The sequence below is a fragment of the Leptidea sinapis genome, chromosome 14 (genome assembly GCF_905404315.1).
Source record: "Leptidea sinapis chromosome 14, ilLepSina1.1, whole genome shotgun sequence".
Taxonomy (NCBI): Eukaryota; Metazoa; Arthropoda; class Insecta; order Lepidoptera; family Pieridae; genus Leptidea; species Leptidea sinapis.
Genome location: NC_066278.1, coordinates 8,295,692 through 8,439,870, shown reverse-complemented (window position 1 = coordinate 8,439,870; position 144,179 = coordinate 8,295,692). Strand labels below are relative to the sequence as shown.

The 144,179-nt window shown below is 38.6% G+C and overlaps 2 protein-coding genes across 3 annotated transcripts; one reads left to right on the top strand and one right to left on the bottom strand.

The window, feature by feature from the left end:
- The first annotated feature begins 34,851 nt into the window (after window positions 1-34,851).
- LOC126967903 (silk gland factor 3-like) lies at window positions 34,852-121,038 on the top strand. Its single transcript, XM_050812602.1, has 9 exons — window positions 34,852-34,985; window positions 51,240-51,323; window positions 112,187-112,234; window positions 115,929-116,080; window positions 116,170-116,268; window positions 116,804-116,897; window positions 118,241-118,501; window positions 119,225-119,610; window positions 120,226-121,038. The coding sequence occupies exons 1-9, from the start codon at window positions 34,919-34,921 to the stop codon at window positions 120,475-120,477; spliced, it is 1,443 nt and encodes a 480-aa protein (XP_050668559.1). The 5' UTR covers window positions 34,852-34,918; the 3' UTR covers window positions 120,478-121,038.
- Window positions 121,039-125,052: 4,014 nt separating this feature from the next.
- On the bottom strand, window positions 125,053-140,111 carry LOC126967907 (syntaxin-1A-like). Of its 2 annotated transcripts, XM_050812607.1 has the most exons (8): window positions 139,985-140,111; window positions 139,696-139,821; window positions 134,011-134,104; window positions 133,263-133,517; window positions 132,648-132,721; window positions 128,701-128,838; window positions 127,081-127,191; window positions 125,053-125,394 (listed from the first exon to the last, which is right to left on the bottom strand). In XM_050812607.1, exons 1-8 carry the CDS (start codon window positions 140,018-140,020, stop codon window positions 125,323-125,325), a joined length of 906 nt encoding a protein of 301 aa, XP_050668564.1. In that variant the 5' UTR covers window positions 140,021-140,111; the 3' UTR covers window positions 125,053-125,322. The 2 variants fall into 2 exon arrangements, with proteins under 2 accessions (XP_050668564.1, XP_050668565.1); XM_050812608.1 differs by lacking the exon at window positions 139,985-140,111 and having other exon boundaries at window positions 133,263-133,509; window positions 139,696-139,978.
- Window positions 140,112-144,179: the final 4,068 nt, after the last annotated feature.

Genomic DNA, 144,179 nt, shown 5'->3' with positions numbered 1-144,179 from the left:
CATTGCCGCTCAGGATTCTTGAAAAAACCTAAATTTTGTGAGTGGCACTACAATTGCGCTCGTCACCTTGAGATATTAGATGTTCAAGTCTCATTTGCCCAGTAATTTCACTAGCTACGCCCTTCATATCGAAACACAGTAATACACATTACTGCTTCACGGCTGAAATAGGCGCCGTTGTGGTACCCATAATCTACCCGGCTTCCGGCATTGGAGCCTCCGTTTGTTAAAAAACCTACGGAAACACCTTCAAATATACTTTTATATTAAATTTTTTTTTTTTTCAAATTTTATTTGTGTATTTATACTAGAGGTGAGGATTATCACTTTAAAAATATAACAAATTGCTTAGACTTACAAGAGTGACATCTCAAGTCAATTTCCTGATATGCAAATATTGGGATTGAGCAGGTTACTGTAATGTAGATCCTGTAGATGAAGCCCCAACCTCAGAGTTGCACAAAACATACAAGATTTTATGACGATACGTCAGGCGAATGGTTATATCAGTTGGCAGAGCACTCGCACGGAACACGAGAGTTGGGTTGGAGTTCCGCATCGTTCATAAAATTTTGTTTTCAAATTTTATTTGTGTATTAATCTTAGAAGTGAGGGTTATCACTTTAAAAATATAACAAATTGTATACTTTCATATTGTATTGAGCTCGAGAAAGTTTTGTTCCTGCTGGAGACAGAACACATCAGATACTAAGACGTGCGTGCCGACAATTGCTAGCCATAACTAAGGAGTCCTTGATACTTGCCATGTTATACTCGTATACAGTACTTTTGCGTCGGTACTCCAGATTTTAATAAAGCAATTCATAAACAATATGTCATGTTTTTTTTAAGTGGAAAAAAAAATAACATATTGTTTAGATTTACAAGAGCGACATCTCAAGTCAATTTCCTAATATGCAAATATTGAGGTTGAGCAGGTTATCAACTGTAAAGTAGATCCTGTAGATGAAGCCACAACCTGAGAGTTGAACAAAGCAAACAGAATTTTATAACGAGGCGGTACTCCAACGCTCAGTTCGTTTGAGCACCGGCACGGAACGCCGGAGGGCGTGGGTTCGAATCCCGCATCGTTCATAAAATATTGTTTTTAAAATTTTATTTGTGTAAAGCAATTCATATTCAAAAATGCACAACGATAATGTTCAATGTGTGAAACATTAACACAAACAGAAGTGAATTCTGCCTGCACTCCCGGAGTGCAACCCGTTATTTTTTGTGTTACATTTCACGATATATTTAGCCTGAGATACCGACCATACAAATAGTGGTAAGCGACGCTCTTCTGGTGTTTGGGAGAATATTGGCATCGGTGATCACTTAATATCAAGTGACTCGTAGGCACGTTTGCCACCTCTTTCATAAAACCCAGAACCAACTAGGCATACAATGTTTAGTGATTTGTACACCTCACATTGAATTTTTTTTTATGGAATAGGAGGACAAACGAGCGTACGGTTCACCTGGTGTTAAGTGATCACCGCCGCCCACATTCTCTTGCAACACCAGAGGAATCACAAGAGCGTTGCCGGCCTTTAAGGAAGGTGTACGCGCTTTTTTTGAAGGTACCGGAAACACCGCACAAGGAAGCTCATTCCACAGCTTCGTAGTACGAGGAAGAAAGCTCCTTGAAAACCGCACTGTGGAGGACCGCCACACATCCAGATGGTGGGGATGATATCCTAACTTGTGGCGTGTCGTGCGAAGGTGGAAATATCGATAATATCTAGAAAAAAAAAAGTATATTTTTAATAAATTACATTTAACTTATTTGGATAACGGTGTGAAGTGTGTACGAGTTGTTACTCGCTCAACATCGATCATCAATCATGTCCCAATTCTACCTCACTCTAGAACTGACGCTGTAGTGACTTAACAGATTCTCTGTAGAATCTAAGACACATTAGTTATGTAGAACAGTTACGTGACAGACGTGGAATGGAGTCGGCTGCCAGCGCGAACTCTTTTATTAATTAAGATCCTCGCTTTGTTTATTACCGTCATCTGGAGTGACGACGCAAATGTACTGATTACAAGTATAACATGGCGAGTGTCAAGGACACCTCAATTATGGCTAGCAATTGTCGGCACGCACATCCTTATATCTGATGTGTTCTGTCTCCAGCAGGAACAAAGCTTTCTCGAACTCAATACAATATCTAAGTATATTAAAAGCTGTTCCCGCAGTTAGGTGGTGGTGGCTGGATGATCTTGTTACCGGGAGGTCTGCTTGATGTGTTTTTTATTATTATTATTTCCTTTAAACTTAAAGTTATTATATATTTTATTTTATGAATTGCTCACATAATGCCTCTATTTATTTACGGTATGTGTGGATTGACGCATCTACTGTCCTCAATAACTATTGTGTTTATAAGTATTAATTTACTTTTTTTCTTTTAATGACTTACTCGTGTAAGCCTTTCAGTTTTTGACATTTGAGTATTTTTGTTGCGTCACTTTTCATAAATTGTAATTAAAAGGATTTGTAAAACAATTAAAATGTAGATGTTGACTTAAAAGAGTGGCAATGAGTTTCTTGCTACTTCTTGTCATTAGCTCAACCCTTAACGAAGTAGCGGTAAATTCAATAAGAAACAATGTTTTTATTTTTTTTTGACATTCATAAGTGTCATTTCCGTGACCTACATGAATAAAGTGTTTTTGAATTTGAATTTGAATTTAGTCAGGTAGGTATCAGTGGGAGGCTCTTTTGCACAGGATGCCGGCTAGATTATGGGTACCACAACGGCGCCTATTTCAGCCGTGAAGCAGTAATGTGTACGGCCGATCAGAGTCCGATCCGTATCCGTGAAAACACGGTCCGAAGTAGTCATAGAACTATTTCTACGGTTGACGGAAAGAAATCGGATGACGGAAGCCGGATCGAGTGCGTAAACTACCATAGAAGTAGTCGTAGAGTAGAATAGAAATAGTAAATCAGACGTAGTGAGGAAGCGCTCTGACGTTGGCTAGTCAACTTTTTTTTATGGAATAGGAGAACAAGTGAGCGTACGGGTCCTGCTATTAACTGATTACCGCCGCCCACACTCTCATTGAAACACCAGAGGAATCACAGGAGCGCTGCTGGCCTTTAACGAAGGTGTGAATGCTCAACAATACCATTTGCATCATAAATCTACTGAACTACAACCAATGGAAGATCTACAAATTAAATTTGTAACCAAAATTTATGAACGATTCGGAACTCAAGCTTGCGATCACTCGGGTTCCATCCGAGCGGTCTTACAACCTGAACCAACTGCCTATGGCGCCTCTTGGCTGCCTGAGCCAACCAATGGCTCGTAAATTTTAGTATTTCTTGTTTATCTTTTTAATTGTTATTATGTCTACCTCCAGTCAGCTGTTCTTGTGTCCTCATTCAAAGCATGTCATCATTAACATAGGTGTCCATATTACTTATACAGATTGAGATTCACTCTCACATAAGATGTTAATCTATTAAAAGAATGTGCGGAGAGTTGCGTGTTGTGGTTATTGTCACACACGCGCTACGTGGCGTGCACGCGGCGTGCGTGCGCTGACCGCAGCTCGCTATCGGCGTGCCTCACCTGTATAGAAGGTAATGTTATGCTTCCAATAGTACCCCGGTCTTAAATAGAGGCACGCTACAAAATGACTGACACAGTTGCGCATACAAACGCAGTCACTACCGTCCATCACTGCGCCGAGAAAGGATACTTGCTTGTCGGCCGAAGTCTCGTCTCCAATGCCATCTGACAAAAGACATCTGTTTTTGTGCCATAAATGCCATCTTGAGGGCAAAGCCAAATTGGCTTCAAAGAAACTGGGCGTAATTGATAGAGCACGGCAATACTTCAAGCCGGTCCACAGACTAGCGATGTACAAAACGCAGGTCCAGCTACACATGGAGTATTGCTGTCATCTCTGCACCCCAGTATCAGCTCGATCCATTTGACCACGTGCAACGCAGAGCAGCTCGAATTGTCGGGGCCTCTGAACGGGGTTGCTCTGTGAACGGCTGGATCGCTTGGCGTTGCGTAGAGGCGTCGCTTGTGTGTATTCTACAAAGCTGTGGAATGAGCTGCCTTGTGCGGTGTTTCCGGGACGATACGACATGGGTACCTTCAAAAAAAGCGCGTACACCTTACTTAAAGGCCGGCAACGCCCTTGTGATTCCTCTGGTGTTGCAAGAGATTGTGGGCGGCGGTGATCACTTAACAACAGGTGACCCGTACGCTTGTTTGTCCTCCTATTCCATAAAAAAAAAACAAGTCCAGTGTTGGATTCAGCGCGTGTCTTGTGAGACCTTCTCGACGTAATGATCAACGACGACACTGAACTGATGAGACCGTTTATCTGACAGCACAGTACCTTATAGGAGTCGTTCAGAGTGGTAATAGTCACCGAGAAACATGCAACGTACTCTCCGTGACCAAAAAAGCCCTGCGCTACAAATAACATTGAATAATTAACTCCATTTTCGGTAATTTGATCCAACAGCTGGTAGAGTTTTGACAGAGCTATCCGAAGAACAATATTCTGCTTCATATCAAAAAAGATGTAGCACAAAATAAGGGTCTTCGACGCATCTATAAGTGCGTCTATAAGTAATAATATAGTAAGTAATAATAAAAATATTTGAATTTAAATCGCTGGTGCCCTAATGTGCCGGATGTTCACCTCGTCGTCTCGCCGCCCATATGATTGCTCTCGGGGCTCAAAATCTTGACTAAGGAGGACCCAGCCTAGAAATAAACACCACAGGATAATAGTATGCGGCGGTTGCCTCGCATACTACTCTGTTGGCACACTTAATGCTCCCACAGATCGTCCAAGGTCAACGTTCTGCTGTCCGGTGCATATTACGTTGAAACTTCACGCACAAACTATGTATATTTAAATATAGTTTTGTGAGCAGGTCGTGGTCTCTAAATACTTTGCCTTCAGCGGCGAGTGTTTCGAGCTCGTTGGTCACTCTCATGAGTGACAGTGGCCACGGTTGAACAACTACTAAATACGCAAATAAAGTTTGGAAACAAAATTTTATGAACAATGCGGGACTGGAACCCATGACCTCTTGCGTTCTGTGCGAGTGCTCTTCCAACTGAGCTAACCGCTCGAGTGACGTATCATCATAAAATCTTGTATACTTTGTTCAACTCTTACGTTGTGGCTTCTCTTTACTATTAATAACAAACGATAACTTAATATTATGATGTAGCGCCTCTGCGGGCGAATTACTAACGAGTTTTGAGAATTATGTATGACTCTCTGTATCAGAATAATTTAATGCACGAACATTTAAAACAATGTTAATGCATTAGTATTGACTGTAATATACTTGTTAACGACGTAATTAAATTATAAACAATGGGAGTGAATGGCGGCGAGACGGAGATGCGACGTAAACGGGACGAGAACGCGACGGGGACTCGACGGCCGGGACCAAATTACTTTATGATCACCTGTTATCTGCATATCTAATGTAGTTTTTATTGTAAATGCATGTTCATATTAAAAGATATTAAAATGTCTGATGTGCTTCGCTAATTTTGATTACTTGAATGCATTAATTCGGCGCCTCTCTTGATACAGAGCACTTATATATTTTATTTGATGATTAATTCACAAGAACATTAATTTATGTTTCGAATAATACAGTTTCGCAAGTCCTGAGACATAAAAATGTTATGTAGACAATTAATTAAAAATTTAGACATGTCTCTCAGTGCGTCTTGTCTCATATCTAAATAATAATATAATAATATAGACATACTTTTACACAAATTATCTTGCCCCAAACTAGGCATAGACTCTGCTATGGGTACAATACTACGATATATTATTTAATACAATATACTACTTTAAACATACATAAATACATATCCATGATTTGGAAATAAGCATTCATATTATTATTTCAAATGTTTGCACCTACCGGTATTCGAACCCGGGAACTCTAGCTCAGTAGGCAGTACACACTACGCACTATGCACTAAGCACTGGGCTATGTGGGGCGTAATAGTCATATAACTGATTGCAAAATTTATAATATGAACCTGTAAGACTGTAACCAGTCATAAAAATTGCTTGAAAGCTCCTAAATGGCAACGACCTGGTAAACTTGGACGACACCTGGGTTGATGGTGTTATATGATGGTGCCTCCCAGTGAGAAGCTCCTTTGCACAGGATGGCAAGATTTTGGGTACCACAACGGCGCCTATTTCTGCCGTGAAGCAGAAATGTGTAAGCATCATTGTGTTTCGGTCTGAAAGGCGCCGTAGGTAGTGAAATTACTGGGCAAATAAGACTCAACATCTTATGTCTCAAAGTGACGAGCCCAATTGTAGTGCCGCTCAGAAATTTTGGGTTTTTCAAGAATTCTGAGCAGCACTGCATTGTAATACGCAGGGTGTATCAATGACCATAATTTGAACGTCCTGCTCGTTTCGTCCCTTTTTTTTTCATAAATAAAACGAAGACAAATGATGGAATCACAGAAGCAGCAGAATCGAAACTGTCACTCATATCAGTGCCTCTAGCACTGATTTAAGAAAACGTTAATATGAATTGAAGATCATGTCTCGCGGACGTGGGAACGGCGACCGTATCTCTGGCCTCGTGTGATCGTCGCCGGCAGCGGAGAGCGGAGTTCTTGCACGTCCCACAGATTGACTGCTCTGCATCAACACAACCAAACCGATGCAGCGCGCACAACTCACAAACAATTGGAACTGCATCATAGGTCATCCATTATTCTATGTATAAATATATATACCTAGAGAGAGGTACAGACGTCATCGCGGGCAGCAACTAGTTATAAGTATCGCAGTCTATTTATGTAAATAGCGTACATTATTTAGTAAGGGTAGGGAAAAATATTGTGTCAAGATTAAGCACAATTTATTTTACACTAGCTGACGTGACAGAGGTTGTTCTGTCGTTCAACGTTTCAAGAGATATGGTAAATGCGTGGTTGAGTGCGTGGGTGGGATCGTGACACGACTAAATATATATGTAAACCTTCCTTGAGCTTCAACAAATATATTACAAAAGATTTCATTGAGATCGGTCGAATAGTTTAGGAGTTATTACGGAACATACATTCTCTTTTATATATATATCTTTCTTTATATATATCTTTCTTTCTTCTTATAGTTCTTTCCTCGTCATATATATTACTATTTTGATAAATATCTTCGTCTTTGTTCTTTCAAAGTATTTAAAAAAATCAATAATTAAAATTTTTGGGTTATAAAAATAAAGATGACGACCGATTCTTAGACCTACCAATTATTCCATTGCCATCTTGCAACTCTATTGCGTATCGGATGGAATAGAATTATATTAAAATCGCGATACAAAAATAGGTGTTGATCGAAGACGGGTGAAGTTGTATGTATTTTTTTAAGCTGAATCATAATAAAATAAAACTGATAAAATTTTTCAAAAAAAAAAAAAAATATATTTGGACGACCCTTAAAATTTAGGGGTATGAAAAATAGATGTTGGCCGATTCTCAGTACCACTGGATATACACACAAATTTTCAAACAAATTGGTTTAGCCGTTTCGGAGGAGTTTGGTAACAAACACTGGGACACGAGAATTTTATATATCACATTTAGTACCTGCGATATATCCCAATATACATTTTGAACCTATTCGGCAGCAAGTAATATTCTCATCCAGTTTTTTTTACGAAATTGGTCTCATTTCGTAATAACAACTATATTAAATTTCAACTATATTAAATTATATGAAATAAAATACTTTGTATTGTATAGTGAAGGTATAGGCAAAGGTGCAAATGCTTGTTAAAACGGCCGTGACCCGTTATCAAATTCAAGTATTTTTATTCAAAATATGAAATCACTTATTAAAGTCAAAAACTCGAATACCATCGAAAAAGTATGCCTCAGACCTGAGAAGAACGGGCGCAAGAAACTCAGTGGGCTTCTTTTTTTTGTCATTAAAATATCATTACAATATAATAGCCCGAGGTCGGTCGCTCCATTCCCAATCTATGTTTTTTTTTTATTCTTTATTATTGACCTAACAGCACATGAAAAGTAACCTAATTACTATACATTACTATGCGGTGGCTAACTGCCAGTAACAGATTCACACTATTTTAGGTACCACATATAACACTCTAAATACACCATAATACTTATAAAAAAATTGTATGTAGTATGTATATCAACTACTTGATTACAAAATATTTAAAATTATGTATTGCTCCTGCTATTCTACGTTTGTTGAAAGTTGATATTGTAAAAATGTTGCAAAAATGGCTTTGACAATTAATTATTAAATAACGATTGCGGATGTATGGGTTTGAACACTATTCCTGTACTATTAATGGACGAAGAGACCAAAAAAAAAAATGAATGTCGCAAATGTCAGAAAATTTTAGGAACCAACTTCAACCTGTTACTTTTGTGTTACATAGAGTGATGTGCGCGCATCTTAAAATTTCTCTCTCATATTTTTTTCAAAACGCGCCTAAAGAAGTAACTTCAATAATTTGCTTTTTGAAAGAATTTTTAGTAAGGACGAATACATCTGTAGGTAAGAAAGACCACCGTATTCTATATCTGGCCATAGATAAAGTGAGTAGTGAAAAATAGTGAGAGAGTTGGGACATTAAAAAGGGTAGTATGCCTTGTACGCTTATTGGGGACTCTACGTTGCATGCATAAAGATGTTAGTTCTAGGCAGTCAATTTTGTTGTTTTTTAACAAAAGTTTGAATTTCGTAATGTTTTTGTTTAGTACATTTCTGGGGTCTTGTTGTAAAAGCATATACATCGCCGCACAAAAGGGTTACTAACTCTACTTAGCCGAGTAGTAAGTATAATAAGTTTGTGTTCGTTCCTGGTGTTAACATTATGGCTATGGCAGTTTGTGTGTAATGTATTGAAAAGCAACAGTTTAGATATTTATTTCTTTTTAACCGACTTCAAAAAAGGAGGAGGTTGTCAATTCGTCGGTATTTTTTTTTTCGTTTGTAAGTTTGTTTTCTCAAAACTTTCCACTGGGTGAACCGATTTTGATAATTCTTTTTTTATTTGAAAGCTGGTGCTGGTCCCATTGTAATTTGGTCCGATCTGACAGTGGCATAGATGAGAAAACCATATTTTTTTTTTTAAATTTGCTATACATACTTATCGCAAAGTGGATGATAAATTTACGAATAACTCAATATCGCGCCAACCGATTTCGATGATTCTTTTTTGATTGGAAAGGATATACTTCAAAGATAGTTTGGTGACAAATTTGGTTAGGGTCTGATTACAGAATCCATGGCAAAGTAACGGAACTCTTCAATTAAGCGCTTACGTTCATTGCTGCATTGAAAAATTTAGAATGTCTACACATATTTAGATAAATTCTTAGTGAGGTACTTCAAATTCACTAAAAATCAAAAAATTAACAAAAAATCATCTGACTTCAAAAACACTATTCCAAAACAATTGATAATCCCTTGGACATTCCACACCAACCAATCCATTCTTGACACGCTAGGTGTAAAAACCAGACTCTCATCCATCTGCTTCCGTAGAATCTTAGAGTTCAAATTTTATTGAAAATAGGATGTGACATCACTAATTGAAAGTCAAAAAAATCTACCAACCATTCCAAAACGAATGCCTCAGACCTGAGAAGAATGGGCGCAATAAACTCAGCGGGCTTTTTAATCATCAAAAATATCTTTACAAAATAATATTGTACAAATATTAAACTTATTATTTAATTGCCCGAGAGTCTGCGCCTGAGCCTGAGTTCTTTGGACATTTGGATCGTCACTGGGAAGGTAGACGGACGACGCCCCAGAGATCGCAGCCCTATAAGATGGTCTGACCAAATCCGCACATCTCTGGATACCGAACTTCATGACGCACTGCACGTAGCCAAAGACACAGATGGCGAACTATTATTAAGAAGTTGAATCCTCAGCAAAATCACGACCCTCAGCAATGAGGCATACGACGCATGGAGGAAGAGGTGTAGTTTTTCACGGGAAGCAATCGAATGCTGGCTATCAAGATGCAGGACAAAGAAGTAATTCTCCACTGAGCTACTGCTGCAGGTTGCTCCAGCCGCCAGCACACCTCGCGAGCGCCTGTGTGTCAGTGTCAGCGCGTGTCGTGGGAACATGTAGATCACGAAACAGTCCGCCGCGCTATCTGCCGTCTGCTATCAGCGATCGCGCGCGATCCGCCGCTGATACCCGCCGGCTGGAGCGCGTTAACGTTAATATCATCGAGATATAATGAGACATAATGTACACGATGGCCGCGCGATAAACACACACACGCTGCAACTGTCACTTCTTTATTTTTATTTAAATGTCGCTTAACCTGGTCACAGTAAAGATATGTAATAGTATGGAAACTGAGCATTGTTGATAGAATACTTACCTACACGTGCGTACACTCCATTGAAGCAATAGGGTTGTCAGGTTATTTTTCTAACCGACTTTCAAAAAGGAGGAGATCCTCATAAATTATAAACATAACAATAAATCGTTCTTAATACACTATACTACTTAATAGTTTAAAAAACGATAGCTCCGGTTGATGGAGCCGAGTTCAAACAGCCATATACCACGCAATACGCTGGCATTTTTAAAAATATCGTGTAAACAAATAACGTGACACGCGTCTTGACGCGACACTCGCTACTGCAAGACCGCGAAAACTGCTTAGGGGCCTCGTCGATGCGCATATTTCCATGAGTGTGTCTGTTTCCATACTGTTACATATGACTACTGTGACCTGGTTTTGTAAAGTACTAAGTTTGCAATAATAATAATAATATTGACACACTTTTACACAAATTAGGCATAGTCTGTGCTATGGCTTGCAAAACAACGATATATTTAATACAATATACATACTTAAACACACATAAATACAAATACGAATCAAACCCGAGACCTCTAGATAAGCACGCAGGGTCACTGACCACTGGGCTATGTGGGTCGTCAAGGGTAATCCTTGGCAATACTTAGGTAATTGATTGAATTATAGTTACTCGTATAATGACACAAACATTGATTGTTTGGTGACTAGTTTATATTCATTTATTTATTAGCTAAATAAACCTAAATAAAAATGATTTGATTTGAGTTTTTCAAGGGAAACGAACAGTACAATGAATAATTACTATAAAACATATAAAACCTTTACCAGTGGGAGGCACCTTTGCACAGGATACCGGCTAGATTATGGGTACCACAACGGCGCCTATTTCTGCCGTGAAGCAGTTATGTGTAAGTATAATTGTGTTTCGGTCTGAAGGGCGCCGTAGCTAGTGAAATTATTGGGCAAATTAGACTTAACATTTTATGACTCGAGGTGACGAGCGCTATCGTATTGCAGCTCGGAATTTTTGTGTTTTTCACGAATCATGAGCAGAACTGCATTGTAATGGGCAGGGCGTATTAAATACCATCCAATGAACGTCCTGCTCGTCTCGTCTCTTAATTTTATAAAAAAAAGTTCTAAAACAAACCAAGTTTCCACACACATCCAATATATTGTTATAACTGAATGGTACCACATAATAAAACAAGATGTATTTATGCAGATAAGAGTAATAATAGTAGTAGTAAATATACATACAACCTATCAACACTACCTATTATTAATTAAGTTTTACAATATTTTATTTATAACTATATTATATATTTTATAAGCTATAATATTTATGAATATTTTTATAAGTAACTATTATTTTGTAACTTTCTGTAAAAATCGGTCGAATTCTTCGCGAGTACAATATGTTAAACGACACCAATTCAGAGCTTGATATATTCGGTAGTGGACTGGTCAGGTTTAAAGAAAGTGCTATTGAGTACTAGCTGATACTCAATCTGTATAGTCAAATAAGTAGTTTTTTTTCTCTCTTTTATTTTAATTAGTAGGTATAGTTTCTAATTTGTACTTTTCTTATTTTGCTTTTTTAATGTAGCCATATTATGAGTTTTATTTTTTTAAAGTTAAAAGATTAGGGAGTATTTTTTGTAATTTTTATGTTCATCATTATTATCCTATACTTTAGAACAACAAATTGTAACAAGACCTTCAAAATTGTATAGTAAGTGATGTGGTGTACTAAAATAAATAACACCTTCCCCTTCGTAATTGATTGACCACATTTGTACAAACATATATTTTATTTTTGAGCGATCACTGGCCACTTTAAGAGGGCTTAAGGACAAACGAATTCGGCGGTAGGAATCAGGTGAAGCAACTCTACGGAACACTCACCGTGATAAATGCGGTAGAAGACACATAATGAAGCGACGTTTCTACGCAACGCCAAGTGATCTAGCCCTTCACAGAGCACTGGGAATTCGAGCAGCTTTGCGTTGCACGCGGTCAAATGGTTCAAGCTGCTACTGGGGTGCACCAGACCAGAGATAACAGAAATACTCCATATGTGGCCGGACCTGCGCTTTGTAGACCGCTAGGATGTGGGTCGGCTGGAATATTGCCGTGCTCTATTTATGACACGTAGCTTTTTTGAAGCCTATTTGGCTCTGCCCTCCAGATGACCGTGGAATCGGCAATCGCTCGAGATTTGGAGACCCAGTATTCCGATACTAGGCGAGGCGGTAACCCTGAAGTGTTGTCAAGGAGCGGTGATACGATAAATGAGATTTTTTTATTGGTAAACGTGCAAACGGTAGAGTCTTTTGGGGGTTACTTTACCACATTTCGCGAACTTCTCAATAGAGAACTCGATAGAAGACACAAGTTTCTCCCGGCACTGGTCGTCGATTTCCCGAGAGAGACCTGCATGGCCCGTATATACGATATCACCAATGATGTCGTCTGCACAGCATAGAAGGTGCCTATCATATCATTGATATTGAGAAAGAACAGAGTAGGAGATAGCACACAGCTTTGAAAAGATGTTACCCTGTGGCCAGAACTGAGTAATGCCATAAATGACTGCTAAATTAATAATAAATTAAAAAATACATATTTCATCATAAACAATATTATAAATTAATATTTCCAGCTTAAAAAATCAATTAAAAAAATATCAACTAAACCTTAGCACTAATTACTTCTAATACAAATTCCCAAATGAGGTCAACATTAAGAATAGAGTTGACAAATATTCTGATTATGACAAAACTAATTAAACATAAATATTACCAATAAACGGTAGCAATCGGAGCGCAGTGGGCAGCGGACAGCGGACAGCTAATATTGCAGATAACATTGAAACAAATCGCAAAAAGCAAAGCCATTCATATTCATAGCGCGCGTTTTTTAATCTTTGCCCGGACAATGAATTCGTTTGGAAAAAATATACTTAGTTACTTTCAATATTGTTTAACAATATCTGTGCACCTTATTAGTCAGTAATAAGGTTCGTTTTATGTTCGCTGAAGGTTATGTGTATTATAATGCTGGTCGCGGGCCGCGAACTGAACACCTGCGTCCGCGACGTTCGTGAGAAGAATTACCATCGAGCTGTCCAGCGCGATGAGGCTCCACACACGCACCACTGTGGGAGATTATAATATTATTTATTTTGATTTACTTTAAATACCACGAATACTTTAACATGCTTTATTTTTACAAAAACGACAAACAATTATTACTCCATATAATATCTTCAAACAAATTGCAGTTAGGATTGGCTACGCATTGGATATGAAATATAATTAACTAACCCAACTTATAATATAAGAATAATGAAAAATATAGTAATTGTAAATCTTTTGAAACAAATACTATGACTAAGTTATGCTGTATAAAGATTTTTTTGCTAATGAATCTCTCTATGGTTTGGTTGTACGTGGAAGAAAGCTATAATAATCGCCCTGTAGTTGACCGCCAAACATTTGTGACGGTCAGTAGACGAGGTAATACGAGGAGTGTTGGCGATGAACAGTGATACCATCAGCAGTGGGAGGCTCCTAAGCACTCGATGCCAGCTAGATTTTGGGTACCACAACGTAATTATCTTAAAACAATATATAAATGAAACGATGATCGTCGACTCTACGTGACGGCACTTTTATAAATGAGAGCAGATATTAATGAAAAATAATAACAAAAATTGTTTTCTATTTCATTTTGAATATCTTTTGTAAGCTGATCGGCCTTGGAGTGTTACGCTTTTTTTTGAGGTATTCTCCAAAATATGGTCAAGTTAGCTCTAGTTTGGGAGATGTATCACCTCAAAAGTTAGCAAATATATAATTTAAAAGAGTTAAACAAATACATGTCAAGATTTATGAACTTTGTGGCACTCGAACGGTTGGCTCAGTGGAAGACCGCCCGCACGGAACGCGAGTTAGAGTCCCGCATCGCTCGTAAATTTTGTTTTCAAATTCAATTTGTTTAATTAATCCCAGAAGTGAGGGTTATGACTTTAAAAAATAACAAATTGTTTAGATTTGAAAAAGCGGCATCTTAAGTCAATTTCCTAATGCAAATATTGAAGTTGAGCAGGTTATCAACTGTAAACATGTAATGTGTAAGCATTATTATGTTTCGGTCTGAAGGGCGCCGTAGCTAGTGAAATAACTGAGAAAATGAGAATTAACTTATTATGTCTCATGGTGACGAGCGCAATTATTGTAGTGCCGCTCAGAGTTTTTGGGTTTTTCAAGAATCCTGAGGGGCACTGCATTGTAATGGGCAGGGCGTATCAATAACTACCACATGAACGTCCTGCTCGTCTCGTCTCTTACTGTTAATTTGTTAATTAGTTGATAAAGAGGTGGGAACAGTAAGGCCAAATGTTCGACTTTAATTGCGGCAGTGATTGAAATGAAGAAGAGTCTCGTCCTACTGCCTACACCTAGCTTTTTTGAGGCTATGTTGGACTTATCTGGTGACGTGATTTCGAATCGAGAGTTGGCGTATCTTACGACAAAGAGAGACTTTTTAGCAGTAAGCCTATTGATAGTGAGGAAGCAGTATAACTCACTTCACTGAGAGGTCGTCAGTCATCTTAACTGATGGCTGCAGATTATTTGAGAAAAACTGTGCTTAGATCAGTTTACCAACGTAATGGATTCCAGCCCAATCCATCTGTTTATCACAAAATGATGAAATTAATCATTAATTTAGTTTAGTTAGTACTCAATAAAATATTCTTGTGTGTTTATGGGAAATTTGAATTAGTATTATTCCAACCAGTTCAAAAATAAAAACCCATAAATAAACTACTGAAAACAAAATAACATTCACCAGGTATGTGAGGTGTGTCGTGGAGATCATGTAACACATGGTATCTCAGTACATACTCCGTGATCAAGTGAAGTTTTGCCTCTTTTATGCTCAGTTATGTAAAAAGTATACCGACTTCTATAGCCTAGTGGTTATTGACACTGCCCACTGAGCTAGAGGTCCTGGGTTCGAATCCCGGTAAGTGCAATCATATTTTATGTGATGAATATGAATGTTTGTATCCGAGTCACGGATGTTTATATGTATTTATGTATGTTTAAGTAAGTTTATTGTATTAAATATATCGTTGTCTTGTACCCATAGTACAGGCTATGCCTAGTTTGGGGCAAGATAATTTGTGTAAGAGTTGTCAATATTATAAAAAAAGAATTGTCACTGAAACTGGACTCGAATCTGGTGGTAGTAGACCGCCTTCATCACAACCGACGACTATTAGAGCCGAACATCATAAACATGATGAATTATTTTGTTTTGTTTATTTGAACAATGAGGTTCCTTTGCCCCCCCCCCCCCCCCGCACCACTACTCACTGGCCCGACCAGGTGTTCGCTTCCGAGAGACGCTTCCTTCCCTGAATTATCGCGACTCTACCGGTCTTGCGCTCGACCCGCGCTAGGGTTGCCACTCGTTCTCAGCTGTCACTTCAAGATTATTAATTTATGATGTTCTACGACAAGTTTATCAAGATAATAACGTGACAAAGTGTTGGTGGGGAGCTTAATATCAATGTTGTGATAATCGCAACAGTTTCCAATATGAAAATTTTGTGGAAATCTTCATGAACATTACCTACCTTCCGTAATCGGCAAGTGTTTTAATAGATTGCTTCTTATTAGGAAGATATGATAGAATATATAAGAAAACTATTGAAACAAGCTATAAGGCCATGCAAAACAAACTATTTTATAAACGAAATGAGGGTCAGAAGTTGATCAGAGCGTATTGTGCCTAACGGAACTTTTAATTTTGGTGTATATGAAAGATCGAGTGCCAAACGCACTTCCCGATTTTGGAGGCTTAGTGAAGTGAAATTTGAAGAGTTCTCTGTGAGAGTGTATCCAGGAAAGTGGAGCACTGTTGACGTTTTCTGCCCCATCTGGGCAGACCTTAGTCTCGAATACCCTACCAGCATACCATGCAGTGGAAGATAGAGAAACGTAGAGCACAGCCCTGGGCGGCCGGCACTCCGCTATTGCAGTCGGAGCACGCGCTTCTCCAACAAACGAACATTATGTCCACGTTTGATTTATAATGGGAGCCATTTGAGCCCACTATCAGTGGACGACATCTCGCATACGATACAAATATAATGAGACAGCAAGTACGAAGTAGTACCTACTCGTAGTAACATGATATTGACTTCAGGAGATACTGGTGGATGCAGATTAGTTTGAGATGAGATGATGGTGATGATGGAAAGTAAATGTAAATGAGATGAAAGTATTTTTTTATAAAAATAAGGGACGCTACGAGCAGGACGTTCAGCTGCTCAATATTATTGAAAAACCTTAATATTCTAAGTCGCACTACAACTGCGCTCGTCACCTTGAGACATAAGATGACAAGTCTCATTTGCCCAGTAATTTCACTAGCTACAGCTCCTTTCAGACCGAAACACAGTAATCCTTACACATTACTGCTTCACGGTAGGAATAGGCGTCGTTGTGGTACCCATAATCTAGCCGGCATCCGGTGCAAAGGAGGCTCCCACTGGTAAAGCAGTTTGAGATGAGAAGATGGAAAGTAAATGTAAATGATATGAAAGTATGATAGAATGTGATATTTTGAATCATTTACTCATTCATAATTTTTAACTAAGACCTAGAATCTTGCAAACTTTGTTTCTAAGTCGTATCCTTGAGTTACGCGCTTCAGAATGTGACTCATCCATATGGAGAGATATGTGACGCCCTTCCATATTTACCACCCTTGTCATCCCTACCATCTGATTCAATTATGATTTAAAATCACTAATTGCTCGTCACCACTTACCACTCTTCGTAATAAATGCAGTAAAAGAAAAACAGTGATGGCTTCTCATTGGACAATTCTGTCAATGCTGGAGTAGGTCTGCGATGTGCGCGGTACATATTTATTTATTAAAATTCAATGTAACATTACAGATTAAATCTAAAACGTTACAAAGATACTAAAGTAAAGAAAGAAAATAATCAAAATTATAAAACTAGGTATCTTATTTTATATAACTTACAATCATCAGGTTTGACCAAACATCCCATCGAGCTGACAAATAAATCACACTGAGGTGCTACCTCAAGTACAGAGCTTAGAAGACAGATTATATATTGTTTGAGTTGATACTGGGGTGTACCAGACCAAAGGTATCAGTACTTACCTATATACGTACATGGTATCGAAGAGCTCTGATACGGCCAAAGGGTTACTTAGACTCGTTACCGTTAAAAGTTAGAGACTAAAGTCTTGTGGGGTTCAGCTGTACAACGATCGTTTTATTCCATTACGCAGCCTTCACACGAAAAGATATGAATTTCTTACAGCATCGGTCGACGATTCCGACGGGAGAATCTCTAGTACAGTACTAGCATTAGATTGCGTTTTGGTGGAATCCTTCGCAAATAGTATCGTGTCATGTTTTGATATGAATTAAAAAGTTATGAGACAGTACAGAGATTATGAGGATTAATAACCGTCTATTTGATTGATAACCGTCTATAAGTACCTGTACGTGGCGACCCATTAGCGACCTGGTCATACACTAGGAAACTCTCAGGAGGCACGTATGATGAAAATTAAGAGATGCGATACTCGACCAAAGTACAAACAATCATTCAAAGCTGTGCTTATATTTTTACCGACGTTCTCTAAAACTAGTATTTTTTTATGTTTTCTTTATGGAAAAGGAGAAAAACGGGCGTCCGGTTCACCTGGTGTTAATTGATCACCGCCGGCCATATTCTTTTCCAACACCAGAGGAATCACAGGAGCGTTGCCGGCCTTTAAGGAACGTGTAGAGTTACATTGAAGAAAGTTCATTTTCCCCCATTCCGCAACCTTCTCTAACATTAATATTATAGTTTTTGCACTATGGAAGAGAGCTGTTCTTGCTATACATCAGCTTTGCTTTAGATATTCTTTTAAAGAAATTTATTTCATTGAATAATAATGTCTAATAGAATAATGTCTGTTGATTGTCAGTATATTTATGCAAATCGTATAAACGTTCACAAAGATCGTCTAATTTTGCTCTAAATAGTAATATTCTTTGTTCATACAAATAACGATTTGCTTATATCTAATTCCAGAAGGCTTCGTCCGCATAGATGCTATGAAGCAGCACAAATATATATTATGCCTGCATCTGGCGTGACAATATGTAGCCTATTCTAGTCCCGACATCTTGGTAATATTGCAAATTTGTATTAAATCTATTCAGTATTTCACCCGCCACCGGACCGCACCATAATATCGCGCACTTGGTTGGTCAGCGTTAGAACTATTAAAAATATTTGTCCAGACGATGTAGCGTAAAAGCGAAGACTATCTATTTTAAATAGCAGAAGTGATAAAAGTGTTTATTTTGATATAATAATCAACTTAAAACAACCAAATGTGTATTAAATAAAAATTATCAATTTGTATTGTATTTTATGGTTCATTATATGGCGATAATGGCTTACATATAAAAGATAGATAATATATGCTGTCCCGGGCTTTTTCGTACCTCGCAGACGGCGGATTTACCTGCTTACTTGACACTTATCATTATATTTTGGACAATTCACACTATATATTTGTAAATTATAGCCTTTGTGTTATTGCGATGTGTAAGTTATATTACTGTAAAGTTTAATCGAAATCCGTTCAGTAGTTTTTGCGTGAAAGACAAACATACATCCATATATTCTTATGTTCAGGCATTCTTTTTAAATAAAATTAAATATCTTATTTCGTTTTAATACCAACAATCTGGATCTCCATTTTATGATTGGGTATTTTTAGTAATACCAATGACATACCACAATAATGTAAATATTGTATTTTTTTAAAAGTGCGCAAAAAGAATATTTGGAGAGTTTCTTGTGCCTCTTCTTCTCTCACAGAGCGCCTTTTGATTCCTAAGACCTTAAGCCATTATAAAGGAATCAATTTATGTAATTAATATTGTTAAAAACATGTTTTGTTACCATTTATAGAATCATTTAGATCATCGGCAGTGATTGTAACAATATATTGTTCAATATTCAAGTTCCCGGAACAAAGGACGTGAGCGGCATACGTGGTCAGTTCCAGCTCTGGTGACAAGTGGTCACTTTGTATGGTAATAACGTCGGCTCTAATATTATATCACATTAACACAACAATGACGCGGCCGCGGTTCCAGCGAACCCGACAGTTCTTTACATTAACTTAACGTCGAATACGAAACGATGTTTAATTACATCATGAGTAGTTCGCGGGGGCTTCACACGCCAGCTCGGGTCGGGTGTGTGACCTCCCTCATCAGACAGGATGCCACTCTGGTGGCCAGTGATAACAGGCCTACAACATTATCGTTGAGTTAACTAGCTTACCTCGATACTGAACTCCGCAACCTCTCTGATCCATAAGTGCGGTCAATTAATTTTTAAATTTCATCAACAGCCGAAAAGGCCTCTCCCAAAATCTCCACGAATTTTGATTCTGCGCTGCCCTAATCCAACGTATTCCGGCGATCTTGATCATATCGTCGGTCCATCTTGTGGGAACCAACACTGCGTCTACCGTTCGTGTATTCCGTAATTTTTTAATTTTGCCGCCAAATAACGCAAAACTTAAAACAAATTTTTAATATAATTTAATATTTGAAAGCTTACAGATGTCCTTAAACATGCATTAAAAATGAAATGACAATGGGCAGGTCATGTGGCTAGGATCCCAGACCAAAGATAGACTTCAAAAGCGACAAGATGGTGCTACAAGAGAATATGGACGGCGGTGATCACTTGACTCCAGGTGACGCGTACCTACGCTCGTTTATCCTCTTTTTCCATAAAAAACATGAATTTACAAAATTTGACATTTTCATAAAGACATCCTTTAGTAAAGAGAGCGGAGACTGATGAGAGATCATTATCATTGTCCTGGAACCAGGAATATATTTCTGTATAAAAGTTTCCAAAAACTGATGCAAGTTCATGATCCGATATAATAATGGGTTACCAGTCCTTGTAATGGTAGCTATTAAACCATTAAACCATTTACTTTGGTACCATAAAATTTCATTTATTTTGGTGTGTTTGTAAGACAGGTCTAAAGTTCTTCGCAATATTGTTAGATAGAATAAATGTGCGATAAGCGGTTATGTAATAATTAATATTATAATTAATATGAATGTATTAAGGATATTTCTCTTTCATTAAACTTAACATCACTAACGTGAGAACATATTAATTGATAAATAACAGCAGATAATAATTTATTTCACCGTTCGTTACGTATCTATAAGGTTGTAATACATACCAACTTAAAATATATTTTTTCACATTTAAGTGTTAACTTTAATCGGACTGTCACCTATGTACCTTAATAGGTAAAGGTTTAAGGTTCAAATATGCGATACCTTAGCGTGATTACAGTTATACATATTCTTTTAATGATATTAAAACATTTTTTAATTATTTATTCAAATAATATGGTCTCGTGAAAAACTATTAAATATGCATAGTGTTAGCATAAGAATTAAACAACAATTTTATTAATCTTCGATTTATATTCGTAAAAGTGAATGAATTTATATGAGGAATTGCGTGTGATTTTAAAATGAAAGTCTTCACGACATGATATGTGTTATATAAAAAATCGTATTTAGAGGCTAAGCAAATGTAGTAAGCTTATGTCGTTTAGATACAGAAAGGCTGATCTTAACATAATCTTCTTTGTAACTAATTCTAGTAGGCTTCATAAGATACATAATAGCTTAAATAATAGCTAAAGTATACACTTCTATAATAAAGTTCCGGCCACTGTTCAGGCATTATCTGTAAATAAATTTAAATGTTTTATAAAAAAATGGCTCTGTCGTAAATCCTATTACTCCACTGCTGAATATCTAAATGATCGGACAGCCTGGGACTAGATTGTGATTATTTTATAGCGATAGAAATGACTGTACAATATTGTATATTTTTATTGAAAAGAGCGCAAAAAAAGATGCTGGGAGAGTTTCTTGCGCCGCTTCTTCTCTCTCAGAGCGCCATTTGTTTCCGAAGCGGTAGTAGTATCTAGTAGTTATTAGAAATGACATCAAAAAGAAGGAATCAATTTTGAGAAATTTTGAGAAATAAATGCCTTCTATAACACACTTACTCGTAAAGTGATCTTTATTACGTTGTACTTAGGGTCATAAACCGAACTATAACACACGTGCATAATATTATTACACACTAGTGCATAATAGAATTAACCCTACAAAGTTAAGTTAGTAGGTACCTACCTGCAAATTATATTAGAGTAAAGGAGTAAACAGAGGATTTTCAATTTAACCGAGTAATACAGTTTTTTTGTAACAACAAAGAGGTTTTATGCCGCTGAAAATCCATTTACTTTTTGGGAATATATCAATGTGTACCTAATTAAGACTAAAAAACATTTATTATTATCATATTATTTATAATTCATAATAATTTGTTATAAAATAAATGCATTTTACCACTAAAATTATAATTTTGAAGTAGAAATGGCTATATGTAATCTTACATTGGCGCGTGCAATAAAACATTATTATCTTGATAATGTTCTGTATGTTCATAAGCATATTTACGAATTTGTTATGCCTACTACTTGGTAAAGTCGAATTAGTGAGTCTTTTATTGGGCAATGGATATGCTTTTACAACGGATCCCAGAAAATGTACACAAATGTATCACAAAATTCAAAAGAATTGTTAAAAATGTTTGTGTGGTAAAGGTTACTATAACATTAAAGATTTTCTCAATGATACCACAGATTGGGAATGGAGCAACCGCATACTTACTTATTGTAATTAATACTATTACAACTTACAATATTAATTCCAATAAGATTGATATTGTAACTCAATTTAAAAAAAAGCCCACTGCGTTTCATGTGCCCGTTCTTGTCACGTCTGAGAAATACTATTTCGAATGGGTGGTAATTTTTGACGTTCCATAAGTGATTTTGAATATTATTTAGAATAAAAATATTTGAATTTGAATGTCCAATTGTTACCGAATGCTGTTGATAGACTACTGAAACCTTGACAACTCTTCTTACTGGTGATTCTTACTTTGACAAATCTTTCTCTATTAGTGTCTGTTCAATAAATATAATAATTTCAAAGAAGATTCAAGTTTACGAGGTAACCATTACAAGAACCCCATTTGTCGTACCACTGCCATCCGACAACACTTCCCTTAAATGCCTCATCTAGTATTTGAATACTGGGTTTAGATAACTCGAGTGATTGCTTACTTTCGGTCATCTGAAAGGCAAAGACAAGTTGGCTTCAAAGAAACTGGGGGCACAAAAAGATCTCTATTTTTGTGACCCCCAGTTTCAATGCTCTCGCACAGCAATACTTCACGCCGGCCCATGCTCTGGTGAAATGAAAACATAGTGTATGTTTTTTTTTTACACTAATAAAATCACTTCAAAAAAAATAACATGTTGTTTATGTTTTTTTTTATTAAAAACACAATTTTACAAGTAACACATATTCTATATAATAACATTGTTTCGTGCGATAGCCAAGTCAATGTATTTATTTAAAACATAATATATTTTCAATATTGATATGCTCACCGAATACGATGTTGTAAGGTTAGCTAATTATAAAAGAGAAGGACCCTCAAGTAGGGACTAAATAAACCGACAGGCAAATTATTACCAAAGTAATACCAAATTACATGAATCTCACAACTTTTTATGGTAGTAGAACTGTGGTGCAAGACTTTTTTTTAAAGTTATGTTTTTGATGGCATAATTATAATATTACAATGGATTTTGGATATTTACGCATTTACGAAAACCTTATAGATGATTCTCGTTCCTTCCATATTTTTCGCTTTCGTCGTTTTTTTTTACTAATATTATAATTGCGAAAGTTTGTAAGATATAAAAAAAAGGTAGAGTTTTCTTGGTGGACCCTAAGAAAACGGATATAGATAACAAAACAATGATCTAAGGAATTAAAGAACTTCGAAAGTTCTACAAATAAATCCGCGACACAAGTTATATTACGGTTCAGCCAAAAACACTGCTTTTATGTTTTAAAATTTAGTGAAATTCTAGGGTATTCTTAGGTCATTTTATTGACAGTATATCACAACTTTTTACTAAATTGAATTACTCCATCATAAAGAACACTTAATGTAGATAAGGAAAAATTCAAATACAAATTCATATATTTTTATTCAAAATAGTATGTGACATCACTTATTGAAAGTCAAAAAACTACCACCCATTTCAAAAAGAATGCCTGAGAAGAACGGGTGCAACAAACTCAGTCAAAACACAACACAAACTCAAAACACAATCATATGTAATGTACCAATGTTGCGTGAAACGGGCTGCTGATTAGTCGACGTATGCGGAAAAGTCCAAGTGTTTCTCAAAACAGTAGAACTCCTGTAAATTCGATCATTTTAATTCTACTTCCCGTTATTCGAAGTCTACCTAAGAAATATTTTACGTTCAGATTTGACAAACGTTGTAAATTCAAATCCTCCGAGAAAAACCCGAGACAGGCAGTGTGCTTTGAGTAAAACTGTAGCTAAAGCTCAAGAAGTAGTAACGGAAAAGATAAAGAAGAAAACTACCTACAAAAAAAGGAAAATCTCATAAGACTGGGCATTAAGAAACACCCTGCCCATTATAATGCAGTGCCGCTCAGGATTCTTGAAAAATCACAAAAATTCTGAGTGGCACTAAAACAGCGCTCGTCACCTTGAGACTTAAGATATTAAAGTATCATTTGTCTAGTAATTTCACTAGCTACGGCGCTCTTCCTACCGAAACACAGTAATGCTTACATATGACAGCTTCACGGCAGAAATAGGCATTGTTGTGGTACCCATAATCTAGCCGGCATCCTGTGAAAAGAAGCCTCCCAATTGAGTACCAAGTACCTTATTAATTGGTACCCAATTGTTACCAAATAAGTAGATGGTGCCAGAGAGGAAAAAAGAAATGAGATACCATAAAAAACATAACTTGTAAAGACTTGGTTTGGATTCTACATCCTTTTCTGTACTCAAGACAAAATTTCATAATGATCAGTTAACCTTAAGGCGTGAAACCGTAACAAATAAACAAACATAGATAAATAAATAGGATAATTTTAAGATGCAGGCCGATGCGAATATCATCCAGCTAAAAGTACCGCCTGTTCACGAGCATGACGCACGGACCAGCCATCGCGTCCCTCGACCTTAGTTTATGGAAGACAACGATCCACCTCACGACGCCGCTACACGTAACAGAAATAAAAAAAAATGCTATTGAGAAGTTTTTTACTGATATACCAGTGTCTACTACAAAATATCTACTTATATATACATCAGTATCTGCTGTTATTACACTGCTGCAGAAAAATGTATCTTTATATTGTGATGTAAACTTGAACCTTCGGTATTGGTGACTCAGAGATTATTGTATGTAGCTATTTATTGCTACGAGTATATTGGTACGACAAACATATCGACACATTTTTGAAAAAATATTTTATGCAACTAATGAAACATTTTTACAATAAAGCCTTACCCTTAGTCAAATAAACTTTATTCAATTAGGCTTTAACGTGCTTTAAGTAAGCGCTTTTCAAGACGGTTCAAACCGTCACTACAAATATTTCTTTTAAATTTCTGAATTTACTATAATATTATGATTGCAAAAAGTTGAGCTCGTGAGAGCTTGATTGTTTGTGTAAGGATGCTTCGTAAACATTTAATTGATGGTCGTGATTAAAATCAATCAAATCAAATCAAAATATATTTATTTTCTCTCACAATAAAAACTTACAATACACAGTTTATTAAAATCTATATTGCTACATTGTTATAATTGTGAAAGACCGACGCTTGAAATTGGTAATGAATACCTGTGCTACAAGTCACCGGGCCCCCAAAGCACATGGTTAAAATGATGGAGCGAATATAAAAAAAATAAATATATTATAATGAAACTTAATTAGATACAGAAAGTAATTGGTGTTGGTGTAGATGATGGTTATGTGAAGGTGTGTGTGTGTGTGTGTGTGTGTGTAGTGACTTGGTGTATGTGTTGTAGAAGATTTTTACCTTATAATATTAAGCAAATTTTCAGTTTCAGTGTAGTCCAAGTGTTTCAGCCATTCAAATATAAGTTTTTTGTTTATTACTGTCAAGTATCAAGATTCTGTCAAGAATTATACAAATTTGTTTACTAAAATTTGATTTGAACACATAACAAGCGGTATATCGCTTGTATAGTTTAATTAATCCGAATATTGCAAGAGTGCAGTGAGCTACCGGCCGACCCGGGGGCCTACCGAGGGGGCTGGGGGGAGGCTGGTGGCAGGAGCCCGGGGACGCTGGGAGGGTTTGTTTGCGGACGCGAGGCCTTTTGTTTACTGTCGAATGAAATGTTATTAGTTGTTAACAAATACCTCCCCCCCACCCGGATTCTAGTCCCCGAATTAAATAAAAATTCCTTACGTTTGTGAAGCGAGATACTGTTGGGTTTTATTTGAGCCGACTATTGTTGTTGCTATCGACTCTTGATACAATTCAATGATTACAATTTCGTGTGTCAGTCATTATACTTCATTACTATGCACAAAATGGCTTCATTCTTCATTCTTGTTTATTATAAAACATAGAATACTGTTCAATTGATTATTTTTCAGGTTCGTTACAAAAGTTGATTGAAGAAATTAAGAAAATTTCTTAGTTTTAATTATTCTTATTTGTATTAAATATTGTTGCATCTCTTTATTGGCTTAAAAATGTATGTTATTATTACTAAAATCATTAATAATTTTCTATTAATATTTTATTATTTTCAATTCAATGTATACATTATGTTAAATTGTAATCAATTTGCTCTATAAAATAAAATAAAATAAAACAAATAAAATTACTAGACAGCTAGGTCATAGGTGCATCTTATAGATCGTTTTCTGGTTAAGTCTTTGCTATTGAAGGTAATACCAGTTATAAAGTACGGGTCACCCGTAGGTACCAGTCCCTGAAATGGTATGTTATATTTGTCAATGAAGGAATAATGTAACGAAAATATAAATTTATTATGGACATGTTTAAAGTAAAGTCGAAAACTGTGATCTTATAACCGTTACTTTTGTTAAATTTTATCACAAACTAATATAAAATAAATCACAAACATCCTGTGTGCCTCCTGATTATATAAATATTATATATACATATAAGCTTATAAAATATTTACACTTACGACAATGCATATGTGAACAGATCGATTTGAATAAATTTATTCTATTCTAGTCTAGTTATAAGCCACAGCATAGAATGGCTTAATGGATTGGATGTTGTTGTGGTTCGGTGTCGTTCATATTAAATGACGGTAGATGTAAATTGTTTTAATTAACTTTATTTCGTCATATTTTCTTTATCGGTTGGGTTGCAGATCGTGGTCGGGACCTCTGTTGATGTGCACCGCGGCTCAGAGGTCCGGTGCGGTGGTGGGCAGCGGTCGAGCGGAAGTCGTTCAAGCCTTATCGAGCCGCACACTCGCGCCCCTCTCCCCCCTCACCCCTCTCCCTCGCGACCGACGCCCGCCCCCCGCGAATTTACAATGTACGGCTCTGAAGCGACGCTCACATCGAGCCGCCGCCCGCCCTACGGGGGCTCCAGCGACTACGGCCCCTAATGCGCGGCGACAGAGTTGGTTTTCCGACAACGGAAAAGCGTGAAAATTTCTCGCCTGGAAATTCTAATGCGAAGCGCGACTGCGATAAAAAATGAGTGGCTCCAGGAACGTGAATACATTAGTGTGAGAGAGAGAGGGGATGTGGCGCCGCCCTCGGGCACTCTATATGTATCGCGCCCTCTCTGCCCGAACTGCCTCCAATTGAATCCTGAAAATGGTAATTCGATCCTTTGTCGGACTCCATAAAATCCCCTTTGCATGTACAATCAGAAGTAAATAGCCTCACGTCGTTTTCATTCCCGCCCGCCCTGCCGTGGTGGTGACGCGAGCTATCAGCGACGCTGGCTTGTGGAGACAGGGGTTCCCGTTCTCGGCTCTACTAGAGGTCATTAACGCGTATTAATTAAGGCAAAAAACAGAAATAACATTATTTTAATCATACTTTCGCGTCACGTGCACTTAATTACATCGCTCTTACACTCATAATCCAAGATATTAAACCAACACGTGCAAATTACTTTAAGATGTAGGCTCTAGGCCAAAAAGGATAATTTTTATAAATTTATTTTACTATTTTCACGTTGAACTTGACTATCATATATTCCTCGCAATTGTGTGGATCGACGTCGTGTGATCTCGGCTGCACTGGTCATGACACTCTCGGCTCACTTATCATAATACCATAATAGGGTAGGACCATATAACATGATATCATGATATACTATTTTAGTAGATTGTTTATTTATTTATTATGTTATCAGTGAACGTCAGACCATACGACACCGACTCGCGACCCTCGTCTGTTCGTACCTTCAGGACGGTCTACAACACCTGTATCCCTCGTGGCTATCTGGCAGGGTCGGGAGTGGTTCTAATTCGACTGAAGTTCCAAAAGGGGATATACTGATTTTTGTCATGGATATGCCTCGCATGGTAACACCACACGTACTATACGTTACTCCTGTTACCGTACCTACATCATTGCCCATATTTTTTTATGGAAAAGGAGGACAAACGAGGTCACCTGGTGTTAAGTGATCACCACCGCCCACAGTCTATTGCAACACCAGAGGAATCACTGGAGTTTTGTCGGGATTTGTGGAAGGTGTACTCGCTTGTTTTGAAGATACCCATTTCGTATCTACATAGTTAATGTCGGTCGTGTCTGCAGCGCTCGGGTCTTCACTATCCCGAGGAGCGGCTCCTGCGTGTGCTGCGAGCGGCCTGCCCCCGCCTCCCCCGGTCACCGTCCCCGCTGACCCGCTCTGCCGCCACAGGTACGTCTGCCATTGACCCCAATACACACTCTACACCGTCTACCACCAATATTATTTGAGGAACCTACCGGTTGCGAGGGGTTAGGGCATCCGTTGGTCCGGTGATCAATCAATCAATCAATCAATCAAATTCTTTATTTGCGTTTAAACATACATCGCCAAGGTTGAACTCTATATATTATATCCAATGAAACACGTTGTAAATATATGTATTACTGTGTTTCGGTCTGAAGGGTGCCGTAGCCAGTGAAATTACTGGGCAAATGAGACTTAACATCTTATGTCTCAAGGCGACGAGCGCAATTGTAGTGCCGCTCAGAATTTTTGGGTTTTTCAAGAATCCTGAACGGCACTGCGTTTTAATGGGCAGAGCGTATCAATAACCTTCAACTGAAAGTCCTGTTCGTCTCGTCTCTTATTGTCATAAAAAAAAAGATTATAGTGACTTTGTCACACATATACAAATATAATTTGTCCCAAAATTTATGGACGAACCCGCACCTCTCGGGATACGCTACAGCGCTCTTACCATAGCAAATATATTTATTTTTATGTTATGATATATAAAACTATAGTAATATGCATATTATTATAATCGATCAATACATTGGATATAATATGGAGTCACAAAGGTACTTCAATCATTGGGCCTTATCCTAACATCTTTCAAAAGATTTAAATTAAGTCAATTTAAATATTACATTGTTTTTTTGTTTGAAGTATCTTAGAATACGCGTCTCAAGTATGCAATCCGCGGGATGCCATCTATGTTGATAGATTCGAAGATATCCAAAAATGTTTATACGATACTTTTGTTTACGCACTAAACATATATCCAGCGAGGATACCGGCTGGATTATGCGTACCACAACGGCGCCTATTTCTGCCATGGAGCAGTAATGTGTAAACATTATTCTGTTTCGGTCTGAAGGTCACTGTTGCTAGTGAAATTACTGGGCAAATGGCTATTTTTGGAGTCAGTGTCAGCCAATGTAGGTTTGTAACTACATACATAGTAATATGTGAGATGTGCGTAAGTCGCACGTGCGACGTGAGGATGCGAGAGGCAAGAGCGAGGCTGCGACGGGAGGACACCGATAAAAATAACAATAATCGTTACTCGAATTAGTTTAATTAATTAGATTGTATAAACATACGCAATTAAAACAATAAATTTTTTATACTTTTTAGTGCACATTATATCTATTGTTTGGAAAAGTGTTTTTAAAGTCATTTGTTTTTTTTCTTATTTTTTTATAGTAGATATGAAGCCATTGTATTAAATTTGTAATTATTAATAATAAATAAATAATAATCTAAGTTTATAGAACACCGATGTTTAACATCTGCAAGTCGTCCCGCGACCAAAACCTGTGTCCAGCCGGTTTGTTTGTAACATATTCATTAACACTTTAATAATTAAACTCATAGCTGATTTACAATTAACATATATGATATAGTTAAATACTACTTACAACTAGCTTCACTCGCCTTAACGATATTCATAGTCCTGCAATCGGGTAGCACGGCAAAAGTTAATGGCCAGGTTAATCTATTTTTGTTTATGTAATTATGTAATAAGTAAAGACAGAGGGACCCTTAAGTAGCGACTAAATAAATTGACAGACTTGGTATTACACGGATCTCACAACTTTTTATAGCTGACGAACTGAGTTGCGAGATTGGGTTTTTTACAAGTTATATTTTCATAGCATATTATTAAAAGATAGCGAAATTTCACCCACCTACCTGATATGAAAATATGAACCAATTCACATGACACGGGGACACCTTTCTTCAAAATATTTTTCAGTATTATCCGTTGCCATATTTTCAAATTTGTAGATTAACTTATATATCACTATCGCCATCGAGTCAAATGACAGCTTTTTAGCACAAACCGCTCTCAAAGCATGGCCGCGTACAGACAGACAGGCGTGGCGATGTCTTATTGCAATTGTTCAATTAACTATTACACAAAATTTATTTTTTAAATTGCAATTGTTTTGTCCATAAAGTATTGACTTAAATATGATAACGAGATTTAAACTGGCTTCGATTGTAACGAGTCCAACGCCCGGAACTTGCTCCGACAGATCGCGACCTCTTCCGGAACTCTTACAACTTCTTGCAATGAAAACATTTTGGACTCTGATGAGCCGGCCTCCAGTCCCTAGTCCCCACTGCTTTTACTGTTTACTTGGTTTTCCATGCCACGAGTCCTTGTGCAATAATACTGTCAGAGAGCTACTTTTAAAATGGCAAGAGTACTTTGAATAATAAATACCTACAGATGATTAGATTAGATGTTCGGAATTTTATATGGATCTGTTTCTTCAATACAATGGCAGTATTAGATATCGAGCCAATATTATGAAATAACAAATTGTGTCATCACGAGGTATGAAGTGAGTGGTGCCGTGCACAGCAGTTATGTCATCTCACGCGCGCTCGAAGGGCGCGTGGGGGATGATTTTCAGGGCTTATTTGAATCAGGTTTCTAACGCTGGGCATAAATATGTCTAGGTCATCGGGTGCGAGTGCGGACGCTCCCCTTTGTGTTCATCTTCTTGTTTGAGATAGTGGGGCAGCAGATGCCGTGGTGAGTGGATCGCGGGTCTTGGTCAGCTGTGTGGTGCTGTCAGTTGTGGTGGGTCGTGGTGGACGCTCGGACTGGCAGGCGACTGTTAGTTGTTACAACAGTGCGGTGTCACGTGTTCCCGTATGTGTGTGTGTGTGAGCAGCCGGCCGGTACAGCGACAGATTGACACCCGCGCACGCGCACGCCGCGTCACAGAGTGTGATGTCTAGATGTGGCTCAACACTTACAGACCGCGAATCACACAATTGGAACAAAAAGTTAACGTCTGTCAAAATGTATTCGAACATTTTGCACATTTTTTTTTTTAAATTTCACCATACTTTTATACTCGAAAATTGGTATCTAAATATAAAATACGTTTTATCATAATTGATATTAAATATTTTAGGCAAAACAATCATTTGAGTTACCTTTTGGCACCATGATTTCAAAGATGAAATACTATTTATTCTTTATCTTTTTACTGAATGTGTAATAATATGTTCCAGAACAACCATTAAATATTCTTATACATTGTTCACATGTGTTCCAAAATATTCAAAACTTGGAAAGGAGCCGTTACAGTGAGCACATCGGATGTGATGATATGATCTAATATGTTCATCATCAATATACAAGATGGCCGCCTGCGAGTTATTAATTCTGATAATGCTTGAAAGATTTGTAGCTTGTTTTATTTTCCGGCGAACAAAAACTAACATAATATTATAATTAAGAATGACAATGTTCTTCGTATTTTATTGTTACAATTGTTGTCAAGTAGCTTTTTGTCTCCCCTTTTTTACCGTCCGCCATTATACGTACATTTTTTTTTTATGATAATGAGGGACGAGACGAGCAGGACGATCAGCTGGTGGTAATTGATACGCCATGCCCATTACAACGCAGTGCCGCTCAGGATTCCCGAAAAACCCAAAAATTCTGAGCGGCACTACAATTGCGCTCGTCACCTTAAGACATAAGATGTTAAGCCTCATTTGCCCAGTAATTTCACTAGCTACGGCGCCCTTCAGACCGAAACACAGTAATGCTTACACATTTCTGCTTCACGGCAGAAATAGGCGCCGTTGTGGTACCCATAATCTAGCCGGCTTCCTGTGCGAAGGAGCCTCCCATAAATATTATATATACAATAACATGTCCGCGAGTTTATATCCCGCAACACTGAGGTTAGGTTCCTAATGAGCAAAAGGTATAACGTTTATCAACTGTAAAGTAGATCCTGTAGATGAAGCCACAACCTGAGAGTTGAACAAAGCATACAAGATTTTATTACGATACGTCACTCGAACGGTTAGCTCAGTTGGGAGAGCATCGTTCATACAATTTTGTTTTCAAATTTTATTTAGGTTGTAATTCGTAACAGTTTCGGATAATCCAGTATCTCTATATCCGCAACATAATTTTGGTGTTGCAATAAATCTGCATGCGCTCCGGGGCGCTTCAGGTCTCTGGGGGTCCATAAAGGGAACCCGGGGAAGCGCAGGGCGCGGGGGCGGGGTGCCAGTGTCCAGGTGCGGATTCGGCCGGCGGAGGCGGCGGGGGAGTCGGGCAGATGTCACCTTACTGCCGCCACCGGGTCGCACGAGATGCAACCGTATCCGGACGGCGGACGGAGTATCGGACTGTCTGAATAGTCGCTAACGAAGGAATATGACGCGGGTCACGCGGGCTCGGCGAGGACCAGTGGCCGGCCGCCGTAGCTCTCTGGGTCGCGATATTTATTGCTGAGATATTATCAGTATCCTTAATCGAGCTCCACAAGTATTTTTCTTTACAAGTAACGTATTCCTCCGGGAGCACGTAACACACAGTCTACTAGACACGGAGTCCACTGCATATGACGTATATGTACCTATGTCTGCACTCGTAATAATAATCCTGTACAGTTATTACAAAAAAATACCAATCCTTTTTGAAGTCGGTTAAAAAAGGGTAGTTTGACCGCTCAACTTGTAAACACTCATTTCAGTATTTAAAGATCAACAAGAGGCACTCTCCGAATGAATATGTAAAAAAAAATAAAAGCTGGTGAAATTACATTGATGGACGTGCAAGATAATAGATTGACATTTATATAATATGGAGACAAACTGGATTTATTAGAAATAAAAGATTGTGCTGCTCAGAACAATATATTCATGGACATACGAATGGTTCTAGTACTGTTTAGAGCACTGGTAGTTAAAATTAGTTTGTTTTCATTTATATTTTAATTGGTGGCCTTGATCGACCTTGCCCTACACTTCTGGGCACCCGGAGATTTGCTTCGGTTTAAGTGGATAGCGGCAGCAAAAAACTACTTTGAAACAGCCCCAAAGGGTAACATATAACAGAGCCGTTATTGAGTTCAGCTGTGTAGCTTAGACAACTTGGGGTCAGTTCTGATTTATGACTTCAATGGTACGGACGTGTTAATCAGTACCTAGATAAAGTAAGGAAGCCTATTTATTGGTACCAACAATAGCAGCTCTGTTTGGATAAAGGGTTCTTCTAGCGGGTACTAAACACCTCCTCCGACTTGTGACAAGTTTCACACAATTTGGTCAGCTTCAGCCATTTCTGGCGTCACAGCCGCTTACCTCATCATCCCATATTTCTTATTTATCTTCATATACGTTGTGCATACGTTGGTTGCCCCCTGTGAGACACACAACCCGACCTCGATACGTGCATGTCGATATACCGATGACGAGCTTATTACTACACACACGGCACCCAAACAGCTAGGTCACCACAAAGTCTTCGACGACAAAGGCAAGCTCCCGTCGCCTACACGTGGCCAGCGGTTCTTCAGTTAATCCTCGTATCTGAACCTCATTTCCACTCAGTAGATCTGCGGGTTAGCGTAGATAGATCGTAATACCTAAGTACGTACGTCAGTTATATAGTTACTAATCATATTACTAATCTTATTCATATTTATCGATTAAGGATAAATATAAGATGAACGGGTCTTCTTACATAAGTTACTATCCACCTCTATTCTTTTCTCTTTAAGGCTCAGTTTTTCCGAGTGCTGGTAAATGGTACAATGTATAACTCTCACACCTGCAAGTGTCTTGGATCCCGCCTGCTGTACGTGCACCGTCACCCGTCAGGTGTCGCTCCCGGTCACACACTACTTACTTGTTGTGTTTGGGGTTCAAGTTCATTGAGTGTCTCGGGACGTTGACCCGGCGCCTACTTGCTCTGATGACGTCACACGGCCGCGCCTCCTCGCTAATCTGTACAACACACACACACGCGGACATGCCACCTGCCTTCAATCTCATCAGCTTCCACTGCACAACATTTCAACTTCCAAGCTTCTCATTTCACTCATACACACATGATATCTATTAAAATACCAATTTTTTACTTATATTATCAGACAAATAAATATAGAGACACATTTAGAACATCAAAACTACACTTATTCCTATTTATGTTAAATCATTATAAGATATTACCGTTCCTAATTTACTCGAGTTAAAGTATTTTATTTGATTTGTCGCAATTACTAAGACCGGAACAATACCGAGAGTATATACAGCCGCGGAGGTGGCTAGTGACAGGTGGCAAGTGACAGGTGGTGGGGTGCGGGCGTATGTAAATCACCGGGAAATCCACAACACGGCGCGGAAAACCCTTTCAATATGCGGCACGTAAATTATCGTGTCGGCGGGTGTCTGCGGGTGTCTGCGGGTGTCGGCGGGAGTCAGCGGGTTGCGGGGCGGAGCGAGGTTCGCGGGCGGCAGAGCGCCCATTGGCCGGCCGGGCGCCGCCTCGCGACGAGAAAAACTTGAGGAAAAACGTGTGCGGCGCGCGCCAGTGTCTCGCGGAGGTTCCGAGTGGGCGGACGTAACGTGCAGTGCTCGTGCTCGTGCGTCCAGTCGCGAGTGACGTGACGCCGGTGTGACCACGGAGCGGCCGCAGCCGCGCCGGCCGAGCGGGCCTGGCGCTATGCCCGCGCTGGCCGTTCGCGACCAGCAGCCCCTGGACTGCTCCATGCCCGTTCGGCACCACCACGGTGAGTACGGAGACTGCGACCACCTGCCACCTACACCCGCAACTCCGGCGTGTGGCTCTCCGTAAAGCTCCATAGTTCGGTTTCCTTTCGGATGTTGCGGGCTAAGTAATGGTCAATTTACTCTCATATTAATAACATCTGCCTCACTAAGTAGATATCATTATAGACTAAATCTCTCCACGTGTGCACATTCGTAAAGGTTCAATTCCATTGTTAATCAAGTTAAAGATAAAAAATCATAACTTATTCAAAACCATTTACCTTCATTAATAATGTGTTAAGAAGAATAAACAGAACTGCTCTTATTAAATCACACCACTAAAGGTACCTACCTAACGGCCCAACAAGTAGGTTAATAAGCTATTTATGCAATTTAAGTAAAGACAAAACAAATGTTTATGTTACCAAAGGTACACACACAATCACAATCTCATAGACACCTACTCAGTAAAATATATTTAAACTCATCTTTGACTCTGAAATTATAATTTTAATATTGATAAACAATAACTAATGAAATTCATACCGACTCTAGGTAGGTATCTAAGTATTTTACTCAAAGGGTCACAAAACCGCAGTAGTTTAGTACTTCATGAAAAATTCAAAGATTTGAGAGCATGATGCCTGTAAGCTCTATACAATAACATAGTTCTAAAGTGCTGATTTTTTCTTTCTTGTCTTGTTGTTTTATCTCCATGTAACGGCCTGGATTTAAACTTTGTAATTTTACAATGTATTTAACAATAAATAAATAAAAAACTACAGTATTATGACATTTAAATAAAACACTTTTAAATGATTAAAACGCGTGTAATTATAACTGTATTTTTAGGGGGATGGATGTGGAAAGGTCTTGAAACGTCGGGTTTACTAAAATAAAATGTAACTTTTACGCAAAAATCTAATGTAAAAACAATGACACGCGTTTTAATCCTTTAAAAGTGTTTTATTTAAATGTGTAACACTCGCCTTAATCAAAGAAAATAATACTATTATGACAGTTAAATTACCTATTTATATTTAAATAATTTGCAATTTTCAATTTCTTCGTATCCTTGCCGTGAATGTAGAACAGTGGATGTATCCGATAACTTTAGCCTAAACTGGATATTTTGATATCTTTATATTAAGCACATAAAGAATTTCATCGTTATTAAAGTAGAGATTATTACACTGATATTGAAACACTACAAATATTAACAATTTCGATTTTATTCCAATGTGTTATTGAGGAACTGCGGTCCAGTTAGTACAATGGTCATTCAAAACTTTTTTTTGTCATTTTTTACATCTTAATGAATGTCGGTGCTTCGTTCATATTATCTAGTAGTTATATTACTGACGACCTGTATAGCCGAGTGGTTAGCGATCCTACCTACTAAGCTAGAGGTCCCGGAGTCATGGATGTTTATATGTATTTATGTATGTTTAAGTAATTATATTGTATTAAATATATCATTGTCTTGTAACCCATAACACAGGCTATATATGCTTAACTGTGGGCAAGATAATTTGTGTTAGAAGTGTGTCAATATTACACGTGCACAATGGCTTATAATAGTTAACCAAGATAGTATCCGAAAACGTTTAATGTTACTGTACCTAAGTGTTACATATAATTAGAAACATTGAGAAAATGAGATAATGCCTGCTACTCGGGTAAGTCTAGTCTTTTGTGGGGCGGAGTAGGTATATGCTTTTACAACAATATCCCAGAAAATGTTCAAAACAAATGTATTACGAAATTCAAAAGAATTGTTAAAAAACGTTTTTGTGGTAAAGGTTACTACTTATATTATAAGTGATTTTCTTAATGATACCAATGATTGTGAATGGAACGCGCACAGGCTATTAAATAATAAGTTTAATTGTACGATACTACTTTGTAACCAAATTAAAAAAAAGAAGCCCGCTAAGACTGTTGCGCCGTTTTTCTCAGGTCTGAAGCATACTTTTTCGAATGGGTGGTAGTTTTTGACTTTCAATAAGTGATATCATATCCTATTTTGAATAAAAATATTTGAATTTGAGCTGTGTCATACAAATATAATTTCGCTTAATGTTTTTTACTGCAAATTTATTTTCTATGTACCTACATCTCAATATATGGAAATTTTAAATAGATTTTTTAAGTTCAACGATGAGTTCAATTCTCCGGTATATCATCGTTGAGCGTCGGCAAACCGACTTACAGATTATGGGTTCAAATTTATTTTGTTATCGCAATCAGTGATAAGATCTGCCCTAGTGTAGCCAAATACAATATGTTTTATTTATAAAACTGAAATATTTTTGACCTTATAGACCGTCGTAGTTTACTATTTAGTTGGTACTTAGTAATAGAAAGAGACCTACCTATTAGTTGATTTTTTTAAGATTACTTTATGTTCAGCTGATGGAAATTGATACGCCTTGCCTATTACAATGCAGTGCCGTTCAGGATTCTTGAAAAACACAAAAAGTTCTGAGCGGCACTACAATTGCGCTCGTCACCTTAAGACCTAATATGTTAAATCTCATTTGCCCAGTAGTTTCACAAGCTACGGCGCCCTTCAGACCGAAACTCAGCGGGCTTCTTTTTTAATACAATTTATTATCGAAGACTATTAAGTTAACCTTTATCACACAAACGATTTTCAACAATTCTTTTGAATTTCATAATACATTTTATTGATAACATTTTCTGGGATCATTTTGTAAAAATATAATATACATCGCCCAGTACTAACACGACTTAACCAAGTAGTTCAAATTCAAAATAGGATGTGACATCACTTGCCTATTAAAAGTTAAAAACTACCCAGACCCAGACCTGAGAAGAATAGGGCGCAACAAACTTAGCAGAATTTATTTTCATGAAATAAATCTGTTTAAACAATTTGTTATGTTTTTAAAGTGATAACCTTCACTTCTAGGATTAATAAACAAATAAAATTTGAAAAACAAAAGAGAGTTGAGCAAAGCAAAACAGAATTTTATAACGAGGCGGTAATCGAACGGTTAGCTCAGTGGAAGATAAAATTTTGTTTTTCAAATTTTATTTGTGTATAAATCTGATTTCAAAGAAATATTGTACAATTAAACTTATTATTTAATAGCCTGAGGGCGGCCGCTCCATTCCCAATGTGTGGTATCATCAGTACCTTTACCACACAAACGTTTTCTAACAATTCTTTTGAATAACGTAATACTTTTGTTTTGAACTTTTTCTGGGATATTGTTGTAAAAGCATATAATATATGGCCCCACGAAAGACTTACTAACTAGACTTAGCCGAGTAGTAGGTATTTTTTTTATTTTTATTTTATTTTATTAGGTATAACAAGTTTATATTTTTTTCTTGTATTAATATTGTGATTATCGCATAACTCGCTTATGTGCCTATATACATACCATTATGAAGAATATTTTGAGAAGCAATGTAGTTAAAATGTTTATTTCTTGAAAAAAATTCTGTTAATGTTAGAACCGCAAATATTCCTCCACTACTCTCTTTATTTTAAACTTAAATGCATTTGACGACCCATACAGCTCAGTGGTTAGTAACTTCGCCTACTAAGCTAAAGGTCCCGGGTTCGAATCCCTGTAAATGCAAACATTAATAAGATAAATATGGATGTGTGTTTCCGAGTCACGGATGTTCATATGTATTTATGTATGATTAAGTAAGTACCTATATTGTATTAAATATATCGTTGTCTTGTACCTATAGTACAGGCTATGCCTAGTTTGAGGCAAGATAATTTGTGTCAGAATTATTTAGGTTTTTACCATTTTTAAGGAACTTTACACCAATTTGTCAGTAAAACTTAATGTTAAATCAGAAGTAGGTATGTACTTCTAATTCCTGCCTTCCAGTGTAAATACTACACCTGGACATAATATAATTCGTTGCTCCCTCAATACTAGGGCTACGCCCCTACATTCCCGATTGAATTTTAAGAAAAGGGAATGGAAAAAAATTGTGCAATCAAGTTATTGTCATTATGTAATAAGTCAGTTAATGATAGAGTCTTATGTATACACCTTGGTACCAAGGTCGGTATAATTTCATAAAATGTGTTCATGTTACAAGTTCAACAATATGACCATAACAACATAACTTAAAGTGAGGTCTTCACCAGTAGGAGGCTCCTTTGTACAGGATGCCGGCTAGATTACGGATACAACAACGGCGTCTATTTCTGCCGTGAAGCAGTAATGTGTAAACATTATTGTGTTTCGGTCTGAAGGACGCCGTACTAGTTAATGTTAGTGTTCTAATAAGCATTAATGTATTACAATGTATTATTAAGTTTTTGTTTATATTTTTAACAAAACTAAAGGCTATGTAAAATGGTCTCCATAAGACGTGCCTCATAAAGCTTCATCAAAACTAATAGTATAACGAGGAAAATTTGTGAATTTGTATGTATGTTTGTAATGATTTTACACAAAATCTACTAGACCGATTTCAAAAAGTACAAAAAGTTACCGTTAGAAAGCTGCATTTTACTGAGTAACATAGGCTATTCTATTTTCAAAAATAATAGGAATCAGTAATAAAAATGCAATAATATAACCCAATGTGTGAAAAAATTTGTCATAAAAAATCTGTCATCGCGTGCGCTGCGGAAACTATTGATGATAGAAGAAAAAAAATGTTCTACAGTATTAGAGGTCATATCAATATCTACAAAAAAACAGTCCGCGATACCGTATGTCCAACTACTGTAGTTATGCCAGCTATAACTATTATTTTAGATTTTAAAATTTGATAAATGTGCCGGTAATAATGAAACCATATTATTCATGCTTCGATATCAATCCCATTAAATGATATTTTATTAAAATCGGACATTCTCTTCAAAATATTTAACGAATTTAAAAATTTCAATTTAAAAGAATAATAAAATAATAACTAAGTAAAATAAAACTTTTATGTTAACGATAATACATTTATAGTACGACTCAGTAGACTCTACACTACCACGAAATTGGTATCTACGCGAGTGAAACCGCGGTGCATTGCTAGTTTTTAACATAAAATCGGCAACAAAAGGGTAACAATTCATATGAATGAGTAAAGGTTCTAACACGTGCGTTTAAGTAAATATTTTATTTGTCACTAGCTGACCCGGCAAACGTTGTTTTGCCATATAAATTATTTTTAGAGTTAAACCGTTTCTTGGACATTGCAACATTACTTTATTTTCCTAAAATAAAAGATTTTTTGTAAAATAAACGTAGCTTAAGTTACTCCATATTATTTTAGTTAATCCAACGTTTCAAGACCTTTCTAGATCTATTCCAGCTCAGATAGAACGAAATGTTTACCCAAAAATCTAATGTAAAAACAAAGATACAATGACACGCGTTTTAATCCTATAAAAAGTGTTTTATTTAAATGTGTAACACTCGCTTTAATCAAAGAAAATACAATGAAACCCTTGTAGCCTTTTTTTTATGAAAATAAGGCTGAGACGAGCAGGACCTTCAGCTGATGGTAATTGATACGCCGTGCCCACTACAATGCAGAGCCGCTTAAGGTTCCTTAAAAATTCTATAAATTCTGAGCGGCACTACAATAGCGCTCGTCTCCTAGATACATAAGAAGTTAAGTCTCATTTGCCCAGTAATTTCACTATTTTTTATTTATTTAGAATAGCCTATGTTACTCAGTAAAATGCAGCTTTCTAACGGTAAAATACTTTTTGAAATCGGTCTAGTAGTTTTTGTGTAAAATCATTACAAACATTCATACAAATTCACAAATTTTCCTCGTTATACTATTAGTTTTGATGAAGCTTTATGAGGCACGTCTTATGGAGACCATTTTACATAGCCTTTAGTTTTGTTAAAAATATAAACAAAATCTTTTCAAACCTTGTTATCCGACAGACATTTATTAATGTTAAGTATATGCCCCTTTCCCTTTTTTATCTTCGCTCAACCTTTAATTGCTTTTTAATTTATTATACATAGCGACTTAATTAAAGTTTATGTGTCTGCTTAATTAGTAAAATGATCACAAATGTTTTATTGTTGACTGTTTAACTTTGGCTGAAGGGCGCCGAAGCTAGTGAAATTACTGGGCAAATGAGACTTAACATCTCATGTCTCAAGGTGACGAGCGCAAATGTAGTGCCGCTTAGAATTTTTGGAGTTTTTCAAGCATCCTGAGCGGCACTGCATTCTAATGGGCAGGGCGTAGTGCCATCAGCTGAACGTCCCGCTCGTCGCGACCCTTATTTTCATAAAAAAAACTCAATCACAGAACAGCCGGCTCCGTTACTGTAAATATGAATCGTGTAGTTCAGTGCTAACAGTTATGAGGCTAGCGGGCCCGTCATAAATAACGCGCTAGTTCCCGCACGTGCCGGTGACATAAAGATGTGTCAACAAGCCGAGGTGATCCCTCGCGAGCGGAAGGGTTGTCCCTCGGCCGGTCCCCGCGTTACATTAACTCCACAAGGCGCCCGGGGCCGCGACCACCTCATTCAATTTGCCGTAATTGTCCCAGCGCCCAACTCTTGCAGATAGAAGTGCACCCTCTCGATCACTTTTTGATAACACTACTCCTTTGATAATGTACACTCTGCTTTCAATAAACCTGACCCGCGCGACCCCTTATTACAAGCCAAGAGGGGCCGAGCGCCGGGGTGCACCGACACCACACCGGCACTACACCGGCATCACACGGGCATTACACCGGCATCGACCGGCTGCTATATACCGTCACGTCACTTGTGAGGTGTCCACCTACACAATACTAACACTTCGTGTTGAGTAACTCCAATATTGAATTTGCTTGAAACTGTCAAAACCATAATGTTAACAGTAGAAACAGACATAAATTTATAATGCCTACTACTCGGCTAAGTCGAGTTAGTAAGTCTTTTGTGGAGCGATGTATATGCTTTTACAAGATCACAGATAATGTTCAAAACAAAAGCATTCAAAAGAATTGTTAAAAAACGTTTGTGTAGTAAAGGTTACTATAACATAAATGACTTAATGATACCACAGATTGGGAATGGAGCGACCGCCTATTCATTAATAAGTTTAATAGTAAGATATTACTTCGTAACCATATTTTTTTTATGAAAAATTAAGCCCGCTGAGTTTGTTGCGCCCGTTCTTCTCAGGTCTAAGACATTATTTTTGGAATGGGTGGTAGTTTTTGACTTTCAATAAGTGATATCACATCCTATTTTGAATAAAAATATTTGAATTTGAATTATTGCCAGTCTCTCACAGTCTACATTGTTGCTAGGAACTCATGAGAGTCAGAATCCAGCTACCCGAACATTGGGGCGCCAACAGCGCGGCAGGTAGATTATTTTGTTATCATATAAAATAATTTTATTTGAAGTATTCAAGTCTTAAAGTCCTCATATACTCGATATATATAAAGTAAATCAATATTGTAGAGTGAAGACAAACTATATTAGAGAATTTTGTATGAATATAACCAGATTGACTGCCTTATTTGTGTAAAACCTTGTGCTAACATCAAAACATCTAATTAGAAGTAAGGTGATGATTATAGAAAACAAAAATGTAACAACACATAAATATGTGATCACTGAAGCGTCTCTCAGCTGCTGTCATAAACATCAAAACTTAAATATTTATTAGATCACACGTGCTCGTAAATTTGTATAATATTATACCTAGAACGATAGAAGTGCTGACTTCATTAGAAGGGATTAGTTTAGTATTTGTCTTTCTCAGCTCACTTATACAATTATTGTTATTTAGGTAGAGTCGAGACTTCAAATATAATTGCAGATAGTGCGGTACTAATATCTTTAATTATTTATTCAATAAGGAATTTATTTTAATGTCAATTAAATCACACCGCTTCGGACACAAAAGGGCGCTCTGAGAGAGAAGAAACGGTGCGTAAATTAACATGAGTTTGAATCGTGCGCTAATCTATCGTAAGATATCTTGCGAAGTTACGAGCCGCTACTATTATTATAATATTGTTTAGTTGATGGGTGCGAGTTCAGAGGAATACTTAGATATTATATTTTGAATAATGAGTGTTGATTGCATTAGCATATTAATTCGGTCTCATTAAAATGCCAACTTTAATTCAAATTACACGGCTCTTCATAATAACTGTTGTATATTCCTGCATACAAATGTAATTCCACTTTTTGTTTGTATTTCGATTTATACTTGTTTGTGGGGTTCCGTGCTCCTCTAACTAAATTAATTCCCGATTGGATCAGTTGGTTGTCTGTGTGTCACGCGAGTGATCAAGTTGAAATCCAACACCTGTTAGTGTACCTACATGAACATACTGATTTCTGCTTTGTTGTTCTACAAGGTAGGTATCTTATAGGACTTATGAGGAAGCTAATTGTCACTCAGCGGGCAATGGAGAGTTCTATACTCGGAATTTCCCTGTGAGATCGAATCAGAAATGAGGAGATCCGTAGGAGAACCAAAGTTACTGACATAGCTCAGATAGTTGTGAAACTGAAGTGGCAGTGGACAGGGCACATAGATAGGCGGACAGACAGGCCTTTGGGCCGTAAAGTCCTCAAATGGCGACGTACTGGAAGACGTAGTAGGCAGGATGGACCAATGATCTGGTCAAGATCGCTGGAGTAGGTTGGATGAGGGCAGCGCAGGACCGATCGTCATGGCGATAATTGTGCGAGGCGTTTGTCCAGTGGACGTCTTCCGGCTGAATTGACGATGATGATGTTGACTTCTGACTTTCTACCTACTTTATAAGAATCCGAAGTTCTCAATTCTTGTGTATATTTTCATATTTTCGACCACGATAATCGTTAATGAGCCGATATTATATTCACCTGAAGGTTCGACTCCCAGACTGGCCACAGTTGTAACAATTGTCCTGATGGATGATCTATGAACAATTTGGGGAATTACTTATTAATCTCTTCTCAGTCAGTGCAAAACTATTAGACCAAATAATATAATACAACTATTATACTGACAAGAGCTACTACGGGCGCAATATACAGTCACCCTGAAATACTCTAACAATACGATTATAATGCTATGTAGATAGTGCGTCAGTTATATATAAAGTCGTGTTAGCGCGAACCTTAACCTGAATAAACCATAAATTACTTGCAGGTATAACGCAGACTATAAAACAGATTGCACCATTAATTAAAAATTATATATTTTTTTTAAATTTATCTATATCTTACGTCAATAACCGCAAACATAAGCTTCCAACTGTTTTTACACGCTTTTTATTAACTCCACCTATATGTATGTATGTTTGTTTATAACCAATTCATTTTGGCAGAATTTTGGTCCACTTTAAACTGCCAGATTTCGTTCAAACTTCGTAGATTTATCGAAGACCGATGATAATACATTAATTTGATTAAATTATTCCATTTTTCAATTTGCAAAATAAAATTTATTGTTAATTTATATCATTTTTTCATCTATCGTCGATAAGGCAGGAATTGATGTTCATTTCGAATTTCAACTATTACTTTTATTTCATTAATATTGATTAAGAATTACGGAAGGTCCGATAACACCGTTGAGATGTAATGTATAGAAATAGATAGGTAAGTATAATATTAGAATATATAAGTTCGAAATCTGAATGAATAAATTATTTTTGATTCTATTTAATTTTTCATGTCTGCACTACAATAAACAGGTAGTAGGTACCTCCGTGTCGTAAGTATAGGAACGTATTGAATGTCGAGATTCCTTTCTCAGGTTCAACTTTGAATATTATTAGGCTGTTAAAGAAATTATTTATTAGTCCTTTTTAGTGACCTTGTTTTATAAATTTGAAGTTGTTCTTTTTTTATAATAGATTGTGTTAAGTGCGGAACCTATGGTGTGTAAGCCAAACTCCCATTATTCATGTGCATGTTCATGTGTCTGTTTGTTCAACGCGCATATACTTTATCTCGCACATTATTTATAACTTCACAGCTCACACGGGGGTCAGAGATATATCTTACGATTGTGTTACGAGGTATCACAATTTACTTTTCACGAATGATATGAGCCCGTTTGATTTCGGACACTAACACGGCTACCGAAAATTTTTTTTCTCAAGATATGTTAATTACTTAGTTAATACGTCACATTCTACCTGTGAAGTATTGTTAATCTCTGATGTAAACAAAATATAGGTACCTACTAACCCTCCCTTCTAATATTATAAATGTGAATGTAAGTTTGTTTGCTACGCTTTTACGCCGGAGATACAGAACAGATTTTGATGAAATTTGGTACAGCGATAGACTAGAGCTTGGAAAAGGAAGGCTACATTTTATGCTGGAAAATTCTGTATGAAAAAGCTGTAACTATACTAATAGTAGGCTTAGTTTGCCATAGCAATCTTCCACGAATTATGATATATATAATGTGCTGAGAACGGGAGCGAAAACGGGAACCGGAACTGGAATAGTACCTACATGAGATAATCTTCAATTCCAAACTTGCTTATTATTTTTAAAAACCCTTTATCTACGCGGATGAAATCAATCAATCTAAAAATTAGCTAGTATTATTATAAAATAAGCTATTTAAGTAACAAACAGTTCATGGTACTGCAGCCTGCTGACCGTACCGTGTGTTACTCTTACCACAAGATAATTAATTATTAATTAAAATAATTACCATCTTTCATTTTGTTCTCGGCGGCGTACGTGAGACCCATAATTAACGATAGCTACTTATCTACTCATTTGAATTTTTATAAACTTTTGTTGCAAGAATGTCCTGTTGGTATGTTTATCAATGTGGCTTACATTGAGTACCTACTCCGCACCGTACCGGGCCGCGCTGTACAGACACCGGACACACACAGACACGTCATACCAGATCAAATACGTTCTTGTGTATGTAATTTATAGTATACGATTCTATACCACTTTATGGACATAATTGCATCTTTAGTCGGTCTGTCCGTTCCGTCTCACAGTTATTTTCACACGCCTGTGTCAGAACCTTCCAAATGTCCTGCCATCAAAGTCCGACGTCTGAAGCGTGTGACCGTGATCTCACACTCTCTCTCGCGGCTCTCCTCGTTCAGTGAACACCACAACGAAGTGTGTCTGTTGGTCGCGGCGCCTCCATTCTATTATTACTTTTATATCGTCTAAAATAGAAGAAAGATATAAATCCTTAAGAGGTAAAAGAAACTTAACGCTAACATTTATAAGAATAGAGAAAGTTCTAAAAGAAGAAGAACGAAGGGTAAAAAGCGCCACATCCTAAAATGTAAACTGATCACCCTAAGGAAGACTTAAAGGAGAAATGGAAAAGTGCATACGTTGCTACTTATATCGCCAAACCGATCAAAACCACCAGTGCCAAAGAAAGTTGTTAACAAGACCAAATGTTGGATTACCACTTAGCAAGAAGAAGATCCTCATCAGTCACTGATACAGTCGCAACATCAAAACACTGGCAGCCGGAGAGCCCTGGGAGGAAGTGCCCGCGGCCCACAGAGCAGCACAACGTTAATATAATAATAATATAACAGAGAGCGCCGCCACAGGTAGCAGCAGTACCTCATTTACGTACAAGACAATTAAATTTGTAATCATTTGAATAATCTCATTAGCATAGATAATCTGTGTAGACGCGCGCCGACCACAGCGTAGCTTGTTAGTGTGCGTCTCACACACACATACAAATGGCAAATAGTTCAAGCCAAGCGTGCGACTAATGAGATCGGTGAGGACACCGACTCCACCACTACCAGCATCATATCATTTCACTTAGCTCTGGAGAGCAGGTCGTCATCATGGTGGATTTTCGTATTACGTATAACGGCGACCTCGTGTCGGTTTAACATTCAGTAGGTGACGCGGGGCGTAATTAGCAGGATCCAGTGAGGTGACTCACCCTGGCCCCGGCGCGCGGGGAATACTTCACTATCAATAATTATTCAAAGCTAAAGAGATTGAATGTTCTAGAGTTACACTAAACAAGGTTTATTTGAATCCATTACGCGAATTTCACGAGGAAAGTCGGGGTAGAAGACACAAGCTCCCTTCGGCGTTAGGCCATAGCGAGAGAGACCTGTTGGACGATGCATGTTGGAGATATCCAACAATATGTAGAAGATCATCGTAAGAGATGCCTTTTGGAACAACAGAGTTCACTGCGCATCAGTTCTGAGCAACGATCGTCGAGAACAATCTGTATGCTGCGTTCAGAGAGGAACCCGGTGACCAACTTGCAAATTCTCAGTGGAACCCAATATAATGGAGATGAGGAGAGAAGCGGCTAGTGACCTAATGAGAGGGCGGCCAACACGAGCCAGAGGATGCCGGCCACTGCCTCCTTCCTCCTTTGCAGATCAACTTACTTGAAAAGAGCAACCTTAGAGTTTTTTGCTCGTTCTTCTCTGAGGAAATCTGCCTTCCGAACAAGCTGTATGAAAAAATGACAATTTCAAGTGTAATGCAATTTACCTACGAAATAAAATATTTTTGATTTGATTCGATTTGATCAAACAATAGCTCTTATTGATTCAGATTTACTGATATCTGAAATAGTTCATTAGTGACTTGCCCACTCATTGATAATAAGACAAGAATTGTAAACAAATAAGCCTCTCGAATAGAATAGAGAACCCTGTTAGTAAGTAATATTATCACACCAAAATATTTTCTGTTAGCTCATTGTAATAAACTCATCTTGATCTCAATACGACACCACTTCTATCTGTAACGCCTGATTCTATAGACTCAACATCATAGTAAAAAGCACGGCTTAACACTCAATGTTCGTGCGCCGAGGAACTATTACGTGACGATCTGTGACGACGAGCACGAAACAGCCAAGCCGGACTTTTTACCGCAGCTCCAAGAACCTGGCTCACGGGGAGCTCACAAGTTTTTGTTTTTTACAAAGCATTGTGGACTTGCAAGTGTTGACGACCAACTTAATTACAAATAATTTGGTGATCGCAGTTAAAATATGTATCAATAGATACATTTTCAACATACCCCAATTTGCATAAAATGCTGTCTGAACGCTTCTAGGAAATAAATTTAAATATAAATAAATATATACACATTGAAGAGTTATTGGTTAGGAGATAATCCTCTAATAGTGATTTCCGTAGAGGAATATGGGAAACGCTGACGCGGACGTCGTGATAATGTGCTGACTGCAGCCAGTCGCTTCTAGCGCACCACACTATAATTACATATTATAAAACATAGTACTCCGCCGAGTATGTCTATCTGTATGTCTATTCGCCATAAATTAAAAAACTACTGCACCGGTATTCTGCTGACCGACCGATAACCGATGCTGTTTTCATCAATAGATAGCGTGGTTCTGGAGGAAGGTTTTAGTATATAATTTGTTAAGTTTTTGTAGACCTTTCTGTATTCATTAACGATGTTTGTTGGAGGTGTCGGAAGATAACGCTAACTAAACCCTTTGAGATACAAGAAAATAATTTATGCTGGGGTTATGAGGAATTGTTCAAGACAGTGGCAGCAGTTGAAATTGATAAGCGACCGTCACGTGTAAACAACAGCGTTGTTAGAATATGATCGCTGGTTCATGGTCGGTTAGCTCGCGCGCCAATCTCCGTGAGCTCGTGCGTGAGGCCCGCGCGTCCTTCGTCTCCCTCGAATGACATTTAAATCGTTCATCTGTACCCTCGGCCCGTCCGGCTGCCTCATGTACCGCGCGGTCCCCGGCGACACACGATTTACTGCCGCTGGTCACCTCGCCTCCCCGAGCGCCACCTCATCCTTCCCCTTCCGTCTTAATCCGATGTTATCTTTCCCCGATTACATCCAAATGGGAATTGTTTAGCGAGCACGATAACTCTTTCTTTGAAGTCGGAGGTAACAATTCCGTCCGCTGTAATATATCGTAGAGCAGCGGGTCGGGCTTCCCCCGCGTCCCCCGCCGGCACCCGCGCTAAGCGGGACGACCTCTCGATAACGCTCTCCGATATATTAACCCGCTCTGTTTACCGAGGGACCGATATGCGCTTCCATTAGCCTCTATAAAGGAAAACAGTTTCAGGACTAACGGTCACCGGCAGGAGTCAAATCGACGTTGATCGATGCGGGTTGTGGGCGGTGCCGGTTGCGTCGCGGTGTACTTCCACTAGGTACACAATGAAAACATTCCATTTGCAGAAAGTGTTAGTTGTTGGAATTCACGGAGATTTGTATCGTTCGTTTTCGGCAAATCCACAATAGGAGTCAAACTGTTGTACTGAATAATAAACAGTTACTCATTTGATGCGATATTCATAGCTTCAGGTGTTCCCCAGGGATAACTATTCGGACCACTCTACTTTTTTACCTTTATCAACGATTAACAACGAACGATATTCCATGTTTTTGATCGTCCAAAATTCAATTGTTTGTACACGATCTCACGAATATAATACGACCAATTGAGTCGAAACTAGAAAGAAATATTACAATGAGTCAGAGCGATTCCATAATGTAGCTAATGCTCTCCCATTTCTCTCAGTGTACTCTCTACGTTGACTATCGATATATATAATAGCCCAACATACATAATGTCATACAACAATCACATACAAATTATTAACAATATAACAAAATACATTCCCACTTGTATATATTTGCAGTCTGCCCATTGAATATTAAACTATATTTAAACAAAACTATAATATTATTGTGTATGACTTTGTTCTGTCATTCTTATATGAATATTAAGTTTATTTCATTTTGGCTCTACTCTGTATTATTTATTCTTGTTATATTAAATTGGATTGGAGAATCGAATTGCTTTGATAGCATTACTCAAGTAAGTACGCACTCAAATACAATTTTTTTGATGGAAAAGAAGGACAAACCAGTGTTAAGTGATCGCCGCCGCAGACATTCTCTTGCAACACCAGAGAAATCACAGGAGCGTTGCTGGCCTTTAAGCAACGTGTACGGGTTTTTTTGAAGGTACTCATGTACCAATTTTTGGAAGTCGTCATCCGTAAGATGATTTAGAACATGGAGCTAATAAGAGACGTACTGGTATTTAATTACAGAAAACGGCAACCATTACAAGACCAACTAAAAGTATCCAAATGATTAATTACATGTATGCTCGGACAGACATTAGTGCTTATGCACATATTCGAGAACACCTTTTATTACATAATATATCCTGAAAGAATCTGCTGCGTTACATTAGGGGCTTAAGAGCTATTTAATCAATATGCTGATAATATAATAAGTTATCTTTAGAATCTCCGTTTTACGGATGTCTTTTGAGTTCGGACTTTAGTTAGTAAAATATCGAATATATTAAAGAATGTGTGCGCTGCGCTTAAAACCTTGTCTACACACAAAGAACTTCCATCCGCCTCGCTGCACTTAGATTTATTTATTTTTCGTTTGATAGCTTTCCTTCTCTGTCAGTATTTACATGTGGACCCGGCCTAAGAGGTCTCGTGAGATGAAACCCCGACAGGTACAACATGTAGTAAATGGGCAGTTGTAGGGACTACCGAAAGAAGTGTAAACTTAGAATTTTTAGTATTCAAATTTTAAATTTCACAATGTTTACAAAAAATTAAATTATTAATTTCAATTACTTATTAAAATTATTTACACTAATATATTAATCAAACAAAAACACTATTACAACAATGCACAGTATATACTCATTGAACTTTTCACTAAATCCATCAATTTGACGCATGTGGACTTGTAGTGCGAGTTAGACGCGCGTCCTCAGGGTTCCGTACTGATTAATGTGACATGCCATATTAAGGCGACACTAAATGCTAGCGACCTTGAGTGATATGAGTTCACGGCTTCCGGCCCGTAACAAAGCCAATATTTTCAAAAATCTTGCGTGGAAAACAGTTTATATGCTTACAATCCTCTTTATTCATTACTAATCTGAAAAAATATACCTACACAAAAAAGTAAAGCTATAAGAATAACTTTTCTGAGAGTTGTACAAAAAAAATGCGTTATGTCATGCCAAAAAACTTGTTTAACTGCAAGGAAAAGTGGTAGTTCAAAAAGGCTCAGGAGTGAAAACTATAACCAACAGCAAGCATTAGAAACCTACAAATAAGACTTAAGTATATGTGTAACAGGATTAAGTAGTGTTCATAGCTCGAAATGCTATATTTTCACCAAAAAACTTGTCCTAAAACACCTTGTTTGCATGTTTTCTGCTTACTCTTCGCCTTAATGTGACGCGCCATAGTAATGTGACGCGCCATACTAATGTGACGTGCCATATTAACGTGACTCTGACGTGTTATTGGTGTTGTTCCAGGGTCGGTGGTGTCAGGGCGCGGAGATGTCGGCCTAGGAGTGGTGGGCGGCTACTTCAACACGCAGATGGTGCTCGACCTCAAGGGTGAGTCTGTAAGCTGCACTTAACACATCATTACACTCAACATCATCTTGTTCAACACCTTCTCTCTTCAAGCGGTATTATATATCAGAGGTTTAACTGTGGGTTGCCGTGCTGTCGTACGATTTACTATCAGGTTACTTCGGATTACAATAAAACCTCCGCGGTGCGAGGTGTCAGAGTATTACTTCTTCACATGACAGCTAGAACATTCTAGTTTTAACATTTACAATTGTTTCCTCTGATATCCTTCATACTCGCCAAGTGAGAGATTATTTTCTGCATTTTTAATTTTAAGTGATTCCCTTCATTTCAAAGAATTACTATAATATCAATAAATTAATTTATATATTTATTATATTATTTATTTATATACATCGTCATAAAATATCAGTAAGATTTAATATTTTACAAACAATATACCTATATATGTATGACTACATTGTGATTGTCAATGGATCATCACAATAGTCGGAAACTGTATCGTTGGATCAGATAAAGCTTTGATAACTAACAAACTGAATTAGAATGGCTATCCCTAATTATGTGGAGGTAGCGTTAAGATATCTGAACCATCTCAATGAAAGTCTGCCCTTAAACTGAATTACATCTTTTGTTTTATATTAGATTTCCTGGATAGTTTTATGGACTGAAAATAAATACAAAAAGCTGACTTCTGTTAATGTATGTAAAATACATCAACAATATTTATTTTTCTTTTATCACGTATACAATATTTAATTATAATAATATTTATATTTTAAAAGGCAGAATTACCGCGTTGGATAGCAAGGCTGATTCGTTGACCGAAATAGCTGCCACCGCTTGGGTTTCCAGTAGCCTTATTGAGGCGCGAAGGTAGTATTATGAACATTCTCCGCGCCTCTGGGCCCCACGGGCAAAGTGTCTACCAACATATTTGCGACGCTTTCTGTCTTCGGCAGTCGAAGCAGCAGCCCCAGCACCAACTGATGTAACTTGGACATGAGAAGGAGCCAGAGTGTCCACGCAAGTAGCGTCCCACACCAGCGCCCTTCCCCGTGCCCAAGCCACCAGCGTCATTCCATCAGGACGCTTGCCATTGCGGCGTGTAATACCATTTGGCTCTAAAATTCTACTTATATTATGTTTGTTCACGAAATATTAATTTATCTCGTTTAATTTAGTTATTTTTAACACAAACAGAGATTTTTTGCGATTATATGAAAAATATGTTCGTGTAAATTTAAAAACTGCAAGTCAGTAACTATGGAAAATGTAGGTATATATACATACTTTGATATTATCATAAAATTAATTGCATTGACAATAAATTATTACTATACATTTATTATTTTTATTTTATTTGAAATTGATCTAATACAAGAACGTGTGCCGTGCTATTTCTAAAAACAGCCAGTTTACACAAATTTAAAAAGCGCAAAAAAATAATGCCGGGAGAGTTTCTTGCGCCGCTACTTCTCTCTCAGAGCGCCATTTGTTTCCGAAGCAGTATCTAGTATATTAAAAATGACATCAAAAAGAAAGGAATCAATTTGGAGAAAATAAATGCCTTTTATGCCTTTTTATGCCTTAATTTTAGCTTCAATAATAACATTATTTTTCTCGCAAGTGTGTCGATCAACGTTGCGTCGTGTGATCTGCTGGTACACTGGTCATGACACTCTCGGCTTACTTATTATAATACCACCTCGAGTAGCGACCATATAGCACGCATTACTAGTATCATAATGTACTAGTGAGTTATAATGACTCGTCGTCGGACCTGAGCGGAAGTGGATCCTGGAGAGGCGGGTACCTGGTGCGGCCGCAACTCGAGACCATTACTAATCCTGATTGCCACTTTTTGTCTTAAGAGTAACGGTTATTAGCAACAAGAGCATAACTCGAAATAAAAATTTGACGACAGTTCAATAAACGCGCACAACGGTCCCCGCGGACATTCGATATAATTTAATTAATTGAAACACGCACCAGCGCGTCCCGCTGCACTTTTTACGATTTCTTCGGCGACATTTCTAAATTTCGTCTAGGTTAGTTTTTGTGTGCGTTAATTACGAGATGAATGGGCCGCTCGCGACATCGTTCCCGCACCTCCCCGCTCTCACCCCCTCACTCGCCCTCCCGCTGATTGTCACGCGCGTGCTTCACGGACCGATCACCCGCTCTCCCCGACCCCCGCGGAGGCTCTATTCAAATGAGTGCCGACCGCCGCTCGATCGAAACACTGTTCGATAACCGTTGAATACGAGACCGACGAAACAAACTAATCGATCTTCACGACTCGATCTCAATGTCCGGTTGTCTGACATAGCCTTCATTATAATATAGGTAAAATGACTAGTAAACATTTACATTTCACCAGTGGGAGGCTTCTTTGCACAGGATAGCGGCTAGATTATGGGTACCACAACGGGGCCTATTTCTGCCGTGAAGCAGTAATGTGTTAACATTTCTGTGTTTTTTTATGGTAGCTAGTGAAATTACTGGGCAAATGAGACTTAGCATCTTATGTCTCAAGGTGACGAGCGCAATTGTAGTTCCACTCAGAACTTTTGGGATTTATCAAGAAACCTGAGCGGCATTGCAGTGTAATGGGCAGGGCGTATCAATTTTGCCAGAGTGGACTGTGGGCGCGTCCCTAATTGTGATTCCTCCGCGTGTTTCGCAGAATTATAGTTTACGATATTTGAGTCTATGGAATTGCTTATAATAAATTGCCGCGTATTTGAGGCATAAAGACCTTGTAGATTGTCGTGGTCCTCATCAATGCTTTTACTTCTTTTCCACCGCTGGTCAGATTGCACTCCAGAGCTATTCCGTTTAGAGAAATAATAAATCTTTCATCTAGTTGCATTGGTTTACCGTGCGCTCCCATAATATCCTGGCAATGATCAAAGTGTGGTCACTTCTCGCGTACCGTAATGTCATCTTCGGCTAGGAGTGTTGTCTTTCCCATGATGCACCCACCGCACATTTTTAATGTGTTCGTTGCTTTTTAGCTTCAGTGATGCCTTTATTTTTTTTAAATAGTACATCAGCTGCATAAGTAATACGGGATCAATTCTCTTTGTCGCCTTGTTAAAGGAAAAATTATACTACGATTTTTTGTACAATAAGGTTTTATGTTCTCCTACTTATCTTTTCACTGAAGTCTCTCCCTCTGGCAGCACAATAACGCGAGTTATACATTATTTAATTTAAGATTAAAGAATGACGTAAGAGTGGCAATAATATGGACACTCATAGATGAACTGCAGCTGAACTGTTGGAGAAGTGGACATATTACTAGAGCGAATAACACAAACCACATGTACTCTCTTAGCTGAGCGACCACCAGGAATGGTACATGAGGTCATTCAGATTACCATACCGTCGTACTTATGATAGTAAAATGTAACGTGCCGTGGTGAAGTGTGATGAAGCCAGCTAGCTGTACGAGGGTCCATCATAATATCTACCAATTACCAACTACTCGTTAATAACTATAACAGTGATAAGAAATAATAAATCTCCCGTGAAATACTGCTTAAAATTAATTAATAAAAATATAAGAGTACACAAACAAAATTTTGTGAACGGTGCGGGACTCGAACCCACCACCTCTCGCTTTCCATGCGAGTGCTCTTCCAACTGAGCTAACCGTTCGAGTGACGTATCATCATAAAATCTTGTATGCTTTGTTCAACTCTCAGGCTGTGGCTTCATTTACATGATCTACTTTACTTTACCTGAGAGTACTCGCACGGAAAGCGAGAGGTCGTCGGTTCGAGTCCCGCATCGTTCACAAATTTATTTGTGTATTAATCCTAGAAGTGAGGGTTATCACTTTAAAAACATAACAAATTGCTTAAATATAAGAGAACTAAAGACCTGCGTCAAGGGGGGAGATAGTACGAGTGTCTTCCCCTCTCTCGTCCACCTGGTGTCAGGTGTCAGTGCGAAGTGCGCGAGGTCTTAGTCTGAGCGAAAGCATGACACTGACAGACAGGGGCGTAACTTTTAATTTTTTTCATTAATGATTAGGCTACACAAAAAAAAATCGAAAACGAATTTCTCGCGTTCCGTGCGAGCGCTCTTCCAACTGATCCAATCGTTCGAGTGACGCATCGTTGATAATTCTTATATGTGTTGTTCAACTCTCAGTTTGTTGCTTCAATCATAAGGCTGCTTGGCAATGAAATAGATTGCTAGTCTTTCTGATAATATTATGCGTATCTTCAAAATTTTTTTAGGTCATTAATTTTCTTGCGGTTTTAACTCAGCCGAGTCGCGATAGTGAAGCCTTACTAAATTAAAAAAACATAGAAGCCTGCCGATTCATGTTTTGAATAAATAAACTTTGAATTTAGAATTTTTGAATATTCCGTATCTAGCTGAATAGGTAATGTGGATACGTATGTGTGAGAGAGATGGAGCGATCGTGCGACCATTATTTGTTTTAGGGTTTGTACTGTTGATATAATATCACATAGCACGAACGGACAGATTGACGTGTTGGTCATGCTGCTCCGAGCCCGGGCCTCTACCTGCCTAAATGATGTATCAGATAAGTAAAAAAAAATATTTAACCTTTAGAATACCAACAATTACAAAATCTAGCTAGTTCAATAACAAAGGTATATTATGTTTTTTTTATGATAATAAGGGACGAGACTAGCAGGACGTTCAGATGATGGTAATTGATACGCCCTGCTCATTACAATGCATTGCCGCTCAGGATTCTTAAAATCCCCAAAAATTCTGAGTGGCACTACAATTGCCTTTTGCTCGACACCTTGAGACATAAGATGTTATGTCTCATTTGCCCAGTAAATTTACTAGCTACGGCGCCCTTCAGACCGAAACACAATAATGTTTACAAAGTTAAAATAGTCATTATTATTGTTATAAAATAATCATAATCTCTTCCCAGGCTGTCCGATCACTTAAGATATGCAGCTGTGGAGTAGTAGGATTTAAAACAGAGCCATTTTTTAATAAAACATTTAAATTTATTTAAAGATAATGCCTGAAGAATAGTGGCTGGGACAAAATAGAATATAGAATGTTGGTTTTTTATGTTTATCTTGTTTAGAAATGTCGAAGATAATATTAATTTAATTTTTTATCCGCCATGTTTTATAATAAAGAAGTAAATTCTCGAAGATTCCACGTAGTCCGTTACAAAAACGCAGCTGACACTCAATTCCTTTCTTTTAACAAAATTTTGCAAATTCCAGTTGTAAAACTGGAATGCGGAACTTGATATATCGATTAATAAAATATATCCCTGTGGTCTTGACTTGAATAATTTAGGTACCATTAGCTATTATTATTTTTATTTATGTAAAAGGAGGACAAACGAGCGTACGGGTCACCTGGTGTTAAGTGATCACCGCCGCCCACATTCTCTTGTACCACCGAAGGTATCACAAGTGCGCTGTTTATGAAGGCAAACCCATGTCGTATCGTGCCTGAAACACTGCGTAAGGAAGCTCATTCCACAGGTTTGTTGTACGTGGAAGAAAGCTCCATGAAAATCGCACTGTGGAGGACCGCCACACAGCCAGATGGTTTGGATGATATCCTAATTTGTGGTGTGTCATGCGGAGGTGGATTTCGGCGGCAGGAATCAGGGAAACAGCTCTTCGGAACACTCCCCGTGATAAATGCGTTAGAAGACTCAAAATGAAGTGACGTCTCTACGCACGCGGTCGAATAGACATGATACTGCGGTGCGCTAGATCAGAGATCTATGAACTGCAACCAAACATTGTTATGTGCAACCTCAGTGGGAGACGCAGGCGCTACGTTAACTTGTGAGAGTATAATCTACATAATAATAATATTACATTCAACGTGTGTGCGAGGTGCCGGGTGCGGGGTGGACGCCGCTTGCACTGTGGATTGTAATTTATGAGAGTCAGATCGTAGATTGCACTCTGCGGTGGACTTGTGAAAAAACTGAAGGACGCCTCGCGACCTATCAAGCAATTATACGTCTTCGCACATTAGCCGTAGAGTACTGAATTGCTCGTACAGATGACAGAAAAGGTAACAAAGGATTTGCATACGCCGAGGATTTACTGATTTTTTGCGAATAGTTTTTGCTGCGAAGTGAATAGAAAATTAATCACATTTTGTATAGAAATCACCGTTTCTCTATGCTCCGGCTACCTAGCAAGCGGCCCGGACCGGAATGCTATACATTTTAACATTCGGCACAATACCGACGGCTCGCCCGTTGCCTGTTAAAAGTTAGATATTTTTTTTATGAGAATAAGGGACGAGATGAGCAAGACGTTCAGGTGATGGTAATTGATACGCCCTGTCCATTACAATGCAGTGCCGCTCAGGATTATTAAAAAACCCCAAAAATACTGAGCGGCACTACAACTGCGCTCGTCACCTTGAGACGTAAGATGTTAAGTCTCATTTGCCCAGTAATTTCACTAGCTACGGCGCCATATCGAAACACAGTAATGCTTACACATTACTGCCTCATGGCAGAAGTATGCCGCCGTTATGGTACCCATAATCTAGCCGGCATCCTGTGCAACGGAGCCTCCCACTTGTAGTATTATAATAATAATGGCCTTTCATAACAATCTTTAGTATAGTTGTAGATTTAGATTTAGTTTGAAGTAGACATCGGCACAGATTGTTTTGCTTTCGCATAGGCCTCCCACAGCCTCTTCCAGTGTTCTCGGTCATGACATGAACTTACTCCACGTCATACCAGCGCCATCTCTTAAATCATCGCTCCATCCATACGACTCGGCCTCCCCCTCTGTCTTTTTCCTTCTCTAGGATACCATTGTGTTAGTATTTTGTCCCATTTTTCTTGTTTGCCTCGTTTTAGGTATCCTGCCCATTGCCATTTGAGTTCACTAATACTTTGTGATACGTCTGCAATGTTTGTTCTTTTTCTTATTTCTTTTAAGTTTATTCAATCAGTTTTCTTATTATATATTGTATATTAATTATAATATATTGCTGCGTAACGTATGGTCGGGAAAAAAAATCAAATTCCAAATTTCTATATTTGATATTAAGATATATATATACAAAATTACTTATAATCTACTTATTAAAGCAATTTACAATTAAGCCTTATATATGTAGGTATCAGAAAACTTATTTTTACAACCCTATCTACGTGTTGAGGGATAAAACTTTATAATGCTTAAAAAACTGGGAAACAGGAAACTGGGAAAACCTGGCTATTTGCTATCACTTAACCTAACTTAAGACTAATGACTAGAACTTAAAACTAACTTTAAACTAAGGTAAATAAATACATAGATATGTATACATAGATATATAATATATAAATATAAGAGAGGTGGGGGGGGGGATCTTGGAAAAGGAAAGGAGGGAGAGGAAATAGGAGGCCAGTTTTCGTCGATATTTAATAATTAAACTAAACCAATTTACAATATATTGGTTTTACATTTATTCAGACTTAGCTAGAACTCTGTGTGCATGGTCGGGGCAATAGTTGACGTGAAGACACGGAGCTTTACGTTCTGGTGACGCGGAGTGTGGCGTAGTGTGTAGGGACCGACCGTGAGCGAGCCCGTGGCCACTCGACCCGAACCTATTTATATCCAGCACCGGAGAAAGGTTTTACTCATAAAAAGCACTGAACTGCATTCACACAATATGCTAAATAGGTTCTTGTGTGCAGTTCGCTCGCAACACTCGTCGGGTCGCGATACTTTCTACAGTCTGTATAGTATATTTATATAGGTAGATATGACTTAAGTTTTTGCGTGCTCCGGCAATGCTTTCCTTTTACACTTCCGACAGTTTTATATTACTATGAGTAGGTTTAGTCCGCGTTCTGGCATTTTACATATTATGATAACTGTGCCTGTTGGCGCGAATCATTCGCTGAGCGGAAAATTCTAGAAACTGGATTATAATTTATTGAGTCGGTATCGCACAAGTTAGACGTATTACGATTATAGATCTTGTTTGTTAAGAAATGTATTTGAGTCATATTATAAGTAGGGCCAAATTAAAATACTGATTTTAACGTAGAGTGGTAAGGTGCCCATATTCAAGTTTGACAAATTTACGCATTTAAAAAAGTATGTCTCAGACTTGAGATGAATGGACCCAAGTATCTCAGAGCACATGCTTTTGAAATTATACTTCTTTAGGCGCGTTTTGAAAAAATGATGAGAGTGAAATTTTTAGATGCGCGCGCATCACTGTAACACAAAAGTAACGTGAAGTTGGTTCCTAAAATTTTCTGACGTTTGTGACATTCGTTATTTTTTTTTTTGGTTTCTTCGTCCATTAGGCAAAGGGTTCAAACCCATACTTACAGTATTCGTTATTTAATAATACATAATTAATTATCGAAGCCTTCGTTGCAAGATTTTTACAATATTGTTCTTTCTTCAAACGTAGAATAGCACGAGGAATAAATAACTTTAAGGATTTTTGCTTTGTTAGGCCAAAGAAGTATAACTTCTTGCATACATAAGTACGCACACATTTTATTAATAAAGTAAAATAATAGAATATCATGCAATAAAATATATTGTTAAATAGCCCGACGACGGTCGTTCCATTCCCAATCTGTTGTATCATTAAGAATGTCATTAATACATTAATATAGGTATACATACCTGAATTAAACGCGCCACAAACAGTATTTAACAATACTTCTGAATTTCGAAACATATTTTTTTGTGCATTTTCTGGGATCATGTTGTAAAAGCATATACACCGCCTAATAAAAAACATATCAAATCGAATTAACCGAGTAGTAAGCATAACAAGATTATATTTGTTCCACGTGTTAACATTATGATTGTCACAGTTTCTAACAATTTTGTTTTTAGCATTCCTCAATGTGCTTATGAACATACATAATATTATCAAGAATATATTAAGAAGCAACAGTCAAAATGTTTATTTCTTTAAATTTTTCTCTTAATGATTCTTTATTGTTACACGTAGAGTTACACAGTTATATGGCAATATTTTTAAAGCCAACATTAAAATAACTGTTCACAGTATTGTCTCTATTTTTAAAAGAACAGCAACAGTTTTTAACAAATACTTAATGTATTCAATTTATCGAATTAGGGAGGTCTATAAAGTAATTACGAAGGCTTTTGTGTCGGGGAAAGTTGGCAAGAGAAAGAAGTCATTCTGTATTGTGAGGACGGGCAGGGACGCGCGGCCGCTTTCTAATGTCACAAACCGAACTTTTGGAAGACAACAAAACAATTAAAAAACGTAAAATTGCACAATTGTTGTTGTTTAGCAACCGTTAGTCGGGGACGGCCAAGTGTGTGCCGCCCTGACCCGCTAGTAAGTAACACCACACTTGTGGACAACTTTATGTGGGTGGTTCACACTTACCTCGTTTTCCATTCACACAACAGCCAGCCGATAGGCTACAGAGTTCGTCAGTCTTCGGAGCCGATCGGTCGGTCTTTTTTTTGTGAAAATAATAATTCAGGACGTTCAGCTGATGGTAATTGATACGCCCTGTCCATAACAATAAAGTGCCGCTCAGGATTATTGAAAAACCCAAAAATTCTGAGTGGCACTACAACTGAGCTCGTCACCTTGAGACATAAGATGTCAAGTCTCATTTGTGCAGTAATTGCAATTGCTGCAGCGCCCTTCAGACCAAAACACAGTAATGCTTACACATTACTGCTTCACGGCAGAAAGGCGTCGTTGTGGTACCCATAATCTAGCCGGCATCCAGTCCAAAGAAGCCTCCCACTGGTAAAACCTGCTATAATTCAAGTAAAAAGTGCACAATCCTTCCCCCATTTAAACGGTGGCCGAAATACAACGACGACTTTCCACAACGCCGGCGATCGAGCCGTTCATAGAGTGCTTGACTGATGGATCCCCGACAGTACGAGCAGCTCAGTGCCGGCGGTTAATAATATCTGGTGCTGTTGATAACGCAACACTCGAGAGCCACTATTCCGAGCTCGGTGAGTCACTGAGAGGAGTGGTCGAAGAGGTGACACGGACGTCGAGGTTTACTTGGAAGAACAAACCTGAACGAACATTTAACTGAACAAGGTTTGTTTTTTGTTTTTGACATACCAACCTCACTAGCTTGAGCAGTGTCAGTTGGTCAGGTGGTCAGACGGTCAGACCGGAGTGACCTTTGCGAGTCCCGTTGTGGACACCTGCGGGTCGTTAGGGTCCCGCTACACGCACAGGTACGTTGACTCGTGCTCTGTCAAGTGCGCGACCTTTAACGGCACCCGCACCCTCCGGCCGGTCACTCGACCATCACAAAACAATAACAAAAAGCATTCGATGACAATCGCCCGGTCACTATTACAACTTAACATTATACTACAGTACCTGGACCGACCTACCGACACTTTCTCGGATTTTTAGGAAGGTAAAAACTTGAACAAAAACACACAAACTAATAGGACACCTGGATTCGAACTGAAGTCATCTGCTTTCCGGATAGCTCAATGTCTCATCTGAGCTGTTATAGTCTTGTATATTGTGGCGAAATTTACCGTTGTATTCTAATGTTATTGTAGCAGTTTCTCATTAAAACACGGATAAAACTACATTTTTTAAAATTGAAACCTAGCTAGATCGATTTTTAGCCCCCGAAACTACCTGTATACTAAATTTAATTAAAATCGTTGGAGCCGTTTCCGAGATTTAGATTATATATAATATACAAGCATTGCTCATATAAAGATATAAGATTTTTATCACATAAATAATACAAGTACGTATTGACTATACTTACCTACGTGACGCAAGTCGGTGTGATGGTCTGCGGTCTGCCGGGTGAGGGGTGCGGGGCGCAGTCGGTGGCCTGTGATCTTGTCTCGGCAGCTCGGTTACGTTTCCATTATCGCGTAATTGAACATTTGGCGCTCCACGAGTCATGCTCCATTACAGCAGGTCGTGCATCTCATTACCGGCGCGGACGCCATCGCCGCTCAGGCCGCATTGCCAATACAACTGTGTTAACGAGTGTGTGAATGTAAAGTTGTGTGAAATAGATATAACATTAACTGTTTTCGTGGCTTTGTGATAGATTACACCAAAGGCTGTCCCATTATCGTACCTAGACAATAGGTACTTGCTGACTGTCGCGGCCTACGAGACTAGCGCCCTATGTGTAGCACAACACATGCCAGTGGGAGGCTCCTTTGCACAGGATGCCGGCTAGATTATGGGTACCACAACGTCGTCTATTTCTGCCGTGAAGCAGTAATGTGTAAGCATTATTGTGTTTCGGTCTGCAGAGCGCAAATGAGACTTACCATCTTATGTCTCAGGGTGATGAGCGCAATTGTAGTACCGCTCAGAATTTTTGGGTTTTTCAATATCCCGAGCTGAGTGGTACTGCATTGTAATGAGCAGAGCGCATCAATTACCATCAGCTGATCGTCGTGCTCGTCTCGTTCCTTACTCTCTTAAAAAAACGCTGCACGGTACATGGTGCGAGTCGGCTTATTATGAAGTCCACTGGCGCGCGGCACACTACAATACAATCAGCTTCTCATCCTATTTAATTTTGTTTGTCAATCAATACAAAACAGTTTACAATAACTTTTATTTGAATCTACGCTCACCTGTTCTCTCGCTAGGGTCTAATAAGTGAGTACTAATAATAGATATGAACTCTGTGTAACCTTGAGTCCGTTAGTCCACTGCTGACATAATGACAGCTATAAGTGTCAGCTGACATGTGCGTCCGTTCGATCCGTTCATCGGAGACATTTGCGTCCAGAACGGTTATCGAGTCCCGCACCCCACAACCCTGAAAGGTCAAAAGAGGGCCTGCAGTATTCTCCATAATTACCGTTGTTAAGGTCACGCCAGTGGTATGTGGCTACAGTTATATAGTTAATATGTCTCGCTTCATGTTGTCGTTTGTCATTTTTTTCTACCATTTTGGACATAACATGTTTTTGCCTTACTAAACAATGTTACAATACCGCCTGAAGACCGTTCTCTTCCATGGCGGTGATGCTGTTCCCAGAAAGGCGAATAATACATTATGTGAATAAGGCATTAATTTCATTCTACTTGCCATAAAATTAACCTACCTAACCTTACCTTTGAACCTATCATTACCTTTAAGGTAGTGAACATATAATGTAGTTTTTACCCAAATTTCGAAACGCCAAAATGTTTTTTGTATTATTTATTTTTAGGGCACATAAAGTCATACATAATTAAACGTAAAGTATACTTAATGCACCAAAATTTTGAATATTTATACATATTTTGGTAAATGCAAGGCTAGAAAAATATATACACAAGCATAAAGATCCGAGCTATTGCCATCAATGGGACGAAGGATATACATTAGATTACTATTAATTGTTAATAATTTAGTATGAGTAATTCTTTAAGGTACTACTAAGTACTAAAAATAAAAACACCATAAAGTATACTACTAATCGACAAACATACACTTTAGTTCTTTTAGGTTGCAAAATGAGTTATTAAATGGATCAATATCACATAACTATTTATTACGATACACAGGGACTCGTTTGAAGAGATTATGCTAATCGTAAATTGTGCGGGCAAAGTTAACGCGGATAAGATCTTTAGGACGTAAGGGGCGATAACTTTGAAAGTTACATTTTGCATACAATTCGGACACTGTACTATTAAATATCTTAAAAAGAACATAATATCTAAATGAAGTCTTCGGTGACCCAGGGAAGCGATAACTCGTGAATGAGTGCTGCTTGTTGTGCCAGGTAGACCTGTTATTACTAATGCATCATTGTATTTGTTGGATGCAATTACTAATTGTGACAGTAATCACGACCATCATGTTCACAAAGCATCCTTACACTAAGTTCAAGCTCTAAAGGTTGATGCATCCAATATACGATAATTTATATGTATACAGTTATTACTTTTTATGAAATAATGGCACATAAGTGAATTTGCCAGAAAAGTAATATAAGTCTAGTCTAAGTATATAAGTCGTGTTAGTAAGTCTTTTGTGGGGCGATGTATATGCTTTTACAACAAGATCCCAGAAAATGTTCAAAACAAAAGTATAACGTTATTCAAAAGAATTGTTAATAAACGTTTGTGTGGTAAAGGTTACTATAACATAAATGACTTTCTTAATGATACCACAGATTGGGAATGGAGTGACCGCCCTCAGGCTATTAAATAATAAGTTTAATTGTACAATATTACTTTGTAAACATATTTATTAGATGAAAAAAAAAGCCCGCTGAGTTTGTTGCGCCCATTCTTCTCAGGTCTGAGGCATTCATTATGGAATGGGTGGTAGTTTTTTTGACTTTCAATAAGTGATGTCACATCCTATTTTGAATAAAAATATTTGAATTTGAATTTGAATAAATATTATTTAAACACTTTTCATATATTGGATGCAGCAACCTTGCAAACTAATTTGTTATGTATATTACAGCCATTGTAAAAGACTCTATTTGATTGAAAAGAGTGGCCGTTGAGTTTCTTGTAGGTATGTTCTTCCCACGAGCTCAACTTTTTACGAACATATGATAAATTGAGTATTTTTAATAAAATATTTATAGTGACTATTCAAAAGCGCTTAGTTTAAGCCTAATTGAATAAAGTTTATTTGACTTTGAATTTTGACTTTGATATTGAAATGTTTCGCCGCTTCAACTAATCTTTCGATATAAACACCTGCTTTGTAATTGCGAGTCCATGAAACCAGGTAAGCCCACCTGAGTCTCTCATGGAAGTGACACATGCTACCTATATTTTTACCAATTGTGTTGTGAGTGAAAATAATTGGGTTACGTTTACGAGCATAACTTATAACAAAGTATTTACGTAAGTGTAACAATAGATTATTGTTATAACAATAAATTTTGTTGTGAAATGGAACAATATGCTTCCGAAGCGATTGCCTTGTAAATTTTAGTCTGTAAATCTGCGTAACTGAGATACTACGAGCTCCGAAACAAGTTGCCGTGTCATTGACATGATATACAATAAAGAGAAGGGGGCCAAGGTGCGATCCTTGCGGCATTATGTGACCCAGTGGCGATAGGGTATAGCCAGTCAAAGAAAAATTTTAACAATTCCATTATTATCACTGTTCTATGTTTAAAATAAAATACAAATAAAATCTAACATACGTTCACAACAATTACAAGTTTTTGCTCTTAATAGTGATTTTCATTGTTACAACACTAGACACGTTCCTGTGATTCCTCTGTTGCAAGAGATTGTGGGCGGTGACGATCACTTTAACATCAGATAACCTCATTTGTATTCTTCCATAAAAAAACTAGAATTAAGGAATTCTAATTCTAGCAGTCCAGATAAACACAATATAGTTACTTTCAGAGGAAATGATCATAATCTTTTAAAGTAATGTCCTAGCCGTTGTTCGGTCATTATTTATATATTTTTTTTCAGAGTACAATATTACAATTTTGTGCTAGAGCACAAGTCTTTTTGGTATTGTTTTGTCTTATAAAATAATTTAGCTAAGTATATAACTAATATTCATATACTTAGGATATAATACTGTGAAAATTTCAATTTCAAATCTGAAGTAAACTAGTCGCGCCGTATCTATGTCATTTTATTGTCTAATCTTTTTAACCATTGCAATTTGGTACAAAAAACACCACCTTGTGTTTTTTGTGTTACCTTCAAATATGTATATGTAGTCCTCGCTCGAAAGGCCAGCAATGCTCCTGTTATTCGGAAGGCCTTGCCGTGAAAGAGTGTGGCTGGCGGTGATCACCAACCATCAGGAGACGTTCTAGTATTCCATTAAAATGTTCTTTAGAGTGGACTCTCTTACATTTGATATTCAGTTGTCGTGCTAAGACGACCAGCCTCCACAGAGACGCCTGACGCTACCCTTCACCGCACGAGAACGTGTCTTTGTCGGGCAATCCCATTACAATATGCTTTAGAAACTAAACACCTGGGGCGGGTATTTTCTGTAAACACTTTTCATTTTGAGTAATTCACGAAGGCCTTTTATCCCTTTTCCTGAGAGCGGGGTCGCTGAAGACTCTTCACGTAAAACGTTTATCTCGTCCTCCTCCCGGTCCTCCCGCCTCCCCGGCCCGGCCCCCGGAGCGGCCGCGGCCGTCCGACCCTCGCTCGTGACCCGCTCCTGCACACATTTTAATACAATTTGAAAGTTTGTAAAGATTTTGTAAAGCGAATATGGGCTAAGTACCTTCACCTCCGTGCGAAGTAGTAGGGGCACGACAGCGACTTGCGACACGACACGAACCCGGTGCCGCCGCTCGCGTCGCGCTGATATTATCCCGCGTCAGGTGTGTATGAGTGTGTTAGATGCGTGTGTGTGTCAGGTGCGTGTGCATGTGCGTGTGTGTGTGTCGTCCGTGTTCATTGCGTGACGAATTAACTGTTTGTGATATGTTTACATCGTGTGACAGTTTTAAATGGAGCTCATTATTAAATGGTTAGTTGGTATAGGTATGTACGAAAGTCCCTCAGCGGACATTTTCTGTGATGAGATACTTAAGGCTGATTTACACGTATCAAGTTGACTAAAAATTTACTAAATTTTAACTTAATTTTAAGTGACTTAACCCGCGTAAACAGTGAATTTAGTAAGAAGTTGCAAGTTAAAATTTAGTTGCAAGTAAACAATGTGGAATAGAATTTTGTCTATTTTTCGGTTAAGTTGGTGGGCGTGGCTAATCACTTGACACGTTTGGACAGGCAAAATTTATGTGAAAAGCATAAGGTGGCGGAGTGATTGCAACGTAGTTCCTACTTAATTTATAAATAAAAATCTTTCGAAAACGTCGAAGTGGACGGAAGACACGACAATAAAGTTCATTGAAGAATACATAAAGGACGATTGTTTATGGAATATTAAAAGCTTAAGTTACAGAAATAAGCAAGCAAAACAACATTGTCTTGTCGCTATAGCGTCAGTCATGACGATTGCAAATTTTGGTGTTAAAGAAGTTGAAACAAAAATAAAGAGTATTAGATCAACATATTACATATTATCTTGAGCGAATAAATGAGTTTAACTAGTTATTTAGTATTTTTACGTGCAAACGGTTACTTAAAATTAAGTCGCTTGAAATTTAGTTAAAATTTAGTTAAGACTTGGCAACTTAATACGTGTAAATCAGCCATTGGGTGGTGTCATATTTGGCTAACAGTATTGACATTATAGGTACCTAGGTGATGTCGGAGTGACAAACACTATTAATAGTCCATCCTTCGTTATCAAAATGTGAGAACCGAGTGATGCGTAATCTTATATATAAAATTCTCGTGTCACAATGTTCGTTCCTGTACTCCTCCGAAACGGCTTGACCGATTCTCATGAAATTTTGTGAGCATATTGAGTAGGTCTGAGAATCGGCCAACATTTTTCATCCCCCTAAATGTTAAGGGTGGTCCACACGATTTTTTTTTTATTTTTTTTTAAATTTGTTTGATTATGAGTCAGCATTAAAAAATACATACAACTTCAAATTTTCACCCATCTACGATCAACAGTTACTTTTGTATCGCAATTTTAATATCGGCAATACAACGTTTGCTGGGTCAGCTTGTGTTAATATATATAAATAACGTGACTTACGTTGTTTGTCCGCGATGGACTCCTAAACTGATGAACGGATTTTGATGGGGATTACTTCATGGAGTGCAGTTTGGTCCAACTTGAGAAATAGGATAGTTTTTATTTCGATTTGGGACCCACAATTATTTTTCTATGCCTGCTAGAAGTGCCTTAAACTTGTGATGATCGGTCAGTCAGTCAGTGAGTGACAAACTGAAGAAATTAAAAAAAAAACTAGTTTTTAAAATCTTGTTTAAATTGAATAAAATTTTAAATATTTTGTGTGGTTACTGATAATTCAGGCTTCTAGTGTTACCCACAACGAAGTTATAGGGGGTCGAAAATGGCCTGAACTGCTTCGAGAAAAATTGGTACGGCCGTGCCACTTGTTTTTGCTCGACTTGGCGGGGGCACTGTGATGCCCCCAGATATTTAAGGATGATTTTATTTTATATCCCTATTAATGTTAGTAAAACACGTATGTTAAAGATTTATAAATATTTGAATAACCACTGTGACTAATTTAAGAGACATTAGGAACTTCATCCTGTTATCTTTAGACGTCGGTGGGCATGGACATCGTAAAAGTTCGCTCCCATCATTTGCACTTTGATTTAAAAAAAAAAGTTGTAAAATTATTTTCCTTTTTGTTACACGCACACGTTAAACAAGTAACAGTTTTAGTATTTGTTCATTTTAACCGGTTTATAAACATTAAAGTAACGTTATAACGTTTCATGTATGAAACAATATGCAGAAATCTACGCAGACAAAGTAGCGCGCTTCCGCTAGTTGATATAATATTATACCTAACAATGTTTGACTTAAAACTGAACTGTAGCACAGTAGAGACATGTAACTGTGACTTTAGTGTCACACTATACAAGCAACGACCGTGGCCTGGCTCATTTAGTATTTGAGCACGATACGATCGTGAGAATTATATAACATCGCTTTTGCATATGCACATTGAAGTATCAGTGGGAGGCTCTTTTGCACAGGATGCCAGGCTAGATTATGGGTACCACAATGGCGCTAATTCTGCCGTGAAGCAGTAATGTGTAAGCGTTTCTGTGTTTCGGTCTGAAGGGCGCCGTAGCAAGTGAAATTACTGGGTAAATGAGACTTAACATCTTATGTCAAAGTAACGAGCGTAGTTGTAGTGCCGCTCAGAATTTTTGGGGTTTTTCCAAGAATCCTGAGCAGCACTGAATTTAAATGGGCAGAGCGTATCAATTAATATCAGCTGAACGTCCTGCTCGTCTCGTCCCTTATTTTCATAAAAAAAAGTACTTGTGTACTACAGCAATGGTGTGCAAACGATGACAAGTCTTTCAACTGTAATACATATTATTATATATTGGCAACAGTCGTCCTGTAAGAAATTACCGCACTAATTTCATTTTTATTAGTTTCCTATTTAAGTTTGTATTGCGGCGGCTATCGAAGTAAGGGCTGGGTAGTTGGCAGCATCATCGTACGGGTCTGGCAACAACACGACGACTATCTGTGCACATTCCTGGGGCTTACATTAATTCCGCTTATCTGAATTTAAAATGAAGGTGCTTCGCATCCCTGTCTCCCCCGGCCGGCCGGCGCCGTCATCCGTGAGAACCCAATAATGTGGGTATTTTTGTAGGGCGCCTCATCTCACAGCCGACTTCACTCCACACCACAATATGAATCGGTATTTGGCCGGCAACATTCCTTCCCTGTAGTGAGTTTGTCACGTTAGCGGGCGGCCCGTGAAGCGTCACGTCGGCCGCGTCACGTCTGACGCGAGCGGGCAGCGAGGAGCGTCACGCGCTACCAAAGAACACCACCTTCCTATCTGATGGTTATAATTAAAACATACTTGAACAGAACCTCGCTGAAATAAGAATTGGTTGTAAATATACTACTTTAACTAGCGTAAAGTTAAGTCGAAGCTTGGACACAATCCAATGAGGCAAAATTATTGCCATTGGTAAAAATAGCAAAACGGCTGGTAAACCCCGATCACATATTATATGGATGAGCATTACACACATATTAGAGCACAAGTGTTGGTTACATTAAAAATAAATCAAATCAAAATCAGTTTATTCACGTAGATCACGGAAATGACACTTATGAATGTAAAAAAAAAATCTAATTGAATCTACCGCTACTTCGTAAACGGTTGAGCTAATGAGAAGAATCCACTTTTTTATATCAAGATTTACAGAGCATTTCAATTACAATATAATATGTAAGATGTAAAATGATGCAACAAACACACTCAAACGTCAAATAGTCAATGTCTTACACGAGTACGTCAAAAAAGGTAAATGTAAATTAATAGAAAAGTTATTGAGTACAGTAGCTGCATCATCCACATACACCATGAATTAATAAAGGTATTCTGTGAGCATTTTATAAGCGATAATAAATAAATAAACATGTATATATCCATACATATATTTATACACAATAACTTTTAAGAAAATGAAACCGAGTCTCCGGCAACAGGATCATCTCGCCACTACAAGCAGCGCCCTTTCACGATCAATATTACCTATATCTATAAAAATCTAATTAGTAAACCTGTAAATATGGTTTGAGTGTTTTCAATCTGGAAATTTTGATGTCCAAGATTACATCACTCTGGTCGCCATGTTACGGATAAAATGAACTGCCATTTATTTAAAAGTGGAGCAAGTGCGGCATATAATTAGTTAGTAGGTACATATTATTTTTATTTATGGAAAAACAACTAATGAATAAGAAGCTAAGAGGGGTCCCACACGAACTCACTAAAAGAAACCTCATTAGGTTTAAAAATACCTATACGTATAAAAATACGTATAGGTATTTTTATACATTTCCGATTCTTTATTGAGACGTAATGCAACTGAGCCGTTTTTGAAGAAATTTGTAATGAAATGAAATGAAATGAAATTTATTTGCAGGAAACATTGTACTTAAGGTGTTAACAATATAATGGATAATCCAATATGTTTCGTCAATTGACATGCAAAATATGTTACAAAATTGTCTAAACACTAATCGTACTGTTATATTGAAACATGTCGGATTTCACAATGATATCAATAATATTTATATAATGAAATTTTAATACTTATATAATATTATAATATGAGACGTAAATAACTTAATAATTCATTTAGTACCTATGTATAATATTAACAAATTCAATGTCATAAAAGTATATTAATTTACATATATTATTATCAAATAGACTAATTCATTTTGTATTGAAAAATTCATTTAAACTATAGAAGCACTTATTTGTTAACCACTGATGCAGTCTTCTTTTAAAAACTTTGAACGGTAAATCTTTCAATTCATTGGGCAATTTATTATATATTTTCACAGACATGCTGAAACAATTTCTACTAAAAGATGCAGTTCTACAGAAGGGCATTATGAGTTTATTTGGATACCTTGTATTTAAAACCTTCTGGCTTTTTTTTGTATAGATATCTCACATATGTTTTTGAACAAATAGGCTTATTTCATAAATGTATAGGCATGGCAGCGATAGAATTTTCAATTTTTTAAATAGCGGTCGACAAGAATCTAGGGGGCCGGCTCCACAAACCGCCCTGATACACTTCTTCTGTCCAATAAATAAATGCCCTATGCTCACCGAGTTGCCCCATATGACCAATCCATATCTTAAAGCTGAAACCACGAATGCATGATATGCCATTAGCGCTGTTTTTTCACCTATTGTTTTTGATACGCGTTTGAGGACAAATACATACGTAACTGGTGATGAAAACTAGATCACGTACAAGAACGTCTGTAAAAGGTCGCGGTCATGGAGCCTGGCGGCTTTACAGACTGTTGCACACTCCGGGGTGAACTCGCAATAAGGTGATGTTATATGTAAGGTAGGATTGATTGATTGTTCATTATGAGCTTTTACCACCCGGCAGAACCATGGATCTATACTGTCAGCAGTGGTCGAAAGTAAGAGATTGAGAGAAAGCGGCCGGAACTGATCAAAAGAAAGGTTGTAGTCTTTCATCACTATAATAACTTGTCTCTGTTGTATTTTCACCCATAATGTCTTTTCGACAACTTCAACTGACATTTGCATTGGGCTTAGCTTAAACTCGGCATAATTTCAGCTGTCAAATGACTATTAAAATGAAACAAAAGATTATGCTTACACTGAGCTAAGTTTTACGTAAGTAAAGTCTGAGCATCGTCTAAGTAGGCTCTATAGATAGCCTTAATCTTCAGACATTTGTGGTTATTTCGAGTATATACCGTTAATAAATAATTGATTACATTGCGGTGCAAACATTCAAATTGTCTATTGTCTTGTGTACTGCTGCCAGCTGCCAACGATTGTATATTAATCAGGTTTTCAACAAGCAATGAGTTGTCAATCTGTGTTTATGTTGTTCACGGCTAGGCAAAAAGACAATTGTTTGTAAAAACTTATTGGATTCTAATAGTAACTATATAATCCCTATTAATATACATGTGAATATAAGTTTGTTTGTTACGCTTTCACGCATAAACCACTAAAGCGATTTTAAAGAAATTTAGTACAGAGATAGACTCGAGCTTGAAAAAGAACATAGGCTACTTTTTATTGCGAAAAAATAAATGGAGGGGTTGATAGAGGGGATGGAAGTTTCTACGGAATTTCGTCATTATCAAATATAACACCATAAAACTTTGTATTTTGGCATTTTTTTAGAAGTAATTAATAAGTTTTTGTTCGAGCATTTTTGAAACTTTGACCTACATGGGGATGAAATAGGATATTGAAGTTCGCAGGGAAATACTATTAAAGAGACTGTCCACAATGATAATGAATAGTCGCTGTATCATAAAAGAGTGCCGCCAGCAGCGGAAAGAGCAGTTTGTATGTGTATTATTTGAAAACTATCCTAAAATATAAAAGAATCTGTTCAAAGTCACTATTCCACGCAGACAAAGTAGCGGGTAAAAGCCAGTAATATATTATAACAAATGAGCTAAGAAGATGCCAATTAGCTGGTAACTGTTCCGTCGTCCGACCATGAGTATCTATTTGTTAAATTCAAAGAAATAGGAGGCTTAATTTATATTTGTTGTTTTAAATTACTGTCAGTAATAAACAATTTGGTTTTTTTTTTGAGAAACTATTAATGTTATATTATTTACTTTCAAGTAATCTCATTTGATAATAATTCAGTTGTGATTGTTAAGGGATTTTGTTTAACACAGTTAAGTGCAATCATTCATTTATTGTTTTTGGAGAAATTTAAGTATTATTCAGTTAAATTATAACTTTCGGAGGATTAAAACGCGTGTAATTGTAACTGTTTTTACATAAGATTTTTGCGTAGAGTTCAGAGCTCTGACCAGTGATAGGATGAGTGCTTTTATTAGATCAAAACCAATCGACGGAGGGCCTCGCGTCCGAAGTCGTTAATTTGGGTTAACTAAAATAAAAATGTAACTTTTACGCAAAAATCTAATGTCAAAACAAAGCAATAATTACACGCGTTTTAATCCTTTAAAAGTGTTTTATTTAAATGTGTAACACTCGCGTTAAATAGAAAATACTATATATCTTTCGAATTAGAATTTATTAGTATTATAAATTGCAATTTCCAATCAGAAATATTATTTGTGACCAATAAGTGTTTCTTATAAGACCATTCTTACAGGAATTATATAATTATACAAATGACTCTTCCGACCGTTAAATGCTTATTGGCGTTGTGTTCTTGTAAGAAGTTGATTGTTGTTGTAAATTGTCTGTTAAGACTGCGAGTAACGGTAATGGAGCCGACTGAGTAGCTTCCAGCAGGGTTAGGCGCCGTGCGAGTGACGACCACCGGGAGACGAGGCCGCAGTCGGGACGCAAGTTGACTGTCATGATATTTAATTCGCCCGTGGGAACCGTTGTGCGCAGACGCCGCCGCTGGTTACTCATTAAATGAGTATTTCCAAATAGCAGCTCATTACTCTGAGGCACAGGACCTTCAGATACCGGCAGCGACTGCTCACTAACGATAAGTATAGACTGAAGAAATGCCAGAGAGACAGGACCGGCCGCTCGCTCTTGAGAGATGAGGCGAGGCTGCACCACCGACGCGACGATTAGTGTGAGTCACCACCGCACGTATACGACCCACGGGGGTTTGAATCCCGCATCGTTCATATTTGTGTAGAGGAACCCCCCAATGATATCCCTAGAAGTGAGGGTTATCACTTTAAAACAACTAGTTGTTTAGATTTGCAAGAGCGACATCTCAAGTCAATTTCCTAATATGTAAATGCTGGGATTGAGCAGGCTATCAATTGGGAAGTAGATCCTGTAGATGAAGCCACAATCTGAGAGTTGAACAAACATACAAGATTTTATGATGATACGTCACTCAAACGGTTAGCTCAGTTGGAAGAACACTCGCACGGAACGTGAGAGGTCGTGGGATGGAGGAGGATGGATAGAGGTCCCGCATCGTTCATAAAATTTTCTTTTCAACTTTTATTTGTGTAGACCCCGTGTGTATAACAAATGCGCCTCTGGTGACTGTACTGTTACTGCTACTAAACAATATTCAACGCAGTGGACTGAACAACACGCTCCAACAAGTATTCAGATACTTGTCAAGTAGCTTTGTGCAGGCTAGATTATGGGCACCACTACGGCCCCTTTTTCTACCGTGAATCAGTAATGTGTTAACATTACTGTGTTTCGGTCTGAAGGGCGTTGTAGCTAGTGAAATTACTGGGCAAATGAGACTTAACATCTTATGTCTCAAGGTACGAGCGCAATTGTAGTGCTGCTCACAATTTTTGGGTTTGTTAATAATCCTGAGTGGCACTGCATTGTAATCGGTATAGCGTATCAATTACCATCAGCTGAACGTCCTGCTCGTCTCGTCCTTTATTTTCATAAAATAATAATAAATAAATAGGAGCCTGGTGCTGCAGAAGAGCGCGGTGTCACCGATATTTAAATGTTAGGATGCGGCACCGTACAAACTATTTTGTTATTTATTTATTAAAGGAAAACCTACAGCTAATGTTACATGACATGTATTACAGAAAATAAAACAAACAACATTTTACAATTAACGGCTTTCACATAATAGAGAAACAGAGAGAGAAAATAAATACCGACGAATTGAGAACCTCTTCCTTTTTGAAGACGGTTAAAAATTATAGTAAATCGCAGCACACACAGTTAGATTCAAACTATGAATTAAACACATCAAAGAAACAAAGAAAAGAAGTAGTACATATATAAATCAATTGGAATAATTTTATTTTAAAATGAAGAACTCCTGGCTAAGCAATTGCCTAACCATACGCACAGACATATTAAATACATCAAACAATGAGTCTTGAGCTCTAGAGTTGAAGTTGTTACTCGCTCGCCATATAAAGGAATTTTGTTTGTAATAGGTGGAGACTATGGGGAGATATAGGGGGAATCTACTAAAGCCATTGTAAAATACAATACAATCTATTAAATCTATCAAACAGAACGAACTCTTTTAAATCAATGTTTGAGTTCTTAACATAATATTAAGGTAGACTAGCAGCAGTTATTTATTAGCAGTTACTTATTTTTCAGCAGATTTTATTTGATAGCAAACGATTACCTACCTAACAGTGGGAGGCTCCATTGCACAGGATGCCGTCTAGATTATAGGTACCACAACGGCGCCTGTTTCTGCCTGTGAAGCAGTAATATGTAAGCATTATTGTGTTTCGATCTGAAGGGCGCCGTAGCTAGTGAGATTACTGGGCAAATGAGACTTAACAATATGTCTCAAGGTGACGAGCTTCAGAATTTTTGGGTTTTTCAAGAATTTTCAGCGGCACTGCATTATAATGGGCAGGGCGTATCAATTACCATCAGCTGAACGTCCTGCTCATCTCGTCCCTTATTATCATAAAAAAAGATAAAACAGCGCTTAGCCAACCCCATACCTGGAGTTCCAAATCATCCCCTAACCGAGTTTGAACTCGATAATATACACGTTTGAAATGTTGATGTTATGTTTGACGGTTATCAGTATTATTGAATAGATATAGATTTAATGCATGAAGGAAATGATAATATATTATAATATAATAGTTAATAAAAATTGTCAAATATTTATAGTTGAATTATCAATAGTTCATTAACTATATATGACCGGAGGCACCGGTTGACTTGAAGTAATGCTGTGACCGCGCTCTCTCCGCCCCCTTTCTCGAAAACGGTTCACCATATAAAAAAATTATTTAAAGAAAATTTGTAGAGAATTTTGTATTCTACAATATTGATAATAAATAGAAATAGCAAAAAACCCATAGGAAATGAGATATTTACAAAAAAAGCGCAAAAAACCCATTTTTGTGACCTTTGACGTTGAAATTTAATAGATGCGTACACCCTACCATATGTAGGTTTTGAGACAACTTTTAGGGTGTCAATATACAAGTATTTACAGACTTACAGCTGGGTATCTCGAATTCCGAGCTGAACTAACTATAATGACTGGACTATTCTGTCACAGAATAAACAATAGTTGTGGTACTTATGTGTTAATATTGCGAACGAGCGACGCAGGTCCGTCGTGCACAGCGCGGGAGGCCCCGGGCCCCCGCCGGGCCGGGCCCGCTGCACGGGGGCCACTAATTGTTGCCCGCTTCATCTTTTTGTTGTAGTTGCGTGTGTTTCATGTACGAGACAAGTGCACCGATAACAACGCTGAACTTAATATAAACAATATTTAACATTTCTAGCTGCCGACCGCATCACCTTTCGTGTACCTCTTTATATATGCTAAAAAGTTAAACTTACTGTAAAAATAAGTATAGTTCTATAATTACACATACCTACTTACTATTATGTATTCGGATGTATTATAAAGCCGTAAAGGTAGGAAAGTCCAAAGAACTGGATCATTTTATTTAGCGAAAATAAGAAATTTTAGGTATTGACTTTATATTGGCAAAGGTCAAACGCAATTTGTAATATAATATATTATGTTAAATGTATTTCAAATTCATATTCAAATCTGATTTCAAGTAGGCATTTTTATTCAAATTATATTAAGAATTCACTCATTGAAACTCAAATTTTACCAGCCGACCCAAACAGAAAAATGCCTCCGACCTGAGCGGACGGCCGCACTTTTTATGACGTCCACAACTAAACCTGCCTGGTGATTTTACTCCATATCCGAGGTTCATACCTCCACATATAATATTGGACAATGGCCGGTGTTGAATTAAGGCGAAGAGTAAGCAGAAAACACGCAAACATGGTGTTTTTAGACAAGTTTTGTGGTTAAAGTATAGCATTTCGAGCTATGAACACTACTTAATCCTGTTACATATATCCTTAAGTCTTATTTGTAGGTTGCTTATGCTTGCTGTTGGTTATAGTTAACACTGCCGAGCATTTTTGAACTACCACTTTTCTATAAAGTTAAACAACTTTTTTGGCATGGCGTGCCGCATTTTTTTGGTATTTCTCTCAGAAACGTTATTCTTATAGCTTGTATTTTTTGTGTAGGTTCATTTATTCAGATTAGTAGTGAATAACGAGGATTGTAAGCATATAAACTGTTTTCCACACAAGAATTTTGAAAATATTGGCTTTGTTATATAGATGGCAGACCAGCAGCCGTGAACTCATATCGCTCAAGGTCGCTGGCATTTTGTGTCGCCTTTAAATACACTTGTTTATTATTGACAGTGCCGTTTGTGGCGTGCGCAGCTACTCCAGTGGAATCGCAAGGATGTGAGCGGCTACAGACGTGATATCATGGAGAATAAATACAACAGTGACGTGCTGGACCACATCATGATAGCTTGCTCTAAATTATACTACTGTAAATTTTGCTTGATCAAATTTTTCAATTTAAAATTATTAACAGTAAGCTTGACTCATTATCCTTGTTAAATCTAATTAAATTTATAACATCGCAAATCTCCTCTCGTTCTAAGATTACATTTTATGGATACATAGATACATAGGTGATAACCTAATAAAAGCAATTATGCAGGAAATACATTTGTGAGGCGCTCTTGTAGTTTGTACAATAAACATCTTACTGAAATTGATATATTTTCATTAAATATACAAAAATATAAGAAAATAGTAGGTGATATTATACTCAATTTAAAAAATTAATAACTCTAAATAATAAAATCATTGTTGTTGTGTCGTGTTCTTAACTATACTCTTACAACGGTTTAAATTTTCGTTTTATATATTGTAATTTTGTAGTTTTTACTTTTGGTTTAAAATATCTATGTTGTTTGTTGTTTTTTGTTTTGCATTATTGTCCATTGTAAACATAATTAGTGTTTAATTTATGGAACTCTTTTGTCTTCTTGTTTATGTAACTATATTTGTAACTCACTATTGCAAAAGATTGTTTTGTTCCTGAATATATAAATAAATTAGTACGAGTAAGGCTTGCAGATTCCTTCCTAATACATACACTAATGAAGTTAATTATTCTAATATTTAAACATTTGTTTAATTTTCGTGTGAAATAAAGTGTTAGAAACGCACAATGAAACCTTCCGCTTCATGAGGCTTTCGTGAACTCGTTCGTTATTTATTTATTTCGTAGCAAGTTCCAATTATTACCTTCACTAGCACTGGTAGGAAATAATACAAAACTATTATCTGTAAACGTTGGAGAGTTCAAACTAGCGACTCTGTCGTTAATTATGAAATTATGAGCGCCAGATAAATATAAATAACGGCTTGATAGGAATAGAAAGACTCCGCAGTACACGTCACTATTAAAAATTAAAATGAAATCGTTGACTTTAGAGGCTTGTTATGTCTGGGCTCGTGTTGTTATAGAGCGAAGGTTTAGGAACTAAGCGAGTGCGGAACACAGTCCGACCGTTCCCGACTGGGGAAGGATAAAGTCGAGTTAATCCATCCACCGGCAGTTGGCACTGCCTGCTTACAGAACACGTTGGAACATGAGGTTTAATTCTAGTTCATTGTTGCCGGAACAATGTTATCGCTGGAGCAAAGGAAACTTTAGAAGGCGGCCTACGAAACCTCAAGGTTGATAGAAATATTCAAATATCTGACTTATCAGGACAAGATCCCACACAAGTGCGGTGCGGGGGCGGCGGGAGGCCCCGGCGCCCGGCCGCAGCGGGCGGTGGCGGTGACTTCAAAGCGCGCAGCTCTTCATAAATCGATATTTCCACCGCTAATAAAGCGATATTAATTATCTAGTATTCAAATCTGGGATGCTGTGCATTATTCGTGCGGTGCTCGTGACTACCGCCGCCGCCCGCTCCCCGCGTGCTCCTCAACACACGGCCGCACTGTTGAGGCGCGGCCCGAGTATTAGCGGAAAGCTTATTGCAGCCGCGTCGCTCACCGCTCGCCGCACCTCACACTGAACATCCAAAATTTCTTTTCCGCCGGTCCACGTCCGCTTCTCTTTAGTACTCGATCTCTCGTGACGCAGAAATAATTCATTGTGTCCAAATAACAACGAAACGACTCGTCATGGCGATAGGATCGCGCGCCGTGTGCCCCGGCGAGGTGCGGCGGGGGGCGGTGGCTGGTCACATCTAGACTTATTCAGATTGTATTGTTTGCATGTAATAAGCAGATGGAACAGATAAGCGCTAACTATTATTGACTCGTCTGCCGCCACAATGGGAGTATCTATCTACCGGTGAGCTGATCGCCGCAGCAGATTGTCTCCGCGTCCTCACGCCGCGGCCGTTCCACTTCCACGGTCACCCTGCCTCAGCTCTAGACATACCTATAAAATTACCAAATGTTGCTATAAAAGAAATATTATTCTAAACATTCATAAGGTAGGTACTTACTGAAAATCAGTGTTGGAATTGGGGTTATCCTAATTTCAATTCTAAAAATGCTGAGTGATTGTTCTTTTCAAGACATCCTATTTTTAATTTGTTAATTTTACTATTTAATATATGTTCTGTGTTGTCATGAATGCATACTATACTTTATTTAACATAAACTTAAATTTTTAAATTTTTGTTGCTGAAAATTTTACTATTTAAAATTGTTACTGTGGAAACTGTTTTATTTTCTTTTGTAAATCAATGCAGAACAATCCGTGCCACTGACTCCGGCGTGCGTCTCATCACAATATACAATCCCGGGGCCGTTTCCAATATACTATCTACAGATAGAGATAAATTACTACCTTCTACTGTCAATAATCTGAAACTGTCCCAATATACTTACCCGTAAGTAATTCTTAGCGCCTTATATTGGGACGCGTGAATTGCAGTTTCTATACAAACTTCTATCGCTGGTAAGCTATACGTCGTCCCATTGACAGACAGCGTGTACGGATAAGGTGAGTTACCGTCGATAAGTTTATTGGGACAGAAAAGTCAACGATAGTTACGATTATTATCTCAAGTAAGAGATAGACTGAATATTGAGAACGGCCGTAAGCTTATTACAGTGATCCGTTACCTGTCGACTTTATTGCCATATCATATGATACATTTATTCAATTTATCATCGTCCCTCAACCATCACAATGTGTCATCACCTTCGAGACATCTCAACCCGTGACAAACTAATTGTCCCGAAAATCATCGTTGGGTTTCACAACGAGCAGTTTCTCTTCACTGAATGCAAACTTTTGATTTTTTTGTTTAGGTATCGAAATATCATTCACGACCGCTATTATCCTAATCTTAATATATATAAATTACGTGACACGTTTGTCCGCGATGGACTCCTAAACTAATGAACGGAATTTAATGGGCATTGTTTCATGAAGTGCAGTTTAGTCCAACTTGAGAGATAGGATAGATTTTATTTCGATCTGGGACCCATAATTATTTCTATTTTCAATATTTGTTTTGTATGGTCATATTTTCTATGAGAGAATTTACTGACGCACGGTGTGACAGTTCTGCTGTGAAACAGTTTCATTATAACAACAGGGAGCATATTTTACATATAATTCTTGATGTTATGAAATATTAGTAACAAATTCATAAAAAAAGACAGTATTTTATTTAGTATGTACTTATAAGAAAATCGTCTGTACCACAGACTGTAGGGATGGATACTAACGTAAATAAGTAGGTATTACTAATTGACATACCATGTCATGTCACCTATACCTAGTCGTGCAATACTCAATGAACAATCATATAAAAATGACAGATTCCAAATTCAAATGTAATATTTTGTTTACTTTTAATTGTAACAGTATTTATGGCCGGACTAAGTAGATATCACTCTTATTTAATGAGATTAATCTGCAGTCGTATTCAATTTATTCACTCATTTCTAATAGAAATACGTGTCTCTCGAAATAAAGTGTTGCATTATCATAATGCAATGTAAATGTAGTGAGATAGGCCGGTGAGATGCGCCGGTGCACGCGATTCGCGCCCTTGTGGCTTGCGCGCCAGGGCTCAGAAGCGCGTGGTGCGCGGATGATGCGAGCTATAATTTGCGCCGCGATAGGATCGTTGACGCAAGTGCGTAATTGCGATATTGTTGTCACCGGGCGGTGCGCGGGCGACTGGCGACTCGCGATGCGGGACGCGATACGAGTCGCGCCCGAGTGACCAGCCGGACCACGTTGAACGCCTGTGCCTGGCATCACACAGCACACTATGGCTATATTGTTAGTTGTTGCAACTGATCCGGAATCGGGGCTATTGGATATCGACAGTATTGTGGCTTTCACCAGGCATTCTCGAGGGTCCAAATGGCCATGAACGAAGCGGAAGCTTCCCATACTTACCAGTGGAACAACGGCGCCTATTTCTGCCGTGAAGCAGTAATGTGCATAACTGTGTTTCCGTCTGGATAATTGGTACCTAATTAATAAAATTGGTTTCATGGAATACACCAAAATGTTTTTTTTTTATGAAAGTGAGCGACGAGACGAGCAGGACGTTCAGCTGATGGTAATTGATACGCTCTGCCTATAACACTGCAATGCCGCTCAGAATTCGTGAAAAACCCAAAAATTCTGAGCCGCACTACAATTGCGCTCGTCACCTTGAGACATAAGATGCTAAGTCTTATTTGCCCAGTAATTTCACTAGCTAAGGCGCCCTTCAGACCGCAACACAGTAATGCTTAAACTGCTTCACGGCAGAAATATAGCCGGCATCCTGTGCAAAGGAGCCTCTGGCTCAAGATCTGGACTTGTTAGCTAAATAGTTGAAGCTAGAATTGCGGCGGCACATTATTTATAATTCAAATAATTGATAATAATTATTATTAATTAGGATTTAAGAGAATGAAGCAGTTGTGCGGCGCGCTAGACACGACCGTTACCTTTGTCTGTCTGTCGGTGTGTCGACGGCTATGTCCGGGATATATGATATTTTAATAACGCTTTGTCCTCGAGCCCTTCTCTGATTAATAACGCAGTCACTGTGTTACATAACGGGATGTGTGCATGTGTGTGTAGGGGTTCTCTGTGTGTTCTCATGGCGTCCATGGAACACATTATTGACGCATCTGATACGAAATGACAAACAAATAGTTTGCTTCTACTTCCTAAACAGCTATCTATTGATGGCGATGATATTGAAACGAGACTTGCAACGGAGAAGATCTTTAATTATAATAACTATTTAAATAAACAAGTGCAAACAAGGGCTCATCAGGAACATGACCACTTGTCTCGTTTTTAGAGTAAGTAATCACTTTACACTGAGGTTCAAAGCAACTTAATAAACAACAACAACCTAATAATAGCTGCTCAACTTCATTTAGCTTAAAATAATTAAAAAATAAGTTGTGTAATAAATATAAATATAACAATAACAATGTTAAAAATATTTTTGAAAATTAATTAATTATTGTAATAACTTAAAACATGCAAAAGTGCTATTTTTGTGGCCTACTTAGAGAATTAATATTTAAATTTGAAAGCTAAGAACAGAACTAAAAAACAGTGATACATGGTCTCGTGCCTCCGAGTGACGTGTATGAAGCTAATTAGGTGGGTGAGCTGATTGGTGCTGAGCTCCTGAGCACAGTCGTTGACCAGTAGCCGATCACCGACTGTCCTTGCCAGGGCAGTAGCGTCTCTAAGGGGAGGTCGGTAGACGAGCGGCCCTGCGCAGCCGACGTCGGGTCGCGACACTAGTATCCTTCATTGTTGCAGCTGATTCCACATTTTTTTGCAAAAACCGTTATTTTGAAAATTATTAATAATATAGATAGAGGTATCTAACTCGACTCTTATTAATAATGGAGGAGTACAGCTGTAATCGCCGTGTGTCAGAGCTGTGACTGAAGAACAGTTCAGACAGAAAACTGTTTGGAGAGCTCATTCACCTCCAACGCTATGAAGTCGAGCGGGCCGGGTAGGATTTCTCCGGTCACATTCTCAAGTTGTGTTTTGAGTTGACTCCTGTAACTAAAATCATTGGTACCGCGTGCATCGCACAGCTCCTCGAAATGTCTATCATCAACATCATCATCCGCACCGGTTGGATGTGTGATGTTCTTCCCGCCATTGACACCCATACTGAGAAGTGAGCTTCATTGCGTGACGTCTCCACGTCGACACGACACGAGTACCTTTAAAAAAGTCCGCGGTAATGTTCCTGTGATTTCTCTGGTAGTGTGTTCAGCGGCGATCAGTTTTGACCAGGTTTTTTCTCCTCTAACATAAAATAATGAGTACAGAGTCGGTGGGGGGCAGTACTCCAGATTCTTTTCATCATTATCGGAAATACTAAATACATCCACAATAGCGTTCTCTCTAATGTACTATGAGGTATACTTCTTATTGATTACGGTCGCGGCCCGCGTGAGTGGCCGCCCGCCTTTAAAACCTTTCACGCGTTAAAACGGAGGTAATCTCGGGCGGCCGACCCTCCCCACCGACCTCCCGATGTTTGCCTAATCATTTTATTGCCCTCTGCAGCCTCGCGTCGCACGAGGAACCGTCAACCCTTCGTGTCGCGGCGCCCGCCTCCGATACGACAAGCCGCGACACGACCCGCGCCTCGCACTCAATAGCAGCTAGATTTATTGCGATAAAACATTGCGATTCCTGAGAAAAACTCCGCGCAAGCTGCGACATTATTTTGTGTTTTTTACCCTTAAAATGTGTGTCAGGCGAGTACCGGGGCGAGAGCGCGGGGCTAGGGGCGCGGGTTGCGGGGCGCCGCGTCTCCGCAGAAATCAGTTTTTTAACGAAAAAACGAAGTAAGGAACAAAGCGTGCCCCACATCCCGCCGTGGGAACCGGCGACGGAGATTGCATAACGCGCATGCAGAACGCATTACCCCATATTTTAAAAAATCGACAAGTGGAAAAAACTCGTCGTTGATGCTGGCTTTGTTCCCGGCTTATTGAAATTTTACAAAAATGGGGAAGGGTGAGATTTTTGAGCAAAATAACGGTTTTTGCAAAAAAATGTGGAATCAGCTGCAACAATGAAGGATACTAGTGTCGCGACCCGACGTCGGCTGCGCAGGGCCGCTCGTCTACCGACCTCCCCTTAGAGACGCTACTGCCCTGGCAAGGACAGTCGGTGATCGGCTACTGGTCAACGACTGTGCTCAGGAGCTCAGCACCAATCAGCTCACCCACCTAATTAGCTTCATACACGTCACTCGGAGGCACGAGACCATGTATCACTGTTTTTTGAGTTCTGTTCTTAGCTTTCAAATTTAAATATTAATTCTCTAAGTAGGCCACAAAAATAGCACTTTTGCATGTTTTAAGTTATTACAATAATTAATTATTGTTATATTTATATTTATTACACAACTTATTTTTTAATTATTTTAAGCTAACTGAAGTTGAGCAGCTATTATTAGGTTGTTGTTGTTTATTAAGTTGCTTTGAACCTCAGTGTAAAGTGATTACTTACTCTAAAAACGAGAACTTATTTCATTTAGGTAATTATACACTAATGAAGCAACCTATGAAGGAATAATTTCCTATTCGTGACTCATTCTAAATTTATTTTTGACCTACATATTAGAAAAATACTTCTAAGCCTTCGTAAATCAGATGTTAGGTTTTTTTTAAAAAGAAAATAAGGGACGAGAAGAGCAGGGCGGTCAGCTGATGGAATTTATATGCCCTGCCCATTACAATGCAATGCCACTCAGAATTCTTGAAAAACCCCAAAAATTTCTGAGCGGCACTACAAATGCGCTCGTCATCTTGAGACAAAATGATGTTAAGTCTCATTTGCCCAGTAATTTCACTAGTAGATTGCTACTTGACAAGGCGCGGGCGGTGTGAGCTATTTATCGTGTAGGGTGTAGGTGATATAAACTGTCCGCAGACATCCTCGGAAGTCAGGTGTTAGGAAGAGCTACTACTCACGGTAGGAGGACGTCTCTTCATTGCCGTCATCACCAGCTGGGTGTTAGAGTGCCACTGTCTCTGTTCTCACTCACTGTTAGAATGTTCTCTGTCATTCTCTTCTCTCTTTAATAATAGTGCTCTTAAGAATTCCTCCAATAAACCAACTATTCCATAAATCTATAATGAGACAGCGATACATTATTTAGATAGTTTTTGTAAATCACAGTAATATTATAATGGCGAACGTTTGTGTGTGTGTGTGTATGTTTATTAATTCTTCACTCAAAAACTACTGATTAGATTTTGATGAAACTTTACAATAATATAGCTTACACATCATAACAACGCATATATAATTTATAAGATATTGTGTGAATTATCCAAAATATAACAATAAAGTGTCAAGTAGGTACGAAAAAAATCTGCCATCTGCGAGCTATTCTGGCGTGCGCCGCAAAAACCGTTAGAGTTACACGTATCTAATGTTAAAATAGTGGAAATGTTTATCTTAAATAGTCCTACAAAATAGCCCGCAACAGCATATATTTTATGTGTAAGCCGTTATTTCGCCAAAATATTAAATACAATAAAAATTGACAATTTATTTCTAACGCACATTTGGTAGTAAGAAATTAATCCTTAAAATATAAATACTTTTTTGTATCTGGTATATAAAGTGGATAAACTTTTCTCTGTACACTTCAACATCTGGACATATATTTGAATAGTTATGACGATGACGATAAACAACCGAGTGCGCGATACTATCTATGGTGCGGTATTACTACGAAATAAATTTAATTCAAATTTTAACAAGAGGTAAGGGGCGACATATATATTGTCAAGTTTGAGACACATATTATATATTTTTGCTGCTTTAAAGCGTCCACGCGGACGACGTCGCGTGTAGCAGCTAGTATTGTATAATTTTGTTTGCTTTTGTTTTTTTCCTTATTGTTTTATAACCTTACGCAAATTTATTGTTATTGTTTACAAAGTTAACTGTTACTTTTAACGGTTAAGTTTCCTAAGATATTTTGTACTCTGTGTGTGTGTTCTCTTACTGATTTTTCTACTTTTTTTCTTTACAATAATATTAGTGAGGGGTATTATTGGTGTTCTCTGACATCCAGCTTCATCCAAATGTTAGAAGTTTATCTTGATTAACACTCAAGATAAATTCCGTTAAGTTTTATTTCACCAATACGACACGAGGCGTGCTCAAGAGATGTTGACTCGCTCAATTCTGAAACGAGACGCCCTTGTTTTACATAAACAGTAGATAATTGAATTAGGTACATGATAGTATACAATAAACACGAGAAATAACGTATAGCATATTAGTGGATCTTACACACGTGTAAGATCCACTAATATGTTGTCTGAGTGGAGAAATGGTTAAGGATGCAGGCAAACAAAGAATGTCATTCCAGTGGCATCAAAGAGGTTTGCTCGCAACTTGACCAGACTAATCAGGGACAATGTCCCTTATACAAGCATCTATATCTATAGGTGTGACGGACAGTCCTTTATGCAGGGGATGGAACATGGAGGCAGATGAAACGTCACTGCATATGCTTATAGAGTGCAACAGCGTGGGCAAACATTGGGCATAAATTCTGCAATCTTCAGAATCGCTCCCGGATGCTTGCAGCAGTCTAAAAAGACTGCTATCTTTCTGGGGCGGCCTGGGCTGGTTGGAGTAAAATTAACTGACGCGATTAACGACCCCATCACCAGGCTAAATGCGCAAACAGCCCAGTCAAAGTAACCGACTAATATATTGTCTAATACTGTGTCGAGGGCGGATATGATATCGTATCACAGTATCTCGGCGTGCGGTCAACAATCCTGGCTAACACGGTCTGTAGGTGAATGTTTGTTTGTTTCACGCTGAGCTTCATAATCATCAGGTGTTTTAAGAGCAAGTGTATTAAAATCGTTGTGAACGACACTCTCGGCTCCCTTATCGTATCCATCATAACAATAAGTAGTAGGAAGGTAGGTGTCCCGACCTCTTATTAGTATTCCTGCAAAATTTGAATTAAATTTAGGTATTCAGTAGTATTTACAAAACGGACATACATGCAGACAAACAGATCAAAATTCTGTTTCCGAAGCAGTGTTAGTGTTAGGAATGATATCAAAAAGAATTCTAAAGGTATCAATTTTTTTGGATTTGGCATTGTTTGTTATACATACTTACAGCAAGTATTCATTTCGAAAAATATTTAATATACAGTATTTACTTTGTTACGTTTTTATTAGGTAGGTACTAGCTATTGCCCGCGAGTTCGTCCGCGTAGATAAAGGGTTTTTAAAAAGAATAAGCAAGTTCGGTATTGTAAGTTATCATAACCTGTCCCATTCCAGTTCCGGTTCCCGTTTTCGCTCCCGATCCTAACATATTATATGAATCTTATTTCGAGGATGATTGTGGCAAACTAAACCTACTATTGGTATAGTTTTAGCTCATCGACTTGATTTTCAGTTTTTCGCGACAAATCTCGCCGGAACCATGGATTTTTCCGAAATTAACTGTAGCCTGTCTTTTCCCAAGCTCTAGTTTATAGCTGTATCAAATTTCAACAAAATCGCTTCAGTAGCTCCGGCGTAAAAGCTTAACAAACAAACTTACATTCACATTTATAATATTAGTAGGGATATAATAATAAATTTCTTTATTGATGCAACAGACCATATTTTGTTAGTTACAGTCGTAAAAACTATGTTAGTTACCTATGTTACAATTTATACGATTGTTGATATGTAGATTGAGATTGTTGATGTGTATTGACAATACGTTGGATATATAGGTAGCTGTAGATAATGATAAACGTGTAAGCCGCACCGTTCTATCTGACAGTGAGGTCGCGGGTGAGGTTCATCACACAGAAGCCAGTTGTCTTGGAGAGGCAAGTAGCTCAGCTCGTATGTAGAGAATGAGATATAGTGTCAGGGCGGTGCCGGCGCTGGCTCGCGTATGCAAAGCAGGCAAGGCCCCGCCCCCCGCCCGCCCGCTCCCCGCGCTCCCCGCACATACCCCGCGCCCCGCTATTGTCTCACATCAACCCTTCGCGTGCACGTGCGGGACCGTTCTACAGACACAAACACACACATCCGAAATCACAATTAAAACGTTCGTAAAAAACTGTATTATTCCCGATCGCCGAGTGCGACGCCTGCAGTCATGTTACCTTACATAACATTATGTACATTACGGATACAATTACTTTTGCGATCAGATAACTGTTGAGATCATTATCTACATCACACCTAGCGGCTTCATTACAATATTATACCAGTGGGAGGCTCCTTGGCCAGAATGCCGGCTAGATTATGGGTACCACAACAACGCCTATTTCTGCCGTGAAGCAGTAATGTGTAAGCATTATTGTTTCGATCTGAATGGCGTCGTAGCTAGTGAAATTACTGGGCAAATGAGACTTAACATCTCATGTCTCAATATGATGAGCGTAATTGTAGTGACGCTCAGACTTTTTGGGTTTTTCAATAATCCTGAGCGGTACTGCATTGTAATGGGCAGGGCGTATCAATTACCATCAATTCAACGTCCTGCTCGTCTCGTCCCTAATTATCATTAAAATATATATATATATATATATATATGTATGACATGTGTTACCCACGCAATCTGTTTTACAAGTACAACGGCGGTAACCGTTAACAAGCGAGACTAGTTTTGAATTAGTTAGGAGTACGGTTCGTTAGGCTGGCTGACGAGCTCGGTGCGGGCGAGACGCCGCGTAATAACACGGCAGCAGTACGTGGCTGGTCTCGTGTGAGCCGTCCTCATCTGTGACGTGTCGCGACCTCATTATCTCCTTATTGTCCACGCAAGGCCGATCATCGGAATCATTCTGAATCTGGTTATTACACTGAGGAATTCATGAGCTAGACCTTCTAGCTTCGAAACTACAACATGATCCAAGAAAAATGATGTGGAAGAGTCGCCATCTGTCACGTCACAAGTCATCACGTCAGTGACATAGTCGAGCCGGAATGATCACTGAGGGACGTTGGTTGTTGCACACGTGTTTTTTTTTTTTTCAAAATAGGATTTAAAATCACTTATTGAACGTCAAAATCTACCACCCATGCAAAAGAGACTGCCTCAGACCTGAGAAGAATGGGCGCAAGAAACTCAGCGGGCTTTTTTTTTTAATATAAAATATGGATTACAATGTAATATCGTACAATAAACATTTATAATTAAAGAGCCTGAGGGTGTTCGCTTTATTCCCAGTCCGTGGTGTCATTAAGAAAATCGTTTATGCTATAATAACCTTTCCCACACAAACGTTTTTTAACAATTCTTTTAAATTTCGTAACACATTTGTTTTGTACATTTTCTGGGATCATATTGTAGAAGCATATACATCGCCCAACAAAAGACTTAGTAACTCGACCCAACCGAGTAGTAGGCATAACAAGTTTATGTTTGTTCCTCGTGTTAACATTATGAATGTCACAGTTTCTAGAAAATTCCTCAATGTGCTTATGAACATACAAAACATTATCAAAAATGTATTGAGAAGCAACAGTAAAAATGTTTATTTCTTGAAATTTTTCTCTTAATGATTCTTTAGGACCTAGGTTATAAATCGGTGACTCCATTACTCGCACCCCAGGGATATCTACTCTGATATCTATTATTTATATTACAGCGTATAAGTTATCTTAATAATTATTTTAATTGTTGCGACCTTTACTTTATGTTAATGTTATTATTATTAAAAATAACAAACAATAATAATTGTTGAGTCTCACTAATGGTTCTCAACATAATCAGCTTTAATAATCGGTGCTGGTTTAACTTTAGTAACGATTCAAAAGTTTTCTTATAAACCAACTTCAATAATAATATTTGAGTTCGACTTCTTGTAACCGCTGTCTGTCACCCTGAGTACCGCGCAAATAATATGATCCACGTGTAGTATAACTATTCCCTTAGAGATTCGTTGCTAATGACATAGCTTAAAAACCAAATAATTAAATGGTAAAAATATTTCTAGGCTGAGATTTGATCCCTCGACCTCGCGGTGCTTCAGCGTCGCAATCACAATGATTTTACTACTGCTCCAATGACCGTATGATCATTATATTGAAATAACCGAACTCTTATGCATGAACTATGATGCATGTAAGGAGCAGGAGTTCCGTACATGTATTGTATGTTGTGGGTGACGCTAGTGTGTCGTCAATGTAGGCACATTTTCCACCAACTCCTGAGCGGTGGGGAGGCGCCATCGTTTGATCTCTTTGATCTGCGGACCGTCCCCCGCGGGCTGTGCTGTCTGTGGCATCGGTCAACATTATCTGCTTCAATGAATCCAGTTTATTGTTTACTTCTTTCAATGCACATTTTAGAATTCCGAGGGGCAGGTCCCGAGAGCCGAGCCTGTGATCAGATGACAGTAGTAATAATAAAATCTTTTATTATTTTCCATTTGTTTTTATAATTATGTGTTAGTAAGATTAGTGTGCAATCGTGATATTTTATGTTATGAATATTTAGTTGCAAATATTTTACCTTACTTCTAGGTATACTTACCATGTAAGTTTCATCAATGTTTTTGAATTTTTAAATGGTTGGGTGAAAGCCTCCTCTATTCCTTCCTTTTTGTTCCAATCCTGGTGTTTCCATCCTCGAGCCAGTTAGTTCCGCTAATCTCTATAACTGCACCTTATGTACGGTCTGTCCATATTTCTCTTTCCTATAGCTCCTTCCTTATGCTTTGGCATGAATGGTTCACCTAGAAACGTTTCCAGCCCGTTTCCGTTCCAGTGTAAATGCTTAATTTAAAAAATAAAATCCTTGACATTCATAAGTTTCCTTTTATCCTAATCGAATAAATGATTTCTGTCTCTTTCTTTCGTATGAAGTGAACATATTGTCATATACTTGGCAGTAATAAATATAACTTGTTTGGTTGAATGTAGGTCTTACATTACCCACAGATTTGTTTATAGCTAAGTTTCCTTTTGGCTCCAATCTTTTTTCAACCTAGATTAATTCGTTGGTTTATTTCCTCTTCATAACTTTCTGTCTTGCGCCTACGTACCTATATATTTTTCTACATAGTCGAGTGTTTGTGATGTGCGGTTTATTGCTATTAATGAACCAATTAGCATGATTTTTGTTTTATTAAAATAATTTTTTAATCCTATTGTGGCGTTTGCCTGTTATAACTTATTCAGCATAGGTAGTTTGCAGTTTTTTTGGAGTTTCGTTAAAGATGATATCGTTGGCAAATCTGAGTTCGTTAGTTCAACACTTTCGTATTTTCTTTTACTTTCTTATTTAACATTACAAACTATGTATTTTTTATTTAGTTCATGTGGCCAATGCTGCGAAAAGCCTTGTATTGTGGTTTTTTGTATTTATCAATTATTTGGTTCGGTAACGTCGTTATTACTGGATTGATCGATAGATGGTCCACTGAGAATTTTGGTTAATAGCTATGGTGGTTGTGTGATTGTTTGTTCCTCGGGTTGAGTTTGCCCCGTGCGACTGCGAAGCGAAATCACGCGCGGCAAGCTGCGAACGGGTTCGGTGACGTCACGAGTCACAGCGCCGCGTGCTCGGCCGGCGACAGATGTCACCCGCGCACGGCACGCGACTTTCCCGCCCCCCGCACACCTGTGAGCTTTCATCTTCATAGAGCTCGGGCCTCGGAGCCGTAGCAGCTCCGCGGGACACTCTCGCCTCGCAACACGACTGCAGCCCGCACCCGTACACTACACACAATGGTGATGCACTTTCGTTATTGATGAATTCTGAGTATTACTTTCAATGTCGAGTGTCGAGTCTGCTCGCACGCGGTCTGTGTCCTCGGTCTGTGGTCAGACATCTTACGATACCTTTTTTTATGAAAATAAGGGACGAGACGAGCAGGACGTTCAGCTGATGGTAATTGATACGCCTCACCCACAATGCACTGCCGCTTAGGATTCTTGAAAGAACCCGAAAATTCGTCAACTTGAGACAGAAGATGTTAAGTCTCATTTGCCCAGTAATTTCACTAGCTACGGCGCCTTTTAGGCGAAACGCAGTAATGTGCACACTGCTTCGCGGCAGAAATAGGCGCTGTTGCGATGCCCATAATCTAGCCGGCTTCCTGTGCAATGGAGCCTCCCACTGTTAAACGTACTTCTATGTTTCATAATATTTGTAATTTCAGTACAGTGAAACTCAAATCAAGTGAACGACTCACAGATGTGCCATAGAAATTGATTTGCGCGTACGTTAGGCGTGACATTGCAATCGGTGGCACGCGCGCGGGGCAAGGGGCAAGGGTTGACAGATGCAGCTGCTACGTAACTCTATGTACATTAGACACATAATATTATTATCCTTCCGAATGTAATTGACGTTCTATATGGAAACAGTGAGGCGAAGTCCGAGGGGTAGTGATACATTTCGGGTTCTGTACTCATGCAATGATCACTTTAACGTTGGTGTAACAGAAGAAGGGATGATGTAACAAGGAGTTCTTATCCGCATATAAGAACTCATTGTTCTATGGTTGGCAGTCTAGCTAATGAATTAGATTTGAATATTGACGCGAATGAGAAGAGAATCGAATAGTAATTTAATAACGAGACAGATGAGATTAGATCATGAAGTAAAGTAAGAACGGTCGGCCTTCGTCCCAATATTAAATACAATATAAGATGTATTAACCTATAAAATGAATGCATTGAATTAGAAAGTATTAGGTTGTTTGATTAAGTTACGATCCCGTGTGTGAAGGAGGACTCACGCGTTACAATACTGTACTGACAGATCAGTATTTTGTAGCCTCGGTGTGATGGACCGATTGCGAGCGGGCGCATGCCTCTGTGGTCCATCTGTAACCTGGATGTACCGCCTTAACGACTAGTGATGCTCGTGCTCGGCCGGTATGCTGCTCAGACGGACTATTTGTTTCACATGACGATTCCAGTGTCGACAAGTGACTGTTGTATGGACGCCAACGTGCCAGGCGACATACGCTTAAGTGTTTTCGCTTTCGAGCATTCCTACAGCCATTTCGAGTATCTCTTCTCTCTCTGTAGCTCTGAAGACGACTGTAGCAATGGTGATTACCACGGTACAGACTTGTGGTATTTTTCCTGAAACAAACATAATACTGTGGTTACTGATGTGTTTTAATTGAAAAATAAGTAAAATACGTCATACAAGAACCGTTTGAGAGTCCGTTGAAAATAATTGTTAGAAAAAAATGAAAAACTTAATAGGCCTTGTCTACACTTGGTTAATATCGTGTTCTTTGAGTACTTACATGGCGTGGTGGCGATCTGGGGGCACGGCAGGAACCCCCGCCAAATCTAGCAAAAACAAAAGGCACGGCCATACCATCCTTTTCTGGAAGAAGTTCAGGCCTTTTACGACCCCCTATACTTTCATAGTGGATAAATTTAGAAGCCTCTATTTTCAGCAAACAAGCAGACATTGTATAAACACGATATATTTCATTCAATTTGAACCGGTAGTTTAAAAATTATAACTAGTCAGTTTCTTAATTTTATCGTTCACTTCTACCAGACATAAAAGCTTCAAATTTAGAATAGAATTAGTGTTTATTGTATAAATCAAATAACTAAAATATTTTGCAATTGCGGTCCAGTTTTCTAGATACACTAACTGCATAAATAACATTGTAATCCCAAATACTCGTATTATATAAGAGATTACAAAGATATTTATGCAGTTGGTGTTTGTGTTTTCGAGTTTACGTGGCACTTTTGAGAGTCATAAGTCTGGGCGCCTTTAATCTAATTAATGGTATTACATGGATGTCATAACTTTATCTGAGTTGCGAGACTTGGTATTTTTTACATAAGTTATGTTTTTGATCGCATGGTTAACATTAATGTTTAACGGTACCATTAGTTTTTGTAATGCTTATCCTTTTCGAAGGGTTGGAGGAGGAAAGTATCTAATCATCTTTAAATCAAACTTAAATTGTCCAGGACTTAGATGCCCTAGATATTGTATAAATTATATTATTATGTTGTAATGGATATTATCGAACAACATTCTGTACACTTACTCTTGATTGTATTTCCTTGACCAGCCGAGCACAATGGCGGAGGGGTGTTCCCTCCCCCCCTCTCCCCCCGCCCTCGCTTGCAGCGCTGCTCAACGAGAATTCGATTATGAGGCGAGTTGTGTCCGAGCGTGATGTTGACCTGTGTTTGTTTGTTCGTCCGTCTCCCGGGAGCGAGTCCCGTTGCCTCTCCTCTGTTCCCGCTCACATCATTTATTCATAAGACGCCTACAGTTCTGATTCTGCAACAAGGTCACTTAGGTTCAGTATAATTGTCTCGTGATCGACAGCAGGAGAGAAACAGAGACAGAGAGTGGGCAAATTCCAGAAGTCCCGGGTCTAACCTGCAGTAGTGGTCAATCGCACATCTGTGTCATTTTATTTAAGAAAGGTAATGTGGGGGGAGACAAGCTGGTTAAGACAGAGTCGACAAAAATTACCAACAATATTATTATTTAAGTAATTCATTAACATCATAAGTATTTCAGTATACATTTGGTAAAACTTTGATTCGCAAAAGTTGAGATCAATCAACAGCTAAATGTACACACGTAAGAAGTGAAACTTACAATTAATAAGTATCTGCAGTAAATGTATAAACCCATTAAAATAACCAAGTATTAATTATTATGACTGTGAATCTAGTAGACATTATATTTATACCTATTTTCAGTTCCAGGTTCTATTAAAATAATTGAAAAAACGATACTATTTTATACTGTATTGTACCGAACTGCAAAACATCATCTACGTGAAAACAATGGTGATTAAATATTTATTTCTTTGCGCATTATTTTGATTTCGCTATATCTCCTAAGATATTCATGTAAATAAAAAAATTATCTTCATGAAATGCTCAAGCCATTAAAAAAAATTTAAAGCCCATTTTTTTAAGTATTATAATGGATATAGTATGTGTTCGTTATGATATGCTATTGCGTTCTTTTCTGTAGACCCATATAAGATACACAACTCTACTAAACATTATTTTATTATATCTCAACTGGTGAAGTCTCATTTTTTTCCGACACCTCCAACGAATATCGTTCTATTTTACCCAATGTATACACAACTTAACAGATTATATACTAAAATATGCCTCGAGAACATTCCATTGGTAGAAACAGCATGAAAATCAGTGTGGTGATTTTTAAGATTTATAATATGTAGTGATTATAAACGTCAAAATAACCATAATCATGAACCATATCTGCCATACCACTTTGATATCGATATCGAACTTTCACTTTAAAAATCCAATTAGACTAGACAATGTATTTAATAAACTTTAAATGACAGAGTTGTCAGTTGTCAGTCAGTACTGTGGCACTTAAAACAACATGGCGCGTAACCGAATGTCGTAACGATTGGCTAAAAATAGTTAGTATTATGATGGGTGAGTACTCACGATATATATTTCATTAATTTGATGCCGACATTTCGACACCACGAGTCATGCAATGGATCAAAATATCAGCATAAAATTAATAATATATATATATATATATATATTTCGGTATGGTATAATCGGGCGAATTGCCGCAACTCGACGACTGTGCTCCTATTTTGCGTGTGAAATATATATATATTATGAGTGCCCGTCATACTATTACTATGAAAAAGTTTCGCAATAGTAAAAGTTTAAAAACATAGATTTGCTCGAAAATTTCTCTCATAAAAAAGAATTCTAAAGGGATAAATTTTGAGAAAATAAATGCATTTTATGCCTTTTCATACGTCTATTTATAAAGAAGTTTCACTTCAAACTACATAACGTATACAGTAGAAGTGGAAGCTACAGGACAAGAATAAAACTGTAAGTATTTCGCTGCATACCTGTAAGTTACACAGTAAAATTAAAGTAGGCAGTAAATGTACAGACGACAAAGTAAGACGATAAAGCTATCCCTCATCAGGATATGAATAATGCGTCCAGCAGAAGACCCGGATGAAAAACTTCAAATAGATGTTATCATTAAGGTTTCAATATCAACGTGTGATGGATGTATGGCGTTGAGATACGGCCGAGGCTGTGCTATGTTGTGACGTCATCGCCGCGCGACACGTGCTGTTAACTCCGCGCCGGCAACTCCCGCAGCTCGTTCGCTAAACTACCATCATTCATCATGGCAGTTTAAATTAAAACCGTCACGCGCGCGGCAGACGCCCGACTAGCTTCACAATTAATGTTGTCGCGCGCGATAAATCACGTTCAACCCTTCCGCGACCCGTCGCCCGTCGCCCGCGACCCGCGACCAATCCCGACCCGAGCTCGCTGCATGTAGATCAGCTATTTACATATATTTACATATTGTGTGATTACGAGGAGCGGAAGGGTTCGCTATGTACCGCGAGTATTTAAATTAGGGTGACGTCATAGGTGAGGGTCGTGATTTGCGATCATATTACATTGCGCGAGTGATGGATCACAGTGTCAGCCGTGGGGCCAGTAGTTATTACTGATCTGGTGATTGGAGATAGCTCTCGATGAGCTCGGAACGAGTGGTAGGTGAGAGATCTGTAGCAATTAATCTCGAAGTTGCTAATGTCGTTACATAAAAAGAAGGCCAAATTCCTACTTGTGGCGAGTTAGCAGTAACATTAATCTTAGATCTATTCTGCACAAGCTACGGCCTACTACCTTCCAGTGGGAGGCTCTTTTTCACCGGATGCCGGCTAGATTATGGGTATCACAACGGTGTCTATTTCTGCCGTGAAGCAGTAATGTGTTAGCATAACTGTGTTTCGGTCTGAAGGGCACCGTAGCCAGTGAAATTACTGGACAAATGAGACTTGACATCTTATGTCTCAAGGTGACGAGCGCAATTGTAGAGCCGCTCAGAATTTTTGGGTTGTCCAATAATCTGCATTGTAATGGGCAGGGCGTATCAATTACCATCAACTTAACGTCCTGCTCGTCTCGTCCCTTATTTTCATAAAAATAGCATATGTACTTATATTTTCGACTATCATTGACAGTATTAACTTAAGTGTTCGTAAGTATTTTAAACTAGTAATTTGCTATCCGCGAGGACCTTTAATTAGCTTTTTGTCACTGTAAGACTTTTATTTAAAATTATTGTACGCTGTTCTTCCTATATCAATTTTAAAAAAAGAACCAGAATACATGGGGCAACAGCACGATTTTCATCAGATTGATGAGTCCGTTTGAAGTTAAACATACAATAGATTTTCTGAATATAACACTACAATGCATTTCATTTAGATTGGCAGTAAAGTACCTTGACCCTCGCGACGCCCCACGACAGAACGACCAAATTAATGACAAGTACGTCACCGCTTCATTCATCTTCTTCCACAAATCTGAGACGATGACCAGGTGTGCCTCACAACTGGACTGCAACCGGCCATCACTTTGTCTGTTTTAGAGTTAAATAATTTTAAAACATAAACCAGAACAAAAGTGTTGTGTTTGTAATTTGTTACATCTGTAGAGATTTATCATTAGTTCTATGACATTCGAGTTCATCATCACTATAATTATCTGAGGAATATTTTAGCAATAATTCTAATTAAAAAACATTACGCGAAAAAACACAAACTTTAAAATAAGACACTTAAAGGGCAAGACAATATCTACACGGCCACCATATATATATATGACTTGACCGCTCCGAGCTGACAGTGATGACAGTTAATGACAGTTGATGACAGTTGTTGACGACAATGTAATAACATAGAAGATGTTTGTTGTCAGGCGACATGTTTTCCCGAACTGACGATTATAACTAAAAACAGGACTTAACAAATTATTCATCATCATTCGAAAAAATATCCCTCAGACCTGAGTAGGGCCTCTTCTTTTAAGTTAAAGTTTCATTGCTGTAAAATTTATTCATCAGGACACCTTAGGGCGGTTATCGATTTCCCAAGTCTGATATAATTTAAAAACACAAACATACATGTTTTTAACAATTATTTTGAATTCTGTGACACATTTATCTGAACTTTTCTGAGATCATGTTGTAAAAGCATCCCCGTCGTCTAACTAATATACTCATACTGCTTATAGTAGATGCCAATTAGAAACTAGTGATCCCACTAGCAATCTGGATACATCCATGAGTTGATCAGGCAGCACTCCCGGGTAGCCCAAAGATGACCACCTAAACCAACACACGTTACCATACTTCCAGCTGGTAGAGCGCTAGCAGGCCGACTCGCAGGCTCAAATAGACCCAGTATTCCGTTACTAGGTGAGGCTATTAGGGGGATTGTATTTAAAGAGCAGTGATGCGACAAATAGAGTTTATAAACTGTTAACACGTATAATATTTGAGTCTTCTGGAGGTTCAATTGAACAAGAAAACGATTGCCCGCGACCTTATCAAGAGGGTTTATTTCTCGTGGTGATGAGAGTGAATTGAGAGAACCGATTCATGTTACAGTAGTTGTTTGTAGAGTTCCTCCGTACGTCCCGGTCCCGGTCTCGGCTCCCGGTTGAGTCAATATTGACTTTGTAACAAAGAGATGATGTAAAATGAGCGGCGACCATTATAATAACAATCGCAAATTAAACTTGCTGAGTTCAAACTGCGCGCCTCGAGGGTGCTGTTGGTGAGGGGCGCTGAGGAGGCGCGGCGAGCGGACCAGTTAACGGGATTATAGACCGGGGGTGGGAGGGGGGAGGGGCGGCAACCCTTGCCGCCGTCGTGATCTCGTTTAGACGCAATTGTAAATGCAAATAGCTCTCGTTAATCCAGTATGGCCGCCTTCCCCCCCTCCCGTCCCGCACGCTGCAATCTGAATTGCAATCGATGGCAGCGGCGCTCGCCTCGCAATTGATTACGATCGCACTTGGCCGATAGCGTGCCTTTGTTCCCGCGGCCCGCTCCCTACACCCGCACCTATCTTAACTCTCGAGGCAATATAGAAAGGGCGAAGGATTGGCAGAGTCACAATAGGTTCACTACTCGCTTCTCATCTCGACTGGTCTATTATCGAGCTCGACCTGTCACGTCCTGGGCGCTGACATCACTGATGACCACGCCGCCTGCCGCGCAAGTCGCCACTCGTTTATCTCTTCAGCTTGAAGCGCTAAGCGTGTGTTAAATGAAAAATGTCATCTTATATCCCTCAGTACAAATACCCTGATATCTCGACATCCCACCATTCAAACATCCGGTGGTTATGTTTTCATACTAAGAGTAAGCCCATGCCACGACACTAACCCCTCCCACCAGACCCATCTACTAATCAACGCTCAATTGCTATAAATATTATGTAAGCTTTTATGTTAAACCTTATATATCTATAAACTTTTAAGCAATACCTCTCTCAAACATTGAATTGCTAGAAAACTGATTGGGATAGTACATTCTTTGAAAACCTCTCAGTTCAGAAGGAGTATTCTTAATCAATCTTTTACGACAATACGCAGCAATCTGGGCCTCCTGGTACTTATATTGTGTCTCTTGTGGAATGCTCCATTTCCTCCCAAAAACAGTTTTTCTTTCAGAAAATGATTTTCCCCCCAACTCCCATTTTGGTTTTGTTTCAATTCATTTTGACGCCATACTGGAGGCTGATGGTTGCATACTATGGAGCAGTTCTTCCCTCAGTCGCCATCTATCTGAGCGTGACCGTGTGGATCTCGTCTTCCTATTTCACAAACTGCATGTTATTAATTAACGAACTATTAATCTATTAATTAATCTAACGATCTATTAATTAATTTAAGAAAGCTGTTAATGTTATATTTAGTAGTAGACTACTACGTCAACTTTAACAATTCTTTTGGCTTCCGTAATACATTTGTTTTGAACATTTTCTGGGATCATGTTGTAAAAGAATATATATTATATATCCCCCAAAAAAGACTAACTCAACTTAGCCGGGTAATTATCACAGTTGCTAAAAAATTCACTAAAGTGCCTTCGTACATACATTATCAAGAACTAACTATTACACTCGACTTCCGTTAAACCGTTCCGTTAAACACCTACTTACACATTTAAGTTTTCTTTAGTGTTAATTCCGCCAATATTTGTTTTTTAAAACAATTCGACACGTGCTTTGAGTCTCGTGCCAGATTTTGGCGAGACAACACGTCCTGAGGATGCCTGGTGTAGAGGCGAAACACGTGTCGAATTGTTTTAAAAAACAAATATTGGCGGAATTAACACTAAAGAAAACTTAAATCATTTGTATAATTATGGATTTCCGCAAAGTAACGCCTAATTCAATAAATTTTCTTAAACACCTACTTATCTGTTATCAGATATGTTTCAATGCTGCCACATGCAAATATACAAAATAATCGTATTATATCTATCATCGTTAAGGCAGCGTTCGTTAGAAATGTTTTCGTTCGAACGTTTTTTCTCTAGCTTTCTTTACAGATCCGACTAACACAAAAGGCATAAAAGGCATTTATTTTCTCAAAATTGATTCCTTTAGAATTCTTTTTGATGTCATTTCTTATACTACTAGATACTACTACCGCTTCGGAAACAAATGGCGCTCTGAGAGAGAAGAAGCGGCGCAAGAAACTCTCCCAGCATTCTTTTTTTTTGCGCTCTTTTCAATAAAAATATACAATATTGTACAGTTGCTACAAAATAATCACAATCTAGTCCCAGGCTGTCCGATCATTTAGATATTCAGCAGTGGAGTAATAGGATTTACGACAGAGCCATTTTTTTATAAAACATTTAAATTTATTTATAGACAATGCCTGAACAGTGGCTGGGACTTTATTGTAGAAGTGTATACATTTCATTTGTCGGGTATTTTATAGCTTGTGACACTTACAAATAATGTAGCTTTCTATTGTTAACAGAATTATCAAAATCAGTTCAGTAGATCGAGAGATTACCCATACAACCTCACAAAGTTTGCCTCTTTATAATGTTAATATTATATTGAGATATGTTGAAATGTTTATTTCTTTTCTTTTCAATAGCGCTCTCAATGATTCTTTAGGACCTAGATTATAAATAGCACAAATAGCTCTCTTCTGCAGCACAAACATGATATTAATAGTGGCTGCACTGCCCCATAACAATATACCATAGGAAATAATAGGTACTATGAAAATAACTAAAGTAAACTAGTAGTAACGACTAGTTTTTTTTATATCTTATATTATAATTTTGACTCGTTTAAATATATCTAACATTAATTTGTGATCCAGTTAAGAAACATTTATTTTTTATCTAGCTATCTTATCATTCGATACAGGATTGTATGACTTATTTAAATTAATTAATATATTTATACGTCATTCTTAGTTTACTTATAATTCATTGGCAGCGGGACGGTCTCTACTAGGTTGTGTTATAAAAGATGACTACTGCTTCAATTATAATAAATATAGATGAATTAAAGAATTAAATACGATATGTGATAAATGGCGGCGTTACCAGCACCCCCTTCACCCGTCACTAGCGCGTCGGCGCGTGCGCACGACCCTTTGTCACCGTCGAACCCTTTGCTTTATGACGTGCCGGGAGCGGTACTTGTACATAACAAGATATATATCGTTAGTGGCGATATTCTTCAGCCGTTCTTTAGGCCAGTGGTGGGCTCATCGTTGTCCACACTTTTTTTTTCATGCCAGTAAGGGACGAGACGAGCAGGACGTTCAGGCGATGGTAATTGATACGCCCTGCCCATTACAATGCAGTGCCGCTCAGGATTCTTGAAAACCCCAAAAAGTCTCAGTGGCACTACAATTGCGCTCGTCACCTTAAGACATAAGGTGTTAAGTCACATTTGCCCAGTAATTTCACTAGCTACGGCGCCCTTCAGACCGAAACACAGTAATGCTTAGACGACATAAATAGTCGCCGTTGTCGTGCCCATAATCAAGCCGGCATATTGTGCAAAGGAGCCTCCCACTGGTGAATTGTAATGTTCTGCCAGCTTCTCATATTCTCTTCTGTCGTATCGACGCCGTTGTGTGTGTGTGTGGTCGCCGCATATCTCGCCCATTAGACGGTGAAAGCACTATAATATTAACTTAGTGGAAATATATTGAATAGCATTAACACAAGTAGCAAACATAATACGTATTTTGAATTTCATCAGAAAACATTTGGACGGAGTATTTGACCTCAACAAATATATTTTCTCATTTTCTCCAAAAGGCACACTCATACATAAAATCAATATAATTTAGTAGCCCGCGACCGCGTGTTCTTACACTACACCCGACACCGTGGGAACCGCACTAGCGGCAAGTGTGTGTCGGCCGCGGCTCGGACACGAGCACCCGACAAGAGGTATATTTCGTATTCAAAGTAGCAATAAATGTGCGAAGCGCCTAAACAAACACCTTTTGAAGTGGACCGGAATGGAGTGGAGCGAGTGAGGCGCCCTCAGCGGCTCGCGAGGACCGCTGTGTACTCTCATTTACATCACAAAGATGCTGCTTATACTTTCAGTAGCCTCTCGACCCGACCGTTGACCTCCGACCTCCAACCTCACCTCTACCGCTCTCATTACCATATGATACATCAACTTCAAACAGAAACCATAATGTTTGTACACTTCAATACCAATAGCCCTATCTTACTAAACTACTTCGTTTGTCGAACAATTCTGCCGATGTAACATTGCAATAGTTAATAAAAAATATGTTTTATAATTATTAGACCCTTTGAAAGTGAAACGAAATATTATTTGAAAAAATAAATAATAAAAAAACGACTAACGAGTTTAGGGGTAGCTCGCAGGCTGCGAGTGTGTCGTGATCGCCGGTGGGGGGGAAGGGGGGGGGGGGCCGCGACAGCTCGATGTAATATTAACCGATTATTCCAAACTGCACTTTTTTAATCAAACCCGATATCGGAATTCGCGCATCGGTTAGCCGAACCCGTCGTTCCCCTTTCATAAAAACATTAAACAGCTTTTAAACGAACATCGTCAGGCGAAACTATAAAAAAATTCATCTCAGGTAATCGAAATAATGGCAAGAAGCGCGAAAAAAATTCACTAAGGGCGGAAAGAAACGGATTTGAACAAAAACGTTGAATTTTATTTGTTACCGGGATCGGGACCGGGACCCGGGAGCCCGCCGCGACTCGCGAATAGCGCCAGTCGCTCGTCGACCGCTGCCCCGATCACACCTCACGCGCTACCGGTTGACACCGCATTGACGCCGCACTCACACCGCACTGACCGCCGTCTCCGAGTTCTGTGCCCGGCTCCAGGATGGTGCTGACCGCCTGCGTGCGCGCCGCTTCGCGTCCCTTCTGCACCGCGTATCGTAAGTCTTGAATAGTTTATAATATGGCCAGTTATGTGACGTCAACGAATATTGACTAATTATTATTAATGTCAATTTGGTAGTTTGGAACTCGATACAACATATAACATGAGTTGAGAATATTTAGTGTGACCAGATGGTCTTCTAAGCTGTGATATCCACGTCTGCGATGGATACGGGTGTGGTCGGTATAGCTGATGATAGATAAACGTCCGCGTCCTATATCGTGACCTTCAATATAAAATCACAAGTATTTTAAGCTTATATTTAAATCAAAAACTTGCTGTATTGATATTGGAATTAATTAAACAGTAAATACAATACTGAGAGAGCCCACTGCTAGGCCAGGGCTGGCTCTATTATTTTCTGATACATTAATATTTCGTAGACTTTAATGATAGCCGCCCGGTCCGTCGCTCAGGTATTGTCTATGACTGCTGCTTGTTAAAATATCCCGGAGCTTGCGATGTTATCCTGCGATGCCAATGCTGTTGAATCAACCAACTTATTCAAGCTTTAAGTTAAGTAATATTACCTACAAACGACGTCTGCCGTGTATTGACTTGATGTTTATTTATTTATTAATTAGGCACTTAAACAGAATACATATTAAAACATTTAAAAATATAAAGTTAACATGCTGGTAGGTATCTCGCGAAATACTGAAACTGTAAATAGATATATACCGACGTAGCGATGTAGATGCCCTGCAAGCTTCTTGAGACAAACTGACAGACAGTTTATGTTATACTTAACGAAAGCGCGAACGTCATAAGTCTGCCCGTACGGGTAACAACATTTCCTAGATGTTGCAATAACTGAGTTGATAAATTGCAATGTAGTTCTAATTGCATTCTCAATTCTAATTTGCAGTAATCAAGTGCAGGTGGCCCGACCAGGACCTCTTCATTGTTATTTCCAACGCATTTAGTTTTTTCTTCACAACTTGATCGGCGTTGCCTAAAAAATAGGTTCAGATTAAAAGTTTGGCTCCATCGGAGAAGATAAAAAAACAAGTAATACAGTAAAATAAAATGTTGACAGATATTTTTAAATATTACATTCAATAATGTTTTGAATTACTTATATGATTGTTCGCTATTTTGTGTTTGTACAGAGATGGAGCAACTTATTGTCATTTGAAGTAACGATGAGATCGATTCATTTTAAGGGTTATTCACCAAGAAATCAGATTTAATTAACGAAATGCTACAGTCGTTAAAAAATCATGCTTCTAAATTAATTAAAAAAATTATATTTTGAAACTAAGGAAAATCAAAATCTACCAGATAGCCACTGGGCAAGTGTCCCAAATGTTCATCTCTTTAAGGCAAGTGTCGTTATCTGTTTTTAATATAATATTACATGTTATGTTACAATAATTGAAATGAGATATTATAACTTAAAATACCTGTTGTACCTTAAAGGGCTAAATAATATTAAGAGCAGTGTATATACTGTATTGTTGTGTCTCGTGTAGGTTACAACGGTCATCTGTCTCAAGTGGGTCTCTCACGTCCTCGCAGCCCACACTTCCAAGTTCAAAGCTCAAGAACTCTTTCTCAGCACAAACCAGATCGTGGTAGGTGTTCACTTCGCTATATCTGCTGTCCAGGCCTCTGCCCGGCCTGATCCTCATTGGCGATGTCCACCAACCCCTGCCGGTCCATCGTGACAGGAGCCAGTGGTGTTCATTAATACAGTGGTGCTTGTAAAACATGCCATGGGTTGAGGAGAAGTGGTAATACTGCTGGAGGAGGAGCAGGTGTCGCGACCGGCCTGCAGTGAGCTGAGTGTTTTGTTATTGGTCGAAACCTCGTATTGAAATAAATAATTCAAAACTAAAAGTGATCTAGCCCTCTTTCGTCTCCAAAACGTGTACCGCATCAAGTCCATAACTTTGAAGCTCTATTTGATCACTCAGAGAGTTACTCTACATATTTTTCTTTTTACAACACTTCAAAAACATTCATATTTTCTGTTAGAAACTATTTTATTTAAAGGCACATAGTAAGATAACACGGTAGTATTCAATCATAATCATATTAAGACAATGTAGTACTCAACAAGCGCGCCTGCGCTTTCTGTACATCTTTGTGTAACGGCGAAGGTGCCGGCATGTCCAGAGGTCGTGTCGTTAGAAGGTAATCATTTTGGCCGGTAGGCTCTAGCGCGGCCGGGATCCACTATATGGCCACGGTGCCTCTACTATCATTTATAAAGATCTCTGATTAAGAACAAAACGAGCACGTCTGCAGCGAGCACACGGGATGCCACCCCCTCCCACACCCTTTACGTTGTGAATTACTTCAATCTAATAAAAACTATCCGATGACGTTTCAATAATATCGGGACACAATGCGCATGTTTTAACATTTTTTACATGAATCCTATTTTTTATCGAGCTGTCAGCCCCTCGTCTCCGTCAGTGAGATTATTTGCGTGTGCGAGCGCACTCGCTTTCGTAAATCCCTTACATCCGCGACTGGCTGTTGGCGACCAGCCAACTCACGGCAGGTAGCATAACATGTATGTACATCACAATGTATCAGTTAATTCTTCTTTTATTAGTTTGACAGGTCTGCGAACTTAATAAACTAAATAACTTTTGTAAAGTAAATAAATGAATGAACAAAAACATTAGTAGCGATGTCGTAACGCGTAGCACGTAGTCGGCTGTCGTAGCGCGCGCCTTTACCCGCAATTTGTTCCTACGATGACCATAAACAAAATATAATATTGAATTATTATATTAATTATTAACCCCCTTATTCATCTTAAGTCTGCTAACTTAAAGCATTGCTAATTCTCACTCTGTCTTCTTCTATTGACCTAAGTCAGAATGAGAAAAAACACTCTTAAGCGGCTGTTTAAAGTTAGCGGACCATTATGAATAAGGGGGTTAATGTTTAATAATTTGCACAATATCTATATTCAAATGGAGTGTTAAACATCTGATGATGAATGAGGCTCATCCTGGGATAAGTTAAAATATCTCTTTAATAATGCGGCGCCTATTTCTGCCGTGAAGCAGTAATGTGTAAGCATTACTTTGTTTCGGTCTGAAGGCCGCCGTAGCTAGTGAAATTACTGGGCAAATGTATGCAATCTTATGTCTCAAGGTGACGAGCGCAGTTGTAGCCGCTCAGAATTTTTGGGGTTTTTCAAGAATCTTTGCATTGAAATGGGCAGGGCGTATCAATTACCTTCAGCTGAACGTCCTGCTTGTCTCGCCCCCTATTTTCATTAAAAAAAATGAGAAACACATACACGCACAGTGGCTTCACACTGTCTTCGTCCTGTCTTCACCCCGTGGGGTGACTGACAGTGGACCCCACGTCTGCAGCAACACCACCACCACAGCTCATTATACTTCTGCTATGGACTAACGTTGCCAGCACGGGAATGTTAACGTGAACGTCATATTGTATGACGCTACAACATAGAAATGTTTTATAATGAGTGACGACTCATATCATATTGTCACTATTGCGATAGGACCATCTTCTCGGTCCGCCGCCCACCCTTTATGCAATGATAATTTGTGAAATCGATTAACAAAGTTAAAGTTATAGAAATCATAAAGGCTGTACTGAACTCTAATACCTATTAACTAATTTTAACATTGCAATAACCATGATAAGAACTTTTCAAAAATTTTTAGATATTGTATACTACATGTTATAAAAAAAGTCCTCCGCAGCGTTTCTTTGTCTGTCTGTTCGCGATAAACTCATAAACTACTGCATCGATTTTCATGCTGATTTCACCAATGGATAGCTTGGTTCTCTAGAAAGGTTTCAGTATATAATTTGTTAAGTTTTTGTTTACATTTTTGTATTTATTAACAGTATTTGTAAGAGGTGTCGGAAATATACAGCAGCCTTTGAGCTTTAATCGAAAACGCTGTCTAAACCCTTGAGATATAACAAAATAATGTATGGTGTAATTGTGTATCTTATATAGGTGGTGGGTTATAGGTCATGAGTGTTTTAATACCTAATTATCAACAGTTGCATATAAGACTTTATCTACACCCACAATATGAATCCTCTAAAAGATTCTGAAACAGTTAGCTTACTGCTAACATTAAAACAGCCAGCCCTAGTCGTAACCTAATATCATCCTTTACTGATTATATACAAATAAACTAAGTATTAATGAAAAAATTATTAATTTTAGTAGTAATTTTCATTTTGTATAGTGCAATCATTAAAATTCACTTGCATATTATGTTATTTTGCGGTGTTTAAAATATCCGGCGGTGTGCCGTCAAAACTTGAATCGCTCATTTTTTCAAGAAAAGTAGCGGGGTTTCGAATAATCTACTTTTTTTTATGGCGCGCCGTGTTCTGGTAGTGTAGAACGCGCGTAAACGAAAATGTTCTTTTTTTGAAATTCATACAGATATCACGCATCGAGCAATAAGAATGTGGCTGTTTGTTGAAACTCTTTGTGCATGAAGGGATCGGAAAAAAAACCAAGGAGTGTTGTTATGAAATTCAGTACAACATTACAACACTCGTTTGGATGATGTAATGATTATTACGACATTGGGTGTTTTAATGTTGGCAATAAGCTAACTGTTTCAGAATCTTTAATAGAGGATTTAAAGCATAGGTGTCGATAAAAGCTGTTTACACGAAAACGATATTAATCCTAATCTTTTTATTACTACATATTATAAAATAACTTTCATTCGAGTGATACGTCCGGCCTGGGTGTTAAAATATTGTTAATTTTAGTTTTATCATCAAAAAACTAAATCCTACCTTTTTTTCATATTAACTTTTTAATAACAATTGTTTTTTTCGAAACAGTTTCTAGACGGTCGCGGTGCTCCGAATCAAATGAGCTATCGCTAAATATAGCCCAAAAAAAAAGCCCAAAAATATTTGGGCATTTTATCAAGAATCAACACATTTTTGAACTTGTTTATTAACCTTACTCGCCCCCCCGCACGGTTACGAGGATTCCTCCGCCGAAAAATAGGTCCTCACTGAACCCCCGACAAAATGACCTACCATAGTTGGTAACGTAAAACTCTACTAAAACCAATTCGAGACGTGTTCTATTACTAATATAATAGTATATATTTAAAGTAATGCAATCTTAATAAAACTTAGTTGAAGCCCTTTAGTCTGACTGGTCAGGAGTGTGTGGACTTACGCACTCCTTCCATGCGAAGGCTATGCCCTGATTTCTCAACAAATTTCTTAAGAGACGCAATATCAGCGTGTTGTTTAAGATGCGTTATATGTACTTTAGAATTGTCCCTAAATTGCAGTAATACGAGGGGAGGCTGATAAGTAATCTACCTAACTATGAAAGAAAAGACTTTGATGGCTAGTTTTTTTTTTTTATTTTTCTATATAGTCTCCTGCAAGTGAAATACACTTATGACATTTGCAAATAAGTGACATCATGCCGTTATAATAGTAATTTTTATTTTGCTCGTCAAAATGGTCAGTCACAGCCTCCTTCATTTCTTCGTCCGTCGAAAATCTGCGACCCCTCAATTTTTTCTTTAAATCTTTGAATAAGAAATAGTCACAGGGAGCCAGATCTGGACTATAAGGTGGATGGTTAATTTCTGTGAAGCCGTTTTTGCTCAGGGCTGACCTCGCCGTTAAGGCTGTGTGTACAGGAGCATTGTCTTGTAAAATCAGAACACCTTTGCTGAGTTTGTCTCTCCGCTTTTCTTTGATTTGTTCACGAAGCTGGTCAAGCAAGTTTGCATAGTATTCAGCATTCATTGTTGTATTTTTAGGCAAATAATCTATCATCAAAATCCCTTTGACATCCCAAAATACGGTGGCCATTAGTTTTCCAGCCGACGGCCGAACCTTGAACTTCCTTGGCGGCTTTTCTCCTTTAAATTTCCATTGCATTGACTCTTATTTGCTTTCCGGATCCCACTGGCGAATCCAAGTTTCATCACAGGTCACAATTCGAGAGATAGTCTCTTCTTCTTTACCTTTGACCAGGTCTAGAAATGCCTGACAACATTCTACTTGCCTTTGTTTGTCAAAGGGGGTCAACATTCTAGGGACCCAACGCGCGCTCACCTTGGACATGCCCAAATGTTCGTGAATAATTTCATGAACTCGTTCCTTGCTAATGCCCACATCTCTGGCTATCTCCCACTGATTGATTCGCCGATCTGCAAGAATCAGTTTCTTCACCTTTTCAACATTATCTGCGGTAACAGCAGAAATTCGCCTTCCACTACGTGGGTCGTCTTCCAGGCTCTCACGGCCATGTTTAAATTGCTTCGACCAAAACTTTATGACGAATTCAGAAGGACTTGAATCACCAAACATCTTAAACATGCGCTCTCTGATCTGCGTAGGCGTATTTCCTTCTTTACTTAGGAATTTAATCACTGCTCGATGCTCAAATTTCATCATTTTACAATTTTCTTTCGACATGGTGAAATCAAAGCCGCGCCAAAAAAACAAAAGCAAGCGAAAAAAAATAAGCGTCATAATTTTGAAAAAGGAATAAATATAGAATATGATTTTGCATCATAGATTTTATATCAGCCACCCCTCGTAGGTATTAAGATGTAGACCAGCGCCAGTCTTCTGCTCTCATATCAACCAGGCTGGCATAGCTCGTGTGTCTGGCGAAACATTTTTTTAAAAGTGTATTGCTGAGAGGTTTCACAAAACAGTTCAAGACAGTTCCCTGCAGACACTCGTTGGAGCAACATTTATTAAAATTTATTGAAGTAGGCGTAACTTTGCGGAAATCCATAATTATACAAATGATTTACACGAGACTCATGCCAGATTTTGGCGAGACAACACACAGAGAATTAACAGTAAAGAAAACTCAAATCATTTGTGCAACATTTATTGTCGGACTCATCTCATATTATTTGGTCGAGCTGCATTTACTGATGCGCCGTGGTGACGCACGGCAGGCGGCGGGTCAATTCGACAGCTTGTCCTACATTACGACCAAATCGATCATTCGTGGTGGAGGCGCGTTATACAGCTTCGGATTATGGGATTAATTAACCGCACGTAGTTGATCACGCGAGCACGGTACCCCCGGCGGCCCGGCCACCGCCGCGGACTGCTTCTGATCCAAGAACACGCATGATCCTCTGCGTATGTGACGTCACAAGCGCGACTTATCCAGATAATCTCCCAATTAGACACGGAAGCCCGCCGCGAGACATCGAAACATCACCCCGCGCCTCGCACCCCTCGTCCACTCCGGACTAGTACCCGCATGCTCCTTTTTTATTAATTATGAAAATAAGGTACGAGACGAGCAGGACGATGATGGTAGTTGATACGGCCTGCCCATTACAATGCAGTGCTCAGGATTCTTGGAAAACCCACTGAGCGACACTACAATTGCGATCGTCACCTTGAGATGTAAGATGTTAAGTCTCATTTGCCCAGTAATTTCACTAGCGATGGCGCCCTTCAGGCCGATACACAGAAATGTTTACACATAACTGCTTCACGGCAGAAATAGGCGCCGTTGTGGTAGACATAATCCTGCATCCTGTGCAAAGGAGCCTCCCACTGGTAAACGGTCCTCCACTTGCAGTCCTCGTTCGAACACAACTGTCTAAGTACACATACATATAATATGATGAATGCTGCATCTTTAAATCGATGTTCATAATAGTTTCAATTAGTTCTTAATAGTAACATTTACCAATAAATTATAGTATCAGCATGACACTTAAACCCGGAAGAAAATAATTTTTAATCAAATTGATATGCTTTTTATTTTGTTATAATATTGATAATTCGCTAACTCTTTTATAATAGTAGTCTTGATAAATGTCGACATAAAAGTTTAAATAATATACCTTAACATTTTGGCTTCATGGCGCCCTAGTAATATAACACTTAATAAGATTACATGATAAAAGTTTACGTGATGGATTGGACTACAATAGTTAATCTATCGTATATTTTTGAAATACTAACATATTTTTTTATTGCTTTAGTCAAAAGTATAACATATATTAAGCACATAAGGCATTAATTTTCCCAAAATTAATAAGAATTCCTTTTGATGTCAGTTCAGACACTACCACCGCTTGGAAAACTGATGGCGCTCTGACAGAGAAGATGGCGGCGCCAGAAACTCTTCCAGAATTCTCTTTTGCGCTCTTTTAATAAAATAACAACTATATAAATACATACATGTGATTTTACATATACCATACATATAGATACTTTTAATGCCTGTTTGCTATGTGAAAAATATACTTAATCACACATGTATACGCTCAAAATACATATTATGGTGATGCATATCATGTCGAAGGTGTAATTTTCAAATAAGTATACGTTATTCTTCTGAGAAACGCAATGTGTATGATGGGTTGGAACAATTTTGACAAGACTAAATGCTAGAGTTCTCTCGGTAGAGTTTTTGTACTATTACTTACAATTTGAATTATAAATTTGGGAGTGAACCACAGTTCCGCTCAATATATAAGTACACACCTTGTACACCCATAAAATTTTGAAGGAAACCCAATTCCATGTCAGGCTGCGACGAATTTAAATGAACAGGAGCGGGCATGTTGGTGAACTTGCGAACTGGTTAACTGGTGAGCTGGCCAGTGACTAACATTTTTATTGCTCATTTTTCAGTTTTCACTTGGCACGTGACGATCCCGCAGAACTTGAGAATATACTCTATTGAGATTTAAAACATTTTGTTTGTTTGTTTCAGAGGAGTCCAGTGATCTGATAAAGTCTCCCTCACCGCCACCGAGCCACGGTGAGTACACCTTTACACTTATGTAACGTCGTAGCTACATAGTACACGTCACACAATATACGTTACACGTCACACACTTCACAGTACACGTGACACATTACACAGTACACGTCACATAATACACGTTACACACTACTCATACATCTGACACTTTACCGGTTGTAAATGGAGTATCGCAAGGTTCTATTTTGGGCCCCATATTATTTATTTTATAAACAGCAGACATCAAAAGCCATATCAGGCATTATAAATTTCAAGGCCAAGTTAATATATTTATTTAAAACATAAAATATTTTCAATATTCATTTATTGTCACTGTAAGATGTTGATAGGTTAGCTAATTATGTAATAGATTAAGGCAGAAGGACCCTGAAGTAGAGATTGAATAAATTGACCGACTTGGTATTACATGGATCTCACCACTTTGTACGGTTGAAGAACTGAATTGCAAGACTTGGTTGCTTTTACAAGCTATGTATTTGATGGCATTCATTACACAATTATATCATTATGAACTTCAATAATTACTTTGTTGTAATATTTATATGGTCACACAAATGGACCGACGATCTAGTCAGGATCGCCGAAGTGCGTTGGATGAGGCCACCGGTGGACGCCCTCCGACTGATGATGAGTAATATTTATACTACCCTAGCCACAATACATGCAGAATACTTATAAAGTATAATAATATTTGATTTAGAGTATCTCTATAACATACAATACATACGTTGTCAAAAATTTTCGCAACATGATCAATACAATATTTTATAATAATAACAACAATAATTCTTATTTTTAATAATTAATTAATTTAATAATTCGCGACGTTACCGGTATGACAGTGCATTTAATATAAACAAAATGATTAATTTGTATGTTTGTATGCAAAAGAAAACTGACGCTCAATTTAAATTGATTTGATGTCGTGTGGCAAAAATAACGCCGTCGTCCAAAGATTAAAAGACCAACCAACCGCTCCGCGCAGCGCCAGATATGACACCCACAGCCTGGCACTGGCAAGAAAGTAATCTCTTGGCTACATGGATGAGGAAACTCTCGTATCCTCGGCAATCTATTAATACACTATTATGCTTCAAATAAGGAGAACAACAAGAGGAAAAACAAGAAAATATTAAATAGTGTATTCAATAACATACAGCCCTGAAACTGTTCGCGACGAGTACTGATTTTGAAATGTAGCGAGAACATATACCGGGCTCACGGGGAAGGGTTACCTCTCAATCGCACGCGCACGCACGCAAGTGCACGCGACGCACAAAAAACTGCAACAAAAGGCAGGTTAACCCTTCAATAAGAAATGACACGAGCCAACCTCGAGAAAGTGACGCGGGCGTGGTGTGCTCCCTCGGCTTGGGCAACACAATACGAGATCGTGGCGAACAAACTTAATCTCTTTATTAAAGTTGGCTCGACCTGACGCTGGGACACATGAACGTGACTCTATGAGAATCCGCCCCCGGGGACGTGTGGCCCCGACCTGCTTCACCCCTTTATTAAGCGATTTACGTTTTAATTTCCAATTATACCTCCGTGTACATGATGTTATTGTAATTATCTGCATTAAAACCATTCATGTAGCATATGTGAAGCAGCCGTGGTTGGCGTCCACCTTCCAGCACGCACCACATTCGCCCGACGCGCGGCTCTATTGTTATTCATTGAAACGATATTGTAGAAATGTGATCTATCGCTAGAGAGATCATTACATTTAGTGGTACAGGGGCAGCAGGGACAACTTGAATGTGTCGAGTCATGACAAATATGCACAATATATTGATACAGAGTACGACTAACGAACAATGGTGCACATTGAACGCATCACGTCTCTCCCGCAGGAACTGTACCCACTTATAACGATAAATATAACGATACGAAACATACCTCGATATGTTTGCTATATAACACAAAGATTTTCGTGCAAGATACATGTCTTCATCCTTGTGTGTACAAGTATGGCTAGTACTGTGATCTCGCCTACATCGCCAGGCTGTATCTTTTCAAAATAGAACTAACACCCATCCGCTACCATCCACCCTACCACTATTTGAGGTTGATGTAAGTAGTAAGTCTTATGTGGCGATGCTTTTACAACAAGTTTCCAGAAAATGTTCAAATAAACAGCTAACAATTCTTTTGTATAACGTTAAGAAAAGGTTACTACTACATAAATGACTTTCTCAATGATTGGGAATGGAGCCACCGACCTCAGGTTATTAAATATTAAATTTTATTGTACGATATTTCATTGTAACCATATTTATATTAATAAAAAGAAATCCGCTGAGTTCCTTGCGCCCGTTCTTCTCAGGTCTGAGGCATACTTTTTTGAATGGGTGGTAGTTTTTTACTTTTCATAAGTTATATTATATCTTATTTTGAATAAAAATATTTGAATTTGATGCATCCAATATAGGATAATTGATTCAGTTTATTTTTTATTATTCTTTATAAAATATTTGATATTTAAAAAGCTTTTAACTTCGAACACAATTCAAATATTGGATGCAGCACCTTACAAACTAATTTGTTTTGTATGTTAGAGCCATTCTAAAATACTCTTTTAATTTAAAAGAGTGGCCGTTGAGTTCTTCTCACGGGCTCTCCTTTTTGTGAACATATGGTAGATTCAGTAATTTTAAAGAAATATTTATAGTTATGATTCAAAAGTGCTTGGTTTAAGCCTTATTGAACAAAGTTTATTTGACTTTGACTTTAAACTATATTCGCATATCGATCACTTTATCTAAGTTAATCATATTTTGTTTTTCTCTCAAGTAATATATCCTCATATACCTTTAAAAGCCTGTTCCAAAACATTCCGAATATAATTTTGTATAAACAATTCTCATGAATATCGAGGCAATCATTTAAGTTAGTATACTGCTAAAGAATTAGTTAAAAACAAGAATTATATGCACGCAAGAATTTATACTTCTTTGGCCTAACAAAGCAAAAATTCTTAAAATTATTTATTATTCGTGGTATTCTACGTTTGTAGAAAGAACAATATTGTAAAAATCTTGCAACGATGTCTTTGACAATTTACTTATTAAATAACGAATACGGCTGAACAGAGTTGAGCCCATTGCCTATCCTAATAATGGACGAAGAAACCAAAAAAAAATTACAAATGTTGCAAACGTCATAAAATTTTAGGAGCGGAAAATTTCATCCTGTTACGTTTGTGTTGCAGTGATGCGCGCGCATCTTAAAATATTTTCTCTCATCTTCTCATTTACTCTCATCATTTTTTCATAACGCGCCTAAATACGTATAACTTCAAAAATATAAAATATTTTACTTAATTTTAGAATTTAAACACAAATACTAAGTCGAATATATTCAAAGTTATAACATTATACTATAAACTAGAACAGGGAATGGGAACGGGAATCTTTTGTAAAAATTGGACGTAATTCCAGAAAACGAAATTGACTTAAGAACACAAAACTGGTCACGTGATTCATATTAATGGACTAAAAAAAATGGCAGTCCTACTGTCACTCTTTAACTGACATGATGACTTAGTAGCCCAACCCACATGTATGGAATACACTAATATTTATTAAACCTTAAACACGAATTCCTTAAAATATGATGTTTGTGGCTTGGAACGTTTTTCAGGAACTGACATTGACATTTAAATCCAATTGACATTTTAATTTGACAGACGGCTCGGCGAGCGGCGAGGGCGAGGCGAGCGGGGACGAGCAGCCGCCGTCCGCTGCGTTGCCGCTCGGGCGGCTGACGCACTCGACCACGGGGGCCGCCCCCGCGCGACCCGCGCACGGGCCCCACGCCGCGCACGCCGCCGCCATACTCGTGAGTACCTCCCCCACTTCCAAGCCCCCGCACACTCCTCCTTGGTCATGAAAGTCCTCCTGGTTCAGCGCCCACTTTCCATGTTGCAGGGCGCGGCGGGCGCGGCCAACGCTAGCAGCGCGCTGGCGCAGCTGCAGCACCTCCTGCTGACTCAGCACGGAGCGCACTCCCTACTGCTGCATACGCAGGTAACTAACTCTCAGCCACGGAACTTGGAACCCGGCGGGAACTGATGAAGCACAACCGCGTCACCGGGATCCATCACCATCGAGCTTGAACCAGTGGGAGGCTACTTTACACAGGAAGCCAGCTAGATTATGGGTAACACAACGGAGCCTATTTCTGCCGTGAAGCAGTAATTTGTAAACATTACTGTGTTTCGGTCTGAAGGGCGCCGTAGCTAGTTATATTACTGGGCAAATGAGACTTGACATCATATATCTCAAGGTAACGAGCGCAATTGTAGTGCCGCTCAGAAATTTTGAGTTTATCAAGAATCCTGAGCGGCACTGCATTGTAGGGCATATCAATTATCATCAGCCAAACCACCTACTCGTCTCGTCCCTTATTTTCATTAAAAAAAAACTATGATTTTACCTCTTCTGGTGCCTCTGACTTTATTAACGAAGTTGTGATTCTACATCTTGATAACTAATTACTATTAGAGTTGTTCACCCTGATTCTGACATCTCACGTAGTGACGCTCCACCGGTGTGGTTGCAGGTGCAGCAGGCCGTAGCGCAGGCGGCAGCACAACAGCTGCAGCAGCTCCAGGCCCGCGCACATCATGTTGCCGCCGCTCCGCACCCCCCAACAGGTACCACTTTAATACTTCAACTTCTATACCTTCAATTGTGTTTCTCCCCTACTACTACCTCTTTAAGTTGAATAGTGTGCAGGCACTCGGCTCAGGTCAGTCTAGGCTTGGGTTGTAAACCTGGGACCTACTCCTAATAATCGGAACACAGTGTGATCGACATCCTCTTTGTAAATATGATTTTTTGTAAGAGAGTGCAAGAGATGCTCTCCCAACGTTCTGATTTGCAATGGCCTATGTGCAGTCACTTAACCGGCGCTGGCACTCAAATGAGCCGGTGCACATATAATATAACCAAGTGGAAGAACCATCGCTATTCATGAGGCGCCTGCTCCAATGTTGAAAAGTTAAGGCCACCGCAGCTTCAATAGCAGTAACCAACCACTGGGCAGGAAAGATGTAAATAGGTCGAATGTGTACTGATTCAAGTCAAAAGAAAAGAGTTTTCTTAGAAACTCTCCTGTCCTCCGCCTTTTTTCAGGGCAGGGCAGAGTCAGAGCTCGAGACCTCTGTCGTACCCGTGATTATGATTCATAGTTTTATAATATCTTCTATCAGGGCATCAGGATAGATAGGTGCCAACTGTTAATAACCCTAGATTTTTTCATCTTGCCGCTCATCTCACTAAGAGGCTAATAGTGGGACTCAGTGGAAATGTTTGAGATGTCGCTTTACAATTTAAAAATCTTTTGCAACAGGCCTTTTGTTTAATTATAACAAGTGGTTTAATTTACTCACTTATGAAAATTTGTATTCTTGAATAAAATTAATATTTTAATTACTTTACGTTTACGTTGAGTTTTTTATGCTTATTTTTCTGTTAGCACAACAAAGCCTACCTTGTAAGAAGGGTGTTCTGTTCACAATGTTTTAAATCAAGTGTTTCTTAATTTTGTACGGTTAACATTAACTTTTTGGTATCTGTAATAAATCAATAAATTAGTACAAGTACCGGGACGGCGTTGTCCTCTACGCCTTTGTTCAGGTCATGTCTGTCAGGATTTTTGTTAAGTGAAGGGAATCTAATTACAAATTCTAATTTGAACATATAGAATATATAATCTAAAATACTCTGAAATATATACACTTAATTCATCGACATTGAAAAATACCGACACTGCGTCATGTTAACTTCATTTCATAATATACGGATATTTTTTCCTGGCTGTTTGTTGGAAGGTCCTCACCGGAATCACTCGCTATCGGTGACCTTCAATGTTTTGGTCTGTACAATTAAATCAGCGAACACTGTATGTGTCTCTATCGAGTGCTATAGCTTTCTTCCACGCTCGATTGTTATATCTGGACACGGCCTAATTTAACGATATGTGTCCGGTCCGCAGACACGCGGTCGCCGTCGCCGCGCGGCTCACCGCCGGGCGCGGCCGCCTTCCTCACGCCGCACACGCCGGGTCCGGGTCGCGCGCGCTCGCCGCACTCGCACCCGCACGCGCTGCACACACACGGGCACGTGCACGGACCACATTCGCCGCTGCACGCACACGCCCACAAGCCGCGCGCGCTCGACCCGGCCGACGATACCGCCGACCTCGAGGAGCTCGAACACTTCGCCAAGACGTTCAAGCAGCGACGGATCAAGCTCGGTGGGTGTACCGGCAGCTCTTACCCTGGCCATCGCGCCTACTGTGACATACTCTTACTATGGCACAGCACAGCCTCAGCATGAGAAACATCTTGGTAGATTAAGAGTAACCTAAGTAAGAACCTAATGGTAAAAATGGTAAATTCGGGTGGGTTTGGGGATTATTCAATAAAATCAATAGAACGTTATTAATTAGCACAGGAAGCCATCATATTAACGGCAGTGCTCGTCGATCGTGATGGTGCAATACAAAGAAAATGTATAATGTCGCAGGAACGGCAAAATACCAAATGCATTTGCCATTTTGGCATCTCCATTTGCCCAGCTGTTTGACCTGATTTCTGACGCCGGCTTAATCATCTAATCACTCGCGTCGGATATCACCCTCAACATCTCCATACGTTGGTTCCTCCACAGTGCGGTTTTTAAGGAACTTTCTGATCGTACGTCCAAGCTGTGAATAATGAACTTCCTTTCTCGGTATTTGTAAGACGACTCCACATGAGCACCAGGTTTACACCTACGTACGCATGTAGAAGTCCGGCAAAACTCCTGTGATTCCTTGGCTGCTGCGAGAGAGTGACTAATACGTTCGTTTGCCTTAATCCATAACCATCTTTTATTAAATGTATCCATGGATGCCGAAAATAACAATAGGAGAAATTTATTCTCAATAGCTTTCTATTGAAGGCACACCAATTGACATTGAGTTTGTTCGGCGCAGGGTTCACGCAAGGCGACGTGGGTCTCGCAATGGGCAAGCTATACGGGAACGACTTCTCGCAGACGACGATCTCGCGCTTCGAGGCGCTCAACCTGAGCTTCAAGAACATGTGCAAGCTGAAGCCGCTACTGCAGAAGTGGCTGGAGGACGCGGACTCGTCGCTGAGTGGCGGCGGCGGCGCCACCTCGCTGGGCGCAGGTCTGGCAGAAGCTGTGGGTCGCCGCCGCAAGAAGCGCACCTCCATCGAGTCGGGCGTGCGCGTGGCGCTCGAGAAGGCTTTCCTGCATAATCCCAAACCCACAAGCGAAGAGATCGCTGCGCTCGCCGACTCGCTCTGCATGGAGAAGGAGGTGGTGCGCGTGTGGTTCTGCAACCGGCGGCAGAAGGTGAGCGTCTACTCTTTCAATTTATAATTTGTGGGTGGTTTTAAATATCTCTACGCAATGCTAATTTTTTGAAGACGGGATCCGCAAATGTAATGCGAGCAGATAAATGGTTCAAGCTGATACTGAGGTGCACTAGGGCCAGGCCAATTTATTCTGACGATTGTGTCAGCTGTGCTGTTATATGGTGGTGGTGGGTGGTGTAAACAGGTGTTGCAGGAACGCTGCCTTATTCTGATGGGGAAACGAGGGAGGGGTGGATGCCCGCTCTCGTCAATATTTATTCATTTCAAAGTACCTCCATATATCTTACTAACAATATTTCTTATGAACATTGCTAGTATTAATAAACAAAATATACATATTTATAAGCCTACAGCTAAATGTATCCAGAACTTGCTGGAAGGAGCAGTCAGCTCTGGCAGCAATCTTTAGTATGCTGTTACTGCTGACACGTAGACGCTGCAACATAGCGACCGATTTTTCATGCCAGAAAACCACCCACAGATGCATCAGCAAACATTCCATACATTCCACTACAACGCCACGGCTTCCTAAACACGTTCTACGTATAAAAGTTTATTTATTTCATTTAATGATTATGTAATATGATTTCAGGAGAAACGAATCAACCCCCCCGCGGGAGAAGGTGGGGCGGGCGCAGCGTCTCCCGGCGGTTCGCTGCTCCCTGCACTCGCGCACAGCCTCTCGCACGGCGGCCTGGCCGTGCACGGGCTGCACGGGCCGCACGCAGTGCACGGGGCTCACGGGGCTCACGGGCCGCACGGGGCTCACGGGGCTCACGCGGCGCTGCAGGCGGCCGGGCTGCAGCCGCTGGCGCTTCTGGGTCGCGGGACGCCGCGCGACTGACGGCTCGCGCACGACTCGTAGACGTCAACCTCCGGAGCGAGCTGGACGTGCCCGTGTGGGTGCAGGTGTCGAAGTGTGCCACGTGCGGTGTGCGATGTGCGATCACTGTTGTGAACGACGACGGACTGCGGTGGACTGTAGCGAGCTACGGCGTGTAATGATTATAAACTGAATTATTTATAAATATTGTACAGAATTTTAATAGTAAATAATGTTATTCTTTATTTCAATATTTTAAAATGAAATCGAATTTTATTGATTAAGTTGTATATTGGTCTCCCTGTTATGTTTATATTATATTATGTCGACTATGTTTTACTTTTTGAGATCGAAATATCAATAATATTATGGATAGTGTGTAGATATATTATTATTATAGTACTCAGCGAGTGTGGTATACGAAGGTGTGCGAGGCGGGCGGGGGCGTGCGAGGGCAGGTGTCTGAGGAGGGCCCTCGCCCGCCGTGCAGATTGCAGAACTCATATCAATTAGCGTATGCAGCGGTTGTAAGGTGGATGTGTAGAAATGTATGTTACAATAAAACATCATAGATCATTATAATTTGCAGTTTACATTGTTATCTCCCTCATCAAACGTATTCCGGCGATCTAGACCATTTAGTCGGTCCATTTTGTCTACTACGGCCTACAAACACTAAATCTTCCGGTATGTAGTCACTATCCGAGTACTTTACTGGCCCAACGGCCATCTGTCCGTTGAACTATGTGCCCTACACACTGCCACCTCAGTTTCGCAATCATTTGGGCTAAGTCGGTAACTTTGGTTCTCATCAAGATCTCCTCATTTCTGTTTCGATCTTGCTGGGAAACTCCGAGCATAGCCCTCTCCTTGCCTTTTGAGCGACCATGAGCTGTCTCATACGTTTTCCCATAGTTAGTGACCACGTCTGCGTATCGTAAGTCATCACTGGCAACACACGCTGGTTGAAAACTTTCGTCTTCAGACACTGTGGCATTCGGGACGAGAAGATTTTACGGAGCTTCCCGGTAGCGCAGGACCGATCGTCGTAGAAATCTTTGGGGGAGTCCTTTGTCCAGCGTTGGACGTCTTCCGGCTGATAATGATTGTTATCTCCTCCTCACACAATACGCTTAGCAACACAATTTCATATAAGTGTTTCATGTAACGGAATTAAAACATATTATTAAATAAATTCAAGCGGATAGAATCACACAATGCAACATAAATCAACGTAATTGTTAAATAGGTACTCGACGAACTTACGAGCTTAACTTAGTTATATTTTTATAAGAGCACGCAAAAAGTTTTGTAGGAAAAAGTTGAAGTGTACGAAACACTGGCCACTTATTATTTATTTTGAGTGCGTGATAATTATAAGTAAAAATAGGAACGTTTGAATTTCAGAATATTATTAAACTATGGGATCAATGACAAAGTAAGTAACTCTTCAATTCTTAGGAGCAAATACTCAGTCGAAAAAAGTTCTTTTTTTGCTATCCAGATATTTAAGTCACCATAACATCGTTATCATTGGTCAAATTCTTGTCGGGGTTGAATGTGATGATCAATGGAACTCCTTTAAGACTTACAGTAAGGGTGCGATCTGTGGCAGAATTTCAGTGTCTGTAATCAAAGTGCAATGCGTTACTTTCGTTGCTGCATTGCAAAACTTTGTAGATCTATACATATTCAGACAATAAGTTACTTCAGATTCACTAAAAATCAAAAAATTTCGAAAAAACAAACAACTTCAAAAGAACTATTCCAAAACAATAGATAATAATAAGAATTATTATTCTTGCAAAGTATAAAAAGTATAAAAATAATTGTAAATGTAATTAATTCATCTAATTCTAGTTACGATTATAGTTATTTTGGAGACGGTGTCAACCAAGGTAGGTGAGATAATATATAGATGACATTAAGTAATAAACAATGAGAACAAAATCACTTTATTCATGTAGATCAAGGAAATGACACTAATGAATGTCAAAGTTTTCTTTTCTTATTTAATTTACCGCCACTTCGGAAAGAGTTGAGCTTTAATGAGAAGAAGTGGCGAGAAACTCATTGCCATTCTTTTTAATCAACATTTACAGCTTCATCTTTTTAAAAACATTTTAGTTACAATTTAAGTAAGGTGATGAAACATAAATACTTAAATGTCAAACACTCAACGTCTTACGCGAGTAAGTGAGTAAAAGTAAATATTACGTAAATAATGGTATGTAATAAGTTAAAACAAGAGTTATTGAGTACAGCAGATGCATCAATCCACACACACCGTAAATAAATAGAAGTATTTTGCGAGCATTTTATTAGCGACTATCTGTGCCCCGCGGTTTCACTCGCGTTTTTCTCGTTTCCGTGGAAATACCAAGATAAAATATTGCCTGTATTATAGCCTGTACATCATTTTGTTCTATTGTCAATAGTTTTTGCAGCGCACGCAAAAATAGGTTTTCGATTTTACACCTTGTGTTACAAAATAGCAATTTTATTACGCATCCCTAATTTTGAAAAAAAAAACATAGCCTTCCTATAGACTTCCTCGATAAATGGCCTACCCAACACTGAAAGAATCATTCAAATCGGACCAGTAGTACCAGAGATTAGCGCGTTCAAACAAACAAACAAACACTGCAGCTTTATAATATTAGTATAGATTATAAAAAATATAATAAATTTAATTTTAAAAATAATAAAAATAAAATTTCTGGCTACAGGATCATCCTGCCACCACAAGTAGCACCCTTTCACGATCATGACGCATGGGCCAGCCATCGCCCATCTACTTAAGGGTCCTTCTGTCTTAAGTAGTACATATTAGCTATATAACATAATTAGCTAAACTAACAACATCTTATAGTGACCATATAAATATTGAAAATGTTTTATGTTTTAAATAAATAGATTGACTTGGCATCGCACTAAACAATATGTATTACTTGTGAGATACATTGTGTTTTTAATAAAAAAAAGATTATGAAAACACAGTGTGTGTTTTCGTAATGCTCAAGTGCTCTCGTCACCTTGAGACGTAAGATGCTGTCTCATTTGCCCAGTAATTTCACTACCTAAGGCGCCCTTCAAACCGGAAGACAGTAATGTTTATGCCTATTACTGCTTCACGGCAGAAATAGGCGGCGTTGTGGTACCCATAATCTAGCCGGCATCCTGTGCAAAGGAGCCTCAACATATACTTAATAAATTTTCACATATTATATATTGGTTAGAAACTGTCATAATTTTAAAAACTTTAAATTAAGATTTCAGCGACTCTCTTGGTCCAGTACCATGAATTGCCCGAACAGCTCTTTTCTGCAGTACAAAAATAGAATCAATATCAGCAGCATAACCCCATAATAATATAACATTTTACATAATCAAAGTGACTAAAATAAACCAATCTTGCGGTTTCAATGTTTGTTAGGGAACGACTGCTTTTTACTGCGTATGCAGCAGAACTAAGTCTACTCGATGTCTATATCAGGGTTCCATTGGAGTTTCGAATCTTAGCGTTATTACAAGAAAAACAGCGGTATCAACTATGTCTAATTTCTCGTTTTTAAGTTGTACATCGCTTGACACTTGAATCACATTGGGTAAAGTAAATTGAATGCACTTCGTTTTATTACCATTAAGTAATAAGTTATTAGCTTCAAACTAATTTACAACTTTAGTTAAAGCATTGTTAACATCATCAAAATTTGGTAAACAACGGTGTATTTTACACATGAGTGATGCATTATCAGCAAACAACGCAATTCGATATTTACTCTTTGCGACATAAGGGAGATCATTTATATAAATATGGAATAGAAAAGGTCCTAAAACCGAGCCTTGGGAACCCTCATTTTAACGATTGATCCAGAGGACCGCTTTCCATTCACATCCACCTTTTGTCGTCTACATTTAAGTCTACGTCTAAGGCTCATTAAGTCCGATGCTATTATTCTAATGCCGCAATGGTAAAGTTTTCTGACTCGTAACTAGAAATAGATGAATTAATTAGATTAATCAGATTGTATACGCAAATATTTTTATACTTTTTAGTATATTTAATACCTAAACAATTTGTTACATTTTTAAGTCACTAGAACGGTTGGCTCTGTGAAAGAGCGCTCGCACGGAACGCGAGAGGTGGCGGGTTAAATTTAATTTGTGTAATTAATCCCAGAAGTGATTAACTTTAAAAAAAGTAACTAATTGTTTAGATTTCAAAGAGCGACATCTCAAGTCAATTTCCTAATATGCAAATAATGGGTTTGTGCATGAAGCCACAACCTGAGAGTTGAACAAAGACTTTACGTCACTCGAACGTTTGTCTCAGTAAAAGAGCACTAGCACGGAACACGAGAGGTCACGGGTTCGAGTCACGCATCGTTCATAAATGTTGGTTTTATTTAATTTGTATATTAAATATCTATTGTTTTGGAAAAAAAAAATTCAAGTCGATTTTTTTAGTATTATTTTCTGAGTGGCGGAACGTATGTGCTTCTTATTTCTAAGTCTCTCTTTTAGATATTATTAGTATACTATATGTTTACTATTTTATTTTTATTTTTACTATGAGTTAAGAAAACCACAACATTAGAATACACATTTATTCTATTTTCAAAGTTGATTAATTTAAATCAATTAACTTACAAATTACAAAAAAAAATTACAAATATAAATTATTAATTCATTAGGTCACCTTCTTTCATTAATAAGAAAAATTATTTAATTAATATTATTCTTAATTTTATGACTAGATAATTTTTATAAAATGGTCCTTACCGGCTTATTGACACGTACGTAATTAAGAAATTATTGTTTAGCAATCACAAAAGCTGATCTTGTTCAACAGCATTACATATTCTAAGTGTAAACTAAAACAAATAACACGATGAAAAATCCTGAAGTGAGGCACAGTATGAGGCCAAGCTTTTTCTGAAAACAAAACATTTTTTGATTAATTCAAATGTTATCCAATAGTATTTTAATATAAAATAATAGGGAAGCAAATCCCAAAATGCATAACTCACATGCTAATATGTATAGTGAAAGGGAATTAAAAATGAAAAAATCGTAAATAATCACTTAAATAAAGATGTGCTTGAAGCCTACGAGATACTAATGAATAGCTATAACTTGTTACTACAAACAATAGACTAAAAACTAAGATACAATGTCTGATTCACAGTTGATCAATTTATTATTAAAACAATAGACTACAGTACAGTACAGTCGTAGAAGAAAGATAGAATGAAATATATGAAGCAAACGACTAATAGGTTCGTAAAAATACAAAAGGGGTATCAAAAAACAAACTGAAAACTCCCTTTTCTCCAAAGTTATGGAGTCTATTATCATCCGCCAGTTCTTGGGACACCTAGAGGAGTACCAGGTGATCAGCGATTGCTAGTACGGTTTCCGTATAATATATATTTAAGTTTTTCAAATTTAAAATCGATATATTTCGCATTTCATGAACACAATTTGAAGTACTTCCTATTTAAGTTCGCAGAGCCTGTGTTGGTTGTGACCGCTCTTTCCAACGGACAGGAATGTTAACGTAATATTATTATAACATTTCTGCCCGTGGCGTAAGTCATCTGAAATTTATTTAGTTTTTTTTAATAAGTTTATTATATTTGATGTTAGTTTTATATTTGCGTGGCGCGCACTAACCATGTAAACAGAAGACTCAAGTTTACCGTTAACCACTACTGTCACTTTTAACAAAACATTCTCAGAGCCTCGCCTAGTATAGGAATACCGGGTCTCGAAATCTCGAGCGATTGCCAATTTTGCGGTCATCCGGAAGGCAAAGTCAGATTGGTTTCGAAGAAGCTGGGCGTCATAAATAGAGCATTTTCTAACGATCTACAAAGTGCAGGTCCGGCCACACATGGAGTATTACTGTCATCTCTTGGTCTGGCGCATCCCAGTATCAGCTCGAACCATTTGACTGCGAGCAGCGCAGAACTGCTCCGTTTGTCTGGAGCCAGTGCTCTGTGAATGGCTTATAGATCACTTGGCGTTGCATAGAGACATCGCTCTATGGTGTGTCTTCTACATGTTCCCTAGAGCTGTTTGACCTGATCCCTGCCACCGAATTCCACCTCCCCACGACACACCACATATTAGGATAACATCCCCACCATTTGGATGTCTGGTGTTCCTGCACAGTGTGTTTTCCTCGGAACTTTCTTCGACGTTCAACCAAAATGTGTAAAGACCTTGCTAGTGAAGTGTTTCCAGCACGATACGACACGGGTATCGTCAAGAATATAAAAGTCTTAAATTTTTCTTAAGAAATATTAAGAAAATATTGAGTCGGCATTAAAAAATACATACAACTTCAAATTTTCACCCATCTACGATCAACAGTTACTTTTGTATCCCGATTTTAATATCGGCAATACAACACGTGCTGGGTCAGCTAGTGAATATATAAAAGATTTTCAAATAGGTTTAAATTCGATCAATTGTCACTGAGTGAATCTCTGGGGCCGAGTTGGTAAATAGTTCAAATCGCCCGTTTCAGCCGCCCCATGTTAACAGCATCTACCGGGGTATTACACAGTATGAAAGTTATTACAATAAGCTATTCCTACGATCTATCATCATCACCTTTCTCGCCTTCCTCCTGACGACGGACCCCTGGAGCAGCTCGTGTCCGCCGGTCTCCACGTGCTCGCTGGCCTGCAGCGCGTAGTACTCCACACTGTCGATCTGATCTTGCTGAAAACAATTAACGTTACCAATTAATTATATATCCCGGCATCTGACTCTCAAAACACATCAGCTTTGATTAACGCACACCCGTCACCAGATGCAAAACGTGTAACGCCTGAACCAGCAGTCCGCGTGCATTGAATCATATAAATCTTAATAAGAATGTTATAGAATAAGTGATTCTGGAACGTGTCACCTCCTACACGTGGTGACTTATAGACTCATCTGCGAGGAACTATTTAGTACTCCAAACAGCCGCGGCGGACGTGAACCTACGCGCGCTCTGTTTCATTATAGCTAACTGCCATTACATCAATCATCATTTAACAGTGGGAGGCTCCTTTGCACAGGATGCCGGTTAGATAGCGAACCACAACGGCACCTATTTCTGCCGTGAAGCAGTAATGTGTAAACATTATTGTGTTTCAGTTTGAAGGGCGCTGTAGCTAGTGAAATTACTGGGCAAATGAGACTAAATGGCAAATGAGCGCATTTGTAGTACCGCTCAGAATTTTTGGGTTTTTCAAGAATCCTGGGTGGCACTGCATTGTAATGGGCAAGGCGTATCAATTACCATCAACTGAACGTCCTGCTCGTCGCGTCTCTTATTTTCATAAAAAAAATTAAATTCCAACGGACTTGTTAACTAAACTGCTGTTTTCATAAGTAACATATATTGAGACATTTTCTTTACAGTGCAGATATTCTTATTTTGTTTGTGTTGTCGTCATTCCGGCCACCATATTTGCTACACTTACATTACCAAGTCCCGCAATATTCGGAGCGTTGTAAGCCTACGTATGTTATGTCGACAGGCGTCCACTTGTAATATTTATACATATCTAATAATACAAATGATTTAAGTCTTCTTTAGTATTAATTCCGCCAATATTTGTTTTTAAAACAATTTGACACGTGTTTCGCCTCTACATGAGGCATCCTCAGGACGTGTGGTCTCGCCAAAATCTGGCACGAGACTTCACTTGTATAATTATGGATTTCCGCAAAGTAACGCCTAATTCAATATTTTTTTTTACATATCAAATTTTCAAATCTAAATAAGAAGTATTTAGATTTCTACAGTGTATATAGTCACGTGATTTATAATATAATAATAGTGATGTCTTCAGAACTATTTTATGAATTAATTAAACTAACTAATAAAACATTCAAAAACAAACAATGTTTGTGTAACGTGCAAAAGAGGAGTTGTCGTCGGTTGAACGCAGCGATACCCTAGTTTGTTTTATTTCTACACACTATCACGCTCGACAACTACAAAAAACTGACTGAATAACGATATCGCCGTCACGTCAACTTGATCGCGGCCAGAAATGATGTCGTTCTCGGTGATGGTGGCGATGGACAAACGGCCAAAGGGTTTTAATGAAATTCAATATAGTCTGATCTGGAAATGAAGAGAGGGAGGCACCGGAGTTCCTTAAGTAATTAAAGTCACGGTCGGAGTCTATCCGGCACTAGATCCGCCGTTGCGTGTGCACAGCTGCAACTCACCTGCGCGGTCACCAGGTGAGCCAGCTGCTGGAACAGCTCCCGCACTTGAAGTAGCGCGGTCTCCACTCGCGCCAATTCTGCGCGCCGCTGCTCGGCGTCGCGCAGTGCCACGCGGGCCGCCGCCGTCTCAGCCTCCACCTGCAACACACCACATAAACTCATCGAGAACAGATTTTAAAATCTTAATTAAATATAGAGCGGACAGTAATAATTAAGATAATATTCAAAACTTATTATCGGGTGCCCCTGACGGTGCTGCGGTGCACTCGTGTGACACTCAACGAAAGAATATATTTACGCTAACGATATTCAACTGAGCGGCCATGTTGGTGTCTCACAAGATTGTACCCTTAACTAATCGTTATAAATAAATAAGCCGATGCGCGCATTGCAATCATTGTTGGAAGTAAATCCACTGAACATCATTATTCATTCATTTAAGGAGTATCCCCTAGCTGAGGCAGAGGGCATCCACAGTGCATCTCCATCGCGTTCGGTCCCGATTACCTCTCTTGTTTTCACTCCAGGTCGTTCCGGTGTCGATTCGTCAATGGCAGTCCGTCGCCAGGTCTGCTTTGGATGGTCGCGTTTGCGTATTCATTGAGGCTTCTAGTCTAGGTCTGGGAAACCTGCTTGCTCACTATGGGTGAGGGCTTCGATGACCGTCAAAAGCCTATCCATGATAACTTTACTCAACACATTACATAAACAACAAAGTAATGCCTCTCCAGTTGTTGCATGGACTTAACATCTTGGTTCCCCTTTTTTGGAACGGTGATAAGAAGACCTTTACTCTAATAGTTCTTCGTCTCGCCAGATGCACTGGACCAGTGTGTCAGCGTATTTGCGGCATCTACCATGTCCAACTGAAGCATTTCTTCAGTGATGAGTCAGTGTCAAGAATTTGTGAGGTCGAAGTATCTGTTGGCGTGGTGTTGTTAGCGGGGTCATCGGGGATGCGGAAGAGATCCAAAAAGTGCTCTTACCAGCGTTGTAGCTGCCCTTACGAAGTCACAATAAGTTATTTACGCCCTCTCTACACTTTTATGGTTCTCCTTAAACTTTGTTTCCCCGTCAGTGTCTATGTGGCTTTGGCATTGGCATCTCCTTCAGATTTCTGGCGTCGGCTGCTCTTTGAGCATCCCCAACAATATTCTCGGCCCACACCCTTCAACCCTGGCGTGGCTATATATGAGACCGCTATATATTTACCTTTAAGTGCACCGTTTTCCATGGTCCTTCAAGAAATGGTTCGAATCATTAGTGTTAGTAGATATTTTCTTGAAAATAAACACTCGTGATTGTAACTAAATTCAAGAGCTGTCGTAAGGAGTTCATAAGGTCAGACCAATAAATTTTAATTTACTTTTCTTTTATTTTGATTATGTACATCATGTAAAATCTTTTTATGAATAAAACAAAGATATTTGGAACATTAACCAAATGAAGAAAGAAGTCCGATAGAAAAACTTAGGCTACTGTTAAAGGCGTACGGTATTCAAATAAAATTTGTGTATAGTGAGGAGAGACCTTCTTTGTCCGGAAAAGATTATTACCTGGACGAAATGACAAGAATACACATCAAAAACTTTAGAACTTCCATGAAAGCTGTAGAGAAAAAGACTGGATACATAATAAGTGAGAGTTAGAAGATGCATTTAAGTCCTTGCATTCTCCATGCATATTTACCGAAATGGATTTAATAGGTAAGAAAAAAAAATATAGCAGGATATGAAGAATACGATATATACTAAAATATGTCGGAGCGAGATCGGGAAAGTTCGAAGCTACAAATGGATATTACAACATTAAATGGAAATCACCACGAATGGGTGGCATGATGAGATTTATCCACCGAAGATAATCACAAAAATGTTTCTTTTTCTAGTGTTAAAAAAATGTAACTTAAAGTAAGATGATAGGAGAAGAAGAACATTTTATTCACCTTTATGTATTAGTTCTGCTAATTATAGTGTATGTAGGGACATTCGTAACCATAGATTTAATAACCACAAGCTTAAATTTACATCTCACATGAATATACTTTTAGTTTTACTACTAAGACCAGACCAGTCATCATATGAAAGTAAAGCCCCTATCACATAATAGTTATTTCCGGTCGTATCAAAAATTTTCAAATAGAAATAATAATATTGAGTGCAACAGAAATACTTTACACGTGTCAAGGTCATCGACTTGCATACTATTGTGTAATGCTGAGCATGGATTATGACAGTGTAATGCATTTTGCAACATGCCTGATGACAACAAATTGAAAACTTTATGCAAACATTGTTATAGGATATATTGTTTAACTGATCTTTTTAATAAGCCGTGTTATTTAGAATATCGCTGTCGCTTATGTTTAAAGAAACACAATTCAAATTCAAAATCAAAATATGTTTATTTTCGGCCACAATCACAGTATACACAGTTTATTAACATGTATATTTAGATATTGTTTCAATTGTGAGAGAACAGGGAGTGAAATATGTAATTAATACCTGTGCTACAAGTCACCGCGCCCCCGAAGGACATGGTTAAAAATATATGTATTATAATGAAACTTAATTAAACAAAGAAAACTTAATTAGATAAAGAATGTATTTAGTGTTAGTTTGGATGATGGTTATGTGTGTGTGTGTGTGTGTGTTATTTTTTGTGTGTAGAGACTTGGTGTAGGTGTTGCAGATTTTTCTTATAAACAATACTTTGTTGCACAAGGTTATAATGAAACCATGTCAAAATTTTCATCAAAACAAGTTGATCAACCAGGCCATAATTCTAGGACAACCGACAAAGGTTCCTGATCTAGCTCTTAACACGTGACCGGGGATGATTGGTCAGCGATACTTTTGGCCACCGCTCTGGTAAACCTTACCACCTTGGTAATTGGGACCGGTCTGATCAATGGTTACACGCGTACTGCCTTACCGAAGGCATAATACATGGTTACAAGTAATTAATTTTATTTCCACTAAGCAATTCTGGTAATATACTTCTATTCGATGGATTTAGTTCAAAAATACACCCGAGTACAACAAATCAAATAAAGTTTAAAATAAATATGCCGATATAAATCGGTAACACATGATACATGTTTAGTTTCAATATTATAGTTTATACTAGCTTTTACCCGCGACTGCGTCCGCGTTGAATTACACTTTGGACATTTTTTTTATATTTTAGGATTCTTTTCATATAATACACATAAAAACTGCTCTTTTCGCTGCTGTCAGCGCTCTTCTATGATACAACGCATATCCCTTGTCATTGTAGACAGTCTCTTTAATAGTACTTCTCTGTGAACTTTAATCTCCTATTTCATCCCCATGTAGGTCAAAGTTACAAAAATGCTCGAACAAATGTTTATAAATTATATCTTATCAAGTGCCTAAATACAATGTTGCATGGTTTTATCTTCTATAATGACAAATTTCCATTCCATTCCATTTACCATAGGACACAGTTAACTTTATTCAAAATTTATACCACCGTTCCTTGCATAAACCCTGTTTTTAAAGAATTAATTACGTAAAAGTATAATTTTCAGATTTTTCTCTATTCTTGTTGTATAAAGTTGGTATTACTTGTCAATTAATAGCATACCCTAATACCCTATAAAATTAGATTCCCTTAAGTTTGTGAAATATACGTTTTTGCGGCATAAACTATGTGTAGGTAATACTACTCTATCTTTCTTACGTTAACTTAGTTTCGTTTTTTCATAGCTTCAAGATTGTATATTTTTCAATTGGATACCTAGACGCGTTCGGACGGACAACAAAGCGATCCTATAAGTTTCTGATTTTTTCGTTTCGAGTTACGGAAACCTAAAAATAAGTTCAAAACGCATTACTCACAAAATTGAATTTAAATTGACGCTACGAGAAACATAAAGTTACCAAGCGATAGGTATTAAGTATTATAATATTATAATGACTCACATTATCGACAAAGAGCGCGGTGCTGTTGGAGTCCAGCAGTCGTTCGCATTCCTCCTCCGTGACGGCGAGGTTGGCTGCGGAAGAACAAACAACAGGTCAGCTGACACAGAATAACACAGACGGAGCGGCGCACAATAAATGAGTAATAATTAGAGTTTCCGTTAGAGTGCGCCGTCCGCGCGGGACACGGCCGGCCGTAGTTACCATTGATTCACACCTCGCTGACCCCGTTACTGGCTGACGTCAGCGTGTAGTTTTTTTTTATGAAAATAAGGGACGAGACGAGCAGGACGTTCAGCTGGTAATTGATATACTCTACCAATTACAATGTAGTGCCGCTCAGGATTCTTGAAAAATCTAAAAATTCTGAGCGGCACTACAATTGCGCTCGTCACCTTGAGACATAAGATGTTAAGTCTCATTTGCCGAGTAATTTCACTAGCTACGGCGCCTTTCAGACCGAAACACATGACTGCTTCACGGCAGAAATAGACGCCGTTGTATTACCCATAATCTAGCCGGCTTCCTGTGCAAAAGAGCCTCCTACTGGAGTGAGGCACGAGCAGGAGCGCGCTCCGGCTCAATTTGATGAACGCTGCAGCCATTGACACGTACTGAGCCTGAGCTGGTCCCGGAGCAGTCGTAGCTGGTAGTCTCGCAGAAGCTGCAGTGCGTGCTGATGTTCAGCCAGTGCGTCGCCATACTGCCGCCGCGTGCTGCGACACTGCAGGCGGGCGATGCGCCCCCGCACTCCCCCGGCCGCACCCTTCGTGCTGCCCGCGCGCTCCTCCAGCTGCCGCAGCGCGCCGCATACCTTCAGCCCGAGGCCGGCGGTGGCAGTCACCAGCGAGTCTAACTGCTCCTGCAACACTGACGTTCACACGTGAGACGACACCGCGCAACAGCGGGCTCCTCCAGTGCGATAGTGATGATGGTAAGTAATTAAATCTGTTGTTTGCAGCTGGCAGACCCGACACGATACAGACGAATCCTTTAGACGATGTGAAAATTACGAGCCGATGACGGTAGAATTACTTTTAGTACCAGTACTTTTTTATGAAAATAAGGGTCGAGACGTTCAGGTATTAGTTAGGGTTAGGATAGTAATTGATACGCCCTGCCCATCACAATGCAGTGCCGCTCAGGATTCTTGAAATACCCAAAAATTCTGAGTGGTCCTACAACTGCGCTCGTCACCTTGAGACATAAGATGTCAAGTCTCATTTGCCCAGTTATTTCACTAGCTACGGCGCCCTTCGGACCGAAACATAGTAATGCTTACACATGACTGCTTCACGGCAGAAATAGGCACCGTTGTGGTACCCATAATCTAGCCGGCAATGCAATGGAGCCTCCCACTTACCCGTGTTGGTGTGGAAGGTGGGGTCAGCGTGCAGGCGGCGGACTCGCGCTGTGTTCTCGCGCACCTCCCGCACCCAGCCGCGGACACGCTGCACCTGTCACCACCCAGAACAGTTAACACACAAAGTCATGTTGATCAATGTCTGACACGGCACGGCTTTTACCGTGGTCACTCTGTTGGTGATCCTCTGGCTTACATAGATAGACGGCGTCTACTAAAAGCAAGGAAGGAGGCTTGGCAGTAGTTGGTCTTGATATAGCAAAGATCTTCTTTTGGCGTATGACATATGATGCTTCTCTCGAAACAGCGTAGCTCTCAGCCGCAGGTCCGGTCACTTACAGAGTATTGTTCTCACTTTGTCTGGTGCGCCAGTACCAGCTTAAATCATTGAACTGCGTGTAAGCGGAGCTCCTTGAATCATTATGACATCTTCACGATCCAGTAATCGTTGTTTTACGTGTTCTAACGCTGACCTGAATTTACCACCAATTCCACCTTTGCACCACAAACTAAAATGCCAAACCTAACCCTCGGATGTATGCTGTCCCTACATTATACATTTGAAGGACATTTCTTCCATGTTCTAATAAACTATTCTAATTTGCGCATGTTTCAAGGACCATATGACATGGGTAAGGCCGGTGAAAGAGCTGCATCCTGTGATTCCTCTGGTGTTGTGAGAGAGTGTCGGTGATGATGGCCACTTACCGTGGAGTAGACTTGTCTATTCGCTCGTTGGATCTCCTCTCATACTCATTCAAACAGCTAGAGCAACAACAGATTGCCTAACTTCGAGTCGGGAACAACTTCAAAATGTTCTGTCAAGCAGGTTGTTGCAAGTATTTAACGAGTTTCCCTCCGAGATGAATTCAGAAATGATGAGATCCGTCGGAGCATCAAAGTCATCGACATAGCCCAAATGATTGCGAAACTGAAGTGGCAGTGGGCAGGGCACATAGTTCGACCGACACATGGCCGATGGGGTAGTAAAGTCCTCAAAATGCGGCCACGTACGCAGGTTGGTAGGCTCCCCATAAGATGGATCGACGATCTGGTCAGGATCGCCGGAATACGTTGGATGAGGGCAGCGCAGAACCGTTTGTCGTGGAAATCTTTGGGGGAGGCCTTTGTCCAGCAGTGGATGTCTTCCGGCTGATGATGATGACGATGCTGCTTTAACTTGTTAAGAAAAAGTACCGAGTTTTTTTTAGCTATTTATTGTGTAGTGCGCTCCATCATAGCTCTGATAATCAAACACAACTTCTTCCTGTTCTTGAATTTCAGCTTCATCACTAGATGAATTAGTTGTTATTAATTTCAACAGGAATTATTTAAACAATATGTTATGTTTTTTTTAAAGTGATAACCCTCACTTCTAGGATTAATACACAAATAAAATTTGAAAAACAAAATTTTATGAAAAAAGAAAAGACACTCTGACCTTTCTTGTATCCTAGAAGTGTTGTGTTCATAACATTAGGCAACGACACGTTTATTTGTGGTCATAATTCTCGCGCCGATTTTCCAGCCTTTAATCTAGTATATATATTTATATCGAAGGATCGTATCACTAGAAGTGTATTTTTTTAAAAGGAACCAATCTTTGAATTTGTCGTTCAATAAGTGTTTTTGAAACCTATTTTGAATAAAAATATTTGAACTTGAATTTGAATATATAAAAATCCCTTTCAAATAAAAAAAACCAATCCGGTTCAAAGAAACGCAGTTCGAAGATAACCAGCGCGATTAAAAAAAACGTGTGTGTTTCGGGACGCACCGACAGAAAAGCTTAGGTTATACCTTTATGTATATTTAAATGAATGAATGAATGAAATTATTTATTAAGACTTTGACTACATTTACGATGTTACAAATAGGAGTTATTATTGTTGTTATCATTTTTTTATTTTTTTTCTGCTATTATTATTTAGAATTGTTCTATTTGACTAATCCAATATGTTATTTTTTTTTACGACGACGATTGACAACGGTTGAGACGACTTTGATTCGTGTGTTGTATCAACATCTGTGTATATTTAAAATTTTCTTATTACTTTTGACATTGTTTTAATTTTATTGTTAATTGAATTTTATGTTATTTTTAATTTTATTTGTAAACAATATTATATTCTGTGTTAATAAGTGTAATTGGTAATAGGCCGTTCTTGTTAACAATAAATAAATTAATTTAAAAAATCCCATAAAAGTAAGAATTGTTTTATGGTGGCTATAGCAACGAAATTTTTACATTGTATGTCATCTAAAAATCTTGCAAAGACGGCCTTTAAAATTAATTACTGATTGGTTACCACTATGGTAACAATAACTGTATGGGCTTGAACCCTTTGCCTATCCTACTAATGAACGAACGACTTTTATTTATAAACGAAAATAAAATTACTTTTTAAACGAAAGGACAACAAAACTTCTTGCTACTTCTTCTCATTAGCTCAACCCATTACGAAGTAGCGGTAGATTCAATAAGAAACAACAAGCAGTATTTGCGATAAAAAAAAATAAGGCAGCTGCCAGATGTTGAAAAGGCTAGACTTGTATATTTCAGCTACTTTCATAGTGTCATGTCCTACGGAATTATATTGTGGGGTAGGGCCGCAGATAACATATTTGCTGCCAGTACATATACGAAAACCTCCAGTACGCTCATAAACACAGAACAGAAAAACCTAGCTCATAAACATATTAGCCAATTTAAAAATAATAGTGATGTACTTAATGTCAACACTCGAAACAAACAAACTCGCAATTCCATCTACTAGGCGTCGTAAAATTGCTGATATATTTTATAATAAACTCCCAAATGATATTAAAATATTACAAATTAAATAAAAATGTATCGTTAAAAAATAAATTAATAATAATCTTAGGCCTATTATAATGTGAAAGATTATATGAATGATAAAGATAGTTTGGATTAATGTTTCTAAATTTATTTACTATTTAGGAATATTGTTATACTCATTTGAATCCTATTGTAACTTTTGTAATTTATCCTGACTTGTACTAAACCTTACATATAAAATTCTCGAGTCACAATTACCTTACTCCTCCGAAACGGCTGCACTGATTTTTACCAAATTTTATATGCATATTCAGTAGGTCTGAGAATCGGCTACTATCTATTTTTCATCCCCCTAAATGTTAAGGGTAGTCCACCCCAATTTTTTGACATTTTTGTTTTATTATAATTCAGCATTGAAAAATACATACAACTTCAAATTTTCGCCTTTCTACGATCTACAACTATTTTTGTATCACGATTTTTATATTATTCTGTTCCATCCACCAAACCGATATAGGGTTCCAAGATGGCAATCGAATAGAATAATTGTAGTACGATATATTTGGTAGCTTTGAGAATCGGTTGCATCAAAATTTTAATAATTGATTTTTTTTAATAAGTTACATGGCAATACGACGTTTGCTGGTTCAGCTAGTAACTTATAAAATTTTACAGTGAATTTTTTCAGATGGAAGTATCGAACTTAACGAAGCGGTTTACCCTGATATAAGAAGTTTTTTTTAATTGAAAAGGAGGACAAATGAACGTACCTGGTGTTAACTAATCTCCGCCGCCCACATCTTGCAACACCAGAAGAATCACATGAGTTTTGCGGGCCTTTAAGGAAGGTGTACGCGCTTTTTTTGAAGGTACCCGTGTCGCTTCGTGCCGGAAACACCGCACAAGGAAGCTCATTCCACAGCTTTGTAGTACGTGGAAAAATGCTCCTTTAAAACTGAAATGTGGAGGACCGCCACACATCCATCCACAAAGATGGTGGGCATAATATCCTCTTTTGTGGCGTGTCGTGAAGTTATTTTTTATTTAAAATAATTTATCGCTTCGTAACGCTCTCGTCACGCATTCACCAGCTTACTCCCCAAGTCAATCGTGTGTAAAGAAGGTTTACTTCAAAATAAACATGTTTTTAGAAAACTGCTCATTATGACTGTTCACTCTTAGTACCTACTACCTACCAACATTGTAATTTTAATATTTACAACAATAGAAATTTACAAATGCTTAATAATAAACTAGTATATACAATTAAAATTTGATTTAACATTGATAAATCATTAAGAAAGCTTTACCAAATATGGTTTTCCTTTAACTAACCACATTACCAACTTTAGTTCAGATTATGATAATTGAGACTTCGCGCGGCCCCGGGCCCGTAGGCTGTACTTCTGTGATCTGTCCTTGCCAACTGTAGCTACCTTAGAAGTGATTTTGAAGAGCGCAGGAAACAAGACTGGAAGAGCTTCTTGTGTACTGGAGGAGTGACTTAACTAATGTCAAATAGTTAAATTACTATTTGAAGACAATTTGAGAAAATAGTTGGACTCTTCCACAATTCTCAGTGCAACAACGGCATGCGAAGGCCTTCACCAAATAGATTGTATCGATATATTGGGAATATATCAATTCTTACATTAATTATTCGTACTGATACATTATATATCCTATTAATTATTATAATGACTTATCGCAGATAGTTGCATATTAGAGCTTATAGTAGCTAGGACCCTTCTATAAATCTATTTTAATCCATGAATATCAAAAATTTGCTGACTTAGGTCAGCTGTCAGTTTACAACATCAAGTTGGGTTCATTAATGTGTTGATATTTGCATGCGGTGCGACCACTACTTACAATAATTATCACGTTAAATCTCTTTGGTGCAACATCAGATGTGCTTAATGCTTACTGTCGCATAAATCAACGGTGTTAAGCTTTAACGTAAATTGATTTATTTTATAAACTGTATAAACTGTAAAATTGCATCTAACTGAGCCTTTCTAAACAGATCCAATTTAATCGAAGCGATTATGATTGAACAACAGCTCCACCTTCCAATGTCAGTATTCTCTCGGATACTATGGCGGTGGTTCCTGTGCTGAGGAACAGGAACAGAACTCTTCAGCTCAGCCCTAGCCTTTAAGTGGCATTAAGCGAATTCCAGTAGTCTCTGTCATTGGGGTAACTCTACAATGGATTGAGGGACTAGTGGTTCAGGCAGTAAGTCACAATACAGAGGATCAATTGGCAAGGGTATCCGTATCATAATGGCCCCTTGACGGGACACACACACTACGAACTAACTACGAAGATGAAACGAAGCAATGTGCTTTTTTTACCAGCAGTAAAAAGGCTTCGAGGAGTCTGCGAACATCCCAGGAATGTTATGATCTTCTACAAGGATCTGGCCTGGATAGAGCCTGTCCAAAGCTGCAGGCAATAAGGATCCGTTTAGGGGATTTAGTTGCAGAAGCAAACCAATATCTAAATTTGGATTGTTTTCATTTCTGACTATTTGTTTTCCAACTCTGACATCGTAAGTTGTCTATTTCCAAACGGTTATTGTTATACTAGTTAAAATGTATTTTAATACATTTTAACTAGTATAACAATATTATGTATATAGGTATATAAGCGTTTTATTATTAATAAGACGTGCAGTGCGCGCACCATCGACGCGATGACGTCACTCACAATGTTGGAGATGTCACGCTCGCTAAAATGTCAACAACAACATGAACTCGCGCCCTTCAGTTAGATGAGACGTTAAATATGGGACAAATATTGTACGAGGTCGCGGTCGCGAGCGCAGCACACATTGATTATGACGTGGTCGTTCATGTCTCGTTACTTCTCTACCGACATACCTCATCGAGGATCTCCTGCAGGACCCGGTCGTGCTCCTGCTCGGCAGCGGCCGCAATCCCCTCGCCATCTCTCTGCTGCTCTTCTTCCACACATAGCTCTCTGGTGTTTGCCGCTTTGCTCGCCAACTGTAATGACACAATGAAGGTACATTATATCATCACCACTGTCACTTCATTACTGCGCTCGAGACTGTGCACCCGCATTGTGAACACAACACAATACTACAAACTGGAGATCCGTATTTCTCAATGGTGCAAGTGGAATAATTCACGCTGACTCTGTGCTCACCCGGCGTAGCTCGGGCAGACGATCCTTGCAGGTCATGGCGCGGGGTGCGGGCGGCGGGTGTATGCACTCATGTGACGCAGCGCTCGCGCCGGTATCTAATCTCGCACTGATAACGTTCACGCCGAGTGCCCGCGCCCGCTGATATCTCACCTCTCCGCCGCTCCCCGCGCCTCGCACCCCTCACTACATCTACGTTGATTGAGTCCGCTGACCGCAAGCTGCTGACTCCACATTATGTACTTGGTAGTTGTAGTCATCAACATAGGTTGATGTGATACTCAATATTATTTTACAACTTTGATTCAAATATAATACGAAGATGTTTCGCAGTGACTCTACGTTCAATTACAAGGCCTGGCAGGAATTCCTCGTCCTACACAAGAGCAGCCAGCGATAATATAATGACAGTGTATGCTGCAGTCGGAGGCAAGAGAGTAATCATTATAAATTTAAATCTCTGTAACATCGTTGCTTGCTATAATTTATAATAAATTACACATAAATCAAAGCTAACGTGAGTTTTAGTATAGCACGTCCGCTGCAATACTTAATGGTCTTCATTCTTCACAGCTCGCTATAACAATTATTTTAGCATCAGCAAATTTTTGAAAAAAATATTTTAAACCAAATGCTTACTCACTTTAACACTTGTAAGTTACTTCATATAAAACAATTTGACGCTACTAGGGGACGCTCGACTACGGATGCAGGTGTCGAACTCATCAGGAATATTTTTTTGAGTCCTGGGAGGAATCACAGAATTCTGTGATTTATCTAAGGCTTTTGATTGTGTTCTGCACTCGATCTTCTGATCTCATATTTAAATAATAGGATTCAGAGGGTCGAGGTGAATGGCAGGAGATCTCCTGGGACTCCTCTCGGTATCCCCATACCACAAGGATAATAGACCCTTGTGGTACCCCCGTACCACTATTCTTGGACCCTTCCTCTTCCTAATTTATGTAAATGATCTACCTAACCTTGTAGAAAAAAAACACAAGGTGGTATTGTTTGCGGATGACACTTCACTTATATTCAAAGTGAAACGAAGCCAAGTTTTATATGACGAAGTAAACAATGCTCTATCTGACATCGTGTACTGGTTTAGCGCCAATAAGTTATTGTTAAATAGTCATAAAACCAAATATATTAAATTCACCGCGCCAAATGTCAAAAATGTAGATGCGAATACTTTTTTAAATGGAGAGGTGGTAAAACCAGTGGAATCTGCTGTATTTCTTCGCATTACTCTTGATTCCAAATTGCAGTTGGGCCCCGATATTGAAGAATTGGCGAATAGGCTTAGTTCTGCAGCATATTCGGTTAAGAAAATTAGACGGTTAACTGACATAGATACGGCGTGATTAGTATACTTTAGTTATTTTCATTGTATTGTGTCCTATGGTATATTGTTATGGGCAAGTGCGGCCGATATTAATACCATCTTTGTGCTGCAGAAGAGGGCTATTCGCGTGATTTATAAGCGTCCTAAAGAATCATTAAGCTAAAAATTTAAAGAAATAAACATTTTGACTGTTGCTTCTCAATACATTTTTGACAATGTTTTGTTACTTACAAAACATTGTCAAAAATTGATGAATTCTCTAGAAACTGTGACATTCATAATGTTAACACGAGGAACAAACATAAACTTGTTATGCCTACTACTCGGTTGGGTCGAGTTAGTAAGTCTTTTGTTGGGCGATGCACAATATGATCCCAGAAAATGTACAAAACAAATGTGTTACGAAATTTAAAAGAATTGTTAAAAAACGTTTGTATGGGAAACGTTACTATAGCATAAACGATTTTCTTAATGACACCACTGACTTTACTGCCTCAACGGCGATCTGTCTGTAGAATTATGTGCTCTGCCCACTGCCACTTCAGTTTTGCAATCGTTTGGACTGTTTCGGTTACTTTGGTTCTCCTACGGATCTCATTTCTGATTCGATCTCGCAGGGAAACTCCGAGCATAGCCCTCTCCATTGCCCTCTGAGCGACCATGAGTTTTCTCATAAGGCCCATAGTTAGCGACCACGTCTACCGTGTACGTAAGTCATCACTGGCAACACGCACTGGTTGAATTGTATTTGGGACGAGAAGATTTTACGGAGCTTCCCGAATGCTGCCCATCCGAGTTGGATTCGACGAGTGACCTCTTTCTCGAAATAGGACCTGCCTAACTTTTTAATTGTTTGTCCGAAGTAGACGTACTCGTCGACAGTTTCGAGAGTACAGTTCCCAATTGTTATGGGAGTAGGTGCGCCATGGACATTTGAGATGATCTTCGTCTTGTCCATGTTCATTTTGAGGCCATCGAGCATATAGCTTAAGTCTTCAATGGTCTCTGCCATTATTACGATATCGTCTGCGAATCGAAGGTGAGTGATGTATTCGCCTTTGATGTTGATGTCAATTATTTTTCCCTATTTAATTAGACCCGGCAATCACGACGAGAGGTCGACAATTGTTGTCAACCCAATAATAACTACATATTACGATATTGCCGAACTAGCAGATAGACTCAGCTCTGAGGCATACTCTGTTAGAAAGATCAGAGAGTACACGAATGTCGCTAGCGCTAGATTACTTATTTACTTCAGTAAATTTTCATAGCATCATGACATTTATTTACTTATTAGACAACTTAAAACTATCATTCCAGGCCAACGTAATGCGATAGCTAAGTTAACTTAAATTATTTATACTTAATATTACATACTTTTTACTATATACAACTGAGTAACTCAAACTTAAATAGCCTACTTTATATAAAACATTGTGGCCCATATGAACTCGCCCAGTGAGCAACTGAACAGGTCGATGTGCTCAGCGACTGAGTTGAGCTTGCAAGTGTCGCGCGTGAGCGACGCCCGCTGCAGCATGTGCGAGCGCGGTTGCGCTTGAAGTGGTGGTCTGCGTCTGCATGACCAGCTATCGTTCAGCACGCAAAAGCGTATCTCCTGCAGAATAGCAGGGTTATACACCTTCCCTCTTAACACATTAAATGTGTATGCCGCCAGGGATACTTCTCTTCTTAGATCCAGTTTGCTGTATCCCACCATGCAAATGACAAACAAAATACAAACAAAATCCCAAATACACTCCGTAAAACTTTAGGTACATAAAACTTAAAAAAATATTTTAAACGTATGTAATGTACTTAGCTTCACCCGATGACTATATGGTTGCGTTGCATTCCAGATGGCTTTTCAACGGCGCTTCATACAAAGTATGCAACGCCTTGATGTTAGTGAACGCATTCACTTGTCTTAGGACAAAAGCCAAATTCCGATGTGCTCTCTTACATGTAACAGTTACATGTTTCCGGAAATTAAGATCAGCGCTGAAGTGAACCCCTAGATCCCGGCTGAACAACATCACGGAACACTTTTAGACATTAAAATGAAGTTTGATCTCCTGGCTCTACTTGCTGACTACATCTATGTCTCTCTGTAGTCTATAGTTGGTCCGAGATCTCTCCTATTTCCATGACTAATTTGTAGTGTAACTAGTTTGCTAACGACCTGAATCGTTAGCAAACAATAGGCACGTCGACTCAATTACCACCTCCAGTAAGTCTTTACCATAAAGATAAATTTGAGGGGCCCGAAGTTGCTACCCTGACTGACGCCTGATCTCGTATGGTAGGGATCCGACCGGTGTCCACCACAGTCCACATACTGACGTCTGTTCCGCAGGTAGGTGGCGAAGAAAGCCAGCGTTTTGGGCATACAGCCCACGCGGTCGAGCTTCGCGAGGACGTCGTTGTCAACCGTGTCGAACACCTTGCTATAATCCACATATGCTACGTCTATCTGCACTCCAGCAGCCCCCGCTGGTACCAATCGCGTCATAAAATGCAACAAGGTGCCAGTTGTTCTCCACCCTGGGTGTAAAACGTGCTGCTCGTCTGACTACTGAGCACTCACCTGTTCATATAGAACATTGTGTAATGCCGACTCGAACACTTTCGCCAACTCCATTCACAGGACTGTTACGGGCCTGTTGTCACTGGGCTCAGAACCTCCCCTGCCTTTAGGAACCGGTACTACTCTAGTGATCTTGAATGGAATAAATAAATAAAAATTTAATTTTTCAGTACAAACAGGACAATCGGCAATTTCATAATTTAACCTCTAATAATTTAACTTATTTATTTAATCAAAATAATTACCTTTATTATCTATAT

Coding starts and splice junctions, on each gene's coding strand:
- LOC126967903 (XM_050812602.1), top strand. CDS start 34,919: ATGCCCGCGCTGGCCGTTCGCGACCAGCAGCCCCTGGACTGCTCCATG. Junction 34,986..51,239: donor GCCCGTTCGGCACCACCACG/GTGAGTACGGAG, acceptor GTGTTGTTCCAG/GGTCGGTGGTGTCAGGGCGC. Junction 51,324..112,186: donor GATGGTGCTCGACCTCAAGG/GTGAGTCTGTAA, acceptor TGTTTGTTTCAG/AGGAGTCCAGTGATCTGATA.
- LOC126967907 (XM_050812607.1), bottom strand. CDS start 140,020: ATGACCTGCAAGGATCGTCTGCCCGAGCTACGCCGG. Junction 133,518..134,010: donor CACCTTCCACACCAACACGG/GTAAGTGGGAGG, acceptor TGTGAACGTCAG/TGTTGCAGGAGCAGTTAGAC. Junction 128,839..132,647: donor CCGCGCTCTTTGTCGATAAT/GTGAGTCATTAT, acceptor GGTGTGTTGCAG/GTGGAGGCTGAGACGGCGGC.